This window comes from Ovis canadensis, chromosome 7 (genome assembly GCF_042477335.2).
Source record: "Ovis canadensis isolate MfBH-ARS-UI-01 breed Bighorn chromosome 7, ARS-UI_OviCan_v2, whole genome shotgun sequence".
Lineage (NCBI taxonomy): Eukaryota > Metazoa > Chordata > Mammalia > Artiodactyla > Bovidae > Ovis > Ovis canadensis.
Window position 1 is genome coordinate 60,636,327 of NC_091251.1, and position 144,179 is coordinate 60,780,505.

Here is a 144,179-nt window from a genome sequence, read left to right on the forward strand (position 1 = left end):
AAAAGTGGGAAATAAAGAAACAGATGTGAAGTTATTGTAAATTCCTAGAGTGGGCTCTGGGGCTATTGTGCCCCCACGGCGGGCGGTCCAAGGGCTGTGCCTTTCATGCTGTAATTGAAACATATTAATTAGATAATTTGTTGTTAGTTTAAACGAAACAAATGCATCCCTTTTGAGGCTTCACAGCTGGTGGGTTGGATTGTTTTTGTTTTGTTTTTGTTTGGGTGTCTCTGTGTATATGTGGCTTTAGGAGAAAAAAATTAATTGACATTTATATTAAGAATTGGAGAACAGATTCTGATCCTGTTGTTACTTAAATGGATACCTTTTTACAAAGGGAGTTTCCATTTGCAAAAGTATAAACCCTCCCTGAACCACCTCCACCCCCCCCCCCCCCCCCACCCACGGCCCCACCGCCCCACCGCCCCAATCTGGTATAAACTAATGTAAAACCTTCTGTTAGAAGCACTCCCCTTGGATGCTTTCTCCCTCCCACCTACCACTTGAGCACCTGGCCAGATTTATGCTTCCAGGACACTCAATGTTCTCATCTATTTTAAAGGAATTAAGCTCGCTGCTGTAATATTTAAGCCATTCCAAGGATCATTTACTAGCACCGCTTCTGCTTCTCAAAACCCCCAGCCCAGGCAATAGAAACAGTGAGAACTTCAACAGCTTCTCTCTCTCTCTCTCTCTCTCTCTCACAAAACTCATCCATTGTGTAAGCATTTCCCCAAATCACAGAGAAAGCCACTTAAAAACACAGTTGAGCACAGAAGCATGCAAAACACCAAAAGTAACAGAAGAGTCCAATTTTCAAATTAAAAAACCTAAATTTTAAAAAATCAATATTGTCCAAATTTACAAAATAGAAAATAATATAGCTTAACTCCATTCTCTGGGTGAGATCCCTAACATATATACCTTACTGCACGGGGTTGTCTTTTCCAGTTTTATTTTAAAGCTATGTGTATTGACTTTGGACTTGAGCCAGGTGAAAAGATTTAACATGACAAAGAGAGCCATTGAAGGTATGGAAGTTATAAACTTCCTTATTTGTGGGGTACTTCAGCTGAACTGGGTGCAAGTCTCAAAGCTGGGGTTGGAGTGGGATGGAGGCCTGTGTGTTTGGGCTGCCTTTGGATTCCTGATGAAGGTCAAAATATCATCAATGGATTTTTTTACTTTACTCATTCAACTTCGTCTGAGAAAAGATGCCTGCAGTGGTGAAAGGAGGACTCACAATGCCGAAGTTATTTCATTCTTTGCAATACACCATGACGAACTTAACAGCTGAAAAGCACATTTTCAAATGCTGACTTGAAATCAGTCCTTTGCTAAAAATCAGAAATAGGACCTGCATCTTATTTCCCTCTGTTTATTAAATGTGTGTATGTACACATCACTTGCCTCTAAATTCCATTGCTGCTACTAGGAAGAGCATTTTACCTATGTAAGCTGAAAATTTATAAAACGTTTGAGGCCCATGTTAGCCCTTTATGCTCCCTTCATTAGCAGTTCAAATGCAGTGTTAGTGAATTCCAGGAGATTAGAATATTCCAGAGATGGCTTTTAATTTTATTTTGCAGAAAGTAGTGCAAATGGTATTTCTTTTTTTTTAACTGTAAATGATTTCTGCTTGGGAACAAAGTTTCAAGAGTTTCCTGGCCCAGGGTGGATAAGTTTTCCAGGCTTTCTTTAGTTGATCGTGTTGATATAATTGTGAATTGGGCTTGATGAATGAGTTTAGTTGTCCCCTGTCTGACGAGCTTTAGTGGCTTCATGCATTTTAATCAGTCCAATGATTCATTTATTTTCCACCTTTTTTTTTTTTTTTTTTTGGCTGTGTGTGGGATCCTTCCTTTAAAAAAAAAAAGTCACAACAGGATTAATTATCCTTTGCATTAATCCTAATTTTTTTTTTCAGATAACCCTCTGAATATATAAAGGTCACAGGTGCTAAGGGTTCTCCTAGTGGAGTATAGCCGTGATGATTTCTGGGTGGGTTTCTCTGTGTTGCACAAGGTCTCTTGTTTAATCATTTTACACAGTAAAGTGTTAATCACCATTTAAGTTTGTCTTTGTCTTGTAACTTCATTAGTTGAATACACACCTCACTCTGGAAATATGGTGACCCCTTCAATAAAGTTTTAACTGGCCCTGAGTCATACATTCTTGGCAAACTTTAATTCTCTGCAAAAATCTGAAGAAGCAGCAAATACTTACAGGCAGGTATTTAACTTCATTCATTTCTTTAAAATAAATGCACCAAGCATTATTTTCCCAGATGAAGGATTAAAGAGAAATCTATTCAGTTAAAAATGAACAGGTTTCTTGACAAGCTAGGTGGACTTTTAAGCAACTTCTGAAAAAGAAAATTTCAATGACTGAAATAATTTAAAGGACCAAGGAAATGAAGAGTCACTGCAAATAGGTGTATCAGAATATAAATATTGAGTAAGCAAGTTTGCTTTCAAGTTCTTTATCTCCATATCGCCTCTACCTGGTTTCTATAGAAGCCATATATTCATACAACTACTGTCTATTTTGTAAAATGTATGTTTTAAGATAGACAAAATAAATACAAAGTACTATTTTTTTTTTCCACTAACAGTTTCTCTTTCAGCACTGCATGTGTGCACCTGATCTATACTAGAGAATAGACTATTTCAACTCTCTCTCTGGGCAAATGTCTTCAAGAGTTCATCTGAATAATTTCTCCCCTGGTCTGCAAGTGCATAAGAGGAGGTTTGTTTTCAAAATAAGTTATGAAAATGACAAACTACTCAGACAATGAATTGCAGAAAGCATGCTTAGAGAAGCACTACATCTATCTTTGGTAGACTTATTGTTTGTAGCAACTTTTCAAAAACACACACAACTAAAATTTGAATTTACATATTTTAATGAGAAAATATTATTTGGACTAGGTTCATAATTTAATGTAGACACCTTTTTAAAATTCTTTGTCTTAAAACAGGCATGCTGGGAACAAGAACATCAATATTTAAAACGCCATGCTAATTCTGTACAGGGAGGGAGAGAAAATGAAAGGTAACAATGGTACAGCTCTGATGACACTACAACTTTTTTTTTTTAACTTAAGCAGGTCACACCAGAACAACAGTTTGTTTTCCAGCAAATTACCTAAGATTCTAAAGGAATATAGCAAACAAAAGTGCATTTTACACAGTGTATAATCATTCCTATTCACAATCATTTACATCTCTTTGCAGCCCTTGAGCTTCTTGAAAAAGTTCCTGTAGCAAACAGAAAGACTTGTCCATGGGAGACCTATCCGGTGACACTTCCTTCATGTTACCAGTCAGCTTCTCTAAGTTCTTCTAGGGTTGCCCTTGATGGTTTCTTAGTTTGGACTTATTTCATTTTCTTTTTTTCCTTCCAACAATAAAATAAATAGTTTAAAAGGTCTCTAAGTAATCGGAAAGTTAACATCCTAATTAACTTTCCCATACCCACCCCTTCCCTCCCCTAAACCTGGCCAGAAATGCAGAGTAAACATTCACATTACAACAGGTACTTGTAAAGTGGGCTTTGCCCGCTCGCCCGCCAAAGCAATACGGATTCAAGTTCACTGTTTACGTTTTACCGGGCGCTTTGTAAACATACAAGGTTACTTTTACTTTTATTTTGTTTGTGTTGAGGACAAACGTCTCCTTCCCAGCTTGGTAGCCTCTCCCCTAAACTCCCAGCACCAGGAGCCTCTGGCAGAAAACAAAACCCAAAACAAAAAAACTCTGCAGAAGCCGTGGACGCAGGGCCGCTTCTCAGGGAAGCTGTGGTCCGCCCAGCCCCTGCCGGATGGGCGGAGGCGAGTAGGGTAGGAAGTTAGTGGTCCCTTTTCGCTGCAGATTTCCAAGACGTAAACAGAGATCTGGCTCTCCGCTGGGTGGCTGCAGCCCTTAGGGGAGATATGTTCCAGGAAACCTCGGAGACGGTTTCTCTGGGCTTGGAGCTAACGGCGCCGTGTCCAGAGCCTCGCGGATCCGGGCCGAACGAACACGCGCTCCTCTCCGAGGCGGCAGGAGGCAGGAACTCCCCTGCCTCTTCAGTGGGAGAGGGTTTCGGGGCCCCGGGCATGGCACGACTTGGCTCAGGCGTTCCCTGCCTTTCCCTCTTGGGGGCGAGGACAATTCCCTCGCGCGCCTCCTGGCCCATCTGCAAGTTTGTGTTTCGTTTCCTGGGTCCAAAACAAAAGTTCTCACGGGGAAGAGAGGGTTGGCCGAAGGTGAAATGGACAAATTAGGGTGTCCCAAGTCGAGGAGGGCAAGACTGGGAGCCGGGGGAGGCGAGTGAGCTGGCGGGGAGGGGAACAAGAGGGGGCGCCGGCTTCTGCGGGTCAGTGCACCGCCACTGAGTGCAAGGCGGAGGCCGGGCTGGTGAGCGTCTCGCTGGGAGTAGCGGGGCTGCTTTGGCTGGTGGCTGTTTGAGAGGACGTGGGGCTAAGCGAGGGCGGCGAGTTCGAGAGCAAGGTGGGGATGGGTGCAGGCAGCGCGGGCAGGGCAGGCACTGCAGCCGGTGTGGGCTTGATGGGCACGGGGATGGCGGGCAGTGTCTGGCCCGCTGCGTGACACAGAGGCTTCAGTGGCACGCCGTAGGCGCTGTAATCGCCACTTGCCATGGAGATGGGGGTGGCTGAATCGATCATGCCTGCGGAACCGTACACGTGTGGCCAGCCGGTGCCCAGCGAGCTGCCCATCGTAGTCAACTGGTTGGGGAGCGGGTAGGCGGCGGGCACGGGCTGCATGGCGGAGAAGGCCAGCCCCCCAGGCATCTTGTACTCGCGTGCGATGATATTCTCGATGGCAAAGGGATGCTTGAAGCCTGAGGGCTGCGCCACGCCGCCCAGGTTGTAGGCGGCCGTGGGCATCTGAGGCAGGTGCGTGCCCGAGGCGGCCAGCGCGCTCAGGCGCAGCTTGGCCTGCTGCTGCAGGTACTGCGCGGCGTCAGCGGGCTTGCTGGGCGCCAGGTGGTCCGACTTGAGCACCTTGAAGCGCTTGCGGCGCCTCAGGAAGCTGCCGTTCTCGAACATGTCCCCGCAGCTGGGGTGCAGCGCCCAGAAGCTGCCCTTGCCAGGCTGGTCTGGCCGCCGCGGGATCTTAATGAAGCAGTCGTTGAAGGAGAGGTTGTGGCGCAGGCTGTTCTGCCAGCGCTGCGTGTTCTCCCGATAGTAGGGGAAGCGGTCCATGATGAACTTGTAGATTTCGCTCAACGGCAGCATCTTCTCTGGCGAGCTCTGGATGGCCATGGCGGTTAGCGATATGTATGAGTAGGGCGGCTTCTGGTCGCTATACGTGTTGCGGCCCGGCCGAGGCATCTTCTTCTTTGCCCCCTCCTAGCTCTGGGTCCGCGCGGGCCTGCTCGGATCTGGGAAGGGGGAAAGATAAGCGGGGGAGGGAGGAGGACGTGGATGCACAGACGAGGTCAACCAGGCCAAGAACAGACTTCGGGGGTGGCGCAAGTAGGGGGCTTTGGCGCTGGATCAGCCAGAGTCTAAGCTCTTTAGCCACCAACTTTGTGTGTCGAGTGGGACGCAACCAGGGGGTGCGGGAAAGGAAGCCGGCGAGCGGCGTGAGGGTAGCCTGGAAGTAAGCCCGGACCTGGAGCGGGAACTGGGGGTAGAGATGCAACCGTGAGCCGCTCACCTTAAAGTTGCCCCAAGTTGTGCGTCCGCATCCGGGATGGCGCTGCTGCTCGCCTTGTCCCTCCCGGTGCGCAGCCAGGGCGCAGTGTACAGGTTCGGCTGGGCTCCGTAAGTCTCTGAGCTCAGCAGCTCAGCCCCGCAGCGCCCCGCGCCGCCCGGTCCCTGGCGCTTCTGGCCGTGCGCTCCGCGGGTGGCCGAGCTCGGCTGCGGAGTTCTGGCGCGGACGCTGGCAGCAGCGGCCTCGGGGCTCCGGAGGGCGCTGCTCTGGGCTCCGCAGCTCCGCTGAGCTAGGTAGCTGCCTCCATGTCCTCCCTCGAACCATCTGATAGTTTTAAGCGGTGACAGGAGCAGAAAAGACCCCTGTAGCGGTGCTTCATTAATGTGCCACTTCTTAGCTATCATATGACAATCGCCTTGGGAGGAGGAGGAAGAGGAGGGGGAGCGGGGGATGCAGAGGGAGGGGACTGAGCGAGAGGGAAAGAGCCTGGCCAGCTCTGGTTTCTTTCACACCTATTTACATGGACACCTTGGCCAATAGGAATCACTTCCAGCTCAAGACTGGGCGAGGGGGAAGAGCCTCTGCCACCGGTGGGAGCAGGACGCGCTGGCCAGGGTGTGCGGTGTGAAGGTATGGGGTGGTAGCGGCGGGAGCAGGGATACAGGCTACAGGCGACCACTCACATTCACAGACGGAGCTGCTGCGCAGATGGTATTTGACATGGAAATTGCTTGGCTATTGGGGTATTTTGTTTCCTTTGCAGTGTATCGGGTTTGTATTGTTGGCTAACTTCAGGCACAGCTTTCCCCTGAAGCAGACCCTTTCCCTGCGCTTGGCATTACCCGGGAATGGTTACATGGGTTATTGTAATGAAAATACACCCTTCCCCTAGTCCTCCGAGAGGCAGGTCAAAGTTTGATTTGACCTTCCTAGGCTGCTTCCTTAACGCGGCACAGTGGGTGTGTAGCTTTAAGCGAGGATTTTAAAATTTAAAAAAAAACAACAACTATCGGACAGCCCCGTGTAAAAGCCCATTTTGAATCTAAGTGTATTGGCCAAATTAAAAAAAATTAAAATAGTGTATCTGGGCAAATAAGCAAGGTCTTCACTTTAAAAGTCCTCCAGGAATCTGGTTAGATACAGGATGGAAGCTCTGGGGCTGTTGGGGAAGACGGTGCAGAGACCTGGGGAGGGCCTGAGTTTGGTTTACACAGTTGTCTCTCGCCTTCCGCAGGTGGTTTAAAAGAGGAGTAAGGGTGGGCTGAAAGTTTGCATTTTACAGCTGAAACTTTCTCCCCATCCCCCCTTTTTTACATAGAAAAAAGTTATGTAGTGTTTAGAGGGCCCAGCAAAAGCTGCCTGCGGCCCCACTAAAACTGCACTACCTTCTAGATTTGCAAAGAACCAGAGGATTTTCCTTTTTTGGAGAGGAGAGGATGGGGATGTGCCTAGGATCATCCTGCCTACTGTGGGTAACTGGTTTCCTTCAGTTTGGATTCATCTCTGGAGAGTCAGTGAATTATTATTATCATTATCATTGTTGTCACCATCATCATCAAACTGCTATGAAATAGTGAGTTAACCCTGCTCGCTTGCATACCATCTACAAACGTAGATGCTAGGCATTCCCACTGGTTTCTGCACATTCTCTAACCTTTATGGTTTTCAAAAGAAATTTCTACTATCTTGTTTTTAAAAACTCAGTACCTGTAGCCCACAATAAATCATCTCCAGTCTGGAAATATGAGAACTTTTTTTTTTGGCAGGAGGAGGATGAAGTGGTGGTGAGAAATTTCTGGGTGTGACATTTTGACACTTAGTGATATTAGAGCATTATTAGTGTAGCTGTTTGGGGTTAGCATAAACAAGGATCTTTAAACATGCATGCACGTGTGTGTACTGCACATGCGGACACGCATACACACGCACACACCCTCCATTGACCATAGTTTCGGAGGTGGTCAATAACTCACCAAAACGTAACTTAAACACGGTGAATTTAGGAGATTAAACAGTTTCATTAATATTGAAATGGCCCTCGCGTCTGGGCTGCCTTGCTTGAGATGCAAGCGCACGTTTTTCAATATTAACAGAAGTGCTTGAAGAAAAGAATAATGTCACCTTCTTAATTCAGAAAAAATAACCAGGAGGAGGAGGTGGGTGCTCAAGTGGGGGAGGGATGCTGACCTGTCTCTGGGGCACTACTAGAGAAAGGCTGACAAACCCTCTACAGATAAACCAGTTGGACCCAAGAGGGACCTCTGCAGAGGTTGGGCTGGAGGCAGTGGTACTTGCCGGAATTGCAGCACGCTTCAGCTCCTAAGGAGGTGCAGTGTTTGAGGGGTTTCTTGGCGTGGCCAGGACAGGCTCCAGGGTCCTGAGAGAGGAGCCTAGGAAGCTTAGGAGCTTGAGCGGACCCGCCGATAACTAGTAGTGAGGGCTTATGTTTTCCAGACTGAAAGGCTTTGGTCCAGTTTTCCTGCTTCAGAAGGCAACTGGAATCCGAGGTACAAGGAGGGCAAGGCAGAAGCCCTTCTGGGAGGGAGAGGTACTAGCATGGAAGCCTCCAGGAAGTTTTAGGATCCTCTGAGAAAATACGTATACACACACACACACCCACACACACACTCATAGTGTTCTAAGAAGGGTTGGATTCGGGATGTGGAAGATCTCTGTTCACCCTGCAACAGCCAGGAAGATTCTTTTCGATTCTTTTCTACCCTCTGTGTGTGTGTGTGTGTGTGTGTGTGTGTGTGTGTGTATACCCCCCCACTCCCCAGTAGTTCCCGCGTATTAAGGGTGGGGGATGGGGAGAGGGAATGTTTTTGTTTTAACAATTGCCTTGCAAAGGGTCTTTGTATGGCTGTCGAAATCATTGCTCCGAGTAAACAGAAGATTAACTAAATTCTAAGAGTAAAAACGTTTGGGTGAAAAAAAAAATCCGAGTTGGGATAAATCTCGGTCTGTCTCCTTGGGAAAGTTGTCACCACCAAGTTGGGTAATGGGAGGATATAAGTAGGGACCCTCAAAGTTTGGCTCCGGTGAAAATGGGAAGTGAGGCACATTGTCCATGCTCAGGACTAATTAAAGAAATTGCTCCTAATGGCACAAGTTTGTCTTCTGTGAGGAGTGAAGGGTTGTGAGATGCACATTTAAAAAGTGTACTTTGCTGTAAAATTGTACCTTAATTTCCTCCTGAAGATCTACAAAGCCCAGGGGAAGGGACAGATTTGCATTCTCTTTAAAGAGCGTTTTAAGACTAGTATTATGAAGACGAGGAGGGAAGGAGCACTTTCCAGAAATCTTGAAAAGTGCATCAGTCTATTGTATGGAACCCAAAGCAAACAGAAGCTTTGGGGAGGGAGCACATCCGACCTGGAGGCTTAGGGAGTTGTTGGGAAAACTGTATAAAATACACATAAGTCAATTATACCCATGTGCAAACCAACTGGAAATCTCTTTCGTGCAATAGCCATTCATCACCTCCGCAGAGCCCACCACCGACCACCTTTCTGCTTGGAGAGTTCGCAATAGCCTCTTTTCTCACAAGCTGGACCACACACGGCTACAGATTTCGTAATAATTTATGCTAATTTCCCTCCATAAATCCACAATTCGCTTCAGTGGCACCGGGGCTGCTGAGGGAGTAAAAAGGAGACAGAGGGGTGACAAATACAATATTGATTTTGATTCCTTCTGTTGTCAAGCAGGTGTGTGTGCGTGAACGGGGATGGGGGTGGGGGTCCTGGCGCTTGGGGGCGGGGGTTCGAGGAGAGGAAAACTATCCGGAGCCCATGCCAGCCGCTCCAGCCGCACTCCAGAAAGTAACGCGCCCTGGTTTGTTAATATTTACCAAACACCAACGGGAGGTGGAGGAGAGTACCCGGCAGCTTCTGAGGGTTTCCTAGGCGCCAAAAACAATACCCGCCTTCCCAACTTGGAAAGTGAACTCCGTGCTGCCTGGGGCGCTTTGGCTAAGCCTTCCTTGGCCCCCTTCTCCTCCTCCTCCTTTCACTCTGGGAGTGCTCCCCTCCCTCTCCTCCATCCCCCCTCCTTCTTCCCTCATTCTAATGCACTCTTGTCCCTCAGTTCTCTTCACTTTACTTTTTCCCCCTCTCTCCACTTTTCCCAACATCTCTGTAAAATGGGCAGTAAAAGTGCTAGGAAGTGGGGGTGAAGGTCGGGGGCTTGTGCCTCCTCTGACCCGCCCCAGCTTTTCAGGCAGGTGCCCAAGTCCTCTGGTCTCTCTGAGAACCCACGCTAAGGCACTGTGCTGCTTTGTCATTCTTCATCAGAGCTGGACTTTGGTGGCATGAAATGACTTAGCTTTCCTTTAAAAAGGATTTTGTTCCTGGGGTATTCAGCACTGAAACAAACTCCCTCAGCTTGTCAGTGGTCAATTTTTGTTTAAAAAAAAAAATGTCCTCCTGAGTGTCCCGGAGACTGTCCTCAGCGTATGTACACCTGCAGCTCCAGCAGCCCGCATGGCACAGCCTGGCTCTAACCTTGAGGATCTGGGCACCAGAGGGACCCTGCTCAGGAAGTTCTCTCAGCCTCGCGCCCCTGGACAGCAGGGGCTTGCAGGTCCTTGGGCTCCACCAGAGACCAACACCCGGGTGGGCGCTGCATCCGGGAAGCCTATTGGCCATGGCTGTCCCATGCTCCCAGGGGTCTGGGCTCATACTGCCAGGCCAGTTTGATGTCTGGTGTGAAATCAGAGTATTCAAGGAAGAGAGGTGGGGGAGGGGACACATGGCACTCTCGTGCCAAGGGCCAACCGGCAGCAGAAGGACTTGGCACCCTCTTCACCAGTGCTCCCCAATGCCACCCCAAGCACCAGGCAGCCCAAATAACACAGTTATATTTCAAACCAGAAGGAAGAAACATCTCACAGGGAACTTCGGATCCATGTATTTAATTGGTTGGTGACTGGGCTACATAGGGTTTGGACCTTAACTCACATCAGAGAGACTGAGGAGAAACTTTTGATGAGGAGCATACCGGCTAAAATCAATACCCCTGGCCCCCTCCAAATCTTGCTGGATTCTGAGGGAGGCAAGAGCCTCCACCTCCTGATCACTGTTAACTCCCATCCAAACCAGGAGGGTGGGTGTGTGTGTGTGGGGGGGGGGGAGGTGTGTAGTGGGGGGCGGGGTGTTGATATTCAGAGGTGTCTCCTCCCCAGTCTCTGCTGCCTGGCCATGGGTATGGCCTCTGGCTATGGCTGGGGCCCCTGAAGTTAAAATCTGTTTTCCTTGGGGTTGTGTGAAAGAGAATGGCAGCACCTCACACATGATAGAAGTATTTCCCAAGCAGCTGCTCCAGCTTGGAGAGCGTGGAAGGCTCAGTTTTCCCTCCATCTCAAGCAGGAAAAAACAGCCAGAGATAGAGGCTGGTCTGCTTGACATCCATCCCCAAGAAGTGCCAACCCCACCCATTGTAAACAGGCAGTTTCAGTGCCCCTGAAAACAACTCTTGCCGGTTCCCCATAATGCCCTCTCTTTGGATTCTGTTTGCTAAATACCATTTGGTCTTTGCTGGCAGTGGTTTGCTCTGAGATTTCAGGGCTTTAAAGCCTGACTTTCCAAATCCAGTCCCTTCTTTGTACTAATAATTGCATCGCTTTAAATCAGGCATTACCAAACCTACAAATGTACTTGTCCCAAAGTTATTTGGCAACGGTTGGTGGAAGGATTTTTGTTGTTACTAAACCCTCCCCAGTTTTGCCCTGCGCTGTGTGAAATAGAAGCAGCAATTCAAATCTATTATTATTATTATTGGAGGAAATATTGCTAAAACCACCTTGGTATTGAAGGGATTAACTCGCTTTTCTCCCAGCCCCTAACTCTGGGGTTAAGACAGCAGTAGATCAACTGTATAATGTGTGCACTGTTCGCTCATTTGTACAAGCAGAACAAAGGTTGGACTAAGCCAAATTGCATTGCACTTGTGAACCGAGGCCCGATGTGAAGTATCTTTTACAGCGGGGGGAATGAGAACAATTTCGTGTATGTCTAAAAGGGAATAACAAAGCCACTTTCTCGAGCATCTCAAAGTGAAGTAGCGAGGCGTGACATTCCCAGGGTGAGGAGGGACAAAAGCAGGGTCAGGGGGATGAAAAAGAGAATCAAACAGCCACTTTCACATGTCTGCCCTCAACTGCTGCACCTCTCCATAATAGGAAACAAATGTTGTAAAAGGGGGGATTGCTCCCATTCATTCAAAATAGCAAATGATAGCTAAACAACATTGTCAAAACTGAATCAACTTCTGTGCAGTACCACCCAGAAAAAGGTATTGTGTTTTGTTTAATAGCGGGGTGGAGCAAAGGGTCTTTTTTTTTTTTTTTTAAGGGGGGAGGGGGAGAAAAATCACCCTATACTTTTCATATTAATTTTCTTTGTCAAGAATTACTTGTTTGCTCAGCTTTGGGGGAAGAGGTCAGTATCTCTGGTTAGGCAGCCACTTTTAAAATGTTATTTTGGGAGAAGGATTTAGGGACTGCAGAATTGGGAAGGTTTTTAGCTTTATGAGGTGTTTCAAAGCTTCCAGTAAGTGAGAAGAGTGTTTCGTTTCCTTTGACTGCATTATCTGGAAAAATTAAGATAGTGATTGCAAGAGAATATTAAGTTAAATCCTGTACAGTAGGTTAAATGTCCTTTGCTCAGAAATTTGAATAAAATCAATTCTGTGGAGAGGGGGAACTGCAGAGCTCTGAAATGAAAAATATCTTGCATCCATAATAGTTGTTGGTGCATTCGCCCGTTTTAATTTGTTTTGGAAACCGGATAACCTGTAGGTCTCCAGGCTTAAAACCCTGGGCTTCTGCTTTGTTTGTTCAGAGACGAGGAGGAGAGCTTAACCCGGTAGACATATGCAGTATGTATTTTCTTAATGGCAGAAGCAGGTCTCGCTGAAGTCCACAACAGCCTTTGGATATAAAAACTCACTGTGTTCCTGGGATGGTTGAAACTATTTGATTTCTTTCTCTCTCTCTTTCCCCACCCAAACCGTGGCCCGCCCCCCCCCCCCCCCCCCCAACACACACACCTCGTTTGGGCTTTTTTTCCCTTTGGTCTCCATTCGTCCCCCGCTGAGCTGCCACCCACAAAGCGGGTTTGAAAAAGAAAGACACCAAAGAAAGAAAGCAGCTGATCCTTACTGGCCTCCCCCAACTAAGAATGGCTGGGAGGCGGGCCTTGGCGGGGCCAGCAGCGAGGCCAGGAGCTCGCCTCCGCTGGGCGGCGGGGTCCCTGGGCAGTGGGGTCCTTCTGCTTAGGCAGGTCTCACCTGGGACCAAGACTTTGCTTCTCGAGTCCCAGCGCTGGGTGCCCACCCCCTGACGTATGCCCTCCTCATCAGCACTGACTCTGCTCCAGGCTCTCACTTCGCTTACTCCTGGTGGGTCTCCGTGAACAGACTAGCTGTAGGGGATACCCGGTTGCCCTGAGTGTACCAACGCCACAGAAACGGATGCACCGCCCTCGGCGTTCCTCTCTCTCTTCATCTCTTTCCTTCCCTCTTTCCTCTCCCTCTCTACCTTCATCCCTTCTTTCTCAAATTCAGGTTTCAATTTCCGCATCAGTAGGGATATCAGATTTTAGGTCTGAGAAAAAAACCAGCTGCCTTCCCAGCAATGCACAGTGTCTGGGATCGGCAGTGCATTTCGTCATGTACCCTGTCGGCACAACCAAAAGAAAGAAAGGGATAAGGGTAACAAAACATTCAAACACTCTCACCCTCACGCATGACCCGCACACCTCAACAGTGAGTGGTGGGCCACCATAAGTAATGGACTGCGGAGAAGGGAATAAATCATTAACTTGACCGATCATAGCATCCCTGTAGCTTTTAGGAAACTTCCGCACTTAACAACTGTTGTTGACAACATCCACCCGCCCCCCGCCCCCGCCCCAACCCATCCTCACAGCCACCATAGTAAACAGCCCCTCACTCCCCCTTATTCAATATTTTTATTAAGAAAAATATATTTAAAATAAGCAGTAAATCTGCACTGCTATTTATCTCTTAAAGTGCCTTCCCCTCTCCATCTTTTGGGTGAATCCTGAATCGGAAGGATTTAATTCCAAAAGGCCGATATGCAGGTGATTTTCTTTGGATTGACAACCATTTGTTTATGGTGGCCATAGTGATTTGATTGGTGGAGTGGATAGATTCCTTTAACTAAAGTAGGCTGCCGTTTCTTCCCGTGCAGGCAGTTAAGAAAACCTCTCACTTCACCCGCCCCCACCCCATCCCACTCCCAGCATTTGGGGTTCAAAGTCTTTAACTGGTTCTCCCGAATACCCAAAGTTTGGGGAAGGTCGGTCTTTCAGTTCCGTGCATTCATCCTCTTTTCATTTATTTTTCTTTAATTGCCAAAAAAAAAAAAAAAAGCTGTACATAAATAGGGTAAAATAGAGAACCGTAGAGAATGGATCAGATCTTTCTTTTTTCTCCACATTTGTTACCCATTTCCAAAAGGACAGAGGGAGCCGCGGGCTTCCTAGGTTTCCCAGATCTTTGGTAACTATTAGCCACTTAGGTTTTCCTTCGCGTCCGGATCCCCGCGACCTGTTGATGACTGAGTCGCGTAGCACAGAGCTCCGCTTCAAAGTTGGTTATGTAAACTGCTTGTGTATTTCACATTATGATCGCGCTGTCTGGAGGCAATGTAGATTTTCTAAAGATCTAATGAATAAACAACCAGCAACTGCTGGCGGTGTAATTTACATTGTTAATGCCTACATGTGTATAATAAATATGCATTTGTATGTCTTCAAATAAACTCTTTTTAGTTTCTAACCTGTGGTGGTTTTTTTTTTTTTTTTCCCAAGAAGACGGAGGGTGGAGGGACTCATCTTTCCAAGGAATTTCACTTGTGTGGCTCTGCCACACAAAAATGGCTCTGCCATCCAGCTGAAAGTAGAGTCCCTCCTATCTGCGGAGGGAATCTCGGCTGTGTTGGGCCCTCGCACTGGACTCGACAAGGAAGGGACAATGTGCCCAGGAACTTAGCCGCGCGGTTTGGGGACGGCGGCGCTTTCTGTGGGAAAAGGAGCCGGGAGAAAGGACAGCATCCACAGGATTCGATATTCTCCCCCGAGCTATCGTCCTCCCCCAAAGATAAGTGCCAAGGACTTCTCTTAGATCGCTATTTAGGTTGGGAGAGCTGGGTCTGCTGTGGCTTCGACAACCTCAAGGAAAAGTTTCTGCCAATTTCGCTACAGACAACCTTCCCCGACGCGTCTTTGTAGACTGCTTTTCGGACAAGCCTGGGGACAGACGGTAAAGAGAAAAGAAAGGGCGCTGGTCCGGGTCGGGGTACTAGACTCTGCTTCATCAGCCTCTTCCTCTGGCAGGGCAGGAACACGGACGCTCCTGGGAGCCAGCGCCTCCGAGCCGCGGGGTTTGGACGCAGCATAGCTGCTGTTTTCAGAAGTCGAACTCCCTCCCAGCGCGTCCCACGCCGCTTATTTCAGGCTGGGCGCCGACGTTTGATATCTCTCCCCTCCACCAACCAGGTGCCACTTTCTTAGCGCGCTCGAAGGCAAATGTCTCATCTTTTCCCGTCCTAGATCTGGAATACATTATTTTAATTAAGTCTATGGCGATTTACTTTCCTCTGAGATCTATTCCACGGTGCAATTAGGAACGTATTGGTGCTGGCTCGTATGAATATTCAGGAGCGTGTCAATTAATTAGCAGACAGAGGAATCTCATTATGGTGCTCAAAACCCTTTTAGTGTTAAGCAGAATTAAGGGGATATTTGGCAATGCGCTGGATTAGTGAATATTTTATTGTGCACTCATTTAACTTCATTATCATAGCACTTACACTACTCTCTGATTTTATTAATTACATTGCTCGTTAATTTGTCCAAAAAGGATAAAAGTTTTAACGTGCCACCCAATAACTTGGACAGTAAACTTTAGCCCCGCTTGATCTTCGCTCCGGGCCAGAAGAGGACAGATGGCTGCTTGCACAGTCCGAGATTGAGGCGCGGTTCCTCTCTCCCTGCACCCGGCAGCTTCGGGGAGAGCAGGCTCTCCGGCTCCTCACACTCGGACAACAGCCTGGATGTCTGGGAGGGAAGGGCCGCCACCGCAGAGCAACCTATTCGCTTTGTGCCTCCGGGACTGCCTTAGAAATAGGAGTCTTCCTTCCTTAAGCAAAAAAAAAAAAAAAAAAAAAAACCTTTCACCGGCTCCGGGGAGTGCAGGTGACTGGCCACGGAGCCAATTGTCCAGGGACGCGGGAAGTGTCCCGGTGACCACCGTCAGCGCTCCCAGGCTTCTCAGCCTCCGGCCCCTAAGGCGCGCTGTTTCCCAAAGGCTTGAGCAAAATGCACTTTGTGAGGTCAACACCCGCGCCGCCCCCTACAGGCCTGCTGAGCACAACATCCACACCCATGGCTGCCTGAGGCCGCTGCCTGAGGCCTCTTGCTGAGCACCCTGCCCTTTCAACCCGGGCCACCCCTCAGGCTAGGCGTCATCTGGGTTCGCACCCACGTGCCGCTTATGCTCACCTGCACCTCCCCACCCATCTTGCCCGCAAAGGTTAGAAAGACAAATATTAAAATTACTTGCACAAAGGGAACTGCTAAAGAGATCTCAAATTAATATGCATGTAAAATTAATTAGTTGCATTTTATGACATCAAAATAAGTACCTGGGAAACAGAACACCTTCTGGGCATTGGGAACATATGCTAGAATTAGAGTTAATTGACTAATTACATAAATTAGGTATTAATTTTGCAACACATCAAGTATAAAAGATATCTCAATTAATTGTGCATAAATTACCAGGTGAAACCGGGCGGGGGTCCGGCCAGGATCCCGGTTCCCAACCTCTCTACCATTTAGGGCCGCAAAGCTGGGCGGCGTGGCAGGGGCCCAGGTTCCACTGGCTGGCCGTGGAGGAAAGACCGAGTCTGCGCCGGGAGTCGCAGCCCGCGCAGGCTGATGACTCGGGGCAATCGTTAATGTGAAGGAAAATCCCCCACTCATTAAAATCAATTACATGCAGTTAGATTGATCAGCTTTTGTCAGAAAGGAGCGAGGCAAACCCTTTTACTACTAACTTCCCCTCCCCAGCAAGTCCCCATCCTGCCGCCTGTTTCTCCCCCATCTACCTTAGCTGGTTCTGTAGCAATCTCAGGCCCTCGCCGAGTGTGTCCCGCCATCCTGGTCCTGTTTCCCTCGCTGAGGAGGTCAATTTTCTGGACTTTGGCTCTCGGCCACTTTCTATCGATCTGTTCTCTGGCTGGGCTGAACTGGACGCCAGGTTTCTCTTGGCGGTCCACATTCTCACAGGCTTACCACCACTCCTCACCCAGGAATACAACTTCAAGGAAAGATGCTAAGTGATTTGAATCTCTCCCATTTGGATGTGAGTGCAAATTAATCTCCCAGTTTTAAAATGTAGGTAAATAACCCACTCATTCTCCCAGAGGACTGGTCTGTCAGAGCCTCGCTTCCTCCCTCTCCCTGCAGGCCCCCCCCCTCCAGTGGTACATGTGACTTCTCTCCTCTTTCATGGTTGAAAGAACAGAATGGATACAGTATGTATGTTGAGTTTAATTTTCCTGGGGCTCCTTTCTCCAAGGGATGCTCCAAGGGACACACTATTAATTATCCCACAAAACCCACCAAATAGAATATTTGCCTTTAAAACAGGTTATTGTTGGGAAAATACTAATGATCTTGGCAGCAACTTTCCCCTATGTTCCCTACACATTTTAAGTAAACAAAAAAAAGGTGTCCTAAGGTAAAAGGGTTATTTGCAAAGTGGATAAAGTCATGCCCCTTCCTAACCTCAGTGAAATTGCAGCAAAACTCATATGCCTTCTTTACATAAATTACCCCTAATTATAACACAGTTTGATTCTGTTGATCTAATGGAATATTACTAATGGAGGGACAGATTTTTCAGCAACTTCTGAGCTGTCGTCTTGTGCCTGGTGGTTTAGGACAGTATCCAAAGTCGTAGACCCAGCTCTATGCCCGCCCACCAAGATTCCCAAGTTGTAATCATTTTCTTCTTTTTGCCAAAGCAAACACAGTGAATGAAAGGAAATCCTGAGAAACCCTTTATTGCCTGATTATATATATCTTCATCAAGCTGCCTGTGTGACATTTGTTAGAATATAATCCTGACTGCTGATGGGCTAAAGAAACCAATGAATTCCTGAGTTTACAGAGACAAACATTCATCTTAATGTAGAGGTTTCCTGCGGTAGCCAGATGCTGAAGGTACTTGAGGGAGATGTTGACAAGTGGATAATTGTCAGCAGAACTAAAACAGACACTTTGTTTACAGTTGAGCATGATTAATTGAGAGTAAATAAAACAGCACTCTATAAAATCACTATCCAAGTTCAAAAAAAGCTGTATGTCTCTAGGAATAAAAGAAGTAGACTTATTGTACAAGAGCTAGTTTTGCCAGACCCTTGAAGCAGCAGCTGGCAGTGGTGTGGATCAAACATAGATTTATGCTTTATTGCCTTCCAGCTGGTCTGTTTGCTTTTTTAAAAAATCTTTTTTTGCCGAATTTATAGTGCTGGATTAGAAACATTTTCTCCCTGATTAGCTGAGTTTTAATTTTCTCTTATTAGAAGATTATTCTTCCCCTCTCCATTCTCTCTTTAAAAGGTAGGTAATACATTTAATGTGAAATAATTTTCAAAATGAGCCAGACGTGATAAACTCTGATGCTGTCAAACAAGGCTGTTAAATGCCATTTTGATACTTCAGTTTCCAAGAGAACATTTCTATTCCCCATGGCTCTAATAAATTGCAGAGGCCAGACTCTAGTAAACATCTTAGGACTGTCCAACATAATACATTTTAATGAAACAGGAAATAGGTCCTTTTTTCAAGGCACAATGTGACTTGTGTACACAAAGTATTTTGTTGGCCTCTATCCTGCTATACCACAGGGTGACCAGGTCAACACCCTTCTAACAGACTTTGCTAATCATGTTTGTGCAGATTAGTGCTGCATACATACCTGTCATTGACCTTGGATAGATACCTTGGATGGGTTGATTTATAATAATCTATAAGCAGACATTCTATACATTGTAATAAAATGCCCAATGAAGTTCAAAACAATAAGCCTAAGGCAGTTAGAAATTGTTTTGGATTACTGACAAGTCAATTAAATTCAGTGCCCTTGTCCTACTGTAAGGATGGATATAGAAACACAAGGCAGGTAAATAAGGTGCAAACCGGGACTCTGGACTGCTGGGAGAGAACTTTCTCTTGGGACTTCTTGCAGTTAAGAACTGTAGGAACTTCTGAGACAAAAACAGAAGCAGGATTTGTGGCATGAAAGGATAGACAAGAGAGAGAGAAAGCGGGAGGGGAGAGGGAAAGAGAAGACAAGAAGGAGGAGGGGCTAGAGGAAGAGGAAAAGAAAAAGAAAAGAGATGGAATCCTTTGTCTTCAAGTGAGCCTTCAACTTTTTGTGAATCAATACTTTCTCTTTTGTCTTAGGCCTGTTTGAGCTAAGTTCTGAAGGGGTCATGACCAATGTGTGCGTATGTATTAGTCGCTCATTTGTGTTGGGCTCTTTGGGACCCCATGGACTATAGCCTGCCAGGCTCCTCTGTTCGTGGAATTTGGCAGGCAAGAATACTGGGATTCTCCAGGCAAGATCCCTTTCTCCAGAGATTCTCCCAACCCAGGGATAGAACCCAGGTCTCTTGCATTGCAGGCAGACTGACCAATATACTTTTTTTTAAAAGTCATATTAATTTGATTTTTTAAATTGAAGTATGTTCAATATCTTATAATAACCTATAATGGAAAAGAATCTGAATATACATTTCCTCTTATCATGAGACCCACAGTAGATTCCATGATGAAAATCTTGCTTATTCCTTCTATTTCTTCTAAGAGGAGCAACTCACATTGGTCCTTTACTCATGAAGGACCACTTGGATAGCTCTTGGGCCTTGGGTCCCTAGGAATTTCAATTCTTTCCTTGGTGGACACTATAGCTTTGGTAGTTGCACACTTAGAATACTTTTCAGGGCTTCTAGAGCCTACCAGTCTTAGGATGAGTACCTAAAATAATGTTTCTATCAGCATATCCCTAAGCCTTTAAGAAATATTAGAGGCCCTTCCTTCCTCCTTTCCATCTTTCCATCCATTCATTCTTCTTTCCATAAGCATTTCTGAGGACTAATTCCATTGTAGGTCAGCTCTGATAAATTTACTTCACTATAAATATTTCTTTCTTTTTAAAATTTTTATTTATTTGGCTGTACTGGGTCTTAGCTGTGGCACATGAGATCTTCAGCCTTCATCAGGGCCATGGAGGGTCTTCAGTTGCGGCATGTGGGATCTAGTTCCCTGACCAGGGGTCAAACATGGGCCCCCTGCATTGGGAGTGTGGAGTCTTAGCCACTGAACCACCAGGGGGGTCCCTTCACTGTAAAAACTTCAATTGATGAAAGAAGATACATACTTAAGATTAGGCACCAACTTCTGAGATTGGAATATTTTTCATGTTGTAAATTCTTCATGATTTTGAAGTCTTTTAAAAAATACATCCTTTCATTTGTCCCTCACAATAACTTGTAGAGGAATGAAAACTATAAGTGAAAGTGGCTGATAGCCACTGAGTGCTTTGTATTAGGCCAGCAGTTCTGAAAGTGTAGTTCTGGGGCCCTAGAGTTCTCTGAGAGCCGTACGTGGGTTTCATGAGCTTCGGACAACCTTCACAGTAAAGTGAGATGTTACTTACCTTTCCTACTCTTGTCTTTTCACTAATGTACAGTGGAGTTTTTCAGAAGCACCATAACATGATTTTTGAAATGGATTGAATATAGAAACAGACATGAGAATACTCTTGTCTTCTTTTAAGCTAGACATTAAGCAGATTTGCAAAACATGTAAATCACTAGCAATCTTTTCATTTTGGGGGGGCGGGTTTAGAAAGAATGGCTATTTCAAAAATAAAATGCATTATTTATGCTATCATGTAATGACTTTATTATTATTAAGTGAATTAATAAAGTAAAATTATTCCCAGTTTTTTTAGTTTTTGCTAACATTTTAAAAACTTAGGATAAATGCTTTACAATATTGTGTTGGCTCCCCAGATTTTAATTCTGTGTGTTTTCTTTAAAGATAATTTTATTTTTTATTTTTTTTAGTTTTTGGCTCTGCTGGATCTTCACTGCTGTGCGGGCTTTTCTCTAGTTGTGGAGAGCAGGGGCTACTCTATTGCAATGTGAGGGCTTCTCACTGCAGTGACTTCTCTTATGGAGCATGGACTCCAGGCACATGGGCTTAAGTAGCTGTGGCATGTGGGCTCACCCAGTTGTGGCTCCCAGGCTCTAGAGCACAGGCTCAGTAGTTATGCCACAGGGGCTTAGTTGCTTTGTGGCATGTGGGATCTTGCCTGATAAGGGGTTGAACCCGTGTCTCCTGCATTGGCAGGCAGATTCTTTACCACTGAGCTACCAGGAAAGCCCCTTTAATTTTGAATGAAGTCAATGTTGTTGTTGTTCAACTGCTAAGTCATGTCTGACTCTTTGCAACCCCATGGACTGCTGCACTCCAGGGTTCCCTATCCCTCACTATCTCCTGGACTTTGCTCAAACTCAGGTCCATTGAGTCAGTGATGCTATCTAACCATTTCATCCCCCACTGCCCTCTTCTTCTCCTGTGCTTAATCTCTCCTAGCATCAGGATCTTTTCCAGTGAGTCGGCTGTTTGTATTAAATGGCCGAAGTATTGGAATTTCAGCTTCAGCATCAGTCCTTCTGATGAATATTTAGGGTTGATTTCCTATAAAATTGACTGGTTTGACCTCCTTGCTGTCCAAGGGACTCAAGAGTCTTATCCAACACCATACTTCAAAAGCATCAATTCTTCAGTGCTCAGTCTTCTTTATGGTCCAACTCTCACATCCGTACATGATTACCAGAAAACCCATGACTGTGACTAGATGGACCCTTGTTCGCAAAGTGATATCTCTGCTTTTTAATGTGCTGCATAGGTTTGTCACAGCTTTTCTTCCAAGGAGCAAGCGTCTTTTAATTTTATAAAGTGAATATCTGTAGATGAGCTCTGACAGACAAATGCCTCAGGGGTGGGTTCTGCTTTCACCTTTTTGCAGAAATAAGGAAACAAAGGTTGGGAGAATGCTTAGGAAACCAAGAGGTTTCCCAGTGGTAGGTGTGATGGGAACTCAAGGCTCTCTGCTTCCAGAGTTTGAGATCTGACTTCTACTTTATAACTGAAATTGGAGTGTTCCTGTTCACTGTTGAAAATGCTAGGACCCAGAGAAGTTATACGATCTGCCTAAGCTCACCCAGTCAGAGACAGAGCTAGAGCTTTAACAGATTCTTGCCACTGTAGCCATTCAGTATACCTTTTATGGTCTATTCAGTGATGTGCTAAGAAGCTGACTCTTGGTGGGGAAAAAATCTTCATTTGTAGTATTTGCCAATGTCTATAGTACAAAGGCTCCCACCATGACTGATACAAGCCATGACTTGGTAATAGTTGGGATGAGATGAGCATACCCAGCTTTGGTGAACTGATAAAAGCTGGCTCAGGTATAACACCACCTTTGTCCTGTCTCCCATATCATTTTGCCCTTTTTCTTTGAAAGTATTTCCAGGTTACCTGGTGGCAACCATGATATGGTAATTCCCTGATCTTGGGTTCAAAAGACTTGGCTTAAAATCCCAATTCTGATACTTACCAGCAGAGTAAGCTTCAGCAAGTGACTTCATCTCTCAGACTCAGTTTCTGCTTGTAAAACAGGCCTACCTATTTCACTGTGTGTGTCTGTGTGAGTGAGCGAGAGCACGTGCATGCATCCATGTGTCTTGTACAAGAAATGCATTCATTTATATGAACTCACTTTGTGAAATGTAAAATGTTATCTAAGTGTAAGACATGGTGACTGAATTGACCTGTCCCTTGTTATCTGTGCCCAGTTTGTATTCCTCCTCTGGGACTTCATCACCAGGTTCTTTATCCCTGATCACAAATTGATGGTTTTCATCTTGTACTCCTATAATACTTTGTCCACACCTCTGTTTTGTCACTCATATATCAGCTTATAATTACTTTTAAGTCTGCCTGTCACCGAAAGAGTAGAATAGTTACATTTTCAGAATCTAGAGTAGTACTGGTCAATAGAAATATAATGTAAACCACATATGTAAGTTTGAATGTTCTAGTAGCCACATTTTAAAAAGCAAAAGGAAACAGGTAAACTTAATTCACTAATGTATTTTATTTTAACCTACTATAGCAAATATAAATTCTGTGTGAAATTAATATTGTAAAAATTATTAACATAATATTCTACTTTTTTTACACTAAGTCTTTGGAATCCAGGTTGTATTTTACACTTAACAATGTATCTCAGTTTGACTAACCACATTCCTAGTGCTCAGGGACCACATGTGGCTAGTGGCTACTGTATTGGACAGCACACCTTAGTGTTAATCTCTTTGGGTTCAAATTCCAGTTTTGCGTTTACTAGCTGAGCAATTTACTTGACCTCTCTGTTCCTCAGTTTCCTTTTTTGTGAAAAAGAATTAACAATGCAACCTACATCATAGGGTTGTTGAAAGAATTAAATAAGTTAATATGTACAAGTAGCATTTAGTGTAAAATATGGACACTATAAATGTTAAAAATGATAGTTTTATTTTTAGACTGTAAGAGTTCTAAAGATAAAACTGCATTTTATTCATATTCTCATTTTCCCAAACCTAAAATTGTGGCTGACATATGGTTGACTGTCTGTTTTGGGCAGCTGAATGATAACTAGCTTCTCCATATGACATCAAAACTTCAAATGAAATTCTGGACATTGTAAGCAATGGCAACAGAGCATTATCTGTTGATGGTGGTGGTATTTGGGGGGAATATCATTTGCATAAGTATGTAATAATAATAAACTTCTATATGATGTAATTATCATAAAATTCACCCATTTAAAAGTGTATAGTTCAGTGAACTTTGACAAATATGAGTCAATCAACAGATAGAATATTTCCAACACCTCCAGAATTTCCTTGTGCTTCTTTGCAGCCAGTTCTCTCTCCCAAGCCTTGGCAACCATTGATTTGCTTTCTGTTACTATAGCTTTGCCTTTAAAATTTTTTAATTTATTTTTGGCTGTGCTGGGTCTCCACTGCTGCACACAGTCTTTCTCTAGTTATGGAGAGCAGGGGCTACTCTCGAATTGCACTGCATGTTTGCATGGGTTTTTCACTGCAGTGGTTTCTCTTGCTGCAGAGCCAGGCTCTATGGTGCCTGGGCTTCAGTAGTTGTAGCACGCAGCCTCAGTATTTGTGGTTCCGAGGCTCTAGAGCATGGTCTCAGTAGTTGTGGTGCCAGGCTTAGTTGCCCAAAGGCATGAGAGATCTTCCAGGACCAGGGATCCAACCCATGTCTTCTGAATTAACAGGTGGATTCTTTACCACTGAGCCACCAGGGGAGCCACCGAGCTTTGCCTTTTTAGAATTTCGTATAAATAAAATCAGAAAATGTGGGGTCTTTTGTGTCTGGCTTCATTTGCTTCATTTAATGGTTAAGGATCATCTGTGTTATTGCATGTATATGTAGTTCATTCATTTTTATTGCTGGGTCATATTTCATTGTACAGATATACTATAATTTTGTTATCCATTCCTCTGTTAGTGAATATTTGAGTTGGTTCCAGTTTTTTGCCTTTATTTTAACAGGATCTTTCACAGAGTAGAAGTTTTTAATTTTAAAATCCACCTTACCAATTTTTCTTTCATGGATCATACTTTTGGTGTTGTATCTAAAAAAGTCATCTGCTAAACCTAAGGTCACTTAGATTTTCTCCTGGGTTATCTTCTATAAGTTTTATAGCTTTTCATTTTACATAGGTTCATGAGCCATTTTGAATTAATTTTTGTGGAAGATGTAGTGTCTGTATCTAGACTGATTTTTTTTTTTTTTTTGCACGTGGATGTCCAGTTGTTCTGGCATCATGTGTTGAAAAGACTATCCTGTCTGCATTAAATTGCCTTTGGAGAAGGCTCCATTGTCAGTGTTTATTTCTGGGCTTCCTTTTCCATTCCACATATCTAGGTCACAGAACTCCCACATTGTTTTGATTACTATAGTTTTACAATAATCTTGAGGTTCAAGCCTTCAAATATCATTTTTCTTTTTCAAAATTGTTTTGGCTTATGTTTCCAAATAAATTTTTAGAATCAGTCTGTCAAAATCTACAATAATCTGCTAGGATTTTGAATGAGATTTTATTGAAGTATCAGTTTCAGGGAGACTTAACATCCTAACAGTATTAAATTTTCCACTCTAGAAACATGGTATCTTGCTGTATTTTTTACATCTTCCTTAATTTTACTCAACAATATTTGGTAGCTTTCAGTGAACAGTGTCTTGCATATTTTAATAAATTTATTGCTAAGAAATTTTTGTTTTTTATTCTAAGTGATATTTAAATTTCCAATTATTTGTTGATAGTATATAAATAGACAATAATAGATCTATATTTACCATGTAATCTGCAATCTTGCTAAACTCATACATTATTTCTGGTTGCTTTTATATAGATTTCTTAGATTTTTCTATGTATACCATCATGTCATCTATGAATTAAGGCAGTTTTATTTCCTCCTTTCCAATCACTATGACTTTTATTTCATTTTCTTTCCTTATTGCACTGTCTAGGACCTCCAGTAAAATGTTGAAATGTGAGAGTGAACATCCTCATTTTGTTCTTAATCTTATGGGGAAAAGACTCAGTTTTTCACCATTAGGTATGGTACTTGTAGGTTTTTCATAGATGCTTTTTATGAAATTAAAGAAGTTCCCTTCTATTTCTAGTCTTCTGAGACTTTAAAAAAAATCATGAGTGGAGGGCTTCCCTGGTGGCTCAGTGGTAAAGAATCAGCCTGCCAATGAAGGCAACATGGGTTTGATCCCTTATCCGGGAGGAGCATGTGCCTCAGAGCAAGTAAACCTGTGCGGCACAACTATCGAGCCTGTGCTCTGGAACCTGGGAGCTGCAACTGCTGAGCCCACGTGCCCTGGAGCTGGTGCTCTGCAACAAGAGAAGCCACTACAATGAGCAGACTGCGCACTGCTGCTAGAGAGTAGCCTCCACTTGCTGTATGTAAATAAAGCCCGTGTGCAGTAACAGAGACCCATTGCAGCAAAATTAAATAAATAAATAAAAATTATTAAAAAAAAATCATGAATGGATAGCAAACTGTATCGAATTCTTTGCATCTATGAGATGATCATGCAGTTTTCCTGCCAATAATATACTCACTAGATTCAATTGATGAAGGAATTTGTAGCTTTCTTATCTTTTTTTTTTTTTTTTTTGGCTTGAGGATCAGAGTAATGATGGTCTCATAAGATGATCTGGAATACAGTCCCTTCTCATATATTTTATGGAAGAGTCTGCATAGGATTAATATTATTTCTTCCTTAAATGCTTGGTAGAATTCATCAGTGAAGCCATCTGGGTCTGGAGGTTTTGTGTGTACGTGTGTGTGTGTGTGTGTGTGGACCAGTTGCTATCTAAAACTAAAGTGTCTTTATTGGATACCATACTATTGAGGTTAATCTATAAGGGGGCTTTGGTAGTTTGTGACTATAAAGCTAGTCATAATATTTCTTTGAGCAAACTCCAGGAGATGGTGAAGGACAGGGAAGCCTGGCATGCTGCAGTCTATGGGCTCTCAAAGAATTGGACACAACTGAGCAACTGAATAACAGCAAAAATATTTCCATATTATTTTAGTTTTCTCTCTCTTTTTTCTTGATCAGTCTGGTTGATAGTTTCAAAGAATCAGCTTCTGGTTTCATTGATCTCTCTTGTCTCTCTGTTTTCTATTTCACTGATTTCTGCTCTGATTTCATTATTTCCTTCCTCCAGCTTCTAGTATATTTAATTCATTTAAAAATATTTTCTTTTTTTAATTGAAGATGGAAACATGTTATTGAATTAAGACCCTTTTCCCCCCCAATATAGGTGTTTAATGCTATCAATATACTTTGAAGATGCTTTAGCTTCATCTGTAACCTTGATATATTTTCATTTTCATTCACTTCAAAATATTTTTACTTCCCTTGTGATTTCTTCTTTGATTCATGTGTTATTTAGAAGGGTGTTATTTAATTTTTAATTATTTGGGTATTTCCAGATTTAAAAACTGATTTCTAGTTTAGTTGTCAGAAACTATACTTTATGTGCTTTTAATCCTATTATATGTCTGATACTTTTTTTTTTTTTTTTTTGGTCCATGCCGCACTGCTTATGAGATCTTAGCTCCCTAATTAGAGACTGAATCCCAGCTCTCAGCAGAGGAAGCACCAAGTCCTAACCACTGCACTGTACCTGGAATTCCCTATATTTACTGAGACTTTTTAATAGCATGGTATATAATTTATTCTGGTGAATGTTCCAAGTACACTTGAAAAAAATGTTTATTCTGTTATTGAATGGAGTGTTCCATTAGTGTCCATTAGGTCAAGCTGACAGTGTGCTTCAAGTCTTCTGTATTCTTACTGTGGTTTTCTGTTTATTCATTCTATAAGCTATTGAGAGAGGAGTATTGGAGTCTCTAACTAAAATTGTGTATTTGTCTTTTTTTTCTTTGAGCATTTTTGTCTTTGGTTTCATGTATTTTGAATTTCTGTTTTACTTGCATATATTGATATATTAGTAGTATTGTACATTCTTGATCAGTTAATCCTTTCATATATGAAACGTCCATTTTTATCCCTTGTTTGGAATCTATGTTATTTGATGTTAATATAGCCACATTAGCTTTATTCTGATTAGAATTTGTGTGGTATCTTTTTCCAACCTTTTGCTTTTTAAGCTATTTGTGTCATTATACTTAAAGTAGATTTCTTGTAGACAGTATATAACTGTCTTACATTTTAATCTAATTTTACAATTGCTGCCTTTTAATTGGAGTATTTAGACCATTTATATTTATATTTATATGGCTGGGCAGAAAGTTACTGTCTTGCTCTTTGCTTTTTTGTTTGTGTTGTGTTTTTCTTTGTTCTATGTGTTCATTATTCCCTTTCTCCCTCTTTATTGTCTGCTTTTTGAATGTTTTTTTATGCCGTTCCCTTCTCCAGGGGATCTTCCCAAAGCAGGGCTTGAACCCAGGTCTCCTACATTGCAGGCGGATTCTTTACCAGTTGAGCCACAAGGGAAGCCCAGGAATACTGGAGTGGGTAGCCTATTCCTTTGCCAGCAGATCTTCCCAACCCAGGAATTGAACTGGGGTCTCCTGCATTGCAGGCAGATTCTTTACCAACTGAGCTATCAGGGAAGCCCTTTTATTGTCTTCTTTTTGAATGTTTTTATGATTCCATGTTATCTCTACTATTAGCTTACTGTCTATACTATTTCTTTATTTACCTCTTTTTTGTGTGTGCTTGCTTTTGAAATATAGGATTTCAATTTATCCAAATATACTGGCAAGTATATTATTTCACATGTAAAATGAACAATATACTTCTATTTTCCTCCTCTTGTATTTTGTACTAATGTTATAATACATTTTATTTCTATATGTGCCGTGAATCCTGCAATGCATTGTTATTGTTTTTGCTTAAAACAGGCGATTATTGTCAAGGAGATTTAAAAATGAGAACAAACATCTTATGCTTACCTGAATATATACCTCATTACTCTTCACTACTTTGTGTCTATCTGGAATAATTTTCCTTCTTCTTGAAGAACTTCCTTTAACATTTGTTATAGTGCAGCTCTGATGGTGACAAATTCTCTCAATTCGTTTTTGCCCAAGAAAATACTTATTTTAACTTAAATTTTAAGTGATGTTTTCAGTAGGTATAGAATTCTAGAGTATCAAGTTTTTTTTCTTTAGTATATTAAAATGTTTGTTCCATTGTCTTCTAATTTGCATGATTTCTTATTAAAAATCTATGATAGTTCTCATTTTTGTTCCTCTGTGGATTCTTTTGTTTTTTTTCTGGTTGCTTTTAAGATTTCATCACTTGTTTCAGTAATTGGATGTTTGTGTGCTATGTTATGCTTTTATATGTGAGTGTTTATTCTGATTGGACTTCACTGAGCTCTTTGGATTTATCAGTTTATATTTTAGTCACATTTAGAAAAGTTTTCACCCTTATTCAGTGAATGCTTTTTTTTTTATTCCTGCCCCTGCTGCCTTCTGGAACTCTAGTTTTGTATTTATTAGGTTGTTTGATATTGTCTCACAGATCACTGATTTTTATCAGTCATTTTTTCCCCCTTAGCCTCATTTTGGATTAATATATTTAAGTTCCTCATTATTTTTTCTGTAGTGTCTTGTGTACCATTAGTAATATATTAGTACCTTTTCATTTCTGATGTTATGTTTTTCATGTTTAGAAGTTTCATTTCAGGTGTTGTTTTTAGCTTTTATATTGTAATTAATCATTTCTATCCTCCCTGGATCTGTTTTTATTGAGGAATTTTTATTCTAATTATAGTTATTTTTTTAACATAAGGTAATTTTTGTTAGGATGCCAGTCATTGCAAATTTTAAGTTGTTGAGTGCTGAAAGACATTTGAAAGACTATTAGACAGAATGAAGTTATTTGAATCAGTTTGGTCCTCCTTAGTCTTGATTTTAAGCCTTACCCCACTCCAGTACTCTTGCCTGGAAAATCCCATGGATGGAGGAGCCTGGTAGGCTCCAGTCCATGTGGTCGCTAAGAGTCAGACACGACTGAGCGACTTCACTTTCACTTTTCAGTTTCATGCATTGGAGAAGGAAATGGCAGCCCACTCCAGTGTTCTTGCCTGGAGAATCCCAGGGACGGGGGAGCCTGGTGGGCTGCCTTCTATGGGGTCACACAGAATCGAACACGACTGAAGCGACTTAGCAGCAGCAGCAGCAACCATGTTTTGAGCTGTTGAACTACCTATGACTTCCTGGCCTGATTTTTGCTTCTAAACTGTCAAAATAATATAATTAAATATCTATACCAAGGGCTGAACTTTGAAAAATTTATTTCTAGTTTCATTTTATTTACAGTGTATTTAGTTTATGCCATGTTATAAGTGCATATCAGGGTTGTACATTACTTACAGGAATAACAGCAGAGTTGCCCCTTTTATGTAACAGTATATTTAACAATAAAAAGAAAATCATAATGTCATAATGCCTGTGATTCCTTTGGTGTTCTCCATTATCAATTAGAAAATAAACTAGAGTTTCTAATCCCCCAGTTCCTTGAGGACTTATTTAAAAAGCGACCTGAATTTTTACCTTCATGCAAAAACATTGCATTGTTTACAAGATGAATATTAAAATAATACAATTAGAATGAAGAGTGTTTTCCTTTGGGGTTCTCCTGAGAAAGAAAGTGAGACAGACAGACACCTTGGGATATAGCAGGGAACATTAATATCTGCAAAGCTGATTGATATTAATGCATTCTGCTAATCAAGTTTATTTTCTTTACTGACTGAAGTTAACACTGGTCCTTTAATTTGCAAATACTACAGTTCTGAAAATTATATTTCTGAGTTGATTGCTGGTGGTTATGCTACATGGTGTCATTGTAAACTCGCTGCAAAATAGATTATTTACACTCACTCTAGAAGAGGAAATTATCCCTAGCATATCTTTCTTGCAAAATTAGTAGAAATGCTGGTTGTTATTAAACCTGATCAGCTGGTATCACAGCAGGGGTACTTGTGAAAAAAATTACTTAATATCTCTTTGTTTACAGTCTTCACTGAGGTGAATATATTTAATGTAATTATTCAACTGCTAACCAGCTCCTGATGTTAACTATTGCTGTTTAAAGAAGTTGCATTCTTAACAAAACCTGTACCACACCAAAGGTTTTATTTTCCTTTTCCTAAGAATTATATGTTGTGTATATATCTAGAAAAGAAGTCTTAATGAAGAGGTTTTGTACTGATTAAGCCCGAAGGTGTTATTACACAGAGGAAGTTTGATTTTTCTTGCATCTTCAGAAAGGGTAGCATTGTGTAGAACTAAAAGAGGGGATTTCTTAATCAGCCATTGGTTTATAAGACAATATGGGAACAGTTCACTTTATGAGTGCCTCAATATCCCTTTTGAAGAAGCAATTAAACCTTAATGGGACCACTGTGGATTTAGTAAATAGATTGAAACAAACAGATAAAAATAGTAACTAATCTACAAAATTCTATTCTATTCTTGTTATAGAAAAAAATTACTCCAAATCAGAAATGGGCAAAATATGTAAATATAATGTGCTTAGATATTCACATGGTGCCTGTTGATTTCAAGGGGGGTTATGCAAATGTATATGAGTGGACTTTCATTTTGAGTCTCTTCAGTTGGCTCAACAATTTAGTTTTTTAGTTATATTTATGTTTCACTGTATCCTTCAAACAGCTCCCAGAATGAATGTATTTCATGTCTTGAATCATTAGACCAGCCTTAAAACTGCATTCTCTTTCTCTACATAAATATACCTATGTAACTGGTTGGCTAAAAAGATCACTTGGTCATCCAGGATACCTCTCATTCAAGGTATGCTAATTTTTCTTAGCTCTGATATATGACTTCAAACTGGAAATGAATCTTTTAAAAAAATACATTGCTCCCCAAGCATCACTCTAAGGAACAGAAAGTAGCTGGGTTGGCTATTTTTTAGGGGTTTGGAAAAGCAGCTTAATGATATTCATATTAGAAATGATAAACCTGTAGAGTTATAACTTCTTTCTCCAATATAGGCTTAAGCTTCTTCAGCTCAACACTTTTTTTTAAAATTTATTTAGCTGTGCTGAACCTTCACTGAAGCATGTGAGCTTCTTAGTTTCAGCACGTGGGATCTAATTCCCTGACCAGGGATCAAATCTGGGCCCCCCTGCATTGGGAGCATGGAATCTTACCCATTGGACCACCAGGTAAGTCCCTCAACTCTTATTTTGATGGGAGAACGTGTGCTGTTTTCAGTTGCCAGAATTCTTCAATTAAAAAAAATAATAATTAGAGCAACTCACTATTATATAATAATTTTTTAGTTACTCATATTATTATTCTTTGGGGATTGGAAGTGGTATATGTTTTTGTTCACACCCAATTCCTATACCCAGCACAATTTCCAACACATTGTGGGTGCTGAACAAGTATTTGTTGGGCAGGTAAACATCAGCTTCCTCTGCCTCCTGTTGTTGCCATGCCCTTGTTATACCCGTGTAATCACATGAGCTCCAGGAGTCACGCCGTTGTGCCCAACAGTCTACCCTGAAAATATCATTTAAAGTCCAACCAGGAAAGAGGAAGCACTCTATTTAAATCAGAGGGAATTTACTGCAGGAACCTTTTTCACAGGTGCCAGAAGAAGCTTAAAAGGGGATTGGGGAAGGTAACCGAAAAGTTAGCAGCAGCAGGAATCCACACACCTAGACTGGAGGGATGAAAGGAGGAAGTGGTAATGTCTCAGCTCAGGGTCTGGGAATGCCTGATGGAACCAGAAACCACAAAAGATACTGACTTTAAGAGGGCAGAGCAACCATTGTTGGGGAGGCACCCGAGGCAGAGAAGGGAGAAATACTCTTGCTTCTCACTTCTTTGGGGCCTCTCATTCCTTAGTGGAAAACCCTGCAGAACACCAGCTGACCTGGGAGCCTAGGCTGCCCATACTCCCATCACCCCCATGACTCCAAAGCTTAGCAGGGAAGGGTGAGGAATGAGTCTGAGAACAAAAAGGCCATGATGTGATCCTCTCCCAAGGGGAGTTGCTTTAGGGATAATGCCAGTTTTGTGCCTTCTATCTCCCACTTACATGTCCCTGTATGCTAGGTACTCTTTCTAGTTAACTTCTACCCCACAGTAACTTCACAACACCTTTTCATCCTAAGAGACCCCTTTCTGGAGACACTGACAACTCAAGATTGAGCAGCTAGCCTATGTTTTATACTCTGCTTGCCCAGCCCAGTAGAGATGAATCCAGTCCAGTTGACCTTGCCTCAGAGCACATCCACCCGCCTCCCAGATCATATCAAGAGCCAGAGAGAAATCCACCCAGGTTGAGGGTGGAGAGAGCAATGTGACCTTGATGACGCAGGTCAATGTCCAAGACTTTAGTGATGTGATTAGGGCAGCCTCTGCATCACCACAATTCTAGGCTTATACTTTTCAATGAATTTTTCCTTTGGTCCCTCACAGTTATTTTATGATTCATAAGTGAGAATTTAAATTGTGTTGTAAAATAAGGACAAGATAAAATTAATTTATATTATTATTATCATCATTTATAACATCTTTTACTGAGCATCTGCTTTGATCTCTATAACTCCATGACACTAAAGCAGAATGTCTTACCTTCAGCATTATTGACATTTTCCTTTCAGTATTCTTGCCTTGAGAACCCCATGAACAGTATGAAAAGTCAAAAAGATATGATACTGAAAGATGAACTCCCCAGGTTGGTAGGTGCCCAACAGGCTACTGGAGAAGACTGGAGATGGTAATGATGACCCTGTATGCAAGACAGCAAAAAAGACACAGATGTGTAGAGCAGACTTTTGGACTCTGAGGGAGAGGGAGAGGGTGAGATGATTTGGGAGAATGGCATTGAAACATGTATACTATCAGGTAAGAAACGAATCGCCAGTCTATGTTCAACGCAGGATACAGGATGCTTGGGGCTGGTGCATGGGGATGATCCAGAGAGATGATATGGGGTGGGAGGGGGGTTCATGTTTGGGAACTCACGCACACTCGTGGCGGATTCATGTCAATGTTTGGCAAAACCAATACAGTATTGTAAAGTAAAATAAAGTAAAAATAAAAGTTTTAAAAAAAAAAAGAAAAGAAATCACTCCAGAAAGATTAAAGAGACAGAGCCAAAGCGAAAACAAAACCCAGTGTGGATGTGACTAGAGATGGAAGTGAGGTCCGATGCTGTGAAGAACAGTATTGCATAGGAAACTGGAATGTTAGGTCCTTGAATCAAGGTAAATAAGAAGTGATCAAACAGGAGATGGCAAGAGTGAATGAACATCGACATTTTAGGAATTAGTGAATTAAATGGACTGAAATGGGCATATTTAATTCAGATGACCATTATATCTACTACTGTGGGGAAGAATCCCTTAAAAGAAATGGAGTAGCCCTCATAGTCAACAAAAGAGTCCGAAATGCAGTATTTGGATGCCATCTCAGAAACGACACAATGACCTCTGTTTGTTTCCAAGGCAAGCTATTCAATACCACAGTAATCCAAGTCTATGCCCCAACCAGTAATGCTGAAGAAGCTGAAGCTGAATGGTTCTATGAAGACCTACAAAACCTTCTAAAGCGAAGTGAGTGAAGTCGCTCAGTCGTGTCCGACTTTTTGCGACCCCATGGACAGTAGACAACCAGGCTCCTCCATCCATGGAATTTTCCAGGCAAGAATACTGGAGTGGGTTGCCATTTCCTTCTCCAAGGGATCTTCCCAACCCAGGGATCAAACCTGGGTCTCCCACATTGTAAGCAGACGCTTTACTGTCTGAACCACTAGGGAAGTTCAAACCTTCTAAAACTAACACCCAAAAAAGATGTCTTTTTCATCATAGGGGACTGGAATGCAAAAGTAGGAAGTCAAGAGATACCTGGAGTAACAGGCAAGTTTCACCTCGGAGTACAAAATGAAGCAGGGCAAAGATTAACAGAGTTTTGCCAAGTGAACACACGGGTCATAGCAAACACCCTCTTCCAACAACACAAGAGACAACTCTATACATGGACAACACCAGATGGTCAATACCAAAATAGACTGATTATATTCTTTGCAGCCAAAGATGGAGAAGCTCTATACAGTCAGCAAAAACAAGACTGCTAGCTGACTGTGCTTGGATCATGAACTCCTTATTGCCAAATTCAGACTTCAATTAAAGAAAGTAGGGAAAACTACTAGACCATTCAGGTATGACCTGTATCAAATCCCTTAACGATTACACAGTGGAAGTGACAAATAGATTCAAGAGATTAGATCTGACAGAGTGCCTGAAGAACTATGGACAGAGGTTCATGACATTGTACAGGAGGCAGTGATCAAGACCACCCCTGAGAGAAAGAATGCAAAAAGGCAAAATGGTTATCTGAGGAGGCCTTACAAATATCTGAGAAAAGAAGATAAGTTAAAGGCAAAGGAGAAAAAGAAAAATATACCAATCTTTCCTTAAAAGAAATGGAGTAGCCCTCATAGTCAACAAAAGAGTCTGAAATGCAGTATTTGGGTGCAATCTCAGAAATGACATAGTGATCTCTGTTCGTTTCCAAGGCAAGCTATTCAGTACCACAGTAGTCCAAGTCTGTTTTCATTCCAATCCCAAAGAAAGGTCAGTTTTCATTCCAATCCCAAAGAAAGGCAATGCCAAAGAATGTTCAAACTACCACACAATTGTGCTCATTTCATATGCTAGCAAAGTAATGCTCAAAATTCTCCAAGACAGGCTTCAACAGTGCATGAACTATGAACTTCCAAAAGTTCAAGAAAAGGATTTAGAAAAGGCAGAGGAACCAGAGATTAAATTGCCGACATCTGTTGGATCATTGAAAAAGCAAGAGAATACCATAAAAACATCTACTTTTGCTTTATTGATTACACCAAAGCCTTTGACTGTGTACATGACAAGAAGCTGTGGAAAATTCTTAAACAGATGGGAATACTAGACCACCTTACCTGCCTTTTCAGAAATCTATGTGCAGGTCAGGAAGCAACAGTTACAACTGGACATGGAACAACAGACTTGTTCCAAATCGGGAAAGGAGTACATCAAGGCTGTATATTGTCACCCTGCTTGTTTAACTTATATGTAGAGAACATCACGTGAAATGCTGGGCTGGATGAAGCACAAGCTGGAATCAAGACTGCAGGGAGAAATATCAATAACCTCAGATATGCAGATGACACCACCCTTATGGCAGAAAGTGAAGAGGAACTAAAGAGCCTCTTGATGAAGTTGAAAGAGGAGAGTGAAAAAGCTGGCTTAAAACTCAGCATTCAAAAAGCAAAGATGGTGGCATCTAGTCCCATCACTTCATGGCAAATAGACAGGGAAACAAAGAAAACAGTGACAGACTTTATTTTTCAGAGTTCCAAAATCACTGCAGATGGTGACTGCAGCCATGAAATTAAAAGATACTCGCTTCTAGGAAAAAAAGTTATGACCAACCTAGACAGCATATTAAAAAGCAAACATTACTTTGCCAACAAATGTCTGTCTAGTCAAAGCTATGGTTTTTCCAGTAGTCACGTATGGATGTAAGAGTTGGACTATAAAGGAAGCTGCGTGCTGAAGAATTGATGCTTTTGAACTATGGTGTTGGAGAAGACTCTTGAGAGTCCCTTGGACTGCAAGGAGATCAAACCCGTCCATCCTAAAGGAGATCAGTCCTGAATGTTCATTGGAAGGACTGATGCTGAAGATGAAACTCCATACTTTGGCCACCTGATGCAACAAACTGACTCATTTGAAAAGACCTTGATGCTGGGAAAGATTGAAGGCAGGAGGAGAAGGGGACGACAAAGAATGAGATGGTTGGATGGCATCACCAGCTTGGTGGACAAGAGTTTGAGCAGGCTCTGGGAGCTGGACAAATGGACAGGAAAGCCTGGTGTGCTGCAGTCTGTGGGGCTGCAAAGAGTGTGACACAAGTGAGCAACTGAACCGACTGATTATTCCCATCATTTATAACATCTTTCACTGAGCATCTGCTTTGATCTCTGTGATAACTCCATGACACTAAAGCAGAATGTCTTACCCTCAGCTTTATGACATTTTGGGCTGGACTGTTCTTTGTTGTGGGGGTTGTCTTGTACTTCATAAAATTCTTAACATCCCTGCCTCTATCCACTAGAAACCATTAGCACTCCTTTCTCTCAAGTTGTGACAACTAAAAACATCTCCTGATATTGCTACATGTCCCCTGGGATGTGGAAATCATTCCTGACTAAAAATCTCTGTGTCAGAACTGAAAAAGATGGTGGAGGAATAGTACGGGAAGACCACTTTCTCCCTCACAAATTCCTCAAAAGAACATTTCAACGCTGAGCAAACTCCACAAAACAACTTCTGTAGGCTGGCAGAGGACATCAGGCAACCAGAAAAGCAGACCATTGTCTTCAAAAACAGATTTTTAATCTTTGCTCTTAGGTTTTTGTTGTCAATTTTGTACATTTAAAAACCCAAACTTCACTACCCAAGTTTCCCTGAGAGCAAGATTACTGGCTTGACCACTCTCTCCTCCTTTGGACTCTCCTTTTTCTCCACCAGGTGGCCTCTGTCTCTTTTCTCCCGCATCTCTTCTCTATCCAACTCTGTGAATCTCTGTGTGTTCCAGACGGTGGAGAACACCTAAGGAACTGGTTACTGGCAGGATTTGTCTCTCTCCTTCTCATTCCTCTCTCTTATCCTCCTGGTCACCTCTGTCTACTTCCTCGCTCTCCTCTGCCCGGTATAACTCCGTAAATACCTCTGAGCGGTCCAGACTATAGAGCACACATAAGGAAGTGACTACTGGCTAGCTTGCTCTCTCCTCTTTTGATCTCACCGCATCTCATTCCAGTTACCTCTAACTACCCCCTCCATCTTCTCTTCTCCTTGTAACTCAGTGAACCTCTCTGAGTGTCCCTCAATGTGGAGAAACTTTTCATCTTTAACCTAGATGTTTTATCATCGGTGCTGTATAGATGGAGAAGTCTAGAGGCTACTGTAAAAATAAAACTGAAAACCAGAAGCAGGAGGCTTAAATCCAAAGCCTGAAAACATTAGAGAACTCTTGAATTCAGGGAACATTAAGCAATAGGAGCTCATCAAATGCCTTCATACCTACACTGAAACCAAGCTCCACCCAAGGGCCAACAAGTTCCAAAACAAGACATACCATGCAAATTCTCCAGCAACACAGGAACACTCCCCTGAGCTTCAATATACAGGCAGCTCAAAATTATTCCAAAACATTTGATGTCTCATAACCCATTACGGGTCACTCCACTGCACTCCAGAGAGAAGAAACCCAGCTCCACCCACCAGAACTCCAACACAAGCCTCCCTAACCAGGAAACCTTGACAAGCCACTGATAGAACCCCACCCAAAGTGAGGAAGCTCCATAATAAAGAGAACTCCACTAATTACCAGAATATAAAAAGGCCACCCCAAACGCAGCAGTATAACCAAGATGAAGAGACAGAGGAATACTCAGCAGGCAAAGGAACAGGAGAGTTGCCCACCAAACCAAATGAAAGAGGAAGAAGTAGGGAATCTACCAGAGAAGGAATTCCGAATATTGATAGTGAAAATGATCCAAAATCTTGAAATCAAAATGGAATCACAGATAAATAGCCTAGAGACAAGGATTGAGAAGATGCAAGAAAGGTTTAACAAGGACCTAGAAGAAATAAAAAAGAGTCAAAATACAATGAATAATGCAATAAATGAGATCAGAAACACTCTGGAGGCAACAAATAGTAGAATAACGGAGGCAGAAGATAGGGATTAGTGAAGTAGAAGATAGAATGGTAGAAATAAATGAATCAGAGAGGAAACAAGAAAAACGAATTAAAAGAAACGAGGACAATCTCAGAGACCTCCAGGACAATATGAAATGCTCCAACATTCGAATTATAGGAGTCCCAGAAGAAGAAGACAGAAAGAAAGATTATGAGAAAATCCTTGAGGAGATAATAGTTGAAAACTTCCCTAAAATGGGGAAGGAAATAATCACCCAAGTCCAAGAAACACAGAGAGTTCCAAATAGGATAAACCCAAGGCGAAACACCCCAAGACACATATTAATCAAATTAACAAAGATCAAACACAAAGAACAAATATTAAAAGCAGCAAGGGAAAAACAACAAATAACACACAAGGGGATTCCCATAAGGATAACAGCTGATCTTTCAATAGAAACTCTTCAGGCCAGGAGGGAATGGCAAGACATACTTAAAGTGATGAAAGACAATAACCTACAGCCCAGATTACTGTACCCAGCAAGGATCTCATTCAAATACGAAGGAGAAATCAAAAGCTTTACAGACAAGCCAAAGCTGAGAGAATTCAGCACCACCAAACCAGCTCTCCAACAAATTCTAAAGGATATTCTCTAGACAGGAAACATGAAAAGGGTGTATAAACCCGAACCCAAAACAATAAAGTAAATGGTAACGGGATCATACTTATCAATAATTACTGTAAACGTAAATGGGTTGAATGCCCCAACCAAAAGGCAAAGACTGGCCGAATGGATACAAAAACAAGACCCCTCTATATGCTGCTTACAAGAGACCCACCTCAAAACAAGGGACACATACAGACTGAAAGTGAAGGGCTGGAAAAAGATATACCATGCAAATAGAGACCAAAAGAAAGCAGGAGTGGCAATACTCATATCCGATAAAATAGACTTTAAAACAAAGGCTGTGAAAAGAGACAAAGAAGGCCACTACATAATGATCAACGGATCAATCCAAGAAGAAGATATAACAATTATAAATATATATGCACCCAATATAGGAGCACGCAATATGTAAGACAAATGCTAACAAGTATGAAAGGGGAAATCAACAATAACACAATAATAGTGGGAGACTTTAATACCCCACTCACACCTATGGACAGATCAACTAAACAGAAAATTAACAAAGAAACGCAAACTTTAAATGATACATTAGATCAGTTAGACCTAATTGATATCTATAGGACATTTCATCCCAAAACAATGAATTTCACCTTTTTTTCAAGTGCTCATGGAACCTTCTCCAGGATAGATCACATCCTGGGCCATAAATCTAAACTTGATAAATTCAAAAAAATCGAAATCATTCCAAGCATCTTTTCTGACCATAATGCATTAAGATTAGATCTCAACTACAGGAGAAAAACTATTAAAAATTCCAACATATGGAGGTTGAACAACACACTTCTGAATAACCAACAAATCACAGAAGAAATCAAAATATGCATAGAAACGAATGAAAATGAAAACACAACAACCCAAAACCTGTGGGACACTATAAAAGCAGTGCTAAGAGGCAAGTTCATAGCAATACAGGCATACCTCAAGAAACAAGAAAAAAGTCAAATAAATAACCTAACTCTACAACTAAAGCAACTAGAAAAGGAAGAATTGGAGAACCCCAGAGTTAGTAGAAGGAAAGAAATCTTAAAAATTAGGGCAGAAATAAATGCAAAAGAAACAAAAGAGACCATAGCAAGAATCAACAAAGCCAAAAGCTGGTTCTTTGAAAGGATAAATAAAATTGACAAACCATTAGCCAGACTCATCAAGAAGCAAAGAGAGAAAAATCAAATCAATAAAATTAGAAATGAAAATGGAGAGATCACAACAGACAACACAGAAATACAAAGGATCATAAGAGACGACTATCAGCAGTTGTACGCCAATAAAATGGACAATGTGGAAGAAATGGACAAATTCTTAGAAAAGTACAATTTTCCAAAACTGAACCAGGAAGAAAGAGAAAATCTTAACAGACCCATCACAAGCACGGAAATTGAAACTATAATCAGAAATCTTCCAGCAAACAAAAGCCCAGGTCCAGACGGCTTCACAGCTGAATTCTACCAAAAATTTCGAGAAGAGCTAACACCTATCCTCCTCAAACTCTTCCAGAAAATTGCAGAGGAAGGTAAACTTCCAAACTCGTTCTATGAGGCCACCATCACCCTAATACCAAAACCTGACAAAGATGCCACAAAAAAAGAAAACTACAGGCCAATATCACTGATGAACATAGATGCAAAAATCCTTAACAAAATTCTAGCAATCAGAATCCAACAACACATTAGAAAGATCATACACCATGACCAAGTGGGCTTTATCCCAGGGATGCAAGGATTCTTCAATATCCGCAAATCAATCAATGTAATTCACCACATTAACAAATTGAAAAATAAAAACCATATGATTATCTCAATAGATGCAGAGAAGGCCTTTGACAAAATTCAACATCCATTTATGATAAAAACTCTCCAGAAAGCAGGAATAGAAGGAACATACCTCAACATAATAAAAGCTATATATGACAAACCTACAGTAAACATTATCCTCAATGGTGAAAAATTGAAAGCATTTCCCCTAAAGTCAGGAACAAGACAAGGGTGTCCACTTTTACCACTACTATACAACATAGTTCTGGAAGTTTTGGCCACAGCAATCAGAGCAGAAAAAGAAATAAAAGGAATCCAGATTGGAAAAGAAGAAGTAAAACTCTCACTATTTGCAGATGACATGATCCTCTACATGGAAAACCCTAGAGACTCCACCAGAAAATTACTAGAGCTCATCAATGAATATAGTAAAGTTGCAGGATATAAAATCAACACACAGAAATCCCTTGCATTCCTATACACGAATAATGAGAAAGTAGAAAAAGAAATTAAGGAAACAATTCCATTCACCATTGCAACGAAAAGAATAAAATACTTGGGAATATATCTACCTAAAGAAACTAAAGACCTATATATAGAAAACTATAAAACACTGATGAAAGAAATCAAAGAGGACACTAATAGATGGAGAAATATACCATGTTCATGGATCGGAAGAATCAATATAGTGAAAATGAGTATACTACCCAAAGCAATTTACAAATTCAATGCAATCCCTATCAAGCTACCAGCCATATTTTTCACAGAACTAGAACAAATAATTTCAAGATTTGTATGGAAATACAAAAAACCTCGAATAGCCAAAGCAATCTTGAGAAAGAAGAATGGAACTGGAGGAATCAACTTGCCTGACTTCAGGCTCTACTACAAAGCCACAGTCATCAAAACAGTATGGTACTGGCACAAAGACAGACATATAGATCAATGGAACAAAATAGAAAGCCCAGAGATAAATCCACACACATATAGACACCTTATCTTTGACAAAGGAGGCAAGAATATACAATGGAGTAAAGACAATCTCTAACAAGTGGTGCTGGGAAAACTGGTCAACTACTTGTAAAAGAATGAAACTAGATCACTTTCTAACACTGCACACAAAAGTAAACTCAAAATGGATTAAAGATCTAAATGTAAGACCAGAAACTATAAAACTCCTAGAGGAAAACATAGGCAAAACACTCTCAGACATAAATCACAGCAGGATCCTCTATGATCCACCTCCCAGAATTCTGGAAATAAAAGCAAAAATAAACAAATGGGATCTAATTAAAATTAAAAGCTTCTGCACAACAAAGGAAAATATAAGCAAGGTGAAAAGACAGCCTTCTGAATGGGAGAAAATAATAGCAAATGAAGCAACTGACAAACAACTAATCTCAAAAATATACCCGCAACTTCTGCAGCTCAATTCCAGAAAAATAAACGACCCAATCAAAATATGGGCCAAAGAACTAAATAGACATTTCTCCGAAGAAGACATACGGATGGCTAACAAACACATGAAAAGATGCTCAAAATCACTCATTATCAGAGAAATGCAAATCAAAACCACAATGAGGTACCACTTCACACCAGTCAGAATGGCTGCGATCCTAAAATCTGCAAGCAATAAATGCTGGAGAGGGTGTGGAGAAAAGGGAACACTCCTACACTGTTGGTGGGAATGCAAACTAGTACAGCCACTATGGAGAACAGTGTGGAGATTCCTTAAAAAATTGCAAATAGAACTACCTTATGACCCAGCAATCCCACTGCTGGGCATACACACCGAGGAAACCAGAATTGAAAGAGACACATGTACCCCAATGTTCATCGCAGCACTGTTTATAATAGCCAGGACATGGAAACAACCTAGATGTCCATCAGCAGATGAATGGATAAGAAAGCTGTGGTACATATACACAATGGAGTATTACTCAGCGGTTAAAAAGAATTCATTTGAATCAGTTCTGATGAGATGGATGAAACTGGAGCCGATTATACAGAGTGAAGTAAGCCAGAAAGAAAAACACCAATACAGTTTACTAACACATATATATGGAATTTAGAAAGATGGCAATGACAACCCTGTATGCAAGACAGGAAAAAAGACACAGCTGTGTATAATGGACTTTTGGACTCAGAGGGAGAGGGAGAGGGTGGGATGATTTGGGAGAATGGCATTCTAACATGTATACTATCATGTAAGAATTGAATCGCCAGTCTATGTCTGATGCAGGATACAGCATGCTTGGGGCTGGTGCATGGGGATGACCCACAGAGATGTTATGGGAAGGGGGGTGGGAGGGGGGTTCATGTTTGGGAACACATGTAAGAATTAAAGATTTTTAAAAAAGTTACAAAAAAATCTCTGTGTCAGGGGTGTACAATTGTTGTGATCCCATTTTACAGGTAAAGAAAATAAAAGTCAGAGATGTTAAGGGAGCATTCCAGGTTTTCCATAATCTTATATTTTAAATTAAAAAATATGTTTTTTTTTAAATTTACTTATTTGCCTGCCTTACGTGGGATCTTTAGTTGTGGCATGCAAACTCTTAGTTGTAGCACATTGGATCTTGTTCCCTGCCCAGGGATGGAACCCAGGTGCCCAGCATTGGGAGTGTGGAATCTTAGCCACTGGACCCCTGTAGAAGTTCCTTAAATTTTTATATAAACTTTGAGTCAAATATTAGTGGGAACTCTGAGTGAGTGAGTGAGTGAAGTTGCTTAGTTGTGTCCGAGTCTTTGCAACCCCATGGACTGTAGCCCACCAGGCTCCTCTGTCCATGGGATTTTCCAGGCAAGAGTACTGGAGTGAGTTGCCATTTCCTTCTCCAGGAGATCTTCCCGACCCAGAGATTGAACTTGTGTCTCCCACATTGTAGGCAGACACTTTACCGTCTGAGCCACCAGGGAAGTTGCTGATCTGGGACAAAGTTAAACTGGGATTCAAAAAGAAAAGGCACTAAGTATACAATTTTGAAATTCACATTCAGGCCCTAGAAACTGAAGAGAGAATCTTGAGTTTTGATAACTGAAAGGTTGTGGGATATTATCATAATAGTTATATGTTGTAACAAATTTAGAGTCAGGACTATTGGGGATAACCCTGGAATTTGCTTAGCAGGAAAAATAGCATGAGTGACTTTCCATCTGGCTTTAACTTAATGATTAAATTATTTAAATTTTTTCCTGCATTTAAAATCTTTGGTTTCTTCAAGATAAGGGCACCTTAATTTCCTTCGCCACATCTGTCTGCTCATTAATATACATGTTTTCCTCTTAATCAGCAGTTGGCTACCAGATGAAGTTTAGATAAATGGTTGTTAGCTTACCTTACAGTTCTTTTATGATAGATTTTGGATGGAAGAGTTACAGCAGATACTCCCAATAAGAAGAGGCTGCATTCCCTCTCTGTGGTTCATTGAATCCATATGGATCAGAACAGCTGGAAGGATGGATTTGCTACCTGAGGCCACCAGTTATGTTGCCAACCGTGACTCTCACTTGCTGACCCTTGTATAATGCATTGCAGTTGAAGGAATGTTGATCACTCCTTTCTAGTCTGTGATGAATGTGTTATTTAAAACTGATGGTCTTGTAAACCACTGGTGAGTTTCCATGTCTCACAGATGTGAACAAGCCAGATAGTCAATAAATTGACTAAACTGTCCTGCGAACAAGCGGGTGGGAAGGTAACTTAGACCTGGTTTGGAAAGACTTCTAGAAAAAAAATAGTTTCTGACTGTTATTGTTATAAACAGCATGCTCCCTTAGGGTCTGTGTTTTAAGATTACTTTATCTGAGTTGCTTGATCCCTAGGTCAGCTCCTGAGAGCACCTGCATTACCTAGAATGCTCATCTATGGCAAGCTGAGCTTGAGAGGACAAAGCTTTACTGATTTAGATATACCTACTCAGTCTGGGGTGGTGGGTCCAGCTTCTTAAGAGGTGAATTTCTTTGATTGTGTAACACCCTGTGAGCCATCCATAGAGAGTTGTCTAGAAGCACTGTCATGGTTGATACCATTAAACTTTTATACATCATCTGCATAATTCTTCTGCCACTGAGTTTCTACTTCCCTAGCATCCTTCCTATTACAGCTTGACTTTCCAAGTAGCCCTGTCTCCAAGTAGGGTATAGGGCACACAAACCAATGGGAGTGCCTTAGTCATGTCCTAGTCAGTATATATGTCAGGCATATTTTTCATTATACAAATTCATAAATTGGCATCAAGCTGGAAAACTAATAAAATCAGTTAAGGAGCTTCCATATCCAGAAAGAGGTTGGATTTAGTCCTTGTATTCTAGCTATATTTATCTATGAAGTAAAATGAAGCACCAGGGTGGTTTTAGCATTTCACCAGACATGCTTTATTTAAAATATTTATTTATTTACATGGCTGTGTCGAGTCTTGGGTGCAGGATCTCGGTTGCTTCATGCAGGATCTTTCATTGCGCTGCGTGAACTTTCTAGCTGTGGTGCGTGGGCTCCAGTGTAGTTTTAGTGCCCGGGTTAGTTGTTCCATGGCATGTGGGAACTTGGTTCTCTGACCTGCGTTAGAAGGTGAATTCCTAAGCACCGAACCACTAGGGAAGTTCCATCAGACATCCTTTAACATATTTTTCTCATAGTTGTATGGAGTTTTTTTCTCTCCAAGCAGCTGCTAAATTTCCTCTGGGCAGTAACCTTTTTTTTTTTTTTTTTAAACTATTTTTATATATACTGTAGTACATAGTACAGTGGTGGAAACATGCTTAACCTTCCCTTAAAACTTACTGCTTGTTTTCTGGCTCCCCTAACACTATTAATTCACCAAAGTAGAGAGATATTGGGTAAAGATGGGGAATAGTCTGCTACAAGTACACTGAAGTGCTACGGAATGATAAGTTAGTTGATTGCCAGAATTATACAGTGGTGTCACCTGTGGTAAATCAATTACTATGTAAGCCATGATGCCTTTTTCTAAAGGAGCATTTATTGTGTGTTCTATCTAGGTGTGTGCCTTAAAGAGCAAGGTAGAGGCTACTAATATGTTGGACTTATATAAAGAAAGGAAAATTCTAAATGTATCAGGAGGGAGGGTAATTGAATAGACTGGAAATACATTTATGATCTGCACTTCTTTTGTGACATGTGACTACTACACTTCTTCACTAAACACAAAAACTAAAACAGTGAAGAGCTCTGCAAAAAGGATTTTTTGGAATAATTCTGACCTAGATGCTAGAGTGGATATCACATGGCTTTAAAATATGGGGGTGGAGAAGGTTGTTTTAAATAGGATATTCCCAATTAAAAAAGAAATTACTGTTGGTTAAAATCTATATCTATCCCGTTTTTCTGGTTATTAATATAAGTTGATGATATTGAACTTGCTTTAAGTTGCTTTGAATCTGGGGGTGTTCATGTCCTTGCTTGACTTTGAAACACTGTTTTAGTCTTTATGGCACCTCTGGGCTGTCTTAGACAAGGTGCTCACTGGTCTGCACTGCTGAAATTTCCAGGGTACTTCTTAGGTACACTCACTGTATCTTGCGGCTGTCTCTTAGGGCTGCTCCAACAAGTTTTCACAAACTCTGTGGCTTAAAGCAACAGAAATTGATTTCCTCACAGTTATGGAGGCCAGAAGTCTGCAGTCTGGGCTGAAGTCACTGTCTCAGTGGGGTAGCACTCCCTCCAGAGGCTCTAGAGGGGAATCTTTCCTTTGCCTGTCCCAGCTTCTTGTGGCTGCTGATTTTTTGGCTCATGAAACGTCTCCCTATTCTGCCTCCTTGGTCAAAGAGGCTCAAATCTCCCTCTGCTTCCCTCTTATAAGGATACATATAACTGCATTTAGAGCCCACCTGTATCATCCAGGATAATCTCCTTGTGCCAAGATCTTTAATCACATCAACAAAGGTTTTGTTTTGTTTTTAATTTTTATTTTTGCCATATAAGGAAACCCATAGGTTCCAGGGATTAGGATGTGGATATTGAGGATGGGGGCATTATTCAGTCTACTTGAGTTATTTAATTGATTAGTATATAGCACTTTAGTTTAATAGTCATTTTCCCTTAGTATTTATAAGATGTTTTCCCCATTGTTGTCAAACATCCCATGTTACGTATAAGAAGTCCAATGCCAGTTTAATTACCATTCTTTAGTAAGTAATCTTGCCCCAAACACACTTGTATGTACTAGAAGCTTTAAGTGTTCTCCTTCTATTGTCAAATGTCACAAATTTCTCCAGAATTTATTTATACTATGAGTTCTTCCCATATTTCTAGAAAATATTTAGCATGTCCTTTCTACCTAACCACTTAAATCTTTCTTCACTTCAGGAAAATATTCTCTTTATTATTTGTTTCCCTCCATCTTTTCTGTTATCTCTATTTAGGACTCTTATTAGATAGATTTTGGGTCGCTCAAACTATTATCTGAGACTCTTAATTTTTCTTTAAACTTTTTATCCCTTTATTTTTGCTTTGCATTTTGCAAAAAAAAAAAAATCCTCAACTCAAGCTTCTAGCTTTATATATGGAACTTTAGTCATGTCATTTCTGATATTCATTACTTCTATTTGGATTACTTTCTATTTTGGTTCTTGTTTCAATTTCTAGGAACTCTGAATACTTTAAAAAAAATAGTAGCCTGTTATAGTTTTATGGCTCTCTTTTCTTGAATCTAGCTGAAGATTTTAATTATGCTTTTTTAGAAGTTCTCTACTTTTTACTGCATGAGTCTGTTTCCTCTCACTGAAATATTATCATAACGATAGGTTCAGTTCATTCTGTACTATTGTAGATTCATATGATGAGAACCTCTCTGTGTCTCCCATACTTAACTACATCAAGCTCAGGCCTTTTGGGAGGCGTGTTCAGCTTCAGGTGAATACAGTTGTTCAACTTCTGCAAAATACCATGAGCCTAAGATTACTCACAGAAAGAGTGTATTGAAATGGACAATTGCCAACTTACTGAGAGCTAATCTTTCCTGTTAGGTTGTTAGCCTTATGAAAAGTGATTGCATTTTATCCAGTGCTGTATCTGCAGCACTTAGCCCCGTTCTGGCCATAACTGTTGCTTAATCAATATTTATTAAATAAAAGAATGAACAGATATATGATATTTCAAGTTTGGCATAGATTATCACTTGACTTGTATTGAAGGTAGACTCTAAAGAAAACAAGGTCTTTGGGGAAGAACATCTTATTCCATACATCATTGTTTATTGCCTCATATATAGTTGGGTTGAAGTAAAAATATAGCCAGAACCCATCTTTTCTATTTTTTAATTTATTTAAAAAATGTTTAAAAGTTCATGTATAGTTGATTTATAATACTATGTTAATTTCTGCTGTCCAGTAAAGTGATTCAGTTATACATTTTCATACTTGTCCATTATGATTTACCATAGGATATTGAATATAGTTTCCTGTTAAAAAGTAGAACCTTGTTGTTTATCCACTCTATATATAATATTTCACAGAACCTATCTATGAGACAGAACCCATCTTACAGAGGGTTTCCTGAACACTTGAGAATGGCCACAATCAATAAAGAGTACTTTCCCCGACTATCCATTCTCCTCGCTGTAAGAAGGACAGGTTACTTGAATGCCCCTCATGTTCCCATGACTTTGTTAGAGCTGTTCCTTCTTCCACCAGGACCCTTTTCCTGCCCCATCCAGCCTTCCCTGACTACTTCAAACCCCATTGCTCTCTCCATTTTGAGCTTCTATAGGACTTGTATGTGTATCACACTATTTAGTACTTCAGTTTTATTGAAGAAGTATTTATTGTCTCTGAGCTTGGCTTTGAGCTAGGTTCCAAAGAGTATACAAAGATGAAAAAACTAATAGTCCTGTTTTCAAAGAACCTTCAGTCTGGTAGGGAATGTGCTATATAATAAGAAGCTGTACGAAAACTCAATAGGACCAGAAGCATGGGAGTAGTAAGGCAATATACATAGGAAGTTCAGGGTGAGGAGAAACGGTGCCTTCCTGGTGGGTGGCTTTGGCATTGGCCTTGGAAGTAGAATGGGTTTTTGTCAGAAGGTAATGGAGGAGGAAACGAGAAGATAGAAAGAAGAGATATGTGTAAAATGCTCAATTAAACTGTAAAAGACAGAAAAAGAGTGGAATACAAAAGTAAGAACCAGGTGAAAGTGTTAGTTGCTCAGTCATGTCTGACTCTTCTGTGACCCCATGGACTGTAGCTCACCAGGCTCCTCTGTCCATGGGATTTTTCAGGCAAGAATACTGGAGTGGGTTGCATTCCCTTCTCCAGGGGATCTTCCCAACCCAGGGATCAAACCTGGGTCTTCTGCATTGCAGGCTAATTCTTTACCAGCTAATCCACCAGGGAAGCCAAGAGTGAGGATAACAAATATGATAGCTATTAATCCAAGCATACCAGTAATCACTTGGAACATCAGATGTGTAAATGCACCAATTAAAACATAGGAATCATCAGAGTGAATCAAAAAGCAAGACCCAACTATATGTCATCTGTAAGAAACCCGCTTTCATCTAAGATTCTTAAAGACTTAAAAGTAAGTGGATAGGGAAATATACATGCATAGGGGGACTCTACTGTCAATATGTCAGCTCTTCTGAGCTTGATCTATAGACTCAGTACAATCCAGATCAAAATCCCAACAAGTGGTTTTGTGTATATTGACAAAGAGTTTATAAAACTTATATGGACAGGCAAAAATACCAAGAATAGTTGACACTGTATTTAAGGATAAGAGCAGTTAGAGGACCAATACACTTGACTTGTAGACTTAATATAAAGTTATAGTTGTTAAGGCAGTGTGGTACTAGTGAAAGAAGGGACAAGGAGATCAACGGAATGGAATCGACAGCCCGCAGAGAGACTCAGATGAATATAGTCAACTCTTCATTGACAAAGGAGCAAAGCCGACATAATGAAGAAACGGTAGGTTTTACAACAAATGGTGCTGAAACAATTAGACATCAAAGCAAAATTTAAAAAATCTGGACACAGACCTTACACCATTCAAGAAATTATATCAAAATTGATTATAGATCTAAATGTAAAATTATAAAACACCTATAGGATAACAGGGGAGAAAATTTCGATGACCTTGAGGTTGGTAATGACTTTTTAGATTAAACACCAAAGGCATTATCCGTGAAAGAAAAAAAATTATTAATAATCCTGAGACTTCCCATCCAGGAACATACTTTATCTCTCCTATTATTTAGTTCTTTTAAAATTTCTGTCAGCAGTGTTTTGTGGTTTTTAACAAATGGATCTCACGCATATTCATTAAATTTATCTCTTAGGTATTTAATGAATGTTTTGGTACCAGAGTAAATGGCATATTTTTTAAAATGTCAATTATCAATTGTTTATAGCTATTATATAGAAAGCAAGTAGTTTTTTTATATTGACCATAGATTCTGTGATCTTGATAAACTCAATTGTTAGTTCTCTAACATTTTGTACTTCTAGTATTATGTGTGTAATGTTGCATAACAAACTATCCCTAAACTTAAATGGCTTGAAATAACATTTATCATCTTAAAAGTTTTTTGAGCCAGGAGACTGGAGGTGGCTTAGCTGTATCCTCTGGCTCTGGGTCTCTCACAAGACTAAAATCAAGGTGTTGGCCAAGGCGGCCATCTTCTCAAGGCTCGGATGGAGTAGAATCTGCCTGTATAATGTTGAGCAGAAATGGTAAGAATAGACATCCTTGAGTTTTCACTGATCTTAAGGGTTAAGAATTCAGCTCATCACCATTAAGTGTAACATTAGCAGTAGAATTTTTTGAAGATCCCCTTTATCAGCTTAAGGTTTGATTAAACATGTCAGAAAGCTAAATACTAAGAGTAAGTTTTTTAAAAGTCATCTTTTATATGAAACTAAATAAAAGCTCAATCTTTTCTTCCTAAAGCCTATGAGGTCTGTTATGTTTAGGAACTGAAAAATTTCAGAGTTTAGAATGATAATTTAGTTCATGTACTATTTATTACTTAAAAACTCCTTGGGGACTGAGCAATACCTCGTAATCAAAGGCATAATTATTTCCATAGAAAATCATGAATGCTCACTCTGTGTGGGATAAATAGAATCTTTAATAGTCTCCTGTTAGTTCAAGTCAGGTTTTCTCATTAAATGAGCTCCAATCACATCAAGTTTTGCTGCCAAAGGAATACTGATAGTACTGTTCATAGTTCTTTTTCTTGGATTTTAGAATTTCAGAAAAGAGATTGAGGACATATAATAGATGGCAATAATAAATAGACTTCCCTGGTGGCTCAGCGGCAAAAGAATCTGCCTGCCAATGCAGGAGATGCAGGTTCAATTCATGAGTCGAGAAGATCCCCCAGAGAAGGAAATGGCAACCCACTCTAGTATTCTTACCTGGGAATCCCACGCACAGAGGGGCCTGGCGGGCTACAGTCCACAGTGTTGCAAAGAGTTGGACATGACTTAACAACAATAATAAATAGAGATAAGAGGGAAAGTTTAAATGGAAGTCAAAGCATGCTAAAAGCCTTGCCTTAGGAGAAGACATTGGTAGAAAAGTAATTCTAAAGCACCCAACATGAGAGGCAGAGTGACAGAGAAGTCTCAATTGAAATAGACACTTGTCTTAATTGACTGAAGTTGCATTACTCTAACTTTCTAAATTTTCAAAAGCATATGACTCTGTGAACACATTGCTAAGGCCCCTCCCTAAACCTTGGGAAAAGGTTTGTACAAGAGAGAGGCCCTGAAGCTTAGACTTCATGAACTCATGGTAAATTTGAGAAGGAAACAACATTGCTAAAGTGACAGTTCAGAGTCTGATTCTGTCTTCTCCATCAACAATTACCTATATCTTTCAGTAAAAACTCCCCATGTGAACTTTAGTTATTTATATAAAAATAAGACCACACTGTACATATGATTGTGCACCTGCTTTTCTCCATTCAAACTGTATTGAGCACAGTTTTCCCTCTATTTTATTTATAAGCTACCCAGAATTTCATCCTATGAAATATATTTATAATTTAAACTAACTTGTTTATGATAGTTTATTCTTACTGCAGTGAACATTTTTATAAATATATCTGCACACATTATGTATTTCTGTAAGAGAAATACCTAGAAGAGATTGCTGTGTCAAAAAGAGCATCTGGTTAAAATTTTGATAGATTCCTCTAAATTGTCCTAAAGGTTTATATTCATACACTTTCTAATGAGAGTATGTGAATATGCCATTCTCCTTACTCCAAGCCCACACTGGGTACGATCATTCTACATCATCTTCAAATTTGATATGATATCAGCTATCAGATACAATATCTATAATGAAGTATCATTGTTTTGATTTGGATTTATCATTTTCTAAAAGTAATTTTTATTGGACCATAGTTGCTTTATAATATTGTATTGGTTTTTGCTGTACAGCAAAGAGAATCAGTTGTATGTTTACATATATCCCCGTTTTTGGATTTCTGTTCCCATTTAGGTCACCACAAAGCATTTAGTAGAGTTCCCTGTGCTTTATAGTAGATTCTCACTGGTTATGTTTTATACATAGTGCCAATAGTGTAGACACATCAGTCCCAATCTCCCGATTCATCCCACCCACTTCCCTTCCCCCTTTGTATCCATACGTTTGTTCTCTATATCTGTGTCTGTTTCTGCTTTGCAAATAAGATCATCTGTACCATTTTTCTAGATTCCACATATAAGCATTAATACATGATATTTGCTTTTCTCTTTCTGACTTACTTCACTCTGTATGGCCGTCTCCAGGTCCAGCCACATCTCTGCAAATGGCACAATTCCATTAGTTTTTATAGTTGAATAATATTCTGTTATATATATGTACCACATCTTCTTTATTCACTCCTCTGTTGATGGCCATTTAGGTCCTGGCGATCTTAAATAGTGCTACAGTGAACATTGGGGTATGTGTATCTTTTTTAATTGAATTGTGGTTTTTCTCAGGGGTGGCATTGCTGGGTCGTATAGTGCATTTATCATTAATGAGACTGATCATATCTATTTGTATTAATAGTCTTTTCCTCTGCCATTGTCTGTTTTTTCTATATGTTTCATTTTGTTTGCCAAGCCTGATGTATTATTAATTGATTTGTAAAATTAATTATTGTTAACTAGTAAAAGACCTAGACCTTGTTACTGCTCTTAGTGTTTTTTCTTTGTCTTATATTTTGCAGCATTCCCCTCGGTTTGTCAGTTCCCTTTTGGTTTCAGATAGAGATGGTTAACGTGTGTTTCAGGTGAAACAATTTAAGCCTTCATTTCCTCATGTGCTAAAAAGGAACATTATAGGTGTGATGTTAGTTTTGTGTGTCAACTTGACTGGTCATGGAGTCCAGGCATTTGGTCAAATATTATTCTGGGTGTATTTATGAGAGTGTTCTTTCAGGAGAGATTAACATTTGTATGGGTGAACCAAGTCAAGCAGATTGCCCTTCCTAATGTAGGTGAAAGTGAAAGTGGCTCAGTCCTGTCGGACCCTTTGTGACCCCATGGACTATACAGTATATGGAATTCTCCAGGTCAGAATACTGGAGTGGGTAGCAGTTCCTTTTCCAGAGGATCTTCCCAACCAAGGGATTGAACCCAGGTCTCCTTCCCTCATAGCTCAGTTGGTAAAGAATCCGCCTGCAATGCAGGAGACACTGGTTTGACTCCTGGGTTGGGAAGATCTGGTGGAGAAGGGACAGGCTACCCACTCCAGTGTTCTTGAGCTTCCCTTGTGGCTCAGCTGGTAATGAATCTGCCTGCAATGAGGGAGACCTGGGTTCGATCCCTGGGTTGGGAAGATCCCCTGGAGAAAGGAAAGGCTACCCACTTCACTATTCTGGCCTGGAGAATTCCATGGACTAAGTTTCTGGGGTTGCAGAGTCGACACGACTGAGCAACTTTCACCTTTTCTTTCACTTCACCTTCCTCACTGCAGGCAGATTCTTTACCTGCTGAGCCACCAGGGAGGCCCAATGTATCTGGGCCTCATCCAATTCATTGAAGACTTGTTTAGAACAAAAAGGCTGACAAAGAGGGAATCCTCCTACCTGACTGATGGGCTGAAACATTGTTTTTTTTTCCCCTGACCTTTAGACTTTGACTGAAGCATCAGCTTTTCTTGGTTCTTAAACCTGCTGGCCTTTGGACTAGAACTCCCACCATTGGTGGTCTTGGTTCTCAGGCCTCTGGACTAGGACTAGAACTCCCCATCAATCTCCTGGGTCTGCAGCTTGCCTTCTGCAGATCTTGGAACTTCTTAGCCTCCATAGTTACTTGAACCAATTCCTTACAATAAATCCTTTTATTGTACACACATATGTTCCTCCCCTCCAACCCCATTGGCTTAGTTTCTCTGGAGAACCCTAATACGATCATCTACCTTACAGTACTATGGGGGAAGAGAGAAGGCAATATGTGTGAAGAGTTAGCTTAATTTCCTTTACATAGTAAGTACTGAATAAATATTATGTGTAGTTAACTTTATTTGAATTATTTTTGCCATTTGGAAGTTTCACAAAGTCACATATATCAATCCTTTCCTTTATGACTTTATGAAATTAAAAAAAAATTTTTTTCCTCTGATATGTGTCAATTGCCTCTACTTTTTGTGTTTAAGAAATAATCCATCTGGAAATTTATTTTTATGTATGTTTAATTTGGAATTTAATATTTTCCTTCAAGTGGATAGCACACTATTTACTTATTATGATCTATTCCTTCAGTGTTCTCTAAAAGCACCAATGTCAAAAAGTCCTTTAGGTTTTCAAGGGGAAAACATTTCTTTTCTCAAGATTAGAGATTGTATATTTTTAAATAAACGAAAGCATACTCCAAATAAGCTCTTTCATGTTTCTTGTCCTGACAACCCATAGGGAAAGAAAACATATTTTTCTTGTTCACACAATTGCCTATGTAAAATGCAAGAAGTTAAATCTGATTGGTGTCTTAAAAGCCATTTAGTAGTTAAACATAATCCAAGCAAACAAAGGCAGGAAAAGATATTGATTTTGTGTCACACAAATGTAGGTGAAACATCTAAGCCTTGAATAATGCTCCCAGGGCACTTTTCGATGTGATCAGGCAAAGCTGGAGAACACATCGTATTTAATGATGTGAGAACTCGTTTCTCTACAAGGTCAATGGTATGTGCTTAACCTTTAGGCACTTGGATGGCCAGCTGCCCCACTGGTTTATGGAGTGGAGGCCGACACGAGTGCGGATTTAGGGCAGTGATGACTTGATCTTGCCAGTGCTCCATACTCTTACCCAGACCCGGTGAACAAATCCATCTCAGTGGCTGTAGCCTGTACTTTTCTGAGCTGTCCATGCCTATCTCTCGTTTCTGACTTACCTCCTGAGATGAAAGGAACACAGCTGCCTTTGGAAAATAGGACTTCTCTCATCGTTGTGAGGAAAAAAAAAAAGCTTTGTTTTGATTCAGCCTCTAAGGTCTTAAACAGCCTCCAAAAGGCAAAAACAATATCCACATGACTCTAGATCAACACTGCTTTTTATTTCTCATTTTGGCATAAGTTTTCACTTTCTGCATTTTCTGTTTTCCTAAGTTGTTCTTAAGAATGCCAATCCTTTGAGACTCTGCTAGGAAGGAAGGAGGGAAGGACATAAGGTGGGGAGATGTTAAGCTGGCTGAGGTTAGTCATGTTTAGGGCATAGGATACTCTCTTTTGGAGACTCACAGTACACATCAGCAATTAAAGTTCAGCCCCATCAGTTAAGAAATGTGCTTGATTTAAAATCTAGGATTTTTTGATTCATGTCTGAACCCACAACCTATGGTTTAAAAACATGTGACATCTATTCTCTTATTTGGTAAATGCTCATATTTGGTATATTGCTTTGAAATTGTTTGTAAAACAGAACTTTATCAATGAGTATTCTTTTTTAAAATATTTATTTGTTTAGCTGCACTGGGTCTTGGCTGTGGCACTTGGGATCTTCAATCTTTGTTGTGGCAGGTGGGGTACCTAGTTGTGGCATGTGAACTCCTAGTTACAGTGAATGGGATCTAGTTCCCTGACCATGAGTCAGACCCAGGCCCCCTTGCGTTGGGAGCACAGAGTCTTAGCCACTGCACCATCAGAGAAGTCCCTGTTGAATATTATCATTAATTTCTATTATAAGCCAAGAGGTGACTTCTAATGGAAGGAACAAACCAACCATAAAACATCATCAAAATAGCAGGGAAGATTTCTAGTCTTCATATTAAAGCTCGATGTCCCACCTGTATCCTTATGCATCTAATGCTGTCCTGTGTATCTTTTGAAGAAGTTAGTCAGGCTAATGAAACATTCAACTCTGGAGCAGATGGGAACCTAGCCAAGGCACCTGAACAGCTCCTTCTTTCCCAGACAAGATCTAGAAAAGCTCAGAAGATAGGCAAAAAAGAGATATGTGAGGACATCTGGACACTAAATCTACTTCCTTCAGTTCTCTCTGTTTTGTTCTTTTCTTTATGACAGCTTAATCCTCAAACTAGAGTCCTCACAGTTAGGGGCTACCCCCATTCACAACAATGTTGGAGACACTTCTCCTGAAAAGTGTGGAAAAACCACTTCCCCACCTCCTGAGTGGTCTAGTCTGTCTGAGATGAGACCTTTACATTTTCCTAGGCTGGTGTCCCCAGAAGAGTGACTGATGCCCAGAGGAGAAATTCATGAGCCCAAATCATCCACCTCCAAGAAGTGCAACTGTTTCAGAGAACAAAAGTCTTTTTAGTATCTACTGATATGATCATACTACTTTTCTTCTTTAATTTGTTGATGTCATGACTTACATTGAAAGACTTCCTGCTTCTAAATTATCCTTACATTTCCAGAGTAAACCCCATTTGGTCATAGAGCATTGTTTTCATATACTGCCAATTTCCCTTTGCCAGTACTTGATTTGTCTTTGCATTTAAATTCCTGAGTGAGATCAGGCTAGAGTTTCCTATTTTTATAACATTTTGTAACATTTCTGTCAGCTTTGGGAATTAAAGTTGTGTTGGAATCAACATGAATTAGGGCACTTTCCAACTTTTTATTATGGTCTGAGTTATTTTGAATTATAAAGGAATTATCTGTGTTCCTTCAAAATGAGATAAAACTCAGCTGTGAAACTCTTTAGTTCTGGTTCTTTTAAAATAGATTCACAGTCATTTTTACATCTTCTAGAACTGGTGGCTTTCCAAGTTGCTCAAACAGTAAAAAAAATCTGCCTGCCATGTAGAAGATCTGGGCTCAATCCCTGGTTGGGGAGAGCCCCTGGAGAAGGAAATGGCAACCCACTCTAGTATTCTCGCCTAGAGAATCCCATGGATGGAGGAGCCTAGTGGGCTACATACAGTCCATGGGGTTGCAAAGAGTTGGATACCACTGAGCAACTAACATGCACACACATGATGACTAGTCTATTCAAGTTTTGTCCTGTTTTGTAATTTCTTTTACAAAGTTTAAAAAATAACTTTATTGAGGTATAATTTACACATCACAAAATTCAACTGCTTTTAGTAATGTATAGTTTCAGAGTGTACAATTCTGTAATGTTTAGTAATATAGATCAATTTAAATCACGTGTATTTTTCTGAAAGATATCCATCTCCTCCAGGTTTTTACTTCCAGAGAATTGCTCATAATATTTTCTTATAATTACACACCTCTGGAAATGTTGGCTTTCAAATGAACATGCCACTATGAGAGAAAAGAGAAGGAAATGGTTATGATACCTGAGGCAGTCAATAAACTAGGGGGGCCATATTTACTGAAAGAGCTGAGCAATTTTTAAGCCAGGACCTGTAAAGTGCAATTTTTTTACATTCCTGATTGGAAGTGTTTTCTGGCTGGTAAGAGAGCTTAAGCACTCAGGTTCCTTGGATCAGAGCTGAGACTGAGAAGTTTCAGACCAGGAAGCCAAAGCCACAATATCTGGCACTTTCTGTTTCTTAGTGGTTTTTTAATTGGCCACTTCCTTCAGTTTAAAATTTTTATAATAATACCAGTGTGTTTTACTACTTTATAGGGGGAAATTTCACTGTAGGTGTAACCATTTATCAAACACTCTTTAACACCAAGAATCCACTAAATTGAAACTTCCACCTTAAAATCAAACTTGTATATAAAATGTGTAATATCACTAAATTGTAGAATAATTATTCACGTGGGTATGATGCATACAATGTAGGATGAACCAAAGCAAATATGAATTTATGCCTTATTTTGAAAATTTTATTGACATATAATTTACAGAGTAAAATTCATCCTTTCCAGTTATAGAGTTTAATGAGTTTTTGTAAATATGTTTAGTTTTGTTACCACCATCATAATCAAAATATAGAATATTTTTATCATCTCCAAATTTTTCCTCATACCTCTTTCTAGTCATTCCTTTTCCCAACTCACAGTCCCTGGCAATCACTAATATGATTTCTGTCTCTTGAGTTTGGCCTTTTCAAGATTACTATATAAATAGAATCATATATTATTAAAATACAGATTTAAATACTTAATTTAGGTTTTCATTTGGAATTTGAAAACTTTATGTGCACCTTAAACTTTAAGAGTTTAAAACTGGAGGCACTGAATCATATATTTAGTTTTTAAGAACATAAAAGTACCTTCTAAATTATTGGTTATTAAAAGTATATATTTTCTAAATTATTGGTTTTCAAAAATTTATTCTTAGAGTTGTCTCATCTGATATTCAGCCACATTATCTGAATTTAGAGAGATTGAATTTAGAGAGAATAATCTCAGAAAATCAGTATGGTTGATATCCTCAAGAAAAAAAAACAAAACCTTGGAGGTCAATCCTAAAGAAAATCTTGATGGATTGCTTTTATCTGATTTAGAAAAACAATTTTGGAAAGAAAATAAAAGATTCTGATGAAAAAACAAATAGAAACATATAGTATCTTTTGTGCCCTGCATCAGCAGTAGTCCTGAGATTCGTTTATGTCATTGCGTGCATCAGTTCTTTCCTTTTCATCACTGAATACTATGCTGTGGTTTGGAGATACCACATTTCCTTATCCATTCACCTTTTAAAAGATATTTAAGGTGTTTCCAGCCTGTGGCAACTATGTATAAAGCTGCTTTAAACAGGGTTTTGTGTGCATATGTGTTTGCGTTTCTCTTGGGCAGATACCAAGGAGTGGGATGGCTGGGTTGTGTGCTAAATGTGTGTTTAACTTTATGAAAAACAACCAACCAATATTCTAAGTGACTGACTTAGCATTTTGCATTTCCACCAGTTCTGCAAGAGAGTTGGAATTTCTCCATGTCCTCACCAACCCCTTATAGTTTCAGGCTTGTTAATGCTTGTCCACTCTGGCATGTATGTAGTAGTATCTCATTGTGTCTTAATTTGTATTTTCTAGTAGTAGTATCTCATTGTGTCTTAATTTGTATTTTCTAATGATTCATGTTTTTGTCATCACGTCTTGTCTTTTGTGAAGTAACTGTTCAGATTTTTGCCTATTAAAAAACTGACTTGTTTTCTTATTATTGAGTTCTAAGTGTTCTTTATATATTCTAGGTAAAATCTCTTATCAGATATTTGTCTTGCAAATATTTTTCCCAGTCTGTAACTTGTCATTTTATCTTCATAACTGAGTCTTTAGAAGAACAAAGTTTTTAATTTTGATAAAGCATAATTTATCAATCTTTTACCCTATCTTTGGTTTGTCCTTCTTGTGTTCTAACTAAGAAATCTTTACCTAAACTAAGGTCATACTGTTCTTCTAGAAGTTTTATAGTTTTAGATTTTACATGCATGTGTATGAGTCATCTCAGGTTTATTTTATATACAATAAGAAGAAAAGATCAAGGTTCAATTTATGTTATTCAGTTGCATTGTTCTAGCACTGTTGTCAGAAAAACTTTCACCATTGAATTACTGTGGCTTCTTTGTTGATTATCAATTACCATATTTCTTTTGGTCTATTTCTAGAGTTTCTATTCTATTCCATTCATCTACATGTCTATGCATGCTAAGTCGCTTCACTTGTGTCCAGATTCATTGTGACCTTGTGGGCTGTAGACCACCAGGCTCCGCTGTCCATGGGATTCTGTGGGCCAGAATACCAGGATGGGTTGCCATTTCCTCCTCTCTGGGATCTTCTCCACCCAGGGTTCGAACCTGCATCTTATATCTCTTGCATTGGCAGGAGGGTTCTTTAACCACTAGCGCCACCTGGTAAGCCCTGCTTCGTGTCTATACCTATGTCAATACTACATCACCTTCATCATTGTAGTTTTAGAGCGAGTTCTGAGATCAATTAATGCAAGTATTCCAATTTTGTTCTTTTCAAATTGTTTTGAGTATTCTAAATCCTCTATTTTTCCATATAAATTTTAGAATCAGCTTGTCAGTTTCTACCAAGAAGCCTGCTGATACTTTGACTTGGATTTCGTGGATTAAAAGGATCAATTTGGAGAGAATTAAGAGCTTAGCAATATTGAGTCATCCAATTTATGAACACACTACAGCTCTATTTAGGCATTTCTTCATTTCTCTTATTGCTATTTAGTAGTTCCAACATGCAGCTCTTGCACTTATATTGTGAGATTTATCCCTGTTTATTTTTAATGCTACTATAAATAGTATTACAATTTTTTTAATTTCTAATTGTTCATTGTTAGTGTATAGAAATAGTTGATATTTGAATATTGACTTGTCTCCTGTGATCTTACTAAGCTTACTTATTCTAGTAGTTTTTTTAGTAGTATCCCAATGCTTTTTTGAATGAGCTTATATCAAAATGCAGTTGTGATCTTGGAAGTGAGGGCTATTTATTTTTTGTCTGATACATGTGGGCAACTGATTATAGAGTGACAGAAGATTTTTGTAAGCCCTACAATGTGTGTATGGATTTTAAAGCTGACTATAAAATTCCTGGAGATCAAGAAGGGAGTGGACTTCAGTCAGTAGGCTGCAGAGAGGGATGGTGGGGGGAAGAATTTGGGGAACTTCCAGGAAAGATTTAAGACCCACTGATATGTCCTGATTGTCGGTTTGGGACCATATGCCTTATACCAGTGTTTTATAAACTGAGTTCTGGGATGGTCACGTTCTTCTCCTTCTCAGTAAAAATTCCATGATCAAATAAGTTCAGGGCAAACATCGTACTGTATCCCCCTCTTGGCATTTTACAGTGTCTGTTAGCATATTAAAGGCCATGAGAAAACCTAGAATAAAGATCCATGTTTACACAGCTTTGTTTAATCCAACATTTCCCAAACTCATTTGACCACGGTACCCTTGTTTAGTATAAACCTTCCTAATAATCCAAAAGCTCTTTAGCTCATGCTCTGCAAAATACACTCAGGAAAATGCTGCCATGAATAATTCTATGATCTCTTTCTCACCTTCAGTATGAGAACAATATTCACATAAGGCTATTAAGTGAGAAGTAGCTGATTGCTACAAAATGCTCTGAGCAATAGAATGTACTTAGAATTCTGTAATAGAGAGAGGTTTATGTTTTTGATGTGTTCATTTCCTTCTGTTTTGACTTAGAAATGATGGGCAAATATTCTCCCAACATTTGGTATGGAATTAAGCCAAGAGAATGATTCTCCCCCACGCTACAGTATTGTTTGGTCTTTTCTCATGTTCTCCTTTGCTTGTACTTCTGTCTTTCTTATTTTGCTCTGATTTGTTGTAACACTGAGCCATCAAACTGTAAAATAGGTTTTCTTCATGAGGCATTCTGCCACCTGCTTATGTGCTTTGTGTAGTGATCAGAGCAATAGGAGAAAAATAGATACTGTACATCTTTCAGAGAAAATTATTTTCTAATGATTGACAGCCTGCAATTAAACCAGCAATAAAATAAACAACATTTGAAGTTTTTAATGTGAAGCAGCTTGTATTATAATTCATCATATTTGAGACAACAAATCCTGATATCAGGATTTACCTAGATCTTTGATGTGAAGTTGTAGTTTTTAAGGAAAGTGCAGCTGGAAACCTGCTCCAAATTGCCTGCCTTTGTAATTAAAAGTATAAATGTTTCAAGTCGAATTCATCCTATTAGTAAGATTTTAGGAAACAAAAAGTTAATTTATTCACATTCGATATGGTCTGTAAATGCCACCATTATATGCCTTCCACTGGCCTTTGATTAGCTATGGATTAATAAAACTTTTATACCTTCTTTGTCAGCCTCATTTTGAACTCTGTTTTTGCATACTGTTACTATTAAATAAATGAATTAGTGTCCAGAAATGTGTCATGCATATTACCTAGCAGCAGGAAGCATAATACAGTGGTCAGCTCCCCAGGAGTGTTATAAATCCTAATGCGCTCGGTAACCTGCTCACGAGGACCTATTAAAAGCATGGTGATTTAGTGGAGCTGTATTTGTGCTTAACAATGGAATTTTAGTTAATTCAAAACAATGTAAATCATCTCCAATTACAGTATTTGAATATTCACACTTGCTTTACAAGTACACCTACGGTTGCTAAGTTTAAAAAAAAAACAAAACACAAAATCCAGTTTTTTAAGAAAAGCATTGTTACTCCACTCTTGCCTGGAGTAACATTCAGGCAGGTTTTAGTAGCTTATGTTAAAAGTAGCCAACCCTGGAGAACAGTGTTTATCCGGCACAGCTTACTATCTCGCAGCCACAGCAGTTTAGGGCTTCCAAAAACATGGCAAGCAAGGGAAGCAGCGGGAGCAGGGGGCGATGCTGTTGTACCTGAAAAGCTCAGGTGAGCGCTATAATTGTGCTGGTGAGATGCTGTCGCTGCCTGTGTTCCCGGAGGCAGCTGAGGGCTTTTGTGTTGCTGCTGTTATCAAAGTCATTTCAGAGCCGTGTCAGTAGATTCTTGATACTAGAAGTGCTGCTGCGTCCCTGTGGGTACAGCACAGACCAGAGAGGATCCTCAGGTTTGAAACAGGCTCTTTTATGCTCAAGGTCTCAGAGAGCCTTTCTGGGAAATGATGATTAGTTGTCCAGCTGGCAGCAACCGTTTTCAGCGTTACAGGCCCTTGGCGCTCTGTCAGAATCAGCTTGGACTTCTGCATCAGAGAGAGGACCAGCCCACTCGCCCTCCTTTCCACGGTCTTTCCCAAGAGGTGACAGGAGGGGAATTAATGAGGAACAGGGTGAACTTTATTGAAGGAGTTTATTCTGTGTCTTGTGGATCTAGCCATTTAGGGACAAAGCACAACTTTTCTGGACTTCCAAAGAAATTCGGGATGAATTTAGTGCTTCTGTTTGGTGGAAAACAAAACCTGAAATGAATTCTGTTAGACATTTTTTCATAGTTTGCCAGTGGGCACAGTCCATTTTGTAAACTATTGTCATTATTTGCAATTTCACCATCAGTTTTAGTCAGTGATAGGGAGGATTAGTTTTGCCATCAGCAAGCCTGGATTCAAAACTTGGTTCTGTCTCTTATAAGCTGGATGCCCTTGGGTGAGTTGCATCCCCTCCCTGAACCTCAATTTATCCATCCCAGGATATAGATTCTGTGCAGATGTGTTGCTTCAGGTGTAGAGTGTAGATTAAAAGAAGAGATGTACATAAAATACTCACAGGATAGTTACTGCTGTTTTTATTGCGGATTCATAAGGTATGTGATTGTGTTGTGGAAACATGGGCTGCATTAGAGGTATATGTCTGAACAAGGTGTCTCTTGCCTTGATTTCATGTAACAATCATAATTTTCTCTTGACTTTGTTTATTTCCTCCCTTCATCCATTCATCTGTCCATCTAGCCATCCAAATGTCCATCTCCCACCCATCCAACCAGCAATACATATGTTAAGGTTAAAAAAAAAAAAAAAACTTGAAAGACTACCAAACAGGAAGTCTCTTCTCACCTCTGTTTCTCAGATCCTCTTCTTTTATCTGCAGAAATGACTACAGTTACTAACTTCCTCTTCGTCCTGCCAAAGGTATTGCCCATACAGGCACATAGAGCATACTCCAGAAGCTGCAACATCCAGAGAGTTAGCAATATATCTTGTGAGCTTTCCATATTAGTACATCTCATCTGCCCCCATTTTCCGTAATATTGGATGGTGTTTTGTACTGTGGGTGTATCTTTTCTAAGCTTTTTTAAAATATATACTTTATTTATTTACTCATGGCTGCACTGGGTCTTTGTTGCTGTGCCCAGCTTTCTCTAGTTGCTCCTCAGCATGTGAGATCTTCCTAGACCGTGGATTGAACCCATGTCCCCTGCATTGGCAGGCGGATTCTTAACCACTGGACCACCAGGGAGGTCCTTTTAGATGTATCTTAATTTATTTAGACAGTCCTCTGTGATGGGCTCATCGGCTGCTTTTAATCCTTAGCATTTACATACAGTGCTGCAGAGAATTTCCTTCTGTGCACATGTCTGCAAACACAAGTGAATATGGCTGCATATTCTTACAGCAATAGGATCAGTTCCTGGAGGTGGATTTTCTGAGTCTGATTTTTGTAGAAGTTGCAAAATTGCCCTAAAAAACTGTACAAATCTACCCACCCTCCAATAATATGAGAATGCTAGTTTCCCCACACCCTTGCTGTTTGTGTTGACTTTTAATGTAATTTAAAACCTCAATAGTATTTTAAAGCTTTGTGCAATAGTCTGACTGTGTTAATTTGCATCTTTATGAATTATTGGCTCTGTCCAGAACCTATACATCTACACAATAAAGTGCAGGAATCAAATGTTAAATAAGTAGTAACAAACAGAACCATATACTTTTAAAAATAAAGGAAGCTTTGGAGTGGTTTGATCCAGCAGAAGAAAACCAGGACTTTTGGTGCTCAAGTGACTTCTTTAAAGTCACACATTTAATGGCATTTATGGCAGGTGGAGGGGGGGCTTGGTTCCCCTAATTCAGGCCCATTCCTCTTTTTTATCATGTCACACTGTTCCCAATGTGTGAATATCCTTATGCAGCATGGACCAGACTGCTCCCCGACATGTGTAATACTAATCCTGGTCTCATTCAGAAGCAGCTGTGATGAAATGGGAAGAATGCTGAATTCAAAGTCCATGACCAATATTTTATGGCTGAGTAATATTCCCTTATATATATAGGTACCACATCTTCTTTATCCATTCATCTGTTGATAGACATTTCCTTGCTTCCAAGTCCTGGCTATTGTAAATAGCCAATGAACATGTACTGCAATGAACATTGGGTACGTGTGTCTTTTAGAATTGTGGTTTTCTCAGGGTATGTGCCCAGTAGTGGGGTTGCTGGGTCATATAGTAGATGACCTCCTCATATAGAAGAGGAGAAGGAGGCTCAAGAGGGAGGGGATTTATGTATAGTTATGCCTGATTTGGTCAAAGCTATGGTTTTTCCAGTAGTCATGTATGGATGTGAAGAAGGCTGAGTGCCAAAGAATTGATGCTTTCAAACTGTGGTGCTGGAGAAGACTCTTGAAAGTCCCTTGGACAGCAAGGAGATCAAACCAGTCAATCCTAAAGGAAATTAACCCTGAATATTCATTAGAAGGACTAATGCTGAAGCTGAAGTTCCATTACTTAGGCTACCTGATGCAAAGAGCTGACTCACTGGGAAAAGAACCTTATGCTGGGAAAGATTGATGGCAAGGGGAGAAGGGGGTGACAGAGGATGGGATGGTTGGATGGCATCACTAACTCAATGACATTAGTTGGAGCAAACTCAGGGAGATAGTGAAGGACAGAAGCCTGGCAAAGAGTCGGACTTGACTAAGTGACTGACCAGCAGCTATAACCATGGCTGATCTGTGTTTCTGTACAGCAGAAACCAACACAGCATTGTAAAAATTAAGAAACAAAACAAAAAAAGTCCATGACCTAGGTTCAGATCCAGCTTTGTCATGTACTGATTGTGTCTTTGGACAAGTTTCCTAACCTTTCAGGGTATCAGGATTCTCATCCATAGAACAGTGGTGGTGTTGTCTATTCCATGATACCTGTAGAGAGTGCTTTGCTGAGTGTCCTGGCAAAAATAGATGTTCACTTTTTATTTTCTAACTGTTAATTTGCATAAGTAATTAGTAACATTTTCATATTCCATTAGAATGATTGCCAAACCATTGCTTATACTTTTGGGTTTTTTCATTCTAAAACGATATTTCATCAGTTCAGTTCAGTTGCTCAGTTGTGTCCGACTGTTTGTGACCCCATGAACCACAGCACTCTAGGCCTCCCTGTCCATCACAAACTCCCGGAGTCCACCCAAACCCATGTCCATTGAGTCAGTGTTGCCATCCAATTATCTCACGCTCTGTCGTCCCCTTCTCCTCCTGCCCTCTATCTTTCCCAACATCAGGATCTTTTCAAATGAGTCAGCTCTTCACATCAGGTAGCCAAAGTATTGGAGTTTCAGCTTCAACATCAGTTCTTCCAATGAACACCCAGGACTGATCTCCCTTAGGATGGAGTGGTTGGATCTCCTTGCAGTCCAAGGAACTCTGAAGAGTCTTCTCCAACACCACAGTTCAAAAGCATCAATTCTTCAGGGCTCAGCTTTCTTTATAGTCCAACTCTCACATCCATACATGACCATTGGAAAAACTATAGCCTTGACTAGACAGACCTTTGTTGGCAAAGTAATGTCTCTGCTTTTTAATATGCTGTCTAGGTGGGTAATACTTTCCTTCCAAGGAGTAAGCAAGCGTCTTTTAATTTCACTGATGCAGTCACCATCTGCAATGATTTTGGAGCCCCCCAAAATAAAGTCTGACACTTGTTTCCACTGTTTCCCCATCTATTTGCCATGAAGTGATGAGACCGGATGCCATGATCTTAGTTTTCTGAATGGTGAGCTTTAAGCCAACTTTTTCACTCTCTTTCACTTTCATCAAGAGGCTCTTTAGTTCTTCTTCACTTTCTGCCATAAGGGTGGTGTCATCTGCATGTCTGAGGTTATAGATATTTTTCCCGGCAATCTTGATTCCAGCTTGTGCTTCCTCCAGCCCAGCGTTTCTCATGATGTACTCTGCATAGAAGTTAAATAAGCAGGGTGACAATATACAGCCTTGACATACTCCTTTTCCTGTTTGGAACCAGTTTGTTGGTCCATGTCCAGTTCTAACTGTTGCTTCCTGGCCTGCATATAGGTTTCTCAAGAGGCAGGTCAGGTGGTCTGATATTTCCATCTCTTGAAGAATTTTCCAGTTTATTGTGATTCGCACAGTCAACGGCTTTGGCCTAGTCAACAAAGCAGAAATAGATGTTTTTCTGGAACTCTCTTGCTTTTTCGATGATCCAGAGGATGTTGGCAATTTGATCTCTGGTTCCTCTGCCTTTTCTAAAACCAGCTTGAACATCTGGAAGTTCATGGTTCACATACTGCCAAAGCCTGGCTTGGAGAATTTTGAGCATTACTTTACTAGCATGTGAGATGAGTGCAATTGTGCGGTAGTTTGAGCATTCTTTAGCGTTGCCTTTCTTTGGGACTGGAATGAAAACTGACCTTTTCCAGTCCTGTGGCCACTGCTGGGTTTTCCAAACTTGCTGGCATATTGAGTGCAGCACTTTGACAGCATCATCTTTCAGGATTTGAAATAGTTCAACTGGAATTCAAGGCTATATCATGTATTTAAAGCATATATTTTTAAAAATTTTATTTTATTTTTAATTGGAGGATAATTACTGCACAATATTGCAGTGGTTTCTGCCACACATCAACATGCATCAGCCTCCTGTACCCATATGTCACCTCCCTTCCACCTCCCTCTCCATCCCACCCCTTAGGTTGTCACAGAGGACTGGGTTTGGTTCCCTGTGTCATACAGGAATCTATTTTACATATGGTAGTGTATAAGCCCCAGAGTGGGATTGCTGAATCCTGTGGTAACTCTATTTTTAGTGTCTTTAAAAAATTTTTTATTGAAATATATTTGATTTACAATATTGTGTTAATTTCTGCTGTATAGTACAATGACTCAGTTATACATGTACTTTTTCACATTCTTTTCCATTATGGTTTATCACAGTATGTTGAATATAGTTCCCCATGATAGATGAGGAAACAGTGGAAACAGTGTCAGACTTTATTTTGGGGGCTCCAAAATCACTGCAGATGGTGATTGCAGCCATGAAATTAAAAGACGCTTACTCCTTGGAAGAAAAGTTATGACCAACCAAGATAGCATACTCAAAAGCAGAGACATTACCTTGCCGTCTAAGGTCCGTCTAGTCAAGGCTATGGTTTTTCCAGTGGTCATGTATGGATGTGAGAGTTGGACTGTGAAGAAGGCTGAGTGCCAACGAATTGATGCTTTTGAACTGTGGTGTTGGAGAAGACTCTTGAGAGTCCCTTGGACTGCAAGGAGATCCAACCAATCCATTCTGAAGGAGATCAGCCCTGGGATTTCTTTGGAAGGAATGATGCTAAAGCTGAAACTCCAATACTTTGGCCACCTCATGCGACGAGTTGATTCATTGGAAAAGACTCTGATGCTGGGAGGGATTGGGGGCAGGAGGAGAAGGGGACAACAGGATGAGATGGCTAGATGCCATCACTGACTCGATGAACGTGAATCTGAGTGAACTCCGGGAATTGGTGATGGACAGGGAGGCCTGGCATGCTGCGATTCATGGGGTCACAAAGAGTCGGACACGACTGAGAGACTGAACTGAACTGATATACAGTAGGACTTTATTGTTTATCCATCCATAAATACTAGTTTGTATCTCCTGATCCCAAATCCTAAATCCTTCCCTACCCTCCCCACTTCCCCCTTGGCAACAAGAATTCTGTTCTTTATGTCTGTGAGTCTGTTTCTGTTTCATAGTTATGTTAATTTGTGTCCTAGTTTAGATTCCACATATAAGTGATATCATATGGTATTTATCTTTCTCTGTCTAACGTAGTTCTCTTAGTATGATAATCTCTAGGTCCATCCATGTTGCTGCAAATGGCATTATTTCATTCTGTTTTATGGCTGAGTAATATTCCTCTGTGTGTGTGTGTGTGTGTGTGTGTGTGTGTGTGTGTCTACTACATCTTCTTTATCCACTCATCTGTTGATGGATACTAAGGTTGTTTCCTATATCTTGGCTTTTGTAAATAGTGCTGCTATGAACATTAGGGTACATGTATCTTTTTGAATTCTCATCTTTTCTGGATACATTCCCTGGAGTGAGATTGCTGGATCACATGGTAACTCTATTTTTAGCTTTTGAAATAACTTCCATAATGTTTTCCATAGTGGCTCTACCTATTTACTTTACCGGTAACAGTGTAAGAGGGTTTGTTCCCTTTTCTCTTGATGCTCTCCATTTATTTGTAGAATTTTTGATGATGGCCATTCTGACAGGGGACTTCCCAAGTGGCGCCACTGGTAAAGAACCTGTCTGCTGATACAGGAGATGTAAGAAATGCAGGTTTGATCCCTGTGTTGGGAAGATCCCCTGGAGGAGAGCGTAGCAGCTCTCTCCAGTATTCTTGCCTGGAGAATCTCATGGACAGAGGATCCTGGTGGGCTATAGTCCATAGGGTTCCAAAGAGTCAGACCTAACTGAAGCAACTTAGTATGCACATATTCTGATTGGTGTAAGGTGATACCTCATTGTAGTTTTGACTTTCATTTCTCTAGTAATTAGCAGTGTTGAGCATCTTTTCATGTGCCTATTGGTCATCTGTATGTCTTTTTTGGAGAAATGTTTATTTATGTCTTCTGCTCATGTTTTGATGGGATGTTTGCTTTTATGATATTGAGCTGTGTGAGCTGCCTATATATTTTGGAAATTAGTCCCTTGTTTGTTGCATTGTTTGCAATAATTTCTCCCATTCTGTAGGCTGTTTTTTCATTTTGTTTATGGTTTCCTTTGCTGTGCAAAAGCTTTTAAGTTTAATTAGGTCCCATTTGTATATTTTTATTTTTTTCCCATTACTCTGCTGCTGCTGCTGCTAAGTCGCTTCAGTTGTGTCCAACTCCGTGTGACCCCATAGACAGCAGCCCACCAGGCTCCCCCGTCCCTGGGATTCTCCAGGCAAGAACACTAGAGTGGGTTGCCATTTCCTTCTCCAGTGCATGAAAGTGAAAAGTGAAAGTGAAGTCGCTCAGTCGTGTCTGACTCTTGGTGACCCCATGGACTGCAGCCTACCAGGCTCCTCCATCCATGGGATTTTCCAGGCAAGAGTACTGGAGTGGGGTGCCATTGCCTTCTCCGCCCATTACTCTAGATGTATCCATAAACATATTGCTGTGATTTATGTCAGAATGTTCTGCCTATGTTTTCCTTTGGGCATTTTATAGTATTCTGTCTTACATTTAGGTCTTTAATGAATTTTGAGTTTATTTTTGTATATGATGTTATTAGAGAATGTTCTAATTTTTTCTCCATGTCTAGTTCCCTCGGCACCCCTTACTGAATAAACTGTCTGTTCTCCATTGTGTATTCCTGCCTCCTACTCTGTAGGTTAATTAACCAAATGTATGGGTTCATTTCTGGGCTTTCTATCCTGTTGCAGTGATCTATGTGTCTGCTTTTGTGTCAGTACCATACTCTTCTGATTATTGTAGCTTTGTAGGATAGTCTGAAGTCAGATAGTGTGATTCCTCTGGTTCCGTTCTTCTTTCTCAATATTGTTTTGACTCTTTGGGGGTCTTTTGGGTTTCCATACAAATTTTAAAATTATTTGTTTTGATTTTGTGAAAATGCCACTGGTAATTTGATAGAGATTGCATTGAATCTGTAGAATGCCTTGGGTATATAATCATTTTAACAATATCAATTCTTCCAATCCAAGAACATGGTATATCTTTCCCTCTGTGTCATTGTTTATTTCTTCCATCAGTGCCTAAGAGTTTCCCAAGTAGGTCTTTAGCCTCCTTAGGTAGATCTATTCCTAGGTATTTTATTCTTTTTGATGTAATGGTAAATGGTATTGTTTCCTTAATTTCTGTTTCTTATATTTTGTTGTTTGTATATAGGAATGCAATAGGTTTCTGTATATTTGTATCCTGAAGCTTTACCAAATTCAGTGATGAGCTCTAGTAATTTTCTGGTGACATCTTTAAGATTGTCTATTTATAGTGTGTACATAGAAAACAGTCAGTAAACAATGACAGCTTTATATCTTCCTTTCCATTGTAAATAAACTTTACTTCAATTTAAAAAAAAACGAAACGCAGTCCATGACAGAAAAACAATCTGGATTCTTCAGGGTGGGCTCCAAGGCCACTCACTCACTCTCCTGGCCTCCATCCCTTCTTTGATTTTATCTTCCTTACTCTTTCATTCACTTGGTTCCAGACTCACTTGCCTTTCTTTAGTTCATTGAACTTGGCAAGTCCTTCTCTCCTCACGGTCTTTGCAGATGCTGCTTCTTAATATTGAATCTCCTGCCCTGTGGCTCAGCTCATTCCTATTGATGTTTTGGATGTCACTGAATATGTCTCTTGTTCAGAGACCTTCCCTGAACCTCCATTTAAAATGAAGATTCCCCTTATACCTTTTTTATAGACTCCTATAATAGCCTTTACAGCTGCCATGATAATTTATTATTATATACTTTTTACACAATCTTTGTACCAGGTTGTAAGTCCCCTGAGGACAGGGGTTGTGTCTATCTTACTCATTGCTTCATCCCCAGAAGCACACTGCCTAGTATATAGTAGAACTCAAGTATTCATTGATCAGATAAATGAATGAATATTTTATTTCTTTGTTGCTTCTCTCTGGGATTAAAAAGAATTTTCACAAATATGGAAAGTAGAGGAAAGATGTTTCCAGCAATTTTTCTCCCAAATTTTCTTCTCAGTGGGCTCCACTTATCTTAAAGAGAGACTTGCCACTGTGTGTTATCTCTGATTGACAAGTTTCCTTTGAAAACTCCCACGTTCCCATCTACTTGTCTACACCAGTGCTTTTTTCAAGGCCCACCCAATCCTACTTTCCTGCTGCCTAGTAACTTACTATATTCTTTTTTTGAACTCTGTGGCACTTATGACCTAACTCAAATGGTGAATAATGTTTATAAAGCTCACCCCAAGACAATGATGTAGCATAAAGGACCAGCTAACCCAAAGTCTTTTAGAGATAATATATGATCCCTAAGCAATACTCCTTTAAAAGATTTTATTATTGTTTAATATACTGAGCAATATTTATTCAACATGTGGTATATACTAGGAACCATGCTCTACAAAGAGATACACCAGTGAGCCAAAACTGACAGAGCTCCTGCCTTCATGATGTTCATGGTCCAGCATTACTTGAACAATTGAAAAAAGGCAGTTTTCATTTTGCCATGGCCCACTGACACCTCCCAAGACTTACTGTGGAACCTGTACCAGACCAGGAAGACATTACATATGACCTTTATAAGGCCATGAAATATTCTAACAAGTTCTTCCAAGAATATCAGCAGTTATGCCATGTAGCTTTCTAGGCTTCTGTGCTCCAAATGCTGTTAGGAATATTAACCACTGGCAGCTGTTGCTTGTTCACCATCCCATGTCCCTTGGTTTGTCTGGTTTCAGCACAACTGTGACAGACTGTTTCATACACCACTGAAGGCTCTGTAGAGTTTCTGCTCAGTGTTCTTGAATGAGCAGAAGGCCACTCAGTCACACCCAAGTGCAATCCAAAGTGTGTGCACGTGTGTGTTGGGGGATCAGAGGTTAGTACTCTGGAAGGTACCTCTCTGTTAGTGTGGGTCACCTGTCAGGGGGTAAATGTCTCAGCCTCCCATTTCAGATGGTGCATCTCTGACGTGTTCTTGTATGTACCTCTGAGCCTCTCCAGGGGCATGGAGCCCAGTTGCCTCACCAGTTCAGGACATGGACACACCCACTCTCTTCTCTATTCCCTGCCTCTCCTCTCAGACTCCCTGCACTCAAGTCCTTTTCCCAGGGTTTTCTTTAAAGGACACATCCCAAAACTTTGGATTGCCCTCACATAGAGAAAACTCAGCAAAAATAAATAAATTTATGATAGTTAATTGCTTCATTATTATTTCTTCTGTTAGAAGTGAGGTAATATTTCTTCTGTTAGAAATGAAAAAATCAACTCAGCCAGATTTTTTGCACATCTTCTCCGTTCTGGGGAAACTAAGATATATAAGATAAATGTGATAATTATGATACTAAGTGAAGTGAGTCAGACCGACATATATGATATCACTTATATGCAGAATCTAAAAAAAATGATACAGATGAACTCATTTAGAAAATAGACTCACAGAGTTAGAGAAGAACTTGTGGTTACCAGGAGGGAAGGGTGGGGAGGAGGGATAGATTGGGATCTTGGGGCTGACATGTACACACTGCTCTATATAGAATAAAGCTACAGGGAATTCTCCTCAATATTCTGTAATAATACTAACAGGGGAAAGAACTTGAAAAAGAATAGATACATGTAGAACTGAATCACTCTGCTGTACACCAGAAATTAACAAAACATTTGTTAGTCAACTAGGTTCCAATATTAAGTAAAAATCAAGAAATAAGGTAAATGTAGTGCCTGCTCTCAAGGAACATACCATCTATCAGAAGAATCATTTTACAGAACAAAAAGTTTGGTTAAGGACCTTCATTATTCCCCTTCTCCAACCTACATGCACCTCTAAAGGAATACATGACCTTATATGTTGTTCAGTCACTCAGTCGTGTCCAGCTCTTTGTGACCCCATGAACTGCAGCATGCCAGGCTTCCTTGTTCTTCACTATCTCCCAGAGCTTGCTCAAATTCATGTCCATTTAGTCAGTGATACCATCCAACTATCTCATCTTCTGTCATCCCCTGTCTCCTCCTGCCCTCAGTCTTTCCCAGCATCAGGGGCTTTTCCAATGATTCTGCTCTTCAAATCAGGTGGCCAAAGTATTGGAGCTTCAGGTTCAGCATCAGTCCTTCAAATGAATATTCAAGGTTGATTTCCTTTAGGATTTGATCTTGCAGTTCACGGGACTCTCAGGAGACTTCTCCAACACCAAGTTCAAAAGCATCAATTCTTCAGCACTCAGCCTTCTTTATGGTCCAACTCTCACATCCATATATGACCACTGGAAAAACCATAGTTTTGACTATATAGGCCTTTATAGGCAAAGTAATGTCTCTGCTTTTTAATATGCTATCTAGGTTTGTCAGAGCTTTTCTTCCAAGGAGTAAGCATCTTTTAATTTCATGACAATAGTCACTGTCCACAGTGATTTTGGAGCCCAAGAAGATAAAGTCTGTCACTGTTTCCATTGTTTTCCCATCTATTTGCCATGAAGTGATGGGACTGGATGCCATGATCTTAGTTTTTTGAATGTTTAGTTTTAAGCTAGCTTTTTTGCTCATCTTTCACCTTCATCAAGAGGTTCTTTAGTTCCTCTTTGCTTTCTGCCATAAGGGTGGTATCATTTGCAAATCTGAGATTATTGATATTTCTCCTGGCAATCTTGATTCCAGCTTGAGCTTCATCCAGTCTGGCATTTTCCATGATGTACTCTGCAAGTAATTTAAATAAGCAGGGTGAAAATATATAGCCCTTGACATACTCCTTTCCCAATTTGGAACCAGTTCATTGTTCCATGTCCGGTTCTAACTGTTGCTTCTTGACCTGCATACAGGTTTCTGAGGAGGCAGGTATATATGACTCCATATATAACTGTACAAATTGTACCTGATACAAAATTTGGCGTGGCTCCCTTTGCTGTAGCCTAGATTCTCGATGATACAAGTGACAGAAACTCAACCCAAGGTAGCTTGAGGCAAAAGGCAACGTATTGGCTGGAGTAGCTGGGAAGTAAAGAGGTATACTGGCTTCAGGCCTGGCTGTGTCTTGAATCTCAATGATGCTGTCAGGGTTTTGTCTCTCTTTTGATTCTTCTGGGTTGGCTTTACTATCAGGTCCCTTGGAATGAGATAAAAAAATGACTCCCTACAGGTCTTAGCTTGTGTGTGTGTGTGCGCAATTGCTAAGTTGTGTCCAACTCCTTGTGACCTCATGGAGGATAGCCTGCCAGGCTCCTCCGTCCATGGGATCTTTCAGACAAGAATACTGGAGCAGATTGCCATGCCCTCCTCCAAGAGATCTTCCCAGCCTCAGATTGAACCCACATCTCTAACCTTTCCTGCATTGGCAGACAGATTCTTTACCACTGAGCCCCTGGGAAGTCCTAGGTCTTGGCTTACCCAGTGCTTTTATCTCATAACCCAACAAAGAAGACCCCTTCTCTTTCCCAAGGTCCATATTAAAAAGTCTCTTGGAGAATATCATTATTGCTTGGATTATGTACATAGCCCTGAAACAGTCATGGTGGCTGAGGGGATGGGGAACCCTGGCAGGACTGAGTCACATGCCCATCACTGTCTGGGAACAGGTGGTAAACCTCCCCCCAGAGAAACAGCAGCTCTAGTACTAGGAGCAAAATAGCCACAGCAGGCTGGGACACTAAAGCTGAGCATAGTTCTTTAGAGATCCCCAGACTAGGATGAATATTTTCTTCTAGGAGTAGGGTAGTGGATATCCCTGAGCAAGGTGAGATTCTTGGCTGGAGAGCAGATGTTCATTTGGATTTACCAAAATCAAGAAGGAGACTGCCTCAATGACATAGTTTCTGGAGCTCTGGTTGTTGTTTCTATGGATGCCCAGCTTAGCTGGGTCTTGCACCCCCATCTGACTGGTGGGCACTTCAAGGGTGAATGGGATGTCCAAGTTTTTCTTAATAAGGTCATCAATGGCTGTAACCACTGGAGAAACTCTCCAGCTGAGGAGGGCAGAAGAGGGAGCAGTAAGATCTTTATTCTTGGGCTTGTTTTGGAGAACAGGAAATGCTCTCTCCTATCTTCTATTGAGTCAGGGGCAAGAGCAGCTTTCCAAACCCTATAAAATGTTGAGACATAGAGGGAAGAACTGGGAGTTTGTGCCTTGTATCAGCTGCTAGAAGAGCAGCTGCCAGAAGCTTGTGCCAAGGCTGTCTGCATATAGTCTGTGCATCTTCATTCTGGATGCTGCTGGTTGGGGAACTTCAGAGCTTTGACAGCCTAGCAGTGGGTTGGCTGCTGCAGGAGGCTGATTTCCCCACTGGCCCATCTCATAGCAATACACGTGCATTCTCAACTCCAGATGGGACAAGCTGATGTCTCTCTTTGATCCTTGCCATGTCCATATTTGGATTGGTGGCACCCATAACACCTGGTCCATATTCATTTTCGGACCAGAGCCTATTCCATGATCGGTAAGCAGTGATGTGTATTCTGTCAGTCTTGCACTGGCCTTTTTCCCTCATGCCGATTCTGTTGGTAGCTCTCCCAGCTGTATGTGATTACACATCCTCCTGGTGATCCCAGATTTCAAGGCATCACTAGTTGAATCCTATAGTTTGAACCTTTCTTTCTCCACTTTCCTCTCTCCCTTAGCTTATAATTAGCCATTTTTCTTTTTAATTTTGAAGTCCATTTATTTGAAATTCATCAGTGAGTTAGTCCTATGGGAGTTACTCTCAGTTACAAACTGAAGACTAATTGTCCCATGATCATTGTTGCTCTAAGATGCTCCCATCACAATTGCTTCCTAAATTAACTCTCACCTCTTATGTAACACTAAGTTAAGGATTTAACATGAGCGGTGATTTATAGTAGGAAACGCAGCAGTTGGTTAACTATAGTCACTATATATTTTTTAAGTTATTTTTTCTTTGCATTTGAATTCTGGGTTACTTTTAAAATCTAGAAGTAAAACTTGTTCAACAGAGACAGCATAGATTTTGCTTTTATTGTGAACAGTTTCATACAAAATTAAAAATTTTCATTATTATTGCCAGTCTTATTCCAAAAAAGTTTCTGAAAAATTTAAATCACCCATCTCACCCCCTGCCAACACCATGTTTAATATTGTCTTAATGTGTTTTCTTATTCAGTCAGTCTCTTTATTTGAGTAGAGGGTTGAGAAGGACAGATTTGACTATTGATCAGAGTGGGTTGATGATCTCTTGTATTTTGAGCTTGTGTCCAGCCTCTGTAACTGACAATAAGGTGACAAGCAGTAAGACGGAGAGAGCTAATTGTGCCACAAGAGGCTGTGAGGCGGTGGCTGGAATGAAGAGGCCATGGTTAAACAAAGAGGAGCTGTTAAAGCAAATGACATAGCGAATGGTGGGCCAAGGATTGGTCCCCTTCCACACGTTATCTTCAGGATGCTTCCAACAAGGAGCTATAGAGGTGCTTCTACAAGTCTGACCCAAACTTGAGTTGAAATTTGAACTTTGAGTGAAGAATATACTTTCTTTCTTCTAGCAAAATATGGCCATATGAATTTTAAGTGTAAATTAATAACCTAAAGCCTTTAGAATCCTGTGGACAGGGGAGCCTGGTGGGCTGCTGCCCATAGGGTCGCTCAGAGTCGGACACGACTGAAGCGACTTAGCAGTAGCAGCAGCAAAGCCTTTTTAAAAAAGGTTTTTTGGGTCCTTAGCCACATGATGTAAGAAGCATCCAGTTGGCATCCCCCAAAGGATGGCTGGGACCAAGCTCACTTGGCTGCTGCAGGCACATACCCTCTGGTTACAGCACAGGCACCATCTCAAGACAGACTGGCCTTAAAAACAGTTATCAGATGCCAAGGGAAAACCAAAAGCAAATGGACTAAAGAAATGCAAGAGACGTCAATGCATCTGACTTCTCAGGCACAGGTTTTAGGTCTGACAAAAGCTGCATCTTAGCCAAACCCCCACCCCAGGCTCCCTCCCTTGGGGCCTCACTGGCACCGGGACAAGATAGGCATCATCTTGTCCTGTCATTGCAGGACCTCCTGGGGATTCTGGCCTCTTCTTTGCTGAACTCCAAAGACTTCACTTCAACATTTCAGCTCACTTGGTCCCAAATATTCCTCTGAAGGACTCTTCTCATCCACAGGCAATTGGAGCTCTGTAATGACAGGCAAATAAAGGTCTTATGTTCCCAGCTCAGATGCGTACCTGTGGGTACCTCCCTGAGAATTTTGACTCAAGTTGGATTCCTTCCTTGGAGAAAATTAATTCAGAGGTAGAAATGGAAGCATTATTTTCCTGAGCTGCCAGCACACCCAGAGCCAATCCTAGCCCTGAAACAGATATGACTATTATAACAAATAATAAACAGAACTTCTCCTATCTGTCTGCTGACTGCCTTCAGCATTACTGGAAAATGTGCTTGCCCATTTAATTGCAAAACAAAATTTTATTTCTCTATTGTAATCACCACTCTTTGGGTATAGATTATTTGGAAAATATAGAAAAGTAGAAAGAAGTGGGGAAATTTTCACTTAGAGAAATTTGACACCTAGAGCGAAATACTGTTAACATTTTGGTACACTGATTTGCAGTGTTTTTCCTCTAATATAGTAGCCATTGCATATCTTATGTAATTTTAACATTGTAGTATATATATTTCCTCTTATTAATATAAATTTGTGAATATATTTAATACAACTATGTTATATTTATACAATATAATAATTAGCACACACTAATGATTGATACTATATATAGCACTACTTATATAAATCTATACATATATTTACAAATAGAAGTGTATAAATGTGTTTAATATATTTACAAATATATTTAATGACTGAATAATTCACTGGATAGACAATATTTACTTAACCAGAAAGAGTCAAAATAAAGAAATTCATTTTCAGTTTTCCCTGTTATTACAAATGCTGTAAGTAACACCTCTGTGCATAGACATTTTTAGGTATTATGTTTCTTTATGCTGTGTTCCCAGCAGGAGAATAATTGGGTCAAAGGTTATAAACCTTTTCAGAGCTTTTGTTGATCATTGTCAAAGTTTCCTTCCCTTTTTCAAGGGACATTGTTTTGTGACAGTCTCAAGGACTCTTATTGACTCAAGGGAAAGGATATACCCCTCAGCTGATTTTTCAAAAAAAAAAATAGAATTAAAGTTTTTTTACATAATAGACAACCCTCATGCAAAAGTACAGCCTGCTTCATTCATTCCTGAAGGTAAATTAACATCCAACCAGTCTACCAACGACATGCTTGTGTGATTTCAAGATTCCCCCAGTTATCTTCCAAATGTTAGAAACAGTGATTTAAAAAATTTCTCAGTATACGTTAATAATACTTGTTTTGTTAACTCTCCGACATAATTGGAGAATAGGCCTTTTCTTAAGCAATCTTTTAATATGTATATAAAATATATACACAACAGATTCAAACTCAGTGAAAAGGCTTACCATTTGTCTTTTCTTATTGGAATATAATTGCTTTACAATGTTGCATTAGTTTCTGGTTATACAACATTATGAATTATATATCTTGGATGAAGCAGTTTAATTTCTCCCTTTTCAACACACACACAATTTTAATTTACATTTCCTTTAGACAGGATGGGTGATGTCACCTGCTGTTACTAAAGACACAAAGGTTCTCCCCTTTGTAATGTTATACACTGATGAATGGAGGCATGGGAATTTGCTAACAAATGACTATACCTGGGCATGGCACTCTTTCCCCCTCCTTCCGCCTCCCAGATGGACATTTCTTGCCTATCCAAAGCCATCTGAATTCCCAGTTCAAGAATCTTTATTAGACGGCCAGTTTGTTCCCAAGAGCACTGAAACAGTTACACAAAAAGACATATTCCATGTGTGGCGGCATCCTGCCAGTCTGATACTGCAAACATTGCTTTTGAGAATGCTTGCCAGTGGGCCAGCCAAGGCACAGCAGGCTGCAGGAGCAGGGGACTGTGGTTTAATACATATTCACAATGTGTCCTAATCTCCTGTGAGGAATTCTGAGTGCCCACTGGATAGTATGTGTCCCTGTTAATAGCAGGGTGGGCAACTCCAAGGGAAACAAACATACTAAAATACTGTAATCAAATTCCTAGGGCATGGTTTCCCTAGCTCAGCAATTAGAGATTTCCCTTTGGAAATGTTATCCACACGAAAGTCCTCAAATCAAAAATACTGTGCTAGATGAGGAAGTGGTTACAGATAGATCTCTAGTCATTCCAGAAGTGTATTTATGTAGTGTGTGTGTGTGTCCATATTTTTGTGCACACTCACATGCACCACACATTAAATGTAAAACCCCAGCATATGAATGAGACAGGAAGATAGAGCAATGCTGTGCCCGCCTGTCTGTGCATGAAGAAATGGTCCATTCCAAGGTTAGACTTCTCTGAAGGCTCTTTTAGCTTGGGTCCTGATCATATGCGTAAATAGGCTTTTCACCAAGTGGATAACTAATTCATTCATCTTGATTGATAATTAGAACCGACAAAGAACAGATCAACACAAATCACAAGGGCAAAAACATCTGGGACTCAGTTTAATGAGAATTCCCCCAAACCTCTTTAGTGATAATTGCATTGCAAGCACCAAATAGCTTTCACAGTTGTTTTTGCAAATGATACAAATTAGCACCCAAAATCTGAAAAGTGTACTGACTGGAAAAACGTTGGGGAATTTAGCAGGGCCCTCAGTAACTTGGCCAAATATATGTATTAACCTGGATACACTCTGGCAAATAAATTTGGGGCTTCTTGCTGCAAAATGTTAAGACTCCCAAATCCTACTGCTGTTTGCACTTGGAACTCCCAGGTGGGCAAGTTCATCTATGAGGCAGTTTTCTCCTTTCCTCACAGAAGCCTTTACCAATCTCACACAAATACCTTGAGAATTTTAAAATTTCTGAGATGCTCAAAATCTGCCGTTTAAATCTTTTTCCTTGTTAGAAAATGTAGATACTACACAAACAATTTGAAGGTTTTATGGGTACTTCGTTACCTTAGAAGTCAAGGAAATCTGTAGTAAGTTGTAACAATTACATATCTTATTGGGGCTAAACAATGAGAAGAGATTTTTCAAATCTCTTGTTTTGGTTTATTTTCTTCTTTCACCTCTTGTTTTGGTTTACTTTCTTCTTCCAGCACTTCTATGTGAACCCAGCAAAAATCCAAGAGTAGGTGCTCATTGTGCAAATTCTGCCAGGGGAAGTTTCAGACAAATTCATTATGCCAAGCTGGAGTAGGAAGGTTTCTTTAAACAACAACAACAAAAAGTTGTCATCAAATGTGGAGTGATGAAAGAACGATGCCTTTCTCACTGCATAGACTGTTCCATCTCTCTTTTTGCTTAGCCCTGTCTCCTTTTTCAAGACTTTACTGGCAGCCACATACCAGGAAAGCTGGGTGTTCCAACATGAACCACATTTGCTTATACTACTCTTTAGCACTCAGCCCCAGAGAAGGCAATGGCATCCCACTCCAGTACTCTTGCCTGGAAAATCCCATGGATGGAGTAGCCTGGTGGGCTGCAGTCCATGGGGTCGCTAAGAGTTGGACATGACTGAGCAACTTCACTTTCACTTTTCAGTTTCATGCATTGGAGAAGGAAATGGCAACCCACTCTAGTGTTCTTGCCTGGAGAATCCCAGGGACGGGGGAGCCTGGTGGGCTGCCGTCTATGGGGTCACACAGAGTCAGACATGACTGAAGCGACGCAGCAGCAGCAGCAGCACTCAGCCCATTTTAACTCTACTTTTTCCTTTGTGCCTCCTATGCTTAAGAGATGCTCAATAACGTGTGTGTTAACGCAGCAGTCCCCAAGCTTTTTGGCACCAAGGACTGATTCTGTGAAAGACAATTTTTCCATGGAAGGAGAGGGGATGGTTTCGGGATGATTCGCATAAGGTGCACACAGCCTAGATTCGTCATAGGCGCAATTCACCACAGTAGGGTTTCCACTCCTGTGAGAATCTATTGCTGCCCCTGATGTGACAGGAGGTGGAGCTGAGTGGCAATGCCAGGGATAGGGAGCTGGGGAGTGGCTGTTTATACAGATGAAGCTCTGCTCACTTGCCTGCCGCTCACCTCCTGCTGTGCAGCCCGGTTCCTAACAAGCCATGACTGGTACTAGTCCATAGCCTGGGGGTTAGGGACCCCTATGTTAACAGAACCCCACCTTTTTGAGTCTCTATCCTTTGTACAAAGCATTTCCACATGCATTTTTCCCATGTAGAAAAGCTCCCAGGTCATCAAGGTGGGAGGATTTGATGAGCAATGGGAACATTCACTTGCTGTGAATCCACTGAACAGAAAAAATGTTGCAGCTCAGAGAGATTGAATGACCTCCCCCAAAGTCATGCACCCACTAAGATGCAGTTAGAACTTCCAAGGAAGCTTCCATGGCTACTGGAATGATAGAGATTAAATCAGAATCATTTAAAAACAAAAACAAGGCTCTTCCTGTCTCTTGGAAGTTTCCAGCTGTATTAATGGAAGGATTTGAGATGAATGCATTTTAGGCTCCTCATCTTTTACCTCTGGGGAATTTGTAGAAAATTAAGCTCCTATTGAAACATAGTAATCAAGCCCCACTGGTGATGGTTCCAACCGCCTTGTCAGGAATAGTGAGAAATGAGTACTAAATACCCACAGTGTATATCTGCAAAACCTTCCAAGAGACTTAGGGACTCAGAGTCATTTTACAGAAGAATAGAAGCAGACAAATTACGTTGTAATTTTCAATCAATCCCCTTTCCCACAATCATAGTAATTTGCTTCAAGTGAAACCGAGTTAAAGTAAAAATAATTTAGAACAATATTCAACAGGGAAAATGTCATTTAAAGGGAGTATGAATATTAAAGATAGCTGGAATGGGAGGGAGAGTTTCCCTGGTGGCTCAAATGGTAAAGAATCCGCCTGCAATGCGGGAGACCTGAGCTCAATCCCTGGGTTGGGAAGATCTCCTGGAGGAGGGTGTGGCAACCCACTTCAGTATTCTTGCCTGGAGAATTTCCACGGACAGAGGACCTGGCCAGCTGCAGTCCATGGGGTCACAAACTGAGCAACTAAGCACAGTCCTGATTCTGCCCTAAAGACTCTTGAGAAGGCAGTTAGGACCTCACATTTGTAGCGAAGTCTCTGGCTCTTTTTCTTCTTCTTCAATACCTACTGAACCCCATATCTAATTCCTTGTTGGTCTAATGTCTTTGGATCTAGTATATGAAGTGACTTCTATAAGCAGGGAACAGCCATTTTGAAATTGATATGAAATTGTAAATGACAGGTTATGAAATGGACTTTAAAGTGGCTTTGTTGGAAATAATATCTGTACTAACTGTCCCATAATAACAGAATAGGGATGGGGAGACTCTGGCCACATCCAGCTGCCACTTGATTGTGTGCAGCCTGTGAATTAAGCATTGTCAGAACCTTAAGTGATTGAAAAAAATCAAGAGTATTTCATGAAATCCAAATGTTAGCAGCCATAAAGAGTTTTAGAATACAGTAAAAATCCCAAACTAGATGAAAGCATTCCTTGGGCAGTATGAAGCCCTATAGACCTGATAAATGGATACTTTACAGATAAATTCAACATTTTGTTTGGGACAACAAATGACCACACCCTTTTTCTAAGCTGGTAGACTTTTTTTTTTTTTTAATGTTAATTCAGTTATTCACAGGCTACTTCCTTGCTCCTACTCCTAGCCCCTGTCTCAGCATTCATTGCACTGTAAAAAATTGTGACTAGCTGGCCCAGTTTGGGTATTTAACCATATTGTTGTCTTTTCCCTTCACAATTTGATAACTTATTTGTAGCACCACTTTCCTAACACAGTTTTTAATCCAAGTGAAACATTCCGACTAATGGAATCCCAAAATACTCAAATAATAATTACATTAAAATATATATATCAAGCAAAGGTGTGGAAAATTCCGAAGAGATGCCATTAATAGTGGCTCAGTAGTGAGAAGCAATCTGGGTAAATAGAGTCTACAAAAAATTACCTTCCCACCTAGTTTCTCTCTCATTTAAAATATAACAGGGGGATTTTTTTTTTTCTTTTTTTTTTGGCTTTGAAAATTTTTTTGGCCATGCTGTGCAGCACATTGTGGGATCTTAGTTCCCTGACCAGAGATGGAGCCCATAACCCCCTGCACTGGGAGCATGGTCTTAACCACTGAATTGCCAGAAAAATCCCCAAGGAGAAATCTTAAATAGAAAGACTGTCTTATTCAACTGGGAATCTACTGAATTTAGCACTTAGAATGAATTTATTTGGGGGCTTTTAAAGGGAATTTTTATCTTGTCAAATTCAGTGTGTTAAAAAACTAGTAAAAAGTGAAGAAATAATTTGCATCACACAGTGTGTGCTACATCTTCAGAATTCCATGTTGTGAATATAAGTAGACATGTTTGCTTTAAAGAGTCAATTACTGTATTCAAATTTGTTTCAAGAAAGGTTTAAAATATCCCTTAATGGGCAAGGCTTGAAATATTAAAAATAACATGAAATTAAAATATGGGCAACTGTCAATATTAGGGTTATTTGAGCCAGCTCATTTAAAAAGGGAAATGACAAATAATTCCTTTTATAATCGTCTTCAAAACATAACCACTGTATGGTGTTAGAATTGGTTGAGAAGAAGCAGGGAAGGGGGGGCGGGGTGTCTCTTAGTTTGGTCAATTTTGTGATTACAACAGCACATTTCCAAAACATTCCCTAGAACCTTCACAGGCCTTTCTCTTGAAAACTTAAAACTGCTGTATTTCATGACAAAATCCTATATGTATGTGTTTTTATTATTAACTCTAGGTTTGAATTAGAATTCCCTATCTTACAGCTTGGAGCTAAACTCTGTTTACAAAACAGTATTTACACTTGACTAATTTTGCAGATCAAACTAATTAAATCAATTAAACTGGTGATTAACCAAATGAAGGCTGATTGCAAAAATTAGTGGGTTTATTTTGGAGGACTGGAAGTAAGCTAATTACTGCAGTGATTACTTGAACCTGGAGTACTCTAAATGTGGTATAAATTGAAACCTCATAGTGAATTAGACTGGGAATTCATTACAGTTTAAAGCACTGTTAATACTATTCAGTCTGTTCCTCCTTGGGGAAAATTTCCTCTTTCTGTGTTTCGTATATGATAAACAATCACTTGGGTTATGTGCTTTTTGTGGTGGAATCCAGTAAAATGGGGGACACTGAAGAAAAGGTATTTACTTTAGAATGATATTCAGCAGTGCCTTTCAAACGTGAACGGCCATTCGAATCACTTGAGGATATTCTGCAAGGAGGATTATGATTCAATATATTGGGGGTGCAGGTGGGGGTTGAAAAAGTAACATGGGGGCATGAAGTGGGAGATGTGAGTTTATGTGCCTGTATGTAGATGGGTAGATGAATATACATAACATCTAAGGATTTGCCTATCAAGTTCCCAGGTGATGTTGATGCTGCAGCTTCTTGGACCACACTTTGAAACAATAAGTGCATACATTGAAATGGACATATGAACTGTCAGGCTTAGATTTGATGCTTCAGGATGCTATATGGACCAAGCTATCATTGTCTTCCTTGTTGATGACAACTGTCCCAGTCTTTCTGGACATGCCTGAGCATCATCTGACTTCAGGAATGGCCACTCCTGATGGGCCCTCATCGAGTGGTCTTTCTCATGGTCTTCTCATGCCAGCTTGCTGGTAACAGTGTTTATGCGCATGCATAACACACTCTACTAATTGGTTTTTAAAGCATAGCATTTTAACAAAATGTGAACACAGCTGAGTGTGTGGTCTACATCTTGCTGATTTAAGTATCACTGAGCTTTCAGTTCTCTGTTTTACCTTAGTTTTAGGTTTATGAGATGATATTTACAATAATAAAAGAAAGACTTGAGTTCTTTTAAAGAAGCAGTTAAATCTAAGAGAGAGATGTTGGTTTTATGCAAAATTTAAAAGGAAGCAAGCAGCTTCCTTTTGCAGCCCAACTGGAGGATAGGCATATCTTTGTTTTCGGTGTTGCATCTACTTTTGATGTTGAGGGGAAAAGTTAATTTTCTCAGTTAATCAATGAACCTGTCTTGACATTTGGTTTCCTGCACGTTGTAGTTCATAGCAAGAAACACCTTATCTCTATAGGAAACCGCACAACCTTTAGCGATGACTGTTATTCATTGCCACTTGATAAGGAGTGTCCCCTGTGTGCCAGGAGCTAGAGAGTGCAAACTTGAATAAATTAAGACCACAAATGGTGTTTTAATAAGGACAGAGCTCTCTGAAAGGGAAGGCACTTCTGAAGAGTTTCCATCTGGTGAAAGAACAACAGTTAAATGACTATAAGAAACAGTTCTATGTTAGGAATAGATTGTTCAGGGCTTTGATAAATTGCCCCAGTGTTAATCAGAAACACTTTTGGTTGCAGCTCTTGTTGAAATGCCTCTTAGATTATTTTTTTTTGTATTACAGTCTTGTGGAAATACTTGATGTTTTTCCTGATGCTTGAGATATGTGCAGCCTGCCTACTTCTTACTCCCATTGTGAACTAGCATCTCATCTTGGAACCTGTGGGTGGAGATGAAGAAGGTGTAGGAGATTGAGCTGAATCTTTACAGATCCCAGGGAAAAAAGGAAAATGAAAGTGTTAGTCACTCAGTTGTGTCCAATTCTTTACAACCCCATGGTCTGTAGGCCTCCAATCTCCTCTGTCAGTGGGATTCTCCAGGCAGGAATACTGGAGTGGGTAGCCGTTCCCTTCTCCAGGGGATCTTCCTGACCCAGGGATCGAAGGGATACTGACCCAGGGATCTTATGCATTGCAGGTAAAGATGGCTCTTTACCATCTGAGTCACTAGGGAAGCCTGTAGATCTCAGGGACATGGCTTTAAACTCTAAACACTCACTTGATATAAGCTTATCTGAGTGGCTTCTTTCTTGTAAAATTTAAGTGTAGTAAACAAAAATTATAGGCCAGAATTTTTCATTGAGTAAGGTGTTTATGATGGCAAACTTTGTAGATTTTGTCAAGTTGAATTAAAGATGTTAATTGAATTAATTGAAGATGTTTGGTATAAAAATAGAAGGGTTTTCTTGTCTTATTAAACAAAGATGATCAGAATATTTCCATTAGTTACCAATTGATAGTCTAAAGAAATACTAATTATGGAAGATGGTAAAAGCAAATAATCAGCAGAGAGACTGTGAAGGTGACACTTGCCTCAGTGAACTTCGTGCATGTTTGGATGTTATCTGCTGACCTGGAGTGGATCTAGTTCTGGGTAAAAGATGACAGTAACTGAAACAATTCAATACACGCTGGTATCTAGGTGTGTCCGTACATAGTCTGCTACATATGCATGGGAATTCTGATATCTGTTACAGGACTGGGAAGTAAGCTCATTATTTTACAATAAATGTCAGTCTGTTTAGGCTGTTATAACAAAATATCAGAGACCGAGTGATTTTACAAAAACTATGCCTTAGTTTCTCACAATTCTGAAAGCTGGAAAACCCAGATTTAGGCACCAGCAGACCCTATGTGTGGTGAGAGCCCCCTTGTTCCTTGATGGCTGCCTTGTTTTGTTGTAACTTCACATATTGGAAGGGGCAAGGGCTTTCTCATCCCACTTTGCTTGGGATGAGAAGCAAGGCAAGGGCTTTCTCATCCCACTAATCCCATTTGTGAGGGCTCTGCTTTCCTGACATAATCTCCTCCCAAAGGCCCCACCTCCTAATACCGTCACCTTGAGGGTTTGGATTTCAACACATGAAATTGGAGGTGAGGACACAGCAAAAAAGTCTAATTAGTTGCCTAGAGGTCAGACTACACACACATCTGTCCGGAGCATCCATTCCCTGTAGGAAAAGCTAAGAGAGTCTTGCTTATGAGGAGCTGCTGATGTCAAGGAGAACTTCTCAGTGCTCTGAGTGCTGAGTAGGAGGTACTCTTACCTCACCAAGGAGGGCTTCCCTCTGCCTTCCATGGATGGGCACTGTCCCTCCAGGAGTCTTCTTTTTAAAATGTCCTATGGTTTTCCTAATCCCCTCTCTATATCCTTCTTCCTCCTAACAGAATGCTATGATATTGATTTGGTATGACTTATGGAATTATATGGAGTTGGAAATGGCAACCCATTCCAGTGTTCTTGCCTGGAGAATCCCGTGGACAGAGGAGCGCAGACCATGGGGTTGTAAAGAATTGGATACAACTGAGTGACTAACACTTTCACTTTCCTTTTTTTCCCACTTTCCTATAGTCCACAGGGTCATGAAGAGTCAGATGGGACTGAGCAACTGAGTGTATAGAATTATGACCCCATCTCTGGTCCAGCTTTAAGAAAGGCATCCCAGATACCTTGACTGAATTTTGGAACTTCCTAAACCCAGGCTTCTTGTTAGCTGCCACAGCTAGTCACACATTATGTATAGACAAGCCCTCGGAGAAGCAGTTTCCTATTTGTCATCTCTGTGTGTGATCCCACAAGTAAAAGTACTTTTAATGATTCACGTCAGGGGGTGGAGAACTTTTCCCAGTGCAGTTTACTTATTTAAGTATTTTTGGCTACGCTGGGTCTTCGTTGCTGCTCGGCTTTTCTCTGGATGCAGTGCGCCAGCTTCTCACTGCGGTGGCTTCTCTTGTTGCAGAGCAAAGGCTCTAGGTGTGCAGGCTTCTGTAGTTGCAGCATGTGGGCTCAATAGTTGTGGCTCTCCAATTCTAGAGCACAGGCTCGGTAGTTTTGATACTCAGTCCTAGTCACTTTGTGGCATGTGGAATCTTCCTGGGCCAGGGATCTAACTCATGTCCCCTGCATTAGCAGGTGGATTCTTAACCGCTGGACCACCAGGGAAGTCCTTCCTAGTGTAATTTCATCTCCCCTTTTCTATCGCTTATTAAAAGGGCATCCCTTCAGGTATTGGAATTACAGATTTCTCTGCATACGTCTAACAGACGTTGTGGCATGAGAAGCGTCCAGTTGTGGAGATGTGATTCCCATGTCATTTTACAGAGTGTGTGTTTGCTTTGTGGAGTTACTCACCAATGTCCATTTGTCTCGTCTTTCTTGCAGACATAAACTCAAGTTTATTTAGGTGTCTGCTTCTCAGGGAATGTGACCACAGTTCAAGGATAAACCCTGTTTAAGCTAACCCAAGATTTGTAATGTCATTTCCATTCCCAGTGATTAGTTGAAAGGAAGGCATGTGGCTGAGTTCTAGCCACTACAAACCTAGTGGAAATCTGCTTTGGGCTTTCAGAAATGATGCCTTGTCTTACAAAGAGACATGAGGAAGAACTGGCCCACTTCTTCCTGCAGAAATGATCCTGTATCTGCTGGCCCACGAAGGGAGCCAATATGAGGGCAAAGCTGACATGTTGCTATTAGCAGAGGGAAAAGATGGAGAGGAGCCATTTCTTCATTACAACCCCGAGCTGCTGGTGGAGCTACTCCACTCAGAACTTCCTCATCAGTAAAGCATTTCCTCTTTTATTAAGCCATTTGAGGTAAGATCTCTGTTGCTACTGCTGTTGCTAAGTCGCTTCAGTCTTATCCGACTCTGTGCAACCCCAGAGATGACAGCCCACTAGGCTCCTCTGTCCCTGGGATTCTCCAGGCAAGAATACTGGAGAAGGATCTCTGTTAGGTTTAGCTAAAAGCAACACAAAATTTTGTCTCTTTCTGTGTTTGTACTGGATGAGCATTGGAACTTTTATCTTTCCTACTGATTCCATTTCTCTTTCTCAGACAACTAAATGACTTCAGTAAATGAATCCAAGACTTTGTAGATACACAGAACCATACCAGAATTCTCTTAGAGTCAGCCAAGACGATCCTTCGCCAAGATGCATGTGGGCATGCTCAGTCATGTCCTACTCTTTGAGACCCTAGGGACTGTAGCCCACTGGGCTCCTCTGTCCATGGGATTTTCCAGACAAGAATATTGGAGTGTTGAAAAATCTTTCCCCCAAAGCTTCTTATTGACTCAATTCCTGGGAAAACTTTTCCCATGAAAGCTGAGTGGACTGAGCCACAGATACCATGTCAGTCCTCTGCTGCAAAAATTTCAGGTGAAGGATAAATTTATCTCAGCTAGTTACAGACTGTCACCTTTACTGCCCCAGTTTGGAGTTATTTAATAACAAGCCTACTTAAGATTTCAATCAAGTTACTTTTCCATATCTGTGAATTTTTGCTGGGGGCGGCATTCAAAATGTTAAGCCAACTTGCATCTGATTATATGATTATTTCAAAAAGTAAACACTCAGGTATTGAGTCATTAGTATAGGATATTAACGCAAAACAGGTAAATAACACAATGTAAATTGGAGAGAAATGGGTATATCCATAGATTAAAATACAAGGAGACTTGTAATTTATTAATGAACTGTATAGTAACCTACAGTGGAAGTATTTAACATTAAAGAATGAAGTCTCCTTTAACCTGGCAGTTGGAGGGATGCTCTTCTGAATATTCTTTGGGGATCTGATTTACATAGGATAATCAATGCATTGGCCCAACTTGTAGTGAAAGGGATTAATTTACATTTTAATATTGTATGGTGTCAAGTGTGAAAAGAAGTAAAGAGAAATCCTCTTTCTTTGGGACCTTGAGGAATTCTGACATGAGCTTTTGAAAGATTTCACGTAACAGCTTTCCCATAGACATGTTTGTCAAACAGTCTTGAACACCTGATAAGAGAGAGGCATCAGGCATCCTGTAAGATGCTGGGGAGTTTGTGAAAATGAGTCAGACTTAGATTCTGTTCCCAAGAGGAGCTTTGGTAAGACATTAACTTAAGACAGTGACAGAGAAAAAGAAAAGTGACTCTAAGATTTGGTATCTGGAGAACAATGAGGAGAGTGATGCTGCAAGGAAAATGGAAAAACAAGGAGGGGATTCTGTTAAATGAACTTAGATTTCAGGATGTCTCAGCCGTGGTAGAAAAGGTGTGTAGAGATGTTTCACATAACTGGATATTATCACTCCATTGGAATTCCCAATTCTATGCAGTACTTTGATTCCATTTACTTTAACACATTTTCTCTGCATTAATAACTGGGCCATCCTTAACAGGCGATGCCACCTCGACTCGATGGACATGAGTTTGAGTAAGTTCCAGGAGTTGGTGATGGACAGGGAAGCCTGGCATACCGCAGCCCATGGAATCACAAGAGAGTCAGACACGACTGAGCGACTGAACTGAGCTGAACTGAACTGATCCTTAACAGGCAAGCCTTTTAGTTTGGAAAGTCCTTGTGATTACATGCTAATAACATAAGTGTGGAGGGGGAACTTTTCAAATCAAAACTGGAAAGGAAACACTCAGCAGATCATTTTGCTTGACGTTTGTCAGGGCCAGTCCTGAACACGACATTGGGAAGTGCAGCCCAGAAGGAAGAGCACAGTCTGGGGAAGCAGAAGGGGTGAGTTCCGTTTCCGACAGTGACCCCTGAACGGGTCATTTTCTTCACTCCATGTTTCTCCTCTGTAAAGGTAGATTTAGCGAGTTAACGCCAAAGACTCTTTCCATGATTTCTGTAATATCTTAGGGTATTGTTCACACCATAGTTCTATATTGCCCTTCCCACTCACCTCCTCATATGTATTTAGGCACTCAGTCGTGTCCAACTCTTTGCAGTCCCGTGGTCTGTGGACCACCAGGCTCCTCTGTACATGAGGATTCTCCAGGCAAGAATACTGGAGTGGGTTGCCATGCCCTCCTCCAGGGGATCTTCCCAACCCAGGGATAAAACCCAAGTATCCCACATTGTATTGGACTCTTTACTATCTGAGCCACCTGGGAAGCCTCCTCAGAGGCGTTCAATAAAAATCTGTACAACTGTTTAGTGTCCTAAAGCATAGTCATTATTTCCACATTTATTCCTTTCTGAACCCCAGCTGGTTGCACTATTGAGGAAATTTGGGTACATAAAGATTTAGTGGCTGGTACCCCAATTTCCTCATCGATAATGAGGTGTATATCAAAGCCAGGACATGTGCCAGCAGAACCCAGGGCCCCTCTGTCCCCCGTTACCTCGCTCCCTCTCACACATGCCAGCAGAACCCAGGGCCCCTCTGTCTCCCGTTACCTAGCTCCCTCACACACATGCACAAACTCCGCACCACAGCCACCCCACAGGCTTTAGGCTCATGTTGGCCCACTTGAGTGGCCCTTTTGTGGAGGAGGGGAGGGGAGGTTGCTCAGTGAGCAGCTTGCAGGATCTTAGTCCCCAGTCAGGGATTGAACCCAGGCCCACAACACTGACAGCACTGAGTCCAAGCCACTGGACCTCCAGGAAACTCCCTTGAGTGGACTTTAATAGGGGGCACTTATAAAGATATTACTAGACTTTTAGATTACAAATAGAAAGCTTTTTAAAAAACTATTTATTTTGAAGTAATTTTCTGTCTACAGAAAAGTTGCAAAGATATACCCAGCTTTCCCTAATGTTAACATCTTACATAACCATGGTTCATTTGTCAAAACTAAGAAAGTAACATTGGCACAGTGTTATGAACTAGTCTACAGACTTGGTTTGGATTTTACTGGTTCGAAATCTTAATGAGCAAATTATTCTCATAGTGAAGCAGCCACAGGCTTGACAAGAGAGGGAGGTCTGATGAGAAAATCAGTGGCCAATTCCAAATAGTGAGGTGTGTAAACTACACACCAAATAGCAGACCTAAGACACTTTTTGGATCCTGTCTTTTATGGACAAGATACAATCACCAGCCATCATTTTTTTAAGCGCAACCCTTTCCTGGAAGATATTGCAGTATTATTCAAAATGTGCCAAAGTGGGCAGGAGATCCCAAGAGTAATTGTGAGTTATGAGGTCATGGGGACCTCATTGCAAACTATTTGCAAAACTTAATTGGGGTAATAAATAAACTAAGCATGTAAATTAGATTGAAGCCTACAGTGTGAATTAGATGGCGGCCATTAGCTTGTATAGTCAAAATGCCTTCTTCCTGTTTGGAATATTTGCTGAGTTGAACTATTAATCGAGGAAGCATTAAATTCAAATATCTTAAAATTTCACAATGAAAATAACTTGGAAATAAAACCATTTAATGAGGTCCTTTCTGGACAAGATATGAACTCTATTTTTTTATAATTAGATATTTTGGCCCTTTTCAAATAGAAGATGGTCTGGCATTCATATTTGAGTCCACTTGCCTCTCTCCCGCATCCCAGGGTGTGGATTCATCTTAATCAGGGTTCTTCAAAGCGAATGCAGAAGAAGAAAAAGAAAGCTCAAAAGGAAAGAAATAGGAAGCCACTTGAAATTGTTGGAAACAAACAGATCTGTAGGTTGAAATGGGACTGTCCCTCTCTTTTTTAAGCCAGGTGGTTAAAAATAACTTCACATCTGATATTCCTTTCTCACATATCTGAAGAATGAATAAAGGGGCCTTTTGCAGGTAAATATAAATATAAAAAAGAAGAGACACCAAAGCGCCCAAACACTGCATATAATCATCCAGCCCAAGTCAAGCCTTGCAGCAGCTTTTTTTTTCCTTCAAGCAGTTGATTGAATGAATACAAATGCCTCTCTGTTGTCACTTGGGATGCCACTTGATATATCCCATTTTCTAGACTCTAATTATTCCATTTGTAGACATGAATGCCATTTAGATGTGAGCTAATTCAGCATGGTAACTCAATTAGATTTGTACCGACTTGGATTTATGAAACATCAATGGGTTCTTGGTGAGACCAATGGGACTGCAGGCGATTCATCCCGAAGTCTCACCGACACAGCCTCTCAGGAGCTCAATTAAACACGCCAGCCACAAGGATGTTTTTTAGCTGGAATGTCTCACAATTAAAATAAAAGAGATTTCTGTGTTCCTTGGCACGCATGGCCCAGCAGAACAGAAAGACCTGTGATAACGCAGGCTGAAATTTTCCTTTAGGTTGTATATTATCCACATGAAAGGAGGCTGTTTTGCTCTGCTGGGCTTCAGAGCACCTGCATGGCTGCACTCTGCATGTATGGCCTCAGTGGTTGACCCATGTGGCAAAGATCGTAGAGTTTCATCACGCCTCACATTCAAGGGCACTCGATAAATGTTGGTTGAACTAAATTGCTAAGTTCGTCATAGAGCCTGTATGTGCATCTTGGTTCTAAGAGGCAGACACCAAATACCAAACTAGATTTGAAAAAAATATGTAAAATTGCAAAGTAATAAAAAATGATGCTGTCTATAGTTTTAACATGAGATGTGGCCCATGGTCAGAAGATGGGGGTGAAGGTTGGAAACCAGGACTATCCCCTTGTAAAAAATATTCTTTTTAGTGAAATGATTGTACTGTATGATTCAGGTTTAGGAATTCAGGCAAGCCCCTGCGTGTCACCTGCCTGTGCCTGGCAGAGATTTGCCATGCAGTGTCCTCTTCACCAAGAAATGTTTCATGATTAAAGGCTTTTACCAGTTCTAAACGCAGGGCCCGGCACAGAGGGCGACCTTGGAAATATTGTGTGAATTAATGAAATAATGTAATAGATGTGAACTCATTTCGTCAATGATGTAGAACTTCAGTAATGTCTGTTGTCATTTTCCTAAATCAAATCATGGACAAGAGAGACAATTTCATTTGTTTTTCCAAGACCTGGATGAAGGAAACATCATGGGGAAAGAATTTCCATTTTGTTGTGTCTTCCCCTCTCAATTTAATACCCTGATGTTTATTTCCACTGTGAGATTATTAGAATAGTAGTAGTAGTAACAGTAGTAGTAGTACTTAGTTAAGTAGTGTAAATCACATTTGCTCGCATGTCATAAATTTCAAAATGCATATCCTATGACGTTTCATCCTGATAACACTCATGCAGAATAGGCATTATTACCCATTTTATAGCTGACAAAACTGGTCAAAAGAGGTTGTTTGAATTACCTAAGGCCACATAGCTCAATCCCAGTGAAACTGGTATTGCAACCTATCTCTTCCTATTAAATCTTTCTCCTGTGGGATCGCAGAAAGAGCATGGGTTACATGAGAAAAATGTTACTGTTTTACTTTCTTGTTCTGTCATTTTGAATCTTCTAAGCAGTGATAGAAAGATACATTTTGCCTCATCACATGATGAATCTGAGTGGCATTCTTGAATTTGATTTGGGTAAAGTTTCCAAAATGTGATCCTGAAAACTAATCCTTGAGCGTGTCTGATGGTACTGGCATAGCAAGGCATGTGGGATTGTAGCTCCTCGACCAGAGATCGAACCTGCACCGCCTGCGTCGGAAGGTGAAGTCTTAACCACTCTACCTCTAGGCAAGTCCCGGGGAAATTTATTGAAAATACTGATTTCAGGGCCTTTCCCTACCTGAAAGATTCTGATTCCACATTCTCAGGTATTACTCAGAAGTCTGTCCTTGTTGCAAGTACCAGGTACCTGTGGTCCTAATACCATATTTTGAAAAACAAGAGCAATGGGACAAAGACATTGCTAGCAGTTCTCGACCTTTGCTGGTATCAAAATTGTCTACCAAATCAGCATTTTCAGGGATGTGGCTGGCAAAGTACATGTTGACATTGGGTGTTTCTGATGTCCCCTTAAGCAGTGTTTCTCAGTCTTTACTGTGTAGATGAATCAGGGATTTTCTTAAGCCCCAGGTTCTGATTTGGCAGGGTTAAGGTAGGGCCTGAAATTCTGCAAGTCCAGCACAGTCTCCGGTGCCACTGCTGCTTCTGGTCACTTTCAGCAGCGAGACACTGAAGGCTGAGAACCACCTGGGTATTCAGTTTGCATATTTTAAGACTGTGCCCTTCCGCATGCACAGCAAGCATGAAAGGACCTTCTGTTTCTAATAGGATTTGTGTGTGCTAATATTTCTCATTTTGTCCTGGGCTATGCAGAGTTCATCTTCAAAAGGCTCAGAGAGAACACAGTCTAGTTCCTAAAGATTGGCACACACATCTTCACATTTTCCACCTAACTAAACTTCCAGGCTTTGGGTCTTATTTAGACTCTGAAAAAACAAAGGAAAGTGATCAGGATCCTTTAGAGAGCTCACCCTTAGGGTGACCAACTGTCCTGATTTGCCCAGAACTGTCCTGGTTCAAGCACTGGAAGTATGACCCTAGCAGCCATACTTTCTGGAGGAAAAAAGACTTGTAACACCAATAGCTTTAACAAAAGTTCACAAGTACAGGTAGGAAACCAGCTAATTCAGCCTGAGGGCTCAGGAAAAGACAGGTTAGAGGAGGCCTCTTGGAGGCTTCACCGGGTTGGGGGCTGAAGATGAAAGCGGAGGGGGCATTGAAAGGCCAGGGAAAAAGGATGTGCGGAAGTACAGAGAAATGCAGGGAGGCGAAAGACCCTAGCTTCTCAGAGCCCTCATCTGTTCTGAATGCAATCCTGTTTTAATTCAATATGGTGATGAAAAATTCTTCCTCCTGCGTAAAGCTCTTTGGGGAGAGAAGAAAGCCCCATCCTGCAGCTATAAGAACATTCTTCTTTTCTCATAGCCAATTCTTTTGTTATTTTAGAAATGAATAATTTTCATGATTCGTTCATGGATATTTTTCTCTGGCCATATTTCTTGGCCTGGTTTTGGTTTATTCACGCATTCAGCAAGTATTTCTCCTATACTTTCTATGTACCAGAACAGTTCTAAGCACATCCAGTGTATCAGCAAGCAAACACCCCTGCCCTCAGGGAATATACATTCTAGAACAGAAAATAGACAATAAGCAGTAAGAATTTTAAAAGTAAATTATGTCTGCTGGCAGGTCAAAAAGATACCAGCAGGTAGAAATAATTAAGAGTATAACTTTGTACAAGCGGTCAGGAAAAACCTGTCTGATTCAATGATGTTGAGCAGAGGGCTGAAGGAAGTGAATGACCATCCAGGTGTCTGGGGGAGGATGTTTTATGCTGAAGAAATTGCAGTGCAAAGGTCCTGCAGGCACTTGACATTTGCAAGGACCAATAAGGAGACGAATGGATTCAGAGTAGAGTAAACGAGGCAGCTGAGTGCAGGAGGAAGAGAGGTTGAGAGGTGGATACATGGGGACTAGATAAGGAGTGACACTGAGTGAGATGGGAGCCCTTTTGGAGGTGATCTGGGCAGAGGAGGAACATGAACTAAAATATTTTTAAAGCATCACTTTGCTTCTAGTGAGAAGTGACTGTAGGGTAAGTGTACAAGTAGGCAGATTGGGGATGAAGCTACCCCAGGCAAGAGATGATGATGAGTCTGTCAAAAGTGGACTCAGGGCAGTGGTAAGGTGGGGCTCTCTGTGTCTACTGATTCCCCTCACAGTCACTCCCTTCAGTGGTCCAGGGAACTTCTCCAACTACCTGTGTGGTCTAGGCGGATCTCTCCACCCACTTGGCTCCTCCCTTGCATCATTTATAAAATGATGCCAGACAGTAATATCTGCCCAACCACACTCATAAGGTACTTTTGAGAATTAAATGCTATCACAGCATAGAACAGGGCAGAAACGCAGACAAGTCAGAACCCACCAGTGAGATGGCTTATCTGCCAGGGCAGAAAAGATGGGCTTCTGTCTTATCACTGCTCCAGATAATTCATGAAGGGGGGATGCTGAATGAAAAGGTAAAACCTCAAATCACAGATCGAGAGGAGACTGGTCAAACCCCATTTCTCTTAGATCAGGTCATAAGATGCAGAGATAAAGGTGGCTTTCCCAGACAACTCAGTAAGGTCAGAATACTAGTTCTGAGTCGTCTTCTCCCAAGCTGCCCATTCAAATGTGGTGACAAATGTCCCTATCTTGAAAGTGAATCAATGCACAATGACTCTCAAAGGAGAAGGAAGAGCAGGGCCTCAGCTACGAGGCTACAGCAGCTTTCAAGAACATCATCCCATTAGATCCTCCCAAACTTTCCATGAGGTTTTGAATTCCCCTCTTTTACAAGTAAGGAAACAGAGACTCAGAAAGATAAGCCCAGTTACCCTAAGTCACATGGCCAGCAAGTGCCAGGAAAGAATTCCAGCTCTTCTAGGTCCTAAACCGGTACTCGTTCCCCTGCATTTAATGAAAACCTCTGGAGAGGGCAGGATTGGTTTAATTTAGGGAGGTGTTATCTCAATTTTTCCAATTACTCTTCCCGAATCCCTGCAGCAAGGGATTCAAAGGAATGCTTTTGATTTGTGAGTGTTGTCTAGTGCTTATTAAAATTTCTGAGCTTTTACATTGGAAGTTTCAACAGGCTTACTGGCAGACTTTTGAAGTGTTGAGCGTAAATTTTAAATCTAAAAAACACTGTCAAGCCAACTGTGCTGACATATTTTGAGAAAGTGGTTGGAAGAGTTACGTAAGTGGGTGCTTTACAGAGAGACACACGCTGAGGCTCACACACTACAGTTTTCTGAGCTTTAAGAGGAAAGAGCCCGCGAGCATGAGATCAGGAAGGTGCTGAAACTGGTGCAGGATCATAGGCAGAGCTGCAGTTGATGAGCACCTAGGAGTCTAGTATTGCTGTTCACATGGGATATGTGACATGTTGCTTGGTGTTAACTTTTAATTGATGTATTTTTTTAATGTATTCTTTTGAATCAAGAGCTAGAGGGAGGTTTTAAGAGGCAAAAGCTTCTATCTGAACACAAAACACAGGGTAAAGTCTCCAAAGCTTGGGATATCAGCGTATTCTCTGGAGCTAATTAAGCATGGCTGAGTTTGATGGAGACTGAATGGGCCAGGTGAGCAAAGGTTCCTTCCACTCCTGATTTCCCCTGAAGCACAGAGGCCTGGGAGCTGTTGGCTTTCCTATACCAAAGCCCTTGGCAGGATGTTGGTACCATGGACCCAGAGCTCTGGTCCTCTCCAGCCCCCACCGTGGCCATGTCATCACCACTGACATGAGCTTTCACACTGCTTCTGATTTGATCCCTGAGTCCGTGGGATGAAAATCCCATCATGACTACAACTGAAGTCTTCCCAATCCCCTCTCCCTAGAGACTGGCCCATCTCACCAACCCCATTTCTGGTCCTTCAGATCTCACCAGGTCCCTCCACACTGCCACTTTCTGGTGGTACAGAGTCCACTCCGTACCTAGACTCTGGAGGAGTATAATGCCCTGCCTGGACTGTGCTAGCCCTTTGCAGTGTGAGGGCTGACTACAACCTAAATGAGGTTATCCCCTTCACTCATGGCAAATAGATGGGGAAACAATGGAAACAAAGAGACTTTACTCTTGAGGGCTCCAAAATCACTGCAGATGGTGACTGCAGCCATGAAATTAAAAGACACTTACTCCTTAGAAGAAAGGCTATGACCAACCTAGACAGCGTATTAAGACATTACTTTGCCAACAAAGGTCCATCTAGTCAAGGCTATGGTTTTTCCAGTGGTCATGTATGGATGTGAGAGTTGGACTATAAAGAAAGCTGAAGTGCCAAAGAATTGATGTTTTTGAACTGTGGTGTTGGAGAAGACTCTTGAGAGTCCCTTGGACAGCAAGGAGATCCAACTAGTCCATCCTGAAGGAAATCAGTCCTGAATATTCATTGGAGGGATTGATGCTGAAGCCAAAACTTCAATACTTTGGTCACCTGATGTGAAAAACTGACTCACTGGAAAAGACCCTGATGCTGGGAAAGACTGAAGGCAGGAGGAGAAGGGGATGACAGAGGATGAGATGGTTGGATGGCATCCCAGACTCGATGGACATGAGTTGGAGCAAGTTCTGGAGTTGGTGATGGACAGGGAAGCCTGGCGTGCTGGGATCCATGGGGTTGCAAAGAGTCAGACATGACTGAGCAACTGAACTGATCCCCTTCACTCACCCATCCTTCCATTAAGTTCCATTACTGAGTTCCATCCTTCCATTACTGAGGTTCCATTAAGGCTCATCGCTTAAGCTGTGTTAATTAAGGCAGTCAAGGATATTGTTAGTAATTATGATAGTTGCCATTTATTGGATGAAGATTTTATAGCTAGATCTGGATTTCACCCCCTATTCTGATATTTACTAGGTCTATGACCTTAGACAAGTTAAACTTTACCTTTATGATTCTTATTTTCTCATGTATAAAATAGAGGTCATGAGGTGTGCTGTGCTTTAGTCACTCAGTCATGTCTGACTCTTTGCGACCCTATGGACTGTAGGCCACCAGGTTCCTCAGTCCGTGGGGATTCTCCAGGCAAGAGTACTGGAGTGGGTTGCCATGCCCTCCTCCAACGGATCTTCCCAACCCAGGGATCAAATCCGGGTCTCCCGCATTGCTGGCACATTCTTTATTGTCTGAGCCACCAGGGAAACCCAGAGGTCATAATAGTGCTTACCTTATTCTTAATGTATTGAGTGGCTACATGCATGAGTTACAGTTTAGTTTTAAGTAAGACAGGGCACACAAAGTACTTTGCAAAATACCCAGTACCGAAGCACTCAGTTAATGCTGGCTGTGACTCTGTGGTCGGAGTATGTACAGTCATGAACTACCCAATAGTAGTATGTGCTGAGTGCTCTTCCAGGGGCTTTATGTCCATTGTGTTATTAATTCTGAAAACAAAGGGAAATGTGCAAGGAAAGCAACATCAGACCCATTTTACAGATGCAGAAGCTGAAACTTAGAGCTTCTAAGTAATGTCTCAAAGTTACACACTTGGGAAATAGGTAAATGGCTGGAATTTGAGCCCTGGTGAGTTGGATTCCAAGTCTGAGCTCTTTTGTCTTGAAGGTGTGAATGGCAATGAAGCTCTTGAATGACAGCTCATTGTAACAATAGAAGGGTTGGTGGTCATGTCCTCTATGATTAATTGCCTCATAAGTGGAACAGATTGTGAGTGTTGCAAACAATAAATACTCCAGGAGTACAGAGGAAGAGATGATTGTTGAGGCAGGCTTATTAACAAAAAGCTTTATGAGGAAAATTTTCATTTAGTTTCTTTAACCTTTTTTTCCTGCTTATCAAGCAATACATGTGCACTATATAAAACTTCAAAGACTTATTTCACTCCCAGCTTGATTTCACTGTCCTACTTTTTTCTTTATTTCTAACTCTTTTCACTACCCCATATATCGACAGCATAACTGAACAGTTACAAATTTTCAGTAAAATCATCTGGTAATATCTACTGGGATTACAGCAGCACACACCCTTTGACCCAGCAATGCTACTTCTGAGACTGTTTTTTAGAAATAAAACACCATTATGTGAAGATATATATGTAAGCATGGACATAGTTCTTGTAGTGTTGCTTACAGTCACCAAACAAATTAGCAACTAGACAAATGGCTTTAGTCTGTCAATAAGGGGATACTTGATAAACTATGACTTATTAATGCTAGAGACCTTAGTGTGGCTATTCTAAAGGCTGGATTTGATTTTTCTATAATGACTTGAATAAAACTGGCTTAGAATCTTAACAGTTTAGATTTGGGAGCCAAATCTACTTAAACAGATGATAATAAGAAGTAAAAGTTTATGTTTGCATTTGATCAGAAAAAGACATTTGCTGAATTGGGAAATTGGAACTGACTATATATACTACCATGTATAAAACAGAAACTAATGAAAACCTCCTCTATAGCACAGGGAACTCAGTGCTTTGTGGTAATAAATGGGAATGAAATCTAAGAAAGATAGGATATACGCATATGTATAACTGATTCATTTTACTGTACAGCAGAAACTAATGCAACATTATAAAGCAACTATATTCTAATAAAAACTTTTAAAGAAAGGCATTTGCACAAGCATAGACTGGCGACACATGACTTATCAGCATGTTGTCTGACATGGGTTCAGGGGCTTTGAACATTACGAACTGAATAGAACCCGACAGTATCAGGGAAAGAAAGCCTAGCGGTCTCTTGGGCAGATCTAGAGCATTTAGAAGAGAAGGAAATAATTCTGTTCTTCTCTAGGCTGACTACATCTAGAGAATCACATTCACTTTAAAACAAGTACATTCACCAAGGCAGTAAGGTTGACATTATGTCATTGGAGAAATATCTGAAAAAACTAGTTTTTTCTCCTAAAGGAGAGCAGACTCAGAGGACTCACTGTAATTGTCTCCAAATTTCATGCTACGTAAATCATTAGACCTTTTCTCTGGAGCCTCAAAACTAAAACCAGGTTCTGTGGATGGAGTCCAGTAGGAGCTGGGGGTTAGCTCAATGTAAGGAAGATATTTTTCACTATCAGAGTTGATCAAAAGTAGTAAAATTACTTGTCCTGAAGATTCCAGTCTTCTGTTTCATCTTTACTGGGGTTGAAGGAACTTGATGGGAATAGTGAGAAAGGAGTCAGGGGTTTGATGGGAGCAGTGTGGTGCCTAATATCACATCCAAACCCATCTACAACCCTAGTCAGAGAATTTCCAAGCTTGTCATCTCATCCTGAAATCTGGTTTTCAGTTGTGAGGGATTTGGAGAGGCAGTGTAAAACCATGCTGTAAACTCCAGCTGTGGAGTGGGACAGACCCAGGCCAAGACCCTGCCTCCCTTCCTTACCTCTGTGTCTGACTCTGGCAAACGACTCACCTCTCCCAATCTGTTTGTGGACCTGTAAACTGAGATAACTACTCTTTGGGGAAGAAAGCAATACTCTTTCTATTTTACAGATCCACAAACAGATTTGGAGAGGTTGGTAATTTTTTATCGTATGTACACATGATTGCTGTTTCAGTTGCTAAGTCACGTCTAACTCTTTTTGCGACCCCTTGGACTGTAGCCTGCCAGGCTCCTCTGTCCATGGGATTTCCCAGGCAAGAATACTGGAGTGAGTTGCCATTTCCTTCTCCAGGGGATCTTTCTGACCCAGGGATTGAACCCCGGTTTCTTGCATCTCCTGCATTGGCAGGTGGATTCTTTACCACTGAGCTGCCTGGGAGCCCATATACACATGGTAGCACACAGTGACTTTTCAATAGGTATTTAAGTTAAATTATATGGATTATTCTTGTCTTTCTTATTATCTAGAGTCATTTTTTAAATAATTTTCTAAAAAAGTTTTAAAAAATGTTTGGCCATGCTGAACAGTATGTGGGATCTTAGTTCCCTGACCAGGGATCAAACCCATACCCCTGCTGTGGAAGCATGGAGTCTTAACCACAGGATTACCAGAAAAGTCCCCTGTAGATTCATTTTTAATAGAGGAAAGCAAGAGGATTTTCTGATTAATCTTTGAAAGAACTATACATTTCTCTGATTTAGAATATCATATTTCCTAAGATTTCTAAAGTTCATAAATACCGTATTAGTCAGTTCACTTAAGTATATTTGGTTGTTTTCCAGGTTTGTTTTTTCCAGAAAAACAAAACAAAACAAAACAAAACCCTGAATCTGGAGTCATTGAATCCAAATCCAAGAGGCCTGGCTGTCATGTCTTGAGCAGGTAACTCTATAGAGTCTCGGTCTCCTTCATAAAGTAAGAAGAAACACTTGTATACCACCTCATTCATGCATACACTTGTATGGAAGAATAAATAGTAGAACACAGGTAGAAGTGTTTTTCTAATTATAAAATACTTGTCAATTAGGAACTAGTATTGTTGTCACGACGAATAAAATGGGCAAAGGATATGATTTCCCTGGCCCCAAAATCTCAGACTCCCAAAGGCAGGACCATTCTGAAAATATAATCCTAAACCTTTTAGGGTACAGGAGTATGTTTGCAAAAGAAAAGGAGATACCATTCCCTATAAAGGTCAGCCTTGTCAGCTCTCCGGAAAATCTTTTGTAACCATGATTTACCTTTCCAGGTAGAAGAAGTAGAAAAGGTAAAGAAGCAAGAAGTAGGAAATGCTTTGAGTGTGACAAAGTGTTTGCCCAGTGCCTTTCTTAAGCGTATCTTTTCCTATTTATGTATTTGCTTGCTTAGTTAGTTCTAACAAATTGAACATTCTTAGTCGCTAATTATGAAAGCAGAGAGGGGTGCACTTGAAAAAGGAGGGCTGGGTCACAGCAGACTAAAAACAGGCTTAAGGATTCAAAAACCTTTAGCACTGGATGGGATTGATGAGCTTCTCTGGTGGTGCTGGTGGGAAACAAATCTGCCTACAATGCAGGAGACCTGGGTTTGATGCCTGGGTTGGGAAGATCCCCTGGAGAAGGAAATGGCAACCCGCTCCAGAATTCTTGCCTGAAGGATTCCATGTACAGGGGGACCTGCTTACACCAAAGGGAACAATCCAGTAAAGATGTAAAATAACTGGCCCATAGCTGTATGATTGGAGGAACAGCACTAACAGTGCTCCCCTAAGGTTTGTGCTTTGGGGTTTTGTTTTGATTTTCTAAGAAGAAAGCAAAGAGGAGAAAGAAGGGGGAAAGGAAAGAATAAATCGTTTAACTGAAAGGAAAGCATTTCTGTTCCTCATCCCTTACAGAAGAACCTGGAACATTCATGAATATGTTTGAGAAATGCTTGATTTTTAATAGAGGATAAACCTTTTTTCCCAAGAAAATCAAACATCAACATCATCTTCACTTTTTAGACTCTGTTCTAAAGGGGGATAAATAGTAAAAAGTTTTTAAAGTTTCATGCTATAAAATATTTTTTACAATTCCATTCCCAACAGTGGAGAGTTGGAACAACACAAGTGTGCAACCAATTAGAGGATATTTGAGTAAACCGTGACTTAGTCTATCAAACATATAACCGCTGCAAGTGATATTACTGAGATGATGAATAAGATCAGCAAATACTTTTGTCATAGTGAAGCAAGAAGCAGGACAACACTGTGTGGACAGCATTGATCAAAGAGAGGATTCAGAGTAGGAATCGACTGTATTGGAGGAAGGAAAGAGATCGAAGTAGGTCAGTAGATATAAAATGAATGAAGTTAAGGAATCTATAAAAAGGTGTGCATTTCCATAGCATTTTATGGAGAGACAAACAAATCAAGGAGAGGTGGGCAAAGTTGGAATAATCTGTACACTTTTGGCTCCAGGAGTGAGGAGGCCAAGAACATCATGGGAGGTTGCAAAGTAGGGTTCTGGCTTCAATATCAGCTATACTGGGGCTGATGAACTGGGATTAACATGTACACACTGTAAAACCGGTAACTAATGAGAACCTACTGTATAGCCCAGGGTGGTCTACTTAGTGCTCTGTGGTGACCTAAATAGGAAATCCAAAAAATGAGAGGATATATGTATACGTATAGCTGATTTGCTTTGCTATGCAGTAGATACTAACACAACATTATAAGGCAACTATACTCAATAAAAATTAATTAAAAAAAATATCAGCTACACTGAGCACTCCCTTTGCCCAGTGGCTTTGACAATGAGGCACCTTCCTTATGATAAGAAATTCCATGTGTAAATGTGAGAGGAATGTGAGAGGCACAGCCGTCAATATCTTGACAGACAATTTCTAACCGTGAAAAGAAGGTATCCATATGTGCCAGGAGACTGCAGAGTTTTTTTTTCTCCCTTGGTTTTGTTGCACTCAATCCAATGTTTTTCCCTCCACACAGTCACTGGGACACACTGAGAGAATTGTTGCCTGGAAGGCATGTTCTATACAAGCTACTGCCTATGTTAGCTGGCTGGGATTGAAGCAAGCAGGCCAGAAACCAGAAGTCAATAGGTACTGTGTGTATTCACAGTATTATCATCAAAAACATGTATACATGGGGAAAAGCCAGAAAACAAATACACTCTGATACCAAAAGCAATTGCTTTTGGATGATGTAAATAGGGATGAAATATTTTTTCCTTCTTTTGACACAGCTGAGAGTTTTCCATATTTCCTTTAGTGAATGCAACTATTGTAATTTATACAATGTTGAGAATAACAAACACAAGACTAGAGAGCGGCACCATTTGGTGGAGAAAATTTTCCTTCATTTTTAGTTTTAATTTTTTCCTCATTATTAAAGTGATATATGCTTATTGTAGAAAATTCCTGGTACTAATATCACCTCTAGCTTCATTTCACTATACTTATATGTTAATTTTTCCTGGAATCAGTCAAAAATCCTCTTTAGAAACAGAAGGGATATCATTTCCTCAATCTCCCATTCTTTTCTTTTTAGTTATTTTATTGGATTTTAAAAATAATATCAAGGTGAATAAAGAAAATATTAACAATTTTCCCCACTCACAGATATTCAGTGTTAACATATAATTTGTATCCTACCACTCTTTCTCTGTTCTCACACAAGAATATGGTGTTTTTCCAATTTGAAAATGATACTACACTAAAAGTATTATTCTCTTAGCAATACCTGTTCAAGAGATGAGGCACAGAGATGAAGTAATGTGTTTATGGTCACACAGCTAACGAGGGGAAGAGCTAGGATTTGAACCGAGGAAGGTGACTCTGGATCTGAGCTTTCTTTTTTTGGCAGCTCCGTGGCTTGCAGGATCTGAGTTCCCCAACCAGGGCTCAAAAAGGTGCTCCCTGCAATAGAAGTGTGAAGTCCTAACCACCAGGAAATGCCTGGATCTGAGCTCTTAACCTCTGCACATGACTGTCTTTGACAGAAGAGAAAGCGGCAGAGAACTGATCTAAGGGAGCTGGTCAATGATTCTGGGACAAGAGGATGAAAAGCAGCATGCTAGCCTGAGGTGATTTTCCCTCTTCATTCTGAACTCCAGCACTTCTTCCTGACTTCAGATATCCTCTCTGTGAAGACTTTTCTCGCCGTGAAAAGGTGCAGCACTGGACCGCGGGCTCCGTATCTCCTATGTTGGCCGTATCATAAACGCTCAGGAGACGGTGGTGGTCGGTCAGCTGCTTTGGGAGTGTATCATCTACCTGTCCGTTCCTAGCAAGCATCCATGCATCTTGAGTTAAAATCATTACTTGTTGTTTACAGCTTCTGGTTCTTGGAATAATGAGGAAAGATGTCAACATTGTGGCCTACAAACACTCTTGGATTCAGGCTCAACATCATGACAGATAATTTTATAACCATGGAAAAAAATGTACATATGTGCCAACTGACTTGAGACATTTAGTGGTTCTTTTAATTAAAACTCAGGAATTTTAAATTTGTTACTGCATAACCACTGATGATGTCAATGAAGGTTTCATTGATCCTAACTTGTAGGAAATTGCTGTTTATAATGTACACATCACTCTCTTCCTCACCTTTTCCCACCTTCATTCCACTTTCACACATCTGCTTGTATCTTATTACCATGGCCTCTTAAAAAGAGAAAAAGAAGAAAGAAACATTTTGTCCATTAATTACTGTGTTACTATCAGATGTATATTGAAATTCTGATGTTCATGTCTATGAAATAATCATGGAATTGCTGTATGTCACATGAATTCAATTTTGAGTCCACAAATATCTGAGCAGTGCCAAGTGTGCCCTGCAGTATACAAGGAACTGGGGATACAAATTCTGTACATAGTCCTTCTCTTGTAGGAAAAGGGAAAATAGATTACCTATAGCCCAGAGGGCAAACTGTAATAGAAGGATGGGCACACTATGGAGGAAGCACAGAAAAAATAGTGACAAGAGAAGAAATGTAAAGGAAGCCTTTATGGAAGAAGTAGTTGTTTATTTGGGTTTTGAAGTATGAATAGGAGTTTGACAGGTGGTTGAGTAGAAAAAGAAAGTCACTCAAGTCAAAGGGAACCACATTTGCAAAAGCACAGAGGTAAGAAACTGTATCTATGTCTGCCATTTATTGATCATGGACTATGTGGACAGATGAAGAAAGGGTACAAATAAGAATGGATTGGATTCATGATTTTAAGATTTTAGTTTATTTACACCTACTTCAGTATTCTTGCCTGGAGAATCCCATGGACAGAGAAGCCTGGCAGGCTATGGTCCATAGGGTTGCAAAGAGTTGAACATGACTGAAGCGACTTAGCACTATACTTGCTATGTACCAGATATTGTTGTTTTAGGAATAATTTTCTAATCCTCATGACACTTTAGACAAACCACTGGACTGCAGAATTGAAATAAAGCCTCACCTTGAAAACCTAGATGATTGATCAAGGAAAAAAAAGATAAATGTGGTATTATAGAAACAGACTCAAGAACGTTGAAATCCATATGTAAATCTCCTCCAGCAATAAGTCCTTGTGCCTCACAAGGAGATCAGGCTTGATCCTGAGCTAGAGAAAAGGGATTGGTATGTGCAGTTACAGTGTGCCTGGACCTTTTCACACGGATGTCCTGTAACCCTCAACATCATCCCATGAGGCACACAGTGGCCTCGCCATCTACACGTGAGGCTTGGAGAGGTCAAACAAGTTATCCACGTCACACAGCAAGTAGAGTGAGGGGGCTGGAATTTATCCAACTCAGAATCTGTATCTTCATCACATATCTCCCTAGAAAAGGGCCAGAGAGAGCCAGACACCAGGAACTTGCGTCAAGCTGCCCCACCCTGGTATGGCTACAGGTAAAGTAGCTGTGCGTGGTGATTTCTTGGACAATCTGCTAAGGAGTGTGGAGAAAACAGGTGGGAGAAAAGGCTTTCTCTTTGGGGTACTTGGCATTTAAGATAGGTATCTGATGATGCTCATTAAATACTTATTGAAGCCATGTGTCCTTCCTTCTTTTCCCATCATAACATGGGCCTGTCACTGGAGACAATTTATGACATACTACCTCTCCCCCCTTCCTCCAAACAAGCCCTGAGAGATACCAGGGGAACTGAAATTAAGCCATTCTAGAAAAATAGGGATGCGTGGTCATCAGACTCTTAATAGTTGTCATTTTACAGGACTGAAGCTCAAGAACATTGGAATCCATATCCACCAGGTAGGTTTTTATTTTCATTTTTTTTCTTAGAGTTCCATTTATTGTACCTTTGTGATTAAACAGCTCAAACATACATAATATTTTCCCCTCACAATTCCACCTCCCCTTTCCATATCCTCCTCTTCCACTTCAACCCTTCTCTTTCTGCTAACTCACCTCTCTAGTACTGCCCTCTCTGTCTTTGTTACAGAAAAAAACAGAACTGGTACATTAACTCACACAAAGGTTTTGGTGACCAGAGCTGACTTTATATCTGCCAATCCCTTTCAAGGTATATAGTCTCATTTTTAAAAAAGAAAAGGAAAAAGGAGTCCTTGAGACAGTGTTCTTTATCTCAGAGGAGTGACTCCAATGGCAAACTTTCTGACAGTCTTCCTTGGGAGGACGAGCAAGGATAAGGATCACTGGCATTTTGCGATAGTCTCTCCTGAGCTTGGCGCAGAGTTAAGCACTTGCCTATGTGACTAATTCTCACAGCAACCTGCCGAGGTGACATGAGCATCCCCATTCAGAAAAGGAAAGCACGGTTCAGACAGGCGATGTTATTCAAGCTGCTCACTAAGGCCAAGGGAGACGGGAACCAAGGTGCATCTGGTTTTCAAGTTCGAACTCTCTCTGGCACTCTGGTCACATCCCTGCAAGGATATGATGGGGTCTTTCTGGTCAGCAAGGCCTCCTTGGTATCGGATGGTTCCCTCCATCTTCTAGACCTGGGACAGATATAGCTTGCACACAGCAACAGGCAGGACTCTGCATGTTCCTCCAGAACAGAACAAGAACCCCAGAGTTTAACCCATGAACCTGGTTGCTTCTGTGCCTTCACTTTGCCCAGTCTGGAGGTCTTACTGCCATTCAGGTACATAGAAAGTTTCCTGAAATGAATGCATTAAAAAGCAAGACCAGTGACCCAGACCCTACTGTAACATCTTTACACTGACCTGTGCCTGTAAATTATTTCACGGCAAGTAGTCTTTCCCAATTGCCTTCAGGTGTTAGTTTAAGTGAGTAGATTTAAAAAGAAAAGTTGAAAAGATTTTTAAGATTTAGTAAAATGGAGCAATTGATACACACCAAGTCCAGCAATGATGCCCTACAAACCTGTCAGTTTGTAGTAAAGTGACAGGAGTAGCTGAGGGAAATCCTTGCCCCACAGTTGATGGCCACAGACTTGGTCCACTTTGATGAATCACCTAGTTTGAATTATTAGACAAACTAAATGTTTGCCCTGGCCCAGAATTTCCAAAGGCACCTGCAGGATAAAATGATCCCTTTCCTATGAGTATTTAATTTTATAATACACATAATGGTCTCATGAAGCTTCTTGTTCTGAATTTATCAGAGCTTTAAACAAATGTCATGATCTGTTTAAATTTAATGATTAATGTTATCCAGTTAAATACTGTTGATCTTTTCCTGTCATAGCTAAACTTGCCTACAGATGGGGACTTTCTCGTTAGAAATGCAGATGCCTAAATACTGCTTTGAAAACAGAAGAGGGAAAAAGTATGTCTACAATAAATATTGCAGCCAATTAGGTCTCATCATAGTAATTTCTCTGGCTTTGTAATGTTTGTTTACTGAATTTTGTAGGGAAATTGTTGCCATTTCTGATCTCCAGACTCATAAAACCTCCATCCTTATGTTTTCTTGCAATGGGAAGTTATAACAAGAAACATTTTCTTCCTTATCAGATCACATCTCAGTTATGAGTTAGACATTTGCCGATCCAGACCCAAACAGTAAATCTGTACACATTCAAAGAAAACTCTCATACGTTTCCTAAAAACCCACACATTAATATTGCTTACTTTTCAGCGGGGGTAAATGGGGGTCTTAGAGACCTCCTCAGAACAGGCTGGAGTTAAATAATATTGCATGTTTTTCATTTTACTGTGATAAATGCAAAGCTATTAAATAACCTTTTAAAGAGTTGGTGTAATTATCTGTAAACAGTAATGTTACAAAAAAAAAAAAAAGGTCAAGTTGTCCTGCCATTAGATGTTTATGGATATAAACTGGATTTATGTTTCCATAAAACAGGCACCGACTAACTAGATTAATTCTCCACAAACTAAACCAACTGTAGTAATATTTAGACACAATAAAATGATACCAATTAAAACAATTTTATTTTTTGTGTCATATTGATTAACAGCACACTAAAATTAACCAGAGACCTTAAACTCCGAATGGTTGGCAAAAGTCATCCACAGCTCAATATTATTACCAACAAGAAGAGCAGTTAAGTGAGATGGCTGTGCAATAGTATGAATATTTAATTAATAATTAGTCATGTAATTTCTCCTCAGGAGTTATTATCCCTCAAACTGGTTTGTGAATTTAATTATTAGCAGCCTTTTTGTTTCCATGTCCCCTCATTACTGTCAGGATTGATGTAACATAAACTTCATTAAAAATTAAAGCAAGAGTCTTAATTACAAGGCTACCCTGACTGAAGTTAGAATTAGCCAAGTCAGTGATGTGCAAATGAGTGCATTATTTAAGAAACATGCTGGAAGTAGTTATGCTAATGTGGGAGGTTCGCAGTAGCAGACCTTTTCACTTGCAGTTGCATATTCATTAAATGCACTATGCAAATTTAATGTAGCAGTCTTAGTAATGCGTTGTTAATTTATTCAGATTTATTGAGTACGACTTGTAAAAAAAAAGTACAAATTTAATTACTCTATCTAGTAGGGATGGTATTAGGAGATAGCAGAGGTTTAAAATGTGTTGGTCTGGATTACTGCAGTTTGATGGAAGACGTGGTATCAGAGGACACAGTTTTGATAACTGGGCTTGAAAGAATATTTGATTTACTTATGGAATGATCTAAGAAATCACTAAAATGGCACATGTTCCTTCCCAATAGGAAAGTAAAAAAGTCTCGGTTGTATTAACTTAAGAGCTAAAGCAGTGCTGAGTCCACAGCCTAATGGTCGTAATGACTCTACAGAGACCAGTAAAGGTTATGGATGGAGATCCGTGTGAAGCAAACTGTCTTTGTGGAAAGTTCATTGGTGGTTGGCTGCACCTCCGTGGTGCACCCGATGAAACCACAGGAATCCTGGCATCCTCTGCAGCAGAAATGCCCTGGCACCCAGCACGTCAGTACTACCTTTTCAGGTGGGTTGACACCTGGGCTCCACTTTCAAGAGATTCCAAGCCCAGGCCCCAGGGAAGAAAGCACGTCCTTTCAAAGAGATACATAACTCCTGCTGGCACCAGTCATCATGGCGTCCACACTTAACTGATGGATGTGCTGGGACTCCTCTTCACACATCTGTGCTCGCCTAATTCTCTGGAAAACACTGCAGTGAAAGTTTTCTCATCCTCATTTTATAGTTTCCAGTCTCAGCCTTGGTTTCCCTATCTGTAAAATGGTGGGGAGGGAGGTGGGAGGAGACACATGTATACCTATGGCTGATTCATACTGATGTAAAGCAGAAACCATCACAATATTGTAAAGTAATTATCCTCCAATTAAAATAAATTAAATTTTTTTTTAATGAGGATGAGAAAACTTTCACTGGTTTGGCATCCCTTGAAAGTGGAAGAGCTGGGATTCTAACCTAGACCCATGTTGCTCCCAAGCCTAACTGCACGGCTTTCCCTTTTGCCTTCACTGTCCTCCCCTTCCTCCTGACTTCCTCCCTCTCTTCTCCCTCTGTCCCTCGCCTTTGCTTCTCCTCCCACTCTTCTGTCCTCCCTTAATAAATATCTTTCTTTTCACTCTTAGATAGATGGATAGATAGCTAATAGATACACAGATAGACATAGATAAATGTAGGTGTGTAGATATAATTTAAAACCTGAAAATAACTGGACTATTTCTCTAAAATGCTACAAACAGGCAAGTTAAATTGGAACATAACTGTTAAAGTTCAACAAAGCATCCCCTGACAACCGTGTTAAGAACAAACTGAGAATCCTCTCTTCAACTCAAGTTTAGAGACCACTACGCCCAATACTACTAGCAGCTTGGTTGGCTTAGAACTCCCCACCCATCTTTTAACATTTTTAACAGTTTCTTGGCCTTTATAATAACAAAAATTGAGTCTGGTACCTTTTTAATACTATTAATATTTTATCTTTGTTAGAAGGCTTCTGCTTCAGACTGGTAAATCTTTTGGAGAAAAATCAATACACACTTTACTGAGCTCCAGTAATGAACAGGCCAAGTGATTCCTAACCATGGGGAGGGCCTAGTTCTCAGCACAAAGATGGAATACCATCTTTGGAGGTGTTCCAAGCTCTCTGATATATTCAAACAGTCTGACCTGTACCTACTGATCGTCTCCTGACAGAGAAGAAGCTAAGCACATCACCTTAAGGTAGGTGCATGAATTGATCGCAAGGTGAAAGTTAGTGTCTAAAGAAAGATCTTTCTGAATAATTCATTAGTAAGGATCCAAAAAATTAGATAGCAAAGCAAATGTTCTGGCTCTTATCTATGAATCTTTTCATCTATGTCCCACATCTGAAGGCAAATCAGTCAGATCCCAGCCACCCACTTCCTGGCTGCTGTCCATTGCTCTGTTTAATACATTCCATTCTGCCTTGGTTCATGCTAAACTTGTGTGTGTGTGTGTGTGTGTGTGTATGTGTGTGTGTGTGGTTCTGTCACTGAACTGCAAACTTCTGGGAATCAAGGACTAATCTCATTTGTCTTTGGTTAGTGGCAGTAGTGTGCTGGTAGATGCTAAAAACAAGCTCCCTAAAAAAAAATGAATAAGCCCTGATTGGTACCATTTGTCAGTTTCCTTGGTAGATGCTCTCACCATGTTGATTTCAATCTATCTACGTGATGTCTCTAAATGCAAAGTCAGGAAGAGAGAAGCAGTTGCACACCATAGTATAGGACATCTACCACCACCCAGACACGATAGGTGTCAGTAAACTCAAGAGCGTGTTGTTGTTGCTCAGTCCCTAAGTCATGTCTGACTCTTTGAGACCTCATGTACTGTAGCACACGAGGCTCCTCTGTCCTTCATTGTCTCCAAAGTTTGCTCATGTCATGCCCATTGAGTCAGTGATGCTGTCTAACCATCTCATCCTTTGCCACCCCTTCCCCTTTTGCCTTCAATCTTTCCCCACATGAGGGTCTTTTCCAATGAGTTGGCTCTTCATATTAGGTAGCCAACGTATTGGAGATTCAGCTTCATCAGTCCTTCCAATGAATATTCAGGGTTGGTTTCCTTTAGGATTGACTGGTTTGATCTCCTTGCTGTCCAAGGGACTGTCAAGAGGTCTTCTCCAGCACCACAGTTTACTTGATGCTCAGCTTTCTTATGGGCTTCCCTGGTAGTTCAGCTGGTAAAGAATCCACCTGCAAGGCAGGAGAACCCAGTTCAATTTCTGGGTCAGGAAGATCCCCTGGAAAAGGGAAACATCACCCATTCCAGTATTCTTGGGCTGCCCTTGTGGCTCAGATGGTAAAGAATCCACTGCAATGCAGGAGACCTAGGTTCGATCCCTAGGTTGGGAAGATCTCTTGGAGGAGGACATGGCAGCCCATTCCAGTATTCTTGCCTGGAGAATCCCATGGACAGAGGAGCTACAGTCCACGGGGTTACAAAGAGTCAGTCATGACTGAGCAACTAAGCACAGCACAGCATGTCTTTGTGGATTAACTCTCACATCCATATGAGACTCCTGAAAAAATTATAGCTTTGACAATATAGACTTTTGGTGGTCAAGTGGTATCTCTGCTTTTTAATACAGTGTCTAGGTTTGTCACAGCTTTCTTTCCAAGGAGCAAGCGTCTTAATTTCATGGCTGCAGTCACTGTCCTCAGTGCTTTTGGAGTCCAAGAAAAGAGAATCTGTCACTGCTTCTACTTTTCCCCTTCTATTTGCAATAAAGTGATGGGACCAGATGCCATCATCTTAGTTTTTTGAATACTGAGTTTCAAGCCAGCTTTTTCATTCTCCTCTTTCACCCTCATCAAGAAGCTCTTATAGTTCCTCTTTACTTTTTGCCACTAGAGGGATATCACCTGCGTATCTGAGGTTATTGATATTTCTCCCGGAAATCTTGATTCCAGCTTGTGACTCATCCAGCTTGGCATTTTGCCTGATGTACACTGCATAGAAGTTAAATGAGCAGGGTGACAACATACAGTCTTGTTTTATTCCTTTTGCAGTTTTGAACCAGTCAGTTGTTCCATGTTCAGTTCAAACTATTGCTTCTTGACCTAGATGTTCTTCTGGGATTCCTTTGCTTTCTCCATGATCCAATGGATATTGGCAATTTGATCTCTTGTTCCTCTACATCTTCAAACTCCAGCTTGTACATCTGGAAGTGCTCAGTTCAGGTACTGTTGAAGCCTAGCTTGAAGGATTTGGAGCATAACCTTACTAGCATGTGATATGAGTGAGTTCTACGGCAGTTTGAACATTCTTTAGGCATTGCCCTTTTTTTCAAATTTGAATAAAAGCTGACCTTTTCTGGTCCTGTGGCCACTGCTGAGTTTTCCAAATTTTCTAATATATTGAATGCAGCACTTTAACAGCATCATCTTTAAGGATTTTAAGTAGTTTAGCTGGAATTCTGTCACCTCTACTAGCTTTGTTCATAGTAATGCTTCCTAAAACCTATCATGAGTGTAGATAACACAAAAATACCATAGAATAAACAGGAAGTCATGTGTTTTGTACATTTATACTTTTGCTTTTGATCACTTTCTCAGTGATCAATGCAAAGAAATAGAGGAAAACAATAGAATGGGAAAGACTAGAGAAAGACTGTGAAAAGAAGAGAAGCGAAAAGCAAAGGAGAAAAGGAAAGATATAAGCATCTGAATGCAGAGTTCCAAAGAATAGCAAGGAGAGATAAGAAAGCCTTCCTCAGCGATCAATGCAAAGAAATAGAGGAAAACAACAGAATGGAAAAGACTAGAGATCGCTTCAAGAAAATCAGAGATACCAAGGGAACATTTCATGCAAAGATGAGCTCGATAAAGGACAGAAATCATCTGGACCTAACAGAAGCAGAAGATATTAAGAAGAGGTGGCAAGAATACACAGAAGAACTGTACAAAAAAGATCTTCATGACCCGGATAATCACGATGGTGTGATCACTCACCTAGAGCCAGACATCCTGGAATGTGAAGTCAAGTGGGCCTTAGAAAGCATCACTACGAACAAAGCTAGTGGAGGTGATGGAATTCCAGTGGAGCTGTTTCAAATCCTGAAAGATGATGCACTCAATATGCCAGCAAATTTGGAAAACTCAGCAGTGGCCACAGGACTAGAAAAGGTCAGTTTTCATTCCAGTCCCAAAGAAAGGCAATGCCAAAGAATGTTCAAACTACCACACAATTGCACTCATCTCACATGCTAGTAAAGTAATGCTCAAAATTCTCCAAGCCAGGCTTCAGCAATACGTGAACTGTGAACTTCCAGATGTTCAAGCTCATTTTAGAAAAGGCAGAGGAACCAGAGATCAAATTGCCAATATCTGCTGGATCATGGAAAAAGCAAGAGAGTTCCGAAAAAAACATCTATTTCTGCTTTATTGACTATGCCAAAGCCCTTGACTGTGTGGATCACAATAAACTGTGGAAAATTCTGAAAGAGATGGGAATACCAGACCACCTGACCTGCCTCTTGAGAAACCTGTATGCAGGTCAGGAAGCAGCAGTTAGAACTGGACATGAAACAATGGACTGGTTCCAAATAGGAAAAGGAGTACATCAAGGCTGTATATTGTCACCCTGCTTATTTAACTTCTATGCAGAGCATATCATGAGAAACGCTGGGCTGGAAGAAGCACAAGCTGGAATCAAGATTGCCAGAAGAAATATCAATAACCTCAGATATGCAGATGACACCACCCTTATGGCAGAAAGTGAAGAGGAATGAAAGAGCCTCTTGATGAAAGTGAAGGAGGATAATGAAAAAGTTGGCTTAAAACTCAACATTCAGAAAACTAAGATCATGGCATCTGGTCCCCTCACTTCATGGGAAATAGATTGAGAAACAGTGGAAACAGTGACAGACTTTATTTTGAGGGGCTCTAAAATACTGCAGATAGTGACTGCAACCATGAAATTAAAAGACGCTTGCTCCTTGGAAGAAAAGTTATGACCCAACCTAGGCAACTTGTTAAAAAGCAGAGACATTACTCTGCCAACATAGGTCCATCTAGTCATAGCTATGGTTTTTCCAGTAGTCATGTATGGATGTGAGAGTTGGACTACAAAGAAAGCTGAGCGCAGAAGAATGGATGCTTTTGAATGGTGGTGTTGGAGAAGACTCCTGAGAGTCCCTAGGACTGCAAGGATATCCAACCAGTCCATCCTAAAGGAAATCAGTCCTGAACATTCATTGGAAGGACTGATGCTGAAGCTGAAACTCTGATACTTTGGCCACCTGATGTGAAGAACTAACTCATTTGAAAAGACCCTGATGCTGGGAAAGATTGAAGGTGGGAGGAGAAGGGGACGACAGAGGATGAGATGGTTGGATGGCATCACTGACTCAATGGAGATGAGTCTGAGTAAGCTCTGGGATTTGGTGATGGACAGAGAGGCCTGGCATGCTGCAGTCCATGGGGTCGCAAAGAGTCAGACACGACTGAGTGACTGAACTGAACATTTGCTTTTAATGTAACTTATTTAATTGCACATTTATGTGATTTTTTTTATAATGTCTAGGTCCAACAATCAGCTCACAAAACTCTAAAATTCATTTAATTGGCCCCAGGTCACCAAGTGGGTACTATGAAGAAAAACATTTGCTGCTAAAAGCACCACTACAACCAAAAGTGAAATATCTGCTGGATCTGTTTCTCCCACTAAAGTGGTGCTTTTCTTCTATTTCTATGGAGGGAGGGAACGTCACCCCAAAAGAAGAATCCAAGTTGGCTCCTGCTAAGAAAGCATCTGTAATTTTACAACATCTACTAGCATTTTGGAGAAGGAAATGGCAACCCACTCCAGTGTTCTTGCCTGGAGAATCCCAGGGACGGGGGATCCTGGTGGGCTGCTGTCTATGGGGTCTCACAGAGTCAGACACGACTGAAGTGACTTAGCAGCACTAGCATTTTGCTGCAAAAGGTGGGCACCTATCAAGTTTCTTTTAATGATGGCAGAGATGTGGGCACATCTATGCTCGGATATATGGACAATCAAGTGGAGGGAATCCATGATAAGTTATTTAATATCCAGAAAATAATGGGTTGTTCTGACATCACGTTCACCAGGTGCATTGTTCAGTGCTGGGACCCAGAGATAACGCAGACTGGAAGTCCTCTGGTAAACGGATCAAGACTAGATTCCCTTCAGAAGGCCTAGTTAAGAAGTCTGGACAGGGACTTCCCTGGGAGTCCAGTGATTACAAATCCACCTTCTAATGCAGGGGTGAGGGTTCCACCCCTGGTCAGGGAACTAAGATCCCACATGCCAGGGGAGGAAGGGGCAACTAAGCCTGCATGCCACAACTAGAGAAGCCTGTGTGCCACAATTACTGAGTTCTCTTGTCTCAACGAATACCTAGCACAGTCAAAAAAAAGAAAGAATAGTCTCGACAAGAGAAGGGGAAGGGTTGAGGCGAAGGCCTGGTTCTGAGCCTAAAAAGGGCTTGGTTTGCTCACTGAACAGAAAGAAGTCCAGTGGTTGATGCGCAGTTGCAGTGGCGTGGGAAGGGAGTGTGAGATGAAGGTGGTGGTGTTGGCAGGAGCCACGAGATGCAGTACCTGTGGTCTGTGTTGAGGATGTGAAACAATTGGAAGTGACTTTCGAGGTACTCTGAGGTTATCCCTCATGATAACTAAGACTGTGTGATCTTGCCTGTTTGGCAGTAAACTTCTGAAGGACAAGACCAAAGGTCTAGTACAGGGTCTAGTCCATCTTGGAGACAAAAGGAAGTGAATGGATGGATACATGTCTGCCCTCATCCCCGTTACAGGTTAAGGTCTGGGGTTCAGGCTTGAACTGACTTAGAGGAGGCACTTCTGACTGAGCCAAACCTGAGAGCTGCTGGAGGGGCTCATGCCCCAGGACTTCCTCAGTCTCGATGATGAGGGACCAGCCCAGCCATGAAGAGACGCTTTCTCCTGGATCTTTGCTCTCCGGGACCTCTGGGAGCTCTTTACGATCAGTGGATTTGGCCCAAGTCCTCATAGGAACATGTGTCACTGTGCCAGGTTCAGGTGGGTCCTGCACTGCAACAGTGAGAGCCCTGTTGCCCAGGTGGAAGTGGGTGCCCCAGCTTGGAGCTCAAGGTGCCCTTCCGTGCTTCACCTGTCCCCACAGGTGTGTGTGGTATGGTTTCAGGAGCGGCTTAGGGCTCCAGTGCCCTTCTCTACGACTTGGCTCTTGCACCTACTGCTGAAGGCTGAAACTGCACCTTTGAGAACTAAGCATGCTGGATCCTCTGGAAGGTAAATCCCCTCAGTAGGAGAAATAAGAAAGGAGGAATACTTCACATTTATTGATCCCTGCCTCTGTGACAGGTACTATGCCACGTTTTATATGCTTTATTTCATCTGTTCTTCAGAACAACACCATGAAACAGATGCTTTTGTTATTCCTATTGGACAGAAAAGAACCTTGAAGTATCAAAAAGTCAAATGACTCATCTGAAAACTGTAAAGTTGGTAAGTGATCGAGCAAGTGTTTTGGATGTAAAGCCCATGTATTCAAAGCCAGGTCTGTCTGACATTGTGCTGCCATTTAATTTTGGCCCTGAAAGAGGGAATAAGAGGACCCTTTTATTCAGCATTCCCAAATTTCCCCGAGGAAGCGAACCACGTGGGGGTGCTTGTTAGTCATGGTGCTTTCTAGGTCTATTCTGTGGGGTTTAGGAATGCTTGAGTCTGGGATGGGGTCCTGGAGTTTGTATTTAACGAGGTGATTGTTTCCAAGGAAGTTTGGGAAACACCAGTGGGCAGGAATGACCTGTGTGCAGTTTGCTCAAGACTGAAGCCTATAAAGATATTGGCCCATATACCTATCTCTCCACAAATGGAGAACTGGCTTTAATCTACCTGGAAACATTAAGTAAACATGAATCCAGGAAATCAATTTATTTATTGAAGTCGTGTTGTTGTTGTGGTTTAGTCGCTAAGTCGTGTCCAACTCTTTGTGACCCCATGGACTGCAGCACACCAGCCTTCCCTGTCCTCACTATCTTCCAGAGCTTGTTCAAACTCATGTCCATTGAGTCAGTGATGCCATCCAACCATCTCATCCTCTGTTGCCCCCTTCTCCTCCCCTCAGTTTCCCAGCATCAGGGTCTTTTCCAATGAGTCAGCTCTTTGCAACAGGTGGCCGAAGTATTGAGCTTCAGCTTTAGCATCAGTCCTTCCAATAAATATTTAGGGTTGATTTCCTTTAGGATTGACTGGCTTGATCTCTCTGCTGTCCAAGGGACTCTCAAGTCTTCTCCAGCACCACAGTTTGAAAGCTTTAATTCTTCGCACTCAACCTTCTTTATGGTCCAACTCTCACATCCATACATGACTACTGGAAAAACCTTTTAGCTTTGATTATATGAATCTTTGTCAGCAAAGTGATGTCTCTGCTTTTTAATACGCTGTCTGGGGTTGTCATAGCTTTTCTTCCAAGTAGCAAGCATCTTTTAAATTCAAGGCTGCAGTCACTGTCTACAAAGATTTTGGAGCCCAAGAAAATAAAATCTGTCACTGAAGGTGAAATCCGTCACTGAGGAGAGTCAAAAGCTGGCTTAAAACTCAGCATTAAAAAAACTAAGATCATGACATCTGGTCCCATCACTTCATGGCAAATAGATGGGGGGAAAATGACAGTGACAGACTTTATTTTCTTTATTGAAGTCATATGTGCACTCAGAAGTTGGGAGAGAAAACAATCATTAGGAGACAAATCACTGGAAAGTAGTGTAGCAGGAATATCTGGGGGCAGATGGCCTACAAAGCAGCTAACACATTGGTCTCAGATGAGTTCTTCCCAGTTTCTGAGCCTTGGCTTTCCCATCTGTAAAATGGTGAGAATAGTATCACCATGATGAAAGTGTGAAGATTCAGTGAGAGCTGGCCTGGAACAACACATTGGCGAGTGTCAGTTCTGGCCCCACATTGCCCAGGTTCATGTCTCAGGCATGCACTTTCTCTCTCTGTGTACCTTTGCCTAAGTTGCTTAACTTCTCTCTACCTCAATTTCCTCTTGTGTAAATGGGAATAGAAGTAGAACCTACTCACAGAAGTGTTGTAAAGACTTACTGAAAGTACTTAGCGCAGTACTACGTGAAACGCAGGTATCCTGATAACATCCTCCAGATTTTTGTCAAGTCGTTTGACACACGGTAGGTCTTAATGGATATGGTTTTCCTTGAACCTCAGTGCCAGGTTGAGCACATGATCTTTCTACCCATTGACTCTTTTCCAAAGTGAGAAGTGTACTTGGCTTTTCAGTAATGATTTTAGAGGGAAAAAAGCAGAGGCCACCCAGTGGTTCAGCAGGAAAGACTCTGCCTACAGTGAAAAAGGTGCAGGACACATGGGTTCAATCCCAGGGTCAGGAAGATTCCCTGGAAAAGGGAAAAAGTATTCTTGCCTGGAGAATCCCAATGCAAAGAATTGGACATGACTGAAGTGACTGAGCACACACCCAAAGAGAATTGTTTCAACTGTTGACTCATTTTACCCTTAAGGCTGAAGTAGAAGGAATGTCCACCCCTCCAGATGAAGCTGGTGAAACTGACACCCCTAGTTGTCATCACTGTGGAGGAAGTCACTCCTCTTCTCTGAGCTTACCTCCACTTATGAAAGATTCTTTCCACCTCTCAACTCCTATGAGTCAATGAAAATAGTCCTTGAACCTAACCTTCAAATATTGATTGCTTTGCTGGAAGTTCAGGGACTGGGGAGAAATCACCAGTGAGGATGGGTCATTGCAATTTTCACCTCCTGTCAAGTAATCTTTTTCTTTAAGATCCCTCAGTCATACAGATTTTCAGATACCCAACTTTGCTTAGCTTGTCATCCTGAAATGATAGTCTTAATCATAAATTCTAATTGGAATGGGATCCCCCTCAATTTATTCCTAATGCTTCAGAAAAGCAGAACTGTTTCTAGGAATACATTGAGATGGATTCTATTCCAATTAACAGTTTGACTCAGTTAAAATGTTGTTAACCCACTGCTGTCCTCTGATAACCATCTAATTCATAGGTGGCAAGTTGCTGGCCATGCCAGAGCTAACAAGGAGATTATATCTACCTAAATGTGATCAGCACTTTGTGTGGGTGGACTCCGTTCTGGCTTCTCCACCCCAGTACTGCTCTCATCTTAGCAGTTTGAAGGCACTGTCAGTCAGCTTGCTTTAAGCTGTGATTGAATTGGGCTACTTTCTGAAAATTAGAAGTATAATGTTTTCATCTGATTTAGACAAATTCACTACTATCAGTCAGGATTCTAGAGAAAGAGAACCAGTGGGATGTATATATACTTAGAGGGTGATTTATTTTTAAAAATTGACTCATGCAGTTAGTTTATCTGCTATCTGCTAAGTTGCTTCAGTCATGTCTAACTCTGTGCAACCCCATAGATGGAAGCCCACCAGGCTCCCCCGTCTCCGGGATTCCCCAGGCAAGAACACTGGAGTGGGTTGCCATTTCCTTCTCCAATGCCTGAAAGTGAAACGTGATAGGGAAGCTGCTCAGTTGTGTCCGACTCTTAGCAACCCCATGGACTGCAGCCTACCAGGCTCCTCCATCCATGGGATTTTCCAGGCAAGAGTACTGGAGTGGGGTGCCATTGCCTTCTCTGCATGCAATTTATAGACGCCGGCAAATCTAAAATGCATAATTTAGGCCAGCAGGTTGGAAACGCAGACAGGAGTTCTATATTATAACCTTGAGGCAGAATTCCTTCTTCTCCAGGAAACCTCAGTTTTTGCTCTTAGAGTCTTCACTTGATTGGATGAGGCCCACCCACATTATGGAGGGTAATCCCCTTTACTTAAAGCCAATTGATTGTAAAGTTAATGATAACTACAAAATACCTTCATGGCAGCATAGAGACTACTTTTATTGTAGCCAGTCAAGTTGACATACAAAAATGAACCATCTTAGGGTCCATGAATTACATTTACAAGCCCCCAGAATAACGTGGAGACAGGTGTAAAGAAAGACAGCAGACACAAGGCGTTGTGTCTCAGGATCACCCAGCGTGGCCCAACACAGAGGGCTCAGTTTTTATGTTGTATAGAACTTTCCACGCCACACACTTCACCTCATGTCTCCAGGTATGTTTTCCTAAGGTGGGAGTCAGGATGCTTTGTTGGGCAAAAGCAGGGCCACTTCTCTTTGATGGTCCAGTAATGTAAGGTTCTTAGTCATTCCTAAGCTCACAGATGCTAAAGGAAGGAAGAGTAGACACCAGCTCCACATTTCTATAAACTAGTAGGTAAATATTCATGATTGAATACCCAGCCTGACAGGCACACTTGGGAGATTCCAACCAAAACAGAGCTTCAGAATTTTCATTTCCACTGGGCAAACAGGAAAATGAGATGATGCGAAATTGATGTATGTGGAAAGCACAGTGATTGGGCATTTACATCTATTTAATTAAGGAACACGTTGTAACCTCTATTTACTTCTGTTTAATTAAGGGATTGCTCATTTCAGAGGAGACATCATGCTGGGCCTTCTACTACTTTTGTGATTCAAAGCTCAGCTAAGAATATATGGGAATTAGTTTGGTGATCTTAGCTCAGTCCCTAATGGCAAGAGCTTCCTATTACAAAGCCAATAAACTATACTGCCAGACTTGCAAAAAGTGAGTCAGGGGGCTTATCAAGAAAATGATCTCTTTAAAACACAGGAGGTCATTCGTGAGAATGTATGTTATTCTAGAATAATTCTCATAAAAAAAAAAATTAGAACCACAGTGGATTTCATATTTGAGTAGAAAAAGAAAGAGCCAGAAAAATTATTAGAGATATAAGGCTTCTAACTTATATGAACTTTATTTAGTATATTTTAAAATTAGCTATTTTTAATAAATTTGCTAGATCATCTTATTAAATAAATTTGCTGTATAATTAATAAATTAGGGCATTTAAAATTTAGGGTGATTTATAATGTGTTAGTTTCAGGTATACAGAGAAGTTTTGTGTGTGTGTGTATATATATGTATGTATATATATTCTTTCTCAGATTCTTTTCCCTGGTAACTTATTATAAAATATTGAGTATAGTTTTCTGTGTTATACAGTAGGTCTCTGTTGTTTATTTTCTATATATTAGTGTGTATATGTTGACACCAAACTCCTAATTTATCCTCCCCCCCTTTCCCCTTTTCTAACTATAAGTATGTATTCTATGTCTGTGACTCTATTTCTGTTTTGCACATGTTTGTTTATATATATTTTTAGATTCTACATATAAGCAATATCATAATGATATTTGTCTTTCTCTGTTTGACTTACTTCAGTTAGTATGAGAAACTCTAGATCCATCCATGTTGCTGTAAATGGTATTATTTTATTACTTTTTATGACTGAGTAATATCCCACTGTGAGCACTTCCCCAGTGGCTCAGTGGGTAAACAATCCACCTGCAATGCAGGAGACGCAGGAGATGCAGGTTCGATCCCTGGACTGGGAAGATCCCCTGGAGGAGAAAATGGCAACCCACTCCAGTATTCTTGCCTGGAAAATCCCATTGCGTAAGTGTGTGTATATCTATCTATCTATATACATATATGTATATGTGCTTTGCTTAGTCGCTCAGTCATGTCCAACTCTTTGTGACCCCATGGACTGCAGCTCGCCAGGCTCCTCTGCCCATGGGGATTCTCCAGGCCAGAATACTGAAATGGGTTGCCATGCCCTCCTCCAGGGGATCTTCCCAACCAGGGACTGAACCCAGGTCTTCCGCATTGTAGGTGGATTCTTTACTGTCTGAGACACCAGGGAAGCCCATATACATATGGGCTTCCTATAGATACATATACACACCGCAGTCTCTGCTGATGGACATTTATGTTGCTTCCATGTCTTGGCTGTTGTAAATAGGACTGCTGTGAACCTAGGGGTGCATGTGTCTTTTCAAATCATGATTTCTTCTGGATGTATATATTCCCAGAAGTGGGATTGCTGGATCATATGGTAACTCTATTTTTAGTTTTTGAAGGAACATCCACACTGTTCTCCATAGTGGCTGCACCGTTTACATTCCCATCAACAGTGTAGAATGGTTCCTTTTTCTCTACACCTTCTCCAGCATTTATTATTTGTAAACAAATTTATTTAGTATATTGACAAAACAGTTGTTCCTACCTGGGCAGACTGGAAAGAGTTAGAAGGAGAACAGAAAGTGAGGGGATATGTTTTTCTATATACATGATATTTCACATCTTACTCAGGTGTTGATTATATTTTTCTCCTTGAAGGAGATATTTCAAAACTAAGGTGATTCATTCTTTCATCTGACATTTTATAATCCTTTTTCCTTTGCTACAGGAAATGCCCCTAGAGTAACTCTATGCTTTTTAAGTTCTGTGAGTCACAGTTAATTTTAAGCACAAGAGGAGAATGGAAGAAGAGCTATTCTAGAAAGAATTAGAAGAAATGGCCAGTAATTCTAACAGTGTGGAATGGGGAGAGAAATGTTTGAAATCTACACCCAGATTTCCAGCCCCTGATCATCCAGCTAGCTCCTTTGTCCCTATTGACATCACCATTTAATGTATACCTGCATGTGCTGTATACCTAGTTGTTCAGTCAAGTCTGACTCTTTGCAACCCCATGGACTATAGCCCACCAGGCTCCTCGGTTCATGAGGATTCTCCAGGCAAGAATACTGGAGTGGGCTGCCATGCCCTCCTCCAAGGGATCTTCCCAACCCAGGAATCAAACCCAGGTCTCCCTCATTGCAGGAAGATTCTTTACTGTCTGAGCCACCAGGGAAGCCCAAGAATACTGGAGTGGATAACCTATCCCTTCTCCAGGGGAACTTCCTGACCCAGGAATCGAACAAGGATCTCCTGCATTGCAGGTGGATTCTTTGCTGGCTGAGGTAGCAGGGAAGCCCATAAACCTGCATAGTAGCTGCCTAATGAGACAAAATATCAGCTACGTACCAGCCTCCTTAGTGTCCTCCCTCCATCACCAGGGAGAAAAGGGACTCTTAGAGACAATGCTCTCCACTCTTAAGTGGAAACAGAGAATGGAATGACACCAGGCGATGAAATTCTGCCTTGACTCCTCTAGAGCAAGGGCCACACCCTGCACCCATGTGACACCCACCCAGCGCCTCTCCAGTTCATTATAATATCATGAGTGCTGAATTAATATAGAAAGGATGAGTGGAGGCTCTACTCCTGTCAAGTTGCTTTGCTTTTTCTTAAATTCACTGTGCATTCCTCTGACACTCCCTGGAATGCCCTCCTTTTCTCTTATATCCCTGTAGCCAACCCTAGTATTTTGTCAAGGCCTGGAACAAGTCCCTCCAATTCCATGACGTTTTTCAGACTTACTCGGCCTTAGCAAGAAATCCTGCCTCTAAAGACCTGCCTCCCCTGATGAATGATTGCCTGGTTGGTAAGGAGCATATCGGAGAAGGCAATGGCCCCCAACTCCAGCACTCTTGCCTGGAAAATCCCATGGATGGAGGAGCCTGGTAGGCTGCAGTCCATGGGGTCACTAAGAGTTGGACACAACTGAGCCACTTCACTTTCACTTTTCACTTTCATGCATTGGAGAAGGAAATGGCAACCCACTCCAGTGTTCTTGCCTGGAGAATCCCAGGGACGGGGGAGCCTGGTGGGCTGCCGTCTATGGGGTAGCACAGAGTCAGACATGACTGAAGCGACTTAGCAGCAGCAGCAGCAATGAGCATATGGTGCTTAGCAGTTTTTTGTTTTTATCTATGTCCTGTCTTCTCAACCAGATTCTGACTTTGTGTGTGACCTGTTTCCAGATAATACTCCACTCCGCACACCCTAACCAGTGCACAACACCCCACCACCCCGGCATGATGCCTCCATATATCATGGGCTCTCAGTTGGTTAGTGTCTGTAGTTGGTAATGGATTTGATGGCTCTCTGACAAGCTGCACCGTAAGCTCCTCAAGGAAAAGAGTCAAACCTGTCTTGTTCAATATTGGATTCCTCATAGCTACCTATTATGGGAGCTGTTCAAAGGAAATATTTTTTTTATTAATCCAGATGTTTTACAAAGAATGTTACAGGAATAATTGAATAAATTTATGTTTGGAATGTAGTGCTAAATCTAAAATCATATGTTGAATGCACATTAGTTACTGGTTACCTTGGCATTTGAGGAAATACTTTCTTTTCCCTAAAGAAGGACTGAATTTAAGTGAATACTTAGTGTCTCAAAACTTCTGACTGAAGTCGTAATTCAACAAACATTTTTGGGGGAGGTTCCCTCATGGTTTGGTGGTTAGGACTCCATGTTTCTACTGCCAGAGGCCTGGGTGTGATCCCTGGTTGGGAAACTAATATCCTGGAAGACACTTAGTGGGGCACCCCACCCCCCACCCTCCCCACCACCACCAAAGGAGCAGTTTTTTGATGTGTACCTACTACCTCAAGATACTAGGCTAGACAAGGCAGGAAGGAAGAGGTGACTGAGACTTGTCCTTACCCCAGAAGAAGTTTAAGTCTAGCCACAGAGTTTGTCAAGGAAGCCAGCAAATGTTATGAGATAGAATTGTAACACATCGTAAGGAACAAGCAAAGAAATGTGAGAGGAAAAAAAAAACACACACAAAGTTAGAAAGATCAGGGAAGATTTGACAGATGTGGTGACCATTAGGAAGGTGGAGTTCCAGTGCACAGAAATAAAGGAGAAAGGCATTCCAGACAAAGGGGGAAAACACAGTATGTGCGTGAAGGGTATGAAAGGTTATGACATGCTCAGAAGAGAGCAAGAGGTTCAGGGAGCATGGCAGAAAGAAATGCTGGAATTGAAATGGGATATTTAGGCTGTGGTCAAGTTATAAAGAGTCTTGCTTGCCATGGTCAGGTGACTGGAGAATATCTTGCAGGCAAGGGAGACACTTACGGATACCAAAATATTCTGCTCCCATCAAAACTCTTAGCTCTCCTATCCTCAGCTGAAAAAATGCTAGTGCTATTCTGTTTGCAGAAGTGGGTATTTACTCATGAGTCTAAATCACAGGGTGAATTCTTTTTCTTTTAAGACCTTGACACTACTTGTTTACATTTTACTTTATCTTTCAATTTGACCATGCCACTTAGCCTGTGGGATCTCAGTTCCTCAACCAGGGGTAGAACTCATGGCCACTGCATCAGAAACTCAGTCTTAACCACTGGACCACCAGGGAATTTCAAGGGTGAATTCTTAATCAGCATTCAACCCTGTCCTATCTGTAGCTTTAAGGGTTTCAAACTGTGTTCAGTGGAATCTTGGAGTTCCACAGAAGTTTGCCTGGATTCCATGGGAGTATTTTTTTGAATGGTATAAGTCTCTAGCTCTTTTTGTGAAGGCACAGATTTCTTTCCTGTTTATAGTTTAGGGTAGTGAGAGACTGTTGTTTTTAATTTTAACTCCTTTCTAATCAGCTGCCATTGACAGTGGTGTACAGTCAGTCACTGGTTACTGTATGCTGCTATAGTGAGGTTATAGTCATGAGGAAAATAAAGAGGTTTAAGTCTGTTATGGACTTCCTAGAGCCTCGTAAGAAATTACAGTGGAACAGAGTCCACCAATTAGACCTTTTAGTCTTAGGCAGTGTTGCAGAAACTGTCAGCTGTTCACCTAAATCCATTCTTCCCTTCTTCCATGATATCATAATTATAGTCAATCTTAGCTACACTACATTTCCCAGCCTCCCTTGCACTTAGGTTGGTCATGTGACATTCTTCTTGCCAATAAGATGTGAACTGGATGCCATTTCTCTATCTAGGCTTTAGGTAAGCATCCTCCAAGTTCTCTTTCCCTACCTCTCTAGCTGAAACCTGGACATGGTTTAGACCCATTTTCATGCAGATAATGACAGTCCTTGACTTTGCTTAACAGCTAAACTATTATTATTTGGTCCTGTTTAATTGCTTTTCTTTTCTTTCTGCATCTTCTCACTTCTCTGATTGAATATATTCTTTAATTAAGGTTTTTCTACAGACAAAAGGCCATCAGAGGACAGGTTGTGGGGGGTGGGGAGTGCTGTTCTGGGAAGGGCTCATAGGGTCTGGCTTGGTTTCATTTCTTCAGACAAGCTGGATGTTATCATACCACCTTATCTTTACTCAAACTCGTCTCTCTGCCTGATATGCCCTTCCAGTTCCCCTCTCTTTTCCATAATGATAGTCTGCTCATCTCTAAAGCCCAGCTCAAGGGTGACCACTTATAAGAAGATGCCCCTGGTCTTATCCCCTTTCCTGCCCCCCTCTATCCCCCTCGCACTAGGTGTGAAGTGCTGGGGGATCATCTTTCATAGCATATTTCGGTTAGTTGTTGTTCCATGCTAGGTTGAACATGAACTACCTGGGCAAGGACAAGGTCTTATTTGTCTCCATCCTTTGTTTTTGGTCCACACCTGACATGGAGCAAGCTGCCTATAAATAGTTGTTGAATTAAGTGAATGCCTTTTCCCAGGTCTGACATCCTCCCTGTCCCCAAGGGAATGGAGCCAGTTGGGTGAGGGGAAGGGTGGCCCTGATGGCAGCCCCCTCTGTGTAATTATCCCCTTACAGTGAATAATGGGGCTTCAGCTCTGAGTCTGATTGTTTGATGAAGACGAAACTATTTAATCAGGTTTGGTTGCTCATCTCATCATCTTGCTGCATCACACCCTTTCTGACGAGTTCATTAACTGGAAGAAAAATTGATGACCTCGTTAGTTCTGCACATTGGTTCACTTAGGACAAATTGGAGCTTTAGAATGTCGCTCAACTCTGACCCATGGTGGGACAGGGTATCACGCTCAGGAATGTTTAGATATACTGTGCCCTTGGTGCCTTTGTGTCATGGGTTTCCCAGGAAATTTCTGTTTGAAATAGTGTCTTTTCCTATGTAAACTTAGGTTTCCTCTCATCCTGCTCAGTGAGAGAGTTACCACTCTCTCATAGTACCCAGGGTAAGCTCACCTTCTCTCCATCCCCACCTTGAATTTTTTCCTCTCTGCCACCCAGGGACATCTTACCATCCTCCAAGCCTAGTTTACTTCCTCCCCTCACCCCCACCCCAATGCAGGAAACATTCACTGTATCTCAAGGTCCTAATTTGGGTGAATCTGGAAGCAGAACATGTTGGGATCTCAGGCAAAGTGTTACTGACCAGGGTTCTTGGCCTCCTTGATCAATAGAAATTGACTAGAGGTCAGACAAGAAATCTAGGCAAGGCTCCACTGGGCCCCTGCTGCAACAGGGGGAGCAAGAACCAACTACATGTTCCCTTGCTTGCTCACTCTCTGAGGGGTGGTGGTTTAGTCACTAAATCGTGTCCAACTCTTACGACCCATGGACTATAGCCCCCCAGTCTCCTTCAGTCCATAAGATTTTCCAGGCAATAAATCTTGAGTGGGTTGCCATTTCCTTCTCCAAGGGATCTTCTCCAACCCAGGGATCGAACCCGGGTCTCTTGCACTGCAGGCAGATTCTTTACCAACTGAGCTACCAGGGAAGCCCAAAGCTCTGAGGGGGCAGTGAGCTTATTTCTTATATGGGGTGACAGCAGGGATGTGTTCGGGGCTTGGGCCGGAAGGGTGGGAAGGGCGGCTTCGGTGTTTTGACTGCCCCTCTGGTGGCGTTGAGTGCAGGGGGTATGCTCAGTACTCTGCTTTTGCTCCCGACACCCAGTTTTGCTCTCAGCTCTTCAGAAGCAGCAGTTGGCTTTTTGATCTCTGTAGAGCTTTTGGGTCCAGAGTTTGCCCCAAGTACCCACACACTCATTTATTTTTAGTCCCCTATTGTTTCTTTGTATTTTGTTGCTGAAGGAGAGATGTGTACGGATACAAACATTGCAGCACTGCAACAAAGGATCCCAGGTCCCAGCCTGTCTCGAAAGGACCAGGAGAGGAGGACTAAATCAGGGCCACAGCCGAGACCTGGAGAAACGCCCATGGGAAGGGGGTGTGCTGGTGGCTGCACACCTAGACGAGGATGTGAGACACTGAATCTGCAAGAGCGCAAGGTGTGCCTGGTTCTCATTGCTGTCTAGGGCACCCATTTTAGCAAGTAGAGCAGAATGGCTAGAGTAACCAGAGTGGTGGGTGTTCCTGAGAGTCAGGGGCAGGTTAAAGGATTGAGATGCAAGTGAGTGCTAGTCTCTATCATCCTCAAATGTCCTCTTTCCCCCCTCTAACTTCACCCAATTTGCCTGACAAACTCCTATTCAGTTTTCAAAAGCCAGCTTTTTCTAGAAAGCCTTTCCTGTCGTCCTGTCTGATGTTGTTGGCCACTCCTGTCTCTCTTAGCTCCCCACTTGGAACACATTTTTAAAGCTGTATGTGTCATGGTGTTGTGATTATGTATTGAAAGTAGGTTTATTTCACTTTGCAAGACCTCTTGAGAGAACAGATTTTCTCCTATATTCTGGAGCCTGGCATGGGCCCAGTGAAGCCTCAAAGCTCCTGTGGAAGCTCACTTTTCTGATGGAATGATGTATAACGAAGGAAACTGAAGCTGAAGGCCAGTCTGATAGCCTGGACCGGTGCTGTATTTTTAAAATTAACTTATTTGTTTGGCTGTGCTGGGCCCTAGTTGCAGCACATGGGATCTTTAGTTGCATCATGTGGGGTCCAGTTCCTTGACCAGAGATTGAATCCGGGCCCGCTGAATTGGGAGCATGGAGTCTTAGCCACTGGACCACTATGGAAGTCCCCCTATATCTTTTCAAAATGTTGACTGGAGTTAAATGTTTTTTTTCCACTGGTTGTTGATGCTTTTTCAGCTGTGTCTTTCCACTGAGTGACTCTGTTTATACCGGGTGACCTATGCAGTAGCTTATTCTTTTTCATGTTTTCCATTTAAAATCATGGCTATAGCTTCATGTACTGCAACAGACAGACAAGTGGTTTGTTGCTAGGCTAAACTCAGACGTCTGTTCAAGGCCAGCCTAGCGCAGGTGTCCTAGGGTCCTGCTTGTCTGGGGCAGAATGTCAGATAGATCATTTGTTCATAAGAAGGAAAACCCCTCTCCTACTAAAGGAAATAAAGCAGCCAGTGCAGGGAGGTCTCCCAGACAGTCTCTGGGACAGCTCTGGGGACACGCCTGTTGAAAGGAGTTATTCACGTGCCACCCTTGCATGTGGCTGCTTGTTTCTATCCCTTTCAGTGTCCCAATGTCTGAATGCCTGGATGGAGGCTACCTCTGTATATTGGCGCATCTTGGTTTGAGAATCTCTCCTGGATCCAAAAGGAGAGTCTCACAGTAGAAGAGTTACGTCTTCTGGAGGTTGTGTTCAATAAAGATTAACCTGTAAGAAAAACTGGAAACTTCTCTACTTGCAAAGGGAAGCTCATTTAGAAGCCACAACTTTAGAAGTAAATAAAAAGAAAGGAGCCGGGACCAAGAGGAAGTAGACTAAGACCATCTAGGAGGACAGGGGCTTGGCAAAATCTAGGATGAATCTAGAGGACGTAACAGGTAACAGAAATGGTTTCCCTTTGCAAAGTGCTCTTTGCAGACGCAGCCCTGTACATCAACTGTCCAGTGAGTTCCCAAGGCGGGAGCTGAATCTAGTTCAAACTGCATTCCTTCCTATTCCTCATTACACTCAGTACAAATCAGGTGTCTGGCAGACATCCAGCAGATGAATACATTTGGTCCTTCTTGCTGGTGAAGGAAACAGAGGCTTGTTGTAGATAACCGATGGGCCCAGGATCCAACACATTGCAAATGATGAAAGTGGAACTCAAATCTAGGACTTTGGTCTCCTGGAAAAGTGATCTTTCCATGATTCCATAAAGAAACGTGAACTATCCTTAAAGATCAAGGAATGGAGGAGAATGTGATGGTGCTGGGAAGGGGGAGCAATTGTAATGGATACTGTCTTGACAAGATGTCCTTTAACTTCATGTCACCCCTTACATGGTCCACTTAGAACTTGAATTGTAAACTTTTACAGTAGGCACCTTGCTGTTTTTGTGTGGGGAGGGGCATCCTAAAATATACGTAAAGTGAAGGTGGGAGCTTAGATTCATTGAAAGAAATCTGCCATCCACCCTCCTCTGGGCTTGTTACAAAGATGCCTCTTCAACACTTAGTGCCAAAGAGTGACATCTAGTTGCATAGCTTTCCAGGGATTTCAAGGACTTTGTTCAGAGCCAATTAAACCCACCTGTTCTATCTCCCCCACAGGAACTGGAACAGACAAAAAGGGTTAAGGTGCTTTTCTAAAGCAGTGCTTCCCCAGCGCTTATCAAATGCTCCCCCTCACCTCTTCCCTGACTACCTCTATTAATGTTAAGCAGGCAGCAATGGCTTGATGTTGACTGAGAGGACTCAGGATCCGTTTTTGACAAGCTGACAAGTAGAGGAAATTCATATATTATATGCCTGGAAGCAAGAGCTTTTTCTCTAATTTGTTATACTGGTTCTTATCCATAGCTTTGTCTTTTTTTGTTCTCTTTTTCTGAAGCATACCTATGTTCCAGGACCAAGGTAAGCGGCCTGAAGCACCTTTCCATCTTGCTTGGGCAGCAGTGTTTTTAATGAGCCACTCTCTTGGAGCAAGCACTGTGCGTTGCTGGGTGTCCTGACCTCATCTCCCTTCTGCCCTCTCGAATGTTCATTCTCATGACCTGAAGAGTCTGCACCGTGGACAGCTGCTTTTGATAGCGCATAAACCCCCTGCTGTGATGCACTGTGTTGTCTGCCACCCTGAGCATCTGCTTCCTGAAAGCAACCTTGAGAATTTAGCTGTCGCGGTGTCTCCCTCTAGGCTGTTTTGTGACCTAGCCTGTCACCAGAGAGGATTTGGGACCATAAAAGCTGTTGCTCCTAGAGGGTAGTGAGTTGTTGCTCTACAGTAGAGGTTTAAACTGAACTGTCAAAACTTCCTGAGACCCTCCTAAGGAAAAATAGAGTGGTGGTCACTGTGAGGAGTTACGTGGACTGGAACTAGCACTGGAGGCAGAAAGCCACCGAGATCAGAGGCTGCCGCAGGAGCCAGGTACTTTCCCAGAGCCCCAGTCTGATTGGTTTGGTTAATTGTGCTTGTCTCCATGACATCTCATGGAGATGCCCACAGATGGACCACTCTTGTATCCTGTCCCCGTCTCTTCTCCAGTCAGTGGCTACCACTGGGCATGGAAGAGCCCAGCACTGCCTCTCTGTTCAGGGAGCTGAGGACCAGGCATTCCTTCAGCACATGATGATAAGCAGGAAAGACACCCTGGATGTCATGATGAGAACAGACAGTGAGGAGAGGGGTGGGGCTGATAAAGATGGCAACTTTGTTTGCCAGTGGAAACCATATAAGATCTGAAACTTGAGTGAACACAGCTGGCTCATAATTTAATTCTTTCTGCTGCCACCATATAGCTATGGAATGCCCCCTCTCTCTTTCACATGTCCATTTTTGATGCTTCCTAACCCCTTCAAGGCTAACTTTTCTGATCATTTAAACTAAATCTTATATGAGTACTAACTGCGTGAGGAATCACCCCTCCCCACCCCAACTTTCAGTCCATGTGTTGAAATAGACTTGGTTCCATTCTCATTTCCAACTGGATACTTTCAACCTCTTAGATATGGTGATTGGTTCAAAACTGGTCACATGGCCCAAGCCTGACCGTTAAGAAACTGCTTTGCTACTTTTGTCTTCCTTACATTTAGAGAAAGAGAGTCTGTGTCTGAAATTGTGGACTCTAAGGTCCACAGAGAGACTTCCTTGGTGGTCCAGTGGTTAAGACTTCGCCTTCCAATTCAGGGGCTGCAGGTTTGATCCCTGGTTAGGTGATTAAGATCCCACATGCCACTTGGTCAAAAAAATAAAACATTTTAAAAAAACCCAAAAAACAGAAGCAATATTGGAACAAATTTAATAAAGACTTTAAAAATGGTCCACGACAAGAAAAATCCACTCACCAATTTTGTGCCTAAAGTCAGTTTCAATGAATTTCTGCCATTTGCAACTATAAGAGTTCTGACCGATGCAACAGTATTACCAGGGGCAGAGACTGGGGGCCAGAAGGAAGAGATTTGTCTTCTGCTCAGTCCCTTCTTCAGAGGAGGCAATGGCACCCCACTCCAGTACCCTTGCCTGGAAAATCCCATGGATGGAGGAGCCTGGTAGGCTGCAGTCCATGGGGTCTCTAAGAGTCGGACATGACTGAGCGACTTCACTTTCACTTTTCACTTTCGTGCATTGGAGAAGGAAATGGCAACCCACTCCAGTGTTCTTGCCTGGAGAGTCCCAGGGACGGGGGAGCCTGTGGGCTGCCATCTATGGGGTCGCACAGAGTCGGACACGACTGAGCGACTTAGCAGCAGCAGCAGCAGTCCCTTCTTAGAAGAGGAATCTGTGATTCCACAGGTCCACTGGAAATCTCAGTCCTGGGGAATGAGTTCTAGGATTAGCATCTGGGAAGCAGGGGCTCAGGAAACCCTTCTCCTTGCCAGGTTCGGGGGTTAAGTCCGAGGCACTGTCCAGTCTCCTCGAGACGAGTCCACTCTTCAAATGCACCACTGTGGCTTCTCTGTGTTTAGGCTCTGAGAGCCCCGGCCCCACTGTCTCATACTGGCCTGTGCCCTACCCTGTAACTGGTATGATGAGGTGCCTCTGGGCTGTGCTCCATGCAGAAGTGTCTTTGTCCTCAGAGTGGACTGCAGGCAGTTAGTATTAAGTGAGGGAGAAACATTGCCTCTTCTCTCCTTTTCCTTGGACATCTCAGTTTTCCTGGTCTTAGGAACAGTGAGATCTAGTGAGGGTGGGAGGCAAGGGATGAAGCCAAAGGGACTCCTAGGCTAGCTCGACATCCAGGTCGTGATTCTGCTGTCTTCTTCCCATCCTCATAAGTCCTTACCTGCCCTACTCTGCTCCTCAATATGTCACCAGTGCAGCTGCCTTCATGCCCAGGATGCCGCCAGCATCTGGGCCAGGACACCACTTTCTGATGCTCCCAAAACAGGGGATGGGGTTGCTCCTCTCCCAACTCTGTGCTGTTCTTTGTCTCCCAGGTCCCCACAGAGACTCAGAGCCTCTAACCAGCCAGGGAGGAGCACCTTCCACGACTGGCCCTGCGTCTCCCCTGTAGGGCTGAAAGCCAGACCCAGGGGAGTGGGGATGGGTAGCACACCATCACCCTAAAAGCCCATCTTTCTCCTTGATGTATGCTAACCCATGTACACAAACAGCTGCCATGTAAATAAACAGCCAAAGTCCAACTCTCAGGCTGGAATTAGGTAGCCCAGCCTGCTCCATCTTTCCAAGAAAATCCTAAACCCAAGAAGCCTAGGAGGTCCAAGAAAGTACTTACTTTTTAGTAAGTATAGAATCTGCTTTCCAGATATTCAAGTTCCTTCCTAAGAAAGTTGCTTATTGTTCACTTATTAGCAAAGGGGTCTTTTCTACATGGAGGCAAGTTTTCTTTTAGAGTGGTGAGCTAATTTCTCTCTCCACTAAACAATGATTCCCTGCTTGTGCTCTTGCTATTGCTTACAGACACTATTAACATCCCACAGGAAGTGGTGTTTGTACAGTGCTCCTTGATTAACGAATCCCCGGGGATGAACCTTCTTTACAGGATGTTAGGGCTGTGCTGGAAAACCCTCCATAAATCATGCAGCTGGCCTACCCGTGCTGGCAGCCACGTGCCAGCATCCCTCGGCACACAGCTCTGTTTGGCACAGCCGTGCTGAAGGTAAGGACACAAGAGTTGTTAGTCTGCAAAGCTGTTCCCTGTTTCGTTTCTGTGTCTTTCCTCTCCCCTTGGTTGGAAGGATGTTCACTCTCATTCCTCTTTCTTTCTTCCTCTTCTCTCTTCTCACTCCTCCCTCTTTCCCCTAATCATTTGGTCCCCATTGCATTCCTTACAAACAGTGAAAAATAAACCTATTTACACTGAAGATTTAATTAAGCCAAACATTTGCATTTTAAACTGTCCCATACAAAAATAGGATTCTCTTGCTTCTGTTAAAGGAATCCCAGACACCAGGTCAGTTTCAGCAGGGAGACAGAAAGATGTGGAAGGAATTGAGTCCCTTGAATAAACACGAAGTCTAGTCAGCTGGCTATGAATGCAGATCATAAAAATGTAAACCTTTGCCGCAGTCACTAGGTGGGACCAGGAGGGCTGGCTCAAGGCCTCTTCCCTTCTGAACTTTGTTCCTTGTCCAGTGGAGGAAATTCAACCCCAGCAACAGGTTTTGTGGGGCTTGGTGCTTATACAATCGGAGGTATAGGGTGGGAGGTTTTACCAAAAATACAAAACTACAGATACAAAACTGGATATGAATGTGTGTATTTAATTAGAATGATAATAGAAAGCAGAATAAATGATAAAATGCTATATAAGCATCACAAAATGATATACAGAAAAATAACATTAATTAGGCCCAATATTATCTGCTTGGCATATTTCTATAACATTTAAAAAATATTTCCCCCCCAATATTTTCTAGCTACAAATACTTCGATTGTCTTCTCAAATGACAGTTTTTCAATATTTTCTATAGAGAAAAATCAAAGATTTCCTTTAATATGGTTGACCAAAAAAAAAAAAGTCACTTGTTGACCAACTGGGAAATCTTTTATTTTCAGCTTCATGTATTGGTGTTAATCATGTCAAATGCATTTTTAGGATTTTTTTAAAATTTTATTTTTACTTTATTTTACTTTACAGTACTGTATTGGTTTTGCCATACATTGACATGAATCCACCATGGGTGTATACAAGCTCCCAATCTGATGACCCTGTATGCGAGACAGCAAAAGAGACACAGATGTATAGAACGGACTTTTGGACTCTGAGGGAGAGGGAGAGGGTGGGATGATTCGGGAGAATGGCATTGAAACATGTATACTATCATGTAAGAAACGAAGTGCCAGTCTATGTTCAATACAGGATACGGGATTCAGGATTGGGAGGATTGGTTTTAAATTAGGGGAAAACCTCACTCAGTTTCTTTCATCTGAGACATGTGAACCTTTAGAACATTTCAAGTGTTCTTGAGCAAGGACTAATCTTAAATACTTTTCGAAATGATCAATTTATCATGCATTAACCATTTAATTGTCAAAGTGCTCAGTATGGGCACACGGTATATTAATTTTGTATTATCTTCATTCATGTTGTATTTTGTAGAGAGGCATGACATATTTAACTTGATTCAATATTTTCTGTGAAAATGCGTAAAGTGTATAACTTAGAAGCACCAGCTTTGTAGTATTGCCAGCGGTTTCTGCCTTTAACACAAGAACCCTTATATATGCCAAGTCAGGAAATTCTTACCAAAATTTTAGAACATATAAAGTGACTTGTCCCCAGAATTAACTGAGTTTATTGCTGACAGGAAATGCAGCCCCTGTTCTGATGAGAGGATGATGAGAACTAGATCCTATTCTTAGAATTTTTCACATAAGATGATTGATTTGAAGAATGTTCCAGAGGACTGCTTTCTGGCTGTATACATTTCAGAATGCATTTCTCCTCCCTTACCCGTATATGCCTGTATCGGGTGGCAGAGGACACATTCGCAAGGCTCTAGCGTCTCTTGCCCTGCATCTTGTAAGCCAGAAGTGTATAGGTGTATCCCTGGAGGACATAACTGTAGCAGGACTATAGGCAATACTGGTATACCTGTACATGGAAGAGACCTTGAACTACCTAAAAATAATCCACCAAACCCAATCAAAATGGATCCTCAATTCAACTTCCCCTTAGCTAGATCCCCAAGAAGCTCATGACCGCTTGATGCCACATGACAATGAAGGTCAGTAAGAAAGAAGAGAAATCAGGTTAGGAAGAGTGTCTTAAAGCACTTGTTAATCAACTGCAGCCAAGTTAGCTTACTTGTGCAAATTTTACAAACACATATGACCAAGTGAACAAATTTCAAGAGCCTCTCACAGGATCTTAGAAGGGCTTTTGTAAGACAGGGATTTGCTGTGCTGTGCTTAATCATTCAGTCTTGTCCAACTCTTTGTGACCCCATGGACCATAGCCCACCAGGCTCCTCTGTCCATGGGATTCTCCAGGCAAGAATACTGGAGTGGGTTGCTATGCCCTCCTCCAGGGGATCTTCCCAACTCAGGGATCAAACCCAGGTCTCCCACATTGCAGGTGGATTCTTTACCGTCTGAACCAGCAGGTAAGGCAGGGTCCTGAAACTTAATTACTGTGAACTTCACAGATAATCTGTTCTGCTTATGAATTGCAAGATATGAGTAAACCAGTGAGTCTCCTTCACCACCCACTTTTCTTGATGTGGAAAGACCTGCTCTAACGTAAGTCTGACAGCCACTTCCTCTAGACTGCCTGTCTGGACCTGAACATTCTATACTGCTCTCAGCCTTCTTAGCCCAGGCACCCTGACTTCAACTCAGCACTGTTTTCCTTTCCACTCTGGTATTCCTCTAAGAATATCAGGTATAATTTTTATTGTGCTGCTTGCTTTTGTTTTCATGGGTCATCTGTGACTTTTTTTACAGAGCAAACACCATTGTATATATGCCTGTATTCTCGTGTGTATTCTGCCTATATTAATTCTGATTCTCAGTTGGAACTTCTAAACTACAGCTTCCCCAGAATACCTCTTCTCTGCTTTATGGCTACATCATTCTGCTGGGGTTTGGAAGAGCTCTTGGCTCCGATGCTACAGACCTCTGCTTTGCTGGTACCCTGTAGGGTGGTTGTCTGGTTTTGTTTTACTCTGTCTCTGATTGGATGATTGGTGCAGTGACCTCATCAGGACTCTTTTCGGCTGCAAGGGTAGACTTCTCAACTCAACACAGCTTAAACAAAATGAAGGGGAAATTTTTTGGTTCGTGTAACTGGTTTGTCCAAGATTAGTTCTGATTTCAACCACAGTCGAATCCAAGGGCATATACAAAGTGGTCTTCTTTCTCTTTATCTCTTCATCTCTTGCTGTACTTCTCTCTGTGTTGACTTTTTTCTCTTCTGCTGTAGATGGGCAGTGAGGTACCTGGCTGCTAGCAGCTCCAGGCTTATATTATCATAGCTTATGATGTAAGAGACAAGACATAGTGTTTCTTTCATGGTATATACTGTTCAATCCCATGAAACGACTCTTATTGACTCTGCCTTGGTCACATGCCCTTCTCTTGCACTAATCATTGTATACCAGATATGGGGAACAAAGTCCTCCCGCAGGGCTTGGGCACCACAGTTGGCACCTGCTCTTCAAATCTCATCATTGGAGTGGGGAGAGTTCCTCAAATGGACAAAGAGGCATTCTAAGTAAATTGGACATGTATTCCTTCAGTTCAGTTCAGTTCAGTCACTCAGTCATGTCCGACTCTTTGCGACCCCATGAATCGCAGCATGCCAGGCCTCCCTGTCCATCACCATCTCCCAGAGTTCACTCAAACTCATGTCCATCGAGTTGGTGATGCCATCCAGCCATCTCATCCTCTGTCGTCCCCTTCTCCTCCTGCCCCCAATCCCTCCCAGCATCAGAGTCTTTTCCAATGAGTCAGCTCTTCGCATGAGGTGGCCAAAGTACTGGAGTTTCAGCTTTAGCATCATTCCTTCCAAAGAACACCCAGGACTGATCTCCTTTAGTGTAGGCTGGTTGGATCTCCTTGCAGTCCAAGGGACTCTCAAGAGTCTTCTCCAACACCACAGTTCAAAAGCATCAGTTCTTTGGTGCTCAGCTTTCTTCACAGTCCAACTCTCACATCCATACATGACTACTGGAAAAACCATAGCCTTGACTAGACAGACCTCTGTTGGCAAAGTAATGTCTCTGCTTTTGAATATGCTAGATTGGTCATAACTTTCCTTCCAAGGAGTAAGCATCTTTTAATTTCATGGCTGCAATCACCATCTGCAGTGATTTTGGAGCCCCCCAAAATAAAGTCTGACACTGTTTCCACTGTTTCCCCATCTATTTCCCATGAAGTGATGGGACCAGATGCCATGATCTTTGTTTTCTGAATGTTGAGCTTTAAGCCAACTTTTTCCACTCTCCTCTTTCACTTTCATCAAGAGGCTTTTTAGTTCCTCTTTACTTTCTGCCATAAGGGTGCACATAGGTAAAGCTGAATATTATTGAGAAATGGAAATATTTTTCAATTAAATTGACATGGCCTCTTCCTTACTTCCCTAAAGTTGCAGTTTTATTCTTTCAGTGTGAAAGTCACTTAAGATTAGCCCTGCATATGGCATCTTTGATATCCTATTATTCTCTTATGCTTCAACTAGGTCTGTGTTGTATATCAGTTTTCCAGGAAACAGATTCTGAGATTTATGTGCAGAATGGAGAGTGGAGGGGGAAGGATTGGTCAAAGGGAAACTGAACTGCAACATAGTTGAAACAAGGTTTGGGGAGTTTTGGAACTCAGATGGCCTTTCAGAGTTGTCCAAAGTGAGGTCAGAGAGGTCCAGACTTTGTATCCTCCTCTGAGCAGCCAGCCGCGGAAGGGAGGCTGTGCCCAGCGGCTGGTCTGTGACTGAAGGCAGGACCTGGAGAAGACTCAGATGTGAGCCATCAGTATCCAGGCCTCCCAGCAGCTGGCAGAGTGAAGGGGAATGTGAGTGGTACCCTACCCCATCCACTTGAGTGGATTCTAATATTTAATTCTAATAATTCTAATATAATTAGAATTCTAATTATAATTCTAATATTAATTATAATATTTAAATATTAAATGCCAAGTGTGGGACCCGTATACCCTTGTACATGTTATCACTTGATATTTTTCTCTATAATCAGAATTTGAGTCATTTGCTTTAAACTATGTTTTAAACTGTTCTTTCCAATGTGAAACATTCTTTACTATTTCAAAAAGCCTGATTTAATCCAAATTCTGATGTGCTCTTTGGAATCACTATAAACATGACTTGAAGATACAGAACAGACTTATGCTGAGGGCTGTGGCCATGTGGTGGAAATGGAACCCCTGCTGGTCCGAGGAAGAGCTCACTGCCTGGTAACGCCTCTAATCTTAGGCTCTTTCAGACCAGGGATACCAAGACACTGCACTGGAGACACCACCACCTTTGCGCTCTTGCCTCCCGGATGTCCAAATCCCCAAAAGCCTAGCACCCCGGTCAGTTAGAGTTGGCAGGTGTGATAAATCCTACTTAGCATCGTCTGAATCAGTTTGGATAGCAGTAACAGAATATCATAGACTGGGTGGCTTAAACAGTAAACGTTTATTTCTCACAGTTCTGGAGGCTGGACATGTGAGATCAGGGCAACAACGTAAGGGCCCCCTTCCTGGTTTACAGATGGCTGCTTTCTTGTGTCTTCACGTGGAGGGAAGGGAGGGGTTGAGGGAGCAAGAGAGGGGTGAGAGAGAGCACCAGTCCCAAGGGGGCTCAACCACCATAACCTCATCCAAACCCACCCTGTTACCCCTCAAAGGCCCCATCTTCAAACACTACCACATTGGAAACTCAGGCTTCAATGCATGAATCTGGGGGACACACACATTCAGTGCATAGCAGCACCCCTGGTTTAAATCTTAGGCTATCTGTATATACAATTCATCTTTCCTAACCTCTTCAGCTACATCTCCTAGTTTTAGACCTCATTTGTTAATTATGCCCATATTCCCACTTTTAGAATAAGAAGATTTTGAACCCACTCCTATAGGTTCAATCCCAGGATTTGCTTAATCTGCAGGCCTACATGGACATGCAGGAAGGATCACCCCTTATCTAGGGGGATTTCTCTATCAGAGTGTCTCGTTGGCCACGTAACTACCCATTTGAGTTGAGCTGTAAATGGGTTTAAAGCAGAACATACAAATGGCACCCCAATGGGTGCCAGATGGGGTAGGAAGCTGAATTTTGTCTCAGCTTTTAAAAGTTTGAACCAGTATTCAAAAATCTGCAGATTTTGCCCACAATAAAAATCCAGATTTCCCTTCTGAGTAAAATAACAACAGCTCAGATGATCCAGCATTGGAAGCATGTCAGCATTTCTACATGTCAACACTTGGCTCAAAGCTGGGAATATCACCGTGGGTCCCACCACTCACTTCACATCTGCCTCCTCCTCTCACTTGTGTTCCCTGCCTGCATTCTGTAGCTGATACCCATGGATGTTAGCACTGGTACTTATCATCCAGTGCAATTACTGACAGTAAAAAAGACCCAAAGGCATGATGCAGCTGGGACTGAGGCGAAGAAGAAAATCAAACCCAGAGTTTTCAATAACCTCTCATTTCCTGATTCAGAGAAATTAGATTCTCCTCTTTTGTTGCCTTTACAGAACAAATGACATTTCACCTGTAGAATACATTGTTGTTTTTGGACAGAGACGATCCAGAATAAATTGATGGCAACCTCTGCAACTTCATCTGTTGCTGAGGAGGAAACTCAGAAAAGCTTGGAAAACTATGTGGCCTGTCCCTTCCTCCCGGGTCCTGGATGCCGCCAAGTGAGAATGTAAGATACCCAATCATAGAGAAGAGTCTTTTGTTTAACACAGGAAACAACATTCCCATTTCCCCTGCCTTAAAAACTATTTCCTCCACAGAAAGTTGCCTTTGGAAACTCATGGCAGTCTGTCCCAGGTAGACCTTTCCTTATTTCAAGGCTGACAGAGGATGATGAGAACACAAAAGGCAAGGAATAAAAGATTAATTACCTCAGACTGATGGATGAATGGGTTTTCATGGTAAAATGTGAGAATAATTACTTGGTTTACACTCAGCCCTACCAATTCTAGAAACTAAAATACCTTCATCCGTATCTCCTAGTTTAAGAATGCTTTCAAATAATCTATAATGGTTTCCTGCCTTAAAAAAAAAAAAGGGTTTAAACTTAAGAAGCGTGTTTTGTTGTGGTGGGGGCATGTCTTCTTTGCACAGCTGGGAATGGAGAGGCTGATTCATTTACAGACTTCATTATTCTGAGTACTCCGTTCAGAGGTTGCTTCCATCTCGCTCCCCCACCCTCCACCCCATGCCTTCCCTTGGCACATTACTTCCTGTAACATATACATTTTTTAATGTAATGGGTGCATTAGTCTATTATAGCTTTTCCATAGCTAGAATGGGCCAGAGTGGTGATGAATGGTTTATCAGGAAAGCAGCTCAAGGGTAGGACTTCGTAGATATTGCGACAGCACCTTAATCAGGAAATCCAGAGGACCGTTGCTGATGGGAGGGAAGAGGGAAGGGCATTTGGATCACCAGAGAATTTCTTCCCCTGGGTCTCCTGACTCAGAAACATTAAAAAATCTAATGCAGCTTTATTCTCCATCCTCCTTTAAGCCTTAAACGTCTGCCTTTTGGGCATGGACTGTAATAGACTAGGGCTTTAGGACCAGTCTCTCTGAGAAGCAGCCGGTGTTCAAGAAGGGCCCTTGACACCATTCTGACTTAATGCTAGACACATCTGCAGCTACTTGGACAAAATTGACATTGTCTGGAGTGCAAAGCAATCGCCTAGCGCAGCATTAGGGAGCATTTACTCTTGAGCCGTGCTACCAGACAGCAAATCTTGACCTTTAGGAGTTCAGAGATTAGATTTCGTTGCTGCAGGCGTTGAAGATATTGTTAGGAATTTGTTGCTATTCAAAGCAGATTTCAGGGGTTACCTATGGGTTTAATTCATTGCATCAATCATTTTTTGGAAGGTTCTTTTAAAGCCAAGATAGCTTCAAATAAAAACTAGGATTACTTTTACATTGATTGTCAGTAGTTGGTGAGGAGCAAAGGGGGAATACTCTTGAGATGCTGTTAAAGTTTTTGTATTTGTTCCTTGGCTGGCATTCGTTCTGTGCTATTGGAGAGAAAAGGCAGGTTTCTTCAATAGGCATTGGAGGCCATTGCAGCAAATGTGAGGAAGGATTTGACTACCCTCTGGGTGTAGATTTCTCAAGCCCTTTAACACATTCAGTGCACAGATCTCCCACAGGTTATCTCAAAGTGCATTGTTTAAAACAAGACCTGTTTAAGCCAACAGGAGTTAAATGGCTTATTTCACTGAGCTAACTCATATAGCTACCTCGTCTCCTCCCCGATCTGTGTGTGGGTATGTATCTCTATGTGCACACGTGGACTGTGCTCTCTGTGTGTACATGTGCGTACGTGGCCTGTCTTACCTGGAGGTTAGTTTCCCACCTCCCTCAGCCCTCATAATGCAAGAGGTGTAGAGAAAAGATTTCTGAGGGTCTCTGGAAAAGGAGTAC

At 41.4% G+C, this 144,179-nt stretch overlaps 1 protein-coding gene and 1 long non-coding RNA gene across 2 annotated transcripts; one reads left to right on the forward strand and one right to left on the reverse strand.

Annotated features, from left to right (window-relative positions):
* Positions 1-2,887: 2,887 nt before the first annotated feature.
* FOXB1 (forkhead box B1) lies at positions 2,888-6,072 on the reverse strand. The gene is made up of 2 exons (XM_069596336.1): positions 5,667-6,072; positions 2,888-5,388 (listed from the first exon to the last, which is right to left on the reverse strand). Exon 2 carries the CDS (start codon positions 5,336-5,338, stop codon positions 4,361-4,363), a length of 978 nt encoding a protein of 325 aa, XP_069452437.1. The 5' UTR covers positions 5,339-5,388; positions 5,667-6,072; the 3' UTR covers positions 2,888-4,360.
* Positions 6,073-6,117: 45 nt separating this feature from the next.
* On the forward strand, positions 6,118-107,706 carry LOC138443621 (uncharacterized). Its single transcript, XR_011258225.1, has 5 exons — positions 6,118-6,293; positions 90,331-90,485; positions 90,611-90,680; positions 102,479-102,578; positions 105,541-107,706. It is a non-coding gene; the product is annotated as an uncharacterized lncRNA (long non-coding RNA).
* The last annotated feature ends 36,473 nt before the right edge of the window (positions 107,707-144,179 follow it).

Bases quoted from the DNA above. Each gene is read 5' to 3' on its own strand.
- FOXB1 (XM_069596336.1), bottom strand. From the start codon at position 5,338: ATGCCTCGGCCGGGCCGCAACACGTATAGCGACCAGAAGCCGCCCTAC.